At 46.8% G+C, this 144,179-nt stretch overlaps 2 protein-coding genes, 1 long non-coding RNA gene and 1 pseudogene across 4 annotated transcripts; all 4 read left to right on the forward strand.

Moving 5' to 3' along the window:
* The first annotated feature begins 23,703 nt into the window (after positions 1-23,703).
* LOC311125555 lies at positions 23,704-28,020 on the forward strand. Its single transcript, XR_014612888.1, has 3 exons — positions 23,704-23,768; positions 23,909-24,044; positions 27,875-28,020. It is a non-coding gene; the product is annotated as an uncharacterized lncRNA (long non-coding RNA).
* A 201-nt stretch (positions 28,021-28,221) lies between these two features.
* On the forward strand, positions 28,222-31,468 carry LOC311125554 (interleukin-1 receptor-like 1). Its single transcript, XM_084199587.1, has 3 exons — positions 28,222-28,336; positions 30,396-30,569; positions 30,841-31,468. Exons 1-3 carry the CDS (start codon positions 28,309-28,311, stop codon positions 31,290-31,292), a joined length of 654 nt encoding a protein of 217 aa, XP_084055713.1. The 5' UTR covers positions 28,222-28,308; the 3' UTR covers positions 31,293-31,468.
* A 2,260-nt stretch (positions 31,469-33,728) lies between these two features.
* Positions 33,729-65,401, forward strand: LOC311125549 (interleukin-1 receptor type 1-like; annotated as a pseudogene). The gene is made up of 11 exons: positions 33,729-34,017; positions 35,786-35,926; positions 52,591-52,843; positions 52,926-53,106; positions 54,251-54,440; positions 57,810-57,872; positions 58,007-58,142; positions 61,780-61,931; positions 62,098-62,241; positions 64,302-64,475; positions 64,774-65,401. The product of its transcript is annotated as an interleukin-1 receptor type 1-like (transcript).
* LOC311125550 (interleukin-1 receptor type 1-like) lies at positions 41,000-98,119 on the forward strand. The gene is made up of 10 exons (XM_084199584.1): positions 41,000-41,357; positions 74,669-74,746; positions 84,861-85,113; positions 85,222-85,402; positions 86,539-86,728; positions 90,070-90,132; positions 90,281-90,416; positions 94,556-94,707; positions 97,020-97,193; positions 97,492-98,119. Exons 2-10 carry the CDS (start codon positions 74,671-74,673, stop codon positions 97,941-97,943), a joined length of 1,677 nt encoding a protein of 558 aa, XP_084055710.1. The 5' UTR covers positions 41,000-41,357; positions 74,669-74,670; the 3' UTR covers positions 97,944-98,119.
* Positions 98,120-144,179: the final 46,060 nt, after the last annotated feature.

The raw sequence follows: 144,179 nt of genomic DNA on the forward strand, positions 1-144,179 counted from the left end.
GCCCTCGTCATCTCCCTGGTAAGCTTCAACCTTTTATAGCTGTTGACTTCATCACAGACCTTCCTGAATCCTCTGGTAACACCACCATCCTTGTCATAGTAGACCGTTTTTCAAAAATGTGTCTGGTTCCTCTTCCTCATTTACCTAACACCATGGAATTGGCTGAGTGTATGTTCCAGCAGGTGTTCCGTCTGTATGGGATTCTGGAGGACATAGTTTCTGACCGCGGGTCCCAGTTTGTCTCCCGGGTGTGGCGAGCCTTCTGTGACCGACTGGGGATCGCCCTCAGCCTCTCCTCCGGGTACCATCCCCAGAACAACGGGCAGACGGAACGCCTGAACCAAGAAATAGGGAAGTACCTCCGCCAACAATGTTCTGCCTCTCCACACGACTGGAGTCGGTATATGAATACGCTCAGAACTCACTCATGCATTCATCCCTTCGCCTTACTCCGTTTCAGTGTGTACTTGGTTACCAACCCCCCATGTTTCCCTGGGAGGCGGAGCCTGGTACTGTCCCAGCTGTCGACGACTGGTTTCTGCATAGTGAGCGGGTACGGGAGACCGCTCACCGGCATCTGCAAGAAGCCTCTAATACCCAGAAACGTTTTGCCGACAGATGCCGCCAACCTACGCCACTCTTTCACCCCGGACAGCATGTGTGGCTCTCTACCAGAGACATCCGGTTCTGTATTTATTTTCTTAGTTAACCTTTTTGTTCTTGAACGTAGCCCTGTCTTTCATTGATTTCACATGTGTTTACTCACCTCTCATTATATCCTTATTAAGTTCAGTTCATTCTGTTTGTGCCTTGTGAGGTATTGTTCGTTTTGACTCTACTAAGCCTTTTCCTAGTTCGTTTGTTTAGAACCAGTTATAGCCTTCAGTCCTAGTTTTTGATTCTCCTGCTTGTTTGCCTACCTGTGTATGACCATTGTCTGCCTGTGAACACAATTCCTACCTTTTGCGAAGGTGAAATAAACACCTGCCGCGCTCTGTGCGTGAATCTACACCTTTTTCTCCCTGACTATTCATTACATGTAGTATCTTATTTATTGTTGGTTTCATAAATTTAAGTTGACCTATTTCCCTTGAGATCAGCAAGACTAAAATCAAACCAAAATGAGAGACGAATAAGAGGAAGTTGGTGGTTGCATAGTACCCCCCCCCACCTGAGTATTAACCGTTGTGTGTTTGAGCAAGAGTTTGTGTGCACCTGTGGTTGTGTGACTGCACGATAGGTTCCAAGAAGTGCCTCTATGTTACTGTGAATCTCTGTGGGAGAAGCCACTTCCTAGCTCCAGGACAGAAGCAGGGCAGGGCCCCTAAAATGCAGGGGTATCATACATACTCTGACTCACTCCTGTACCTCTGCTTGGTTAGAGCTGGATTTGAGAATCCCCAGTCGAGGTTTCACACCTCAAGAAAACAACCCACCGCATTGTCTTGTCAACCTGAATAGTATTCCTTAAAATCACACTTCAGCGAGCCTGAAACCATACTCACGGCGTGAAGAGGTGCACCTTGGGTTTATCATCTCTAAGAAGGTAAATTAATTATATAAGTATTGCAATTGTTACTGCAAACTGTTGGTACACTTGTGCTTATTATGTATGTAGCCATTAGGAAGGATTAACAGCAGGTTTCAAGTTAGTTCTGATAATAGAGTAAAACGTTTTCCAGAATGGTCCAGCAGCTATGTCATGAGGCCCAACCTGGCTACCACAACAGACTGTCTGTAGTATTTGTATTTATTAGCGATCCCCATTAGCTGCTGCCAAGGCAGCACCTACTCTTCCTGGGGTCGACACATATTAAAGCATTTACATTATATATAAAACAGTACATCATATGACATTATTACACCACTACCTATCTACAATACAAAATGTTTAATACCACCATACAACAATATCACAATGTTTGCGTATGCATGTGTCTACCCTTGTGTGTGTCTCTTCACAGTCCCTGTTGTTCCAAAAGGTTTATTTGTACCTGTTTTTTGAAATCGGATTCTACTTTTTGCATCAGTTACCTGATGTGAAAACAATTAAATAAGAGCGTCTGCTAAATGGCTAAAATGTAATGTGGAATAGAGTACCATGTAATCATGGCTCTATGCAGTACTGTGCACCTCCCATAGTCTGTTCTGGACTTCGGGACTGTGAAGAGAACTCTGGTGGCATGTCTTGTGGGGTATGCATGGGTGTCCGTGCCAGTATTCCAAACAGACAGCTCGGTACATTCAGCTTGTCGACACCTCTTACAAAAACAAGCAGTGATGAAGTCAATCTCTCTTCCACTCTGAGCCAGGAGAGACTGACATGCATGTCATTAATGTTAGCTCTCCATGTACTTTTAAGGGCCAGCCTTGCTGCCCTGTTCTGAGCCAACTGCAATTTTCCCAAGTCCCTCTTTGTGGCACCTGACCACACTACTGAACATTAGTCTAGGTGCGACAAAACTAGGGCCTGTAGGACCTGCCTTGTTGATAATGTTGTTAAGAAGGCAGAGCAGCGCTTAATTATGGACATACTTCTCCCCATTTTAAATACTGTTGTATCAATATGCTTTGACCATGACAGTCTACAATCCAGGGTTACTCCAAGCAGTTTAGTCACCTCAATTTCCACATTATTCATTATGAGATGTAGTTGAGGTTTAGTGAATGATTTGACCCAAATACAATGCTTTTAGTTTTGGAAATATTCAGGACTAACTTATTCCTTGCCACCCATTCCGAAACTAACTGCAACTCTTTGTTAAGTGTTGCAGTTATTTCAGTTGCTGTAGTAGCTGACGTGTATAGTGTTCAGTCATCCGCATACATAGACACACTGGCTTTACTCAAAGCCAGTGGCATGTCGTTAGTAAAGATGGAAAAAAGCAAGGGGTCTAGACAGCTGCCCTGGGGAATTCCTGATCCTACCTGGATTTTGTTTGAAAGGCTTCCATTAAAGAACACCCTCCTGTGTTCTGTTAGACAAGTAACACTTTATCCACATTATAGCAGGGGGTGTACAGCCATAACCCATACGTTTTCCAGCAGCAGACTATGATCGATAATGTAAAAAGCTGCACTAAAGTCTAACGTCCTTCTCTATAAGCATGCTGAAAGTTTGCTGTCAATTTGTTTACAGTAAAATTGTATCTGGTCAAACACAAATGTTTCCAATAGTTTACTAAGGGTTGGTAACAGGCTAATAGTAAGGTTTGTGGTCCCTACAATGAAGCTATACACAGGGAGTACCGGTACCAGATCAATGTGCAGGGGTATGAGGTAATTGAGGTAGATATTTACATGAAGACAGAGTAGAGTGGCTAGGCATCAGGATAGAGAGTAAAATAAAGAATAGAGTAGCAGCAGCATAGAATGAGTGTGAAAGTGTGTGTGTGTGTGTGTATGTGTGTTTGTGTTGTGTCGGTATAGGTGTGTGTGTGTCAGTGTAGTGTGTGTGTGTTTATCATGGTTCCCCAACTGGCGGCCCGCTGGCCGAATTTGGCCCGTGGATGACATTTTTTATATATACTGATATACAGTAGTACCAGTCAAAAGTTTGGACACACCTACTCATTCCAGAGTTTTTCTTAATTTTTACTATTTTCTACATTGTAGAATAATAGTGAAGATATCAAAACTATGAAATAACACACATGGAATCATGTAGTTACCAAAAAAGTGCTAAACAAATCAAAATATATTCAAATAGCCACCCTTTGCCTTGATGACAGCTTTGCACACTCTTGGCATTCTCTCAACCAGCTTCATGAGGTAGTCACCTGGAATGCAGTTCAATTAACAGGTGTGCCTTCTTAAAAGTTAATTTGAGTTATTCTTCAACAATCAATGGGTGTATATCATTAATTTATACATCAAAAAATGGATGTAGCAACTAAGGATTCCATCTTTAACCATTATTTTCTTGTAAAATCCATATTCTTTGAGGTTTCAGGATTTTGAGGAACTGACTGTCCTGGTGCCTCATTTATCAAAGTGCATATGCACAAAAAATATTATAATAATTGCATGCACCACTTTTCCCGCAAAAATGTGTTTCTCAAATTTGAACTTGACAGGAAAGTACGCGTATCACCACGCAAATCTCAGACCACAGGTACGCACAACTTCTAGTGGTTGAAGAATTGTATTACAAGCAAATATATTTTTTTTTTTTTATTATCGGGGAAATTGAGTTGTTTGACAGTCAGGAATTAGAGAGCATTGTTTTGAAGGTTTGGACACCCTCCACAAATTAATTCCTCCTTTCCTCAGTCAGGAAGTTGTGCTATGTGTGCAAGTGACATAAATATTAACGTTTTCTGTCTCACCATGTGTTATAGTGTTAAGAATGTGTTAGTTATTGCTGGTTACTACTCTGTATGATCATGGTGTAAAATGCGTGGGCCATGCACGTGTTACAGACAGAGTGTGCAGAGCTGTGGCCTTGCATGATGACTAAAGAGTAACCTACTAAAAGGTCAACCTTCAACCCCAGGAGTGGAATTTCCAGTCTTGTGTAGTGGTGTGTGTGGTTGACTTCAGAGTAAAGTGTTGACTAGGGTTCAGTCAGTTCACATTTTGTGTTTTTTGAAACTCAAATGATATCAAATAAAAAATCTAATGAAACGTTATTTGTCACATGCGCCGAATACAACATTGTTTGTAACTTATTTTGTACATAATGTTGCTGCTACCATCTAATATGACCGAAAAGAGCTTCTGGACATCAGAACAGCGATTACTCACCTTGAACTGGATGAATAATTTTCCTTTAATGAGTCTTTGAGAGGGATTCGCTCCAGACACCCGACAGGGCCCTCATCCCCGTGATTCGCAGTAGGAAAAAAATGAGATATCGCGGAAGGAGGGTGCTTGGTAAGGAGCCGGCGATACTATTGGCCAATTTACAATCGCTTGATAATAAAGTGGACGAACTACAGGCACGTATATCCTACCAACAGGACATTAAAAACTGTAATATCTTATGTTTCACCAAGTCGTGGCTGAACAAAGACATGAATAACATACAGCTGGCGTGTTATACACTGTATTGGCAGGATAGAACACCAGCCTCTGGTAAGACAAGGGGTGGCGGTCTATGTATATTTGTAAACAACAGCTGGTGCACGATATCTAAGGAAGTCTCGAGGTTTTGCTCGCCTGAGGTAGAGTATCTCATGATAAGCTGTAGACCACACTATCTACCAAGAGAGTTTTCATCTATATTCTTCGTAGATGTCTATTTACCACCACAAACCGATGCTGGCACTAAGACCACACTCAATTAACTGTATACGGCCATAAGCAAACAGGAAAACGCTCATCCAGAGGCAGCGCTCCTAGTGGCTGGGAACGTTAATGCAGGGAAACTTAAATCAGTTTTTCCTAATTTCTACCAGCATGTTAAATGTGCAACCAGAGGGAAAAACACTCAAGACCACCTTTACTTCACACACAGAGACGCGTACAAAGCTCTCCCTCGCCCTCCATTTGGAAAATCTGACCATAATTCTATCCTCCTGATTCCTGCATACAAGCAAAAACTAAAGCAGGAAGCACCAGTGACTCTGTCAATAAAAAAGTGGTCAGATGAAGCAGATGCTAAGCTACAGGACTATTTTGCTAGCACAGACTGGAATGTCTTCCGGGATTCTTCCGATGGCATTGAGGAGTACACCACATCAGTCACTGGCTTCATCAATAAGTGCATTGATGACGTCGTCCCCACAGTGACTGTACGTACATACGCCAATCAGAAGCCATGGATTACAGGCAACATCCTCACTGAGCTAAAGGGTAGAGCAGCCGCTTTCAAGGAGTAGAACTCTAACCCGGAAGCTTATAAGAAATCCCGCTATGCCCTCCACTACAAAGGGATGCACAGCCGCGAGCTGCCCAGTGACACGAGCCTACCAGACGAGCTAAATCACTTCTATGCTCACTTCGAGGCAAGCAACACTGAAACATGCATGAGAGCATCAGCTGTTCCGAATGACTGTGTGATCACGCTCTCCATAGCCGATGTGAGTAATACCTTTTAAACTGGTCAACATTCACAAGGCCGCAGGGCCAGACGGATTACCAGGACATGTACTCCGAGCATGCGCTGACCAACTGGCAAGTGTCTGTAATACCAACATGTTTCAAGCAGACCACCATAGTCACTGTGCCCAAGAACACTAACGTAACCTGCCTAAATGACTACCGACCCATAGCACTCACGTCTGTAGCCATGAAGTGCTTTGAAAGGCTGGTCATGGGAGCCAGAAATCTTTCTGATTGAGAGGGGGTCAAATAATTATTTCCCTCATTAAAATGCAAATCAATTCATAACATTTTTGACATGCGTTCTTCTGGATTTTTTTGTTGATATTCTGTCTCTCACTGTTCAAATAAACCTACCATTAAAATTATAGACTGATCATGTCTTTGTCAGTGGGCAAACGTACAAAATTAGCAGGGGATCAAATACTTTTTTCCCTCACTGTATCTGTCACATGATCTGGCACATGATCTCAGTATATATACACCTGTTCTGAAAGGCCCCAGAGTCTGCAACACCACTAAGCAAGGGGCACCACCAAGCAAGGGGCACCATGAAGACCAAGTAGCTCTCCAAACAGGTCAGGTACACATTTGTGGAGAAGTACAGATCAGGGTTGGGTTATAAAAAAATATCAGAAACTTTTAACATCCCACGGAGCACCATTAAATCCATTATAAAAATGTTTAAAGAATATGGCACCACAACAAACCTGCCAAGAGAGGGCCGCCCGCCCACCAAAACTCACGGACCAGGCAAGGAGGGCATTAATCAGAGAGGCAACAAAGAGACCAAAGATAACCCTGAAAGAGCTGCAAAGCTCCACAGCGGAGATTGGAGTATCTGTCCATAGGACCACTTTAAGCCGTTTTACGGAAGAGTGACCAGAAAAAAAACCATTGCTTAAAGAAAAAAATAAGCAAACATGTTTGGTGTTCACCAAAAGACATGTGGGAGACTCCCCAAACATATGGATGAAGGTACTCTGTTCAGATGAGACTAAAATTGAGCTTTTTGGCCATCAAGGAAAATGCTATGTCTGGCGCAAACCCAAAACCTCTTATCACCTCGAGACCACCATCCCTGGTGGTGGCAGCATCATGCTGTGGGGATGTTTTTCATTGGCAGGGACTGGGAAACTGGTCAGAATTAAAGGAATGATGAATGGCGCTAAATACAGGGAAATTCCTGAGGGAATGTCACGTTCGTTCATAGACGGGTCAGACCAAGGCGCAGCGTGATATGCATACATGTTTATTAAATGAATAAACACAACGACAAAACAATAAACCAACGATACGTGACGTTCTACGGTACACACAACAAACCTCACACGGAACAAGATCCCACAACCCACTAGTGCCAATAGGCTGCCTAAGTATGGTCCCCAATCAGAGACAACGAGCGACAGCTGCCTCTGATTGGGAACCACACCGGCCAACATAGATCTAGACATACTAGATCCTACAACATAGAATAAACACAACAAGGAATATACACACCCTGACTCAACATATAAGCGTCCCCTGAGTCAGGGCGTGACAGTACCCCCCCCCAAAGGTACGGACTCCGACCGCACAACATAAACATAACAGGGTAGGGGCCGGGTGGGCATTCCGCCTCAGAGGTGGATCCGGCTCAGGCCATGACGACCTCTCACTCTTCACCTCCCATTTGCGCCCCTGGTCTGGTCTAGACCTCGGCGCGTTGCTTCCCCTCTCCTTCCTCCCACTATACTCCAAGCCCTGTCTGGACCCTGGTGTGAGAGACCCCGAACCTGGAGAGGGGCTGACGTCTGGGTCTGGACTGGAGCCGCTGACCGGAGCTGGACCGGGCACCGGTGGAGCGGACTGCTCAGGCTCCGGACTGGAGCCGCTGACCGGAGCTGGATCAGGCACCGGTGGAGCGGACTGCTCTGGCTCCGGAGTGGAGCCGCTGACCGGAGCTGGACTTGACCCCAGTGAAGCGGATTGCTCTGGCTCCGGAGTGAAGGCATGTTTGCATAGGGACGTGGTTTATATAGCCAGAAAGCTACTCTACTGGTGCCAAATTTGACTTTAGGGTGTCATCAAATATAAATAAAAGTTTTCCCTGTTTATCTATGGCAAAGATACTTATATGTTTCCCCTTTCATCTGTGACTGGTGTTAGCTTGCTACTGGCTAGCTAGGTTTTCAGCCAGCATGGAACAAAGGGGGGAAGGGTCATTCAAAACGCTGACGCAGTTGTCAAGTCAACACATCCATCAGTGCTCTTGTGAACTGCGTCACAAGTGACATGCCAAACAAGAGATGTATAAAAAAGAATTGATATCATTGATGCAATTTCAGTGTTTGAGTTGCTTTGTGTATCACCAAATTTGCTTGAGATGATTTTGCTGCAACACTGCTCACTGCATCCAAGTTGCTTGACATGGGAGTTTCAAAGAGCTGTCAGTCAAGGCGAGATCATGAATATAAGCTCCCTGCACACTCAGCCTCTTTTCAAACTTCCTGGTAGTTAGCCATGACAGAAAAAGTACTTTTCAGAATTACTGTTCAATACCTTTAACACAAACAATATGTATTTCTTAAGGCCTCATGAGGGCTTACACTCTAAAACATCCTGGGTTGTTTGGATGACCCAACTGCTGGGTTGCAGGCATTGGGTCACTTAGTTTGGTTGTTTTTTAAAAAAGAGCAAGGTTGGTTTGGTGATGCTGGGTTATTGTGATTTTACAGAGGGGGTCAAATCATAATAAGACTGGAGGCTTGGCGTAGTAGGGGCGTGGCTTTCAGGAAGTTATTTTTGTCCACCCATTGGAGTAAATGTAATTCCGGTTAATCTGATCTGTTGAATTGTTAGCACATGTCACAGTTGAAGACTTACAGATTTGTAGTTATAATTAAGCCTACAGAAGTATACCAAAAAAAAAAAAAAAAGTATATGAGTTCCTTAAAAGCCTATGCAAATCATAATGTGATATCCCCAATGGTATAGTAACCACTTTAGTGTAATATGTAAATAATAATGTTCATATTTTTGTATTAGATTTTGTGACGTGCAATAATTTTCAAGGAAAATTTGACATTGCAGTCTACAAAATCAACATGATCGACAGGACTGACATTTACTCTCACGGATGGCCAAAAATAACTATCTAAATGCCACACACCTAATAAGCCACACCTCCTGAAAATAAGCTATGGATTACATAAAAAAAGATAGAACTGCTTGGTCAACCCAGAAAGAAAATGAATAAAAACCCAATGGATGGTTAAATTAACCCATGTTTGGATACTCGGAAAAACCCAACATGTTGGGTTATTCATGCAACCTGTCACATTATGCTGGCTTGCAAAGTGATGTCTAATTCTGATAGAAATCCAGCCGGAATGGGGATATCCAACCTTTTGAATTTTATATCACCCACAACTTGCATTTAGATTTCCTGCCAGGGTTGGGAAAAGTGAAATATGAGACTACCTAAAACATCTAAACTGGAACAACCTTTTCAGTAACGGCTAAATAAGTCCAAGTAACATATCGGATTAGTTTAGAATATGTATGACATTTATATCTGAGATGCATAACATTAATTAATCAATGTACATGCAAAAACATAGATATATCATTTCTTTTATGTTTTTTAAATCAACCTGAAATAGAGCACGCTGTGAAATATGATTATGATGGGTGTGGTTTTGGTTCAACTCTGGTTATTAACACCAACATTGAGTGTTAATTCAACATTTAATTGTTATGTTCAGAGTGTAGGCACTTAACATTAGAGCATATGAATTACATATTGTATTGTGTTAAAGAATAAACCATATATGATAACATTTTTGCTCAGGATATCACTTGGTGAAGTCCCTAGGACTGAAAATGGATGAATGCAACAACCATGTCTCTGTCACTAACAAATACAGTCATGGATAGTACTGTAACTCTACAATTCACTTGAAAGGCAAGGCACTCTGGGAAAAAAATAAGGCTTTACACCAAGCAGTGTGTTAATTAAACACTTTCCAGTGTCTATAGGGGTCCACACTTTCAGTGTTAATTTAAAACTCTCAGTCTATAATTTGCTGTGTAGCTCTGGTGTGTGTTTGTGTGGGAAACAGACATTCAGTTGACAAGTAAGGGATTCAGTGGATGGTCAGAAAGAAGCATGATACGTTTGTGTGTGTGAGATCATTTATTTTGCTGAAGATTTTGGATAGTGTGATGTGACCCTTGATTCTGATAGTTTGTTTGAGCCTATTATGGCAATGCCTGACTAAAACTCACAAGTGATTCTGTGTGTCTCTTTGTTTCAGCTATGGATTGGAGTCAGATGTTGCAGCTCTCACTCTTCTCACTCCTCTGTCTCACTGGCAGCGCCAAGGCAGTAGGAGGTAAGTAGCATGGACTTTACCAACATAATTCATCAGCCATTAATTAATCAATCAATCAATCAATCATGTTACGAGGACAGCTAGAAGTACAGATTGAATTAAACTGTATCAATTGAACAGCTCTATAGGCAGAAACATGGTCCTTCACTTTGTCATGACTTAACTCTGACCTCTGGTGGGTGTTGATGGAATTAAATCCTTTGAAACAGCAGCCCTGCAAATATCTATGTTTCTTGTTGTTCTGAAAGGTTAAGCACACAGCAAATTCTCCAGTTTAAAAAAAAACAGAGTTTTAAAGGTCCTGAACAGTCATTCTGAAAAGTACTTTTTCTCTCATGGGTAACTACCAGGAAGTTGAAAAAGACAGGCTGAGTGGGTGGTGAGCTTATATTAATTAGTTCGCCTTGACTGACAGCTCTTTGAAACACCTATGTCAAGCAACTTGGATGCAGTGAGCAGTGTTGCAGTAAAATCATCTTAAGCAAATTTGGTGACACAAAAAGCAACTCAAACAACATTGAAATTGCATCATTGATGTCATTTATATATATATATATATATATATATATATATATATATATATATATATATATCTCCCGTTTGGCATGTCTTTTGTGATGTGTTTCACAGCAGCACTGACGGATGTGTTAACATGACAACTGAGTCAGAGTTTTGAATGACCCTTCTCCCCCTTTTGTTCCATGCTGGCTGAAGACCTCGCTAGCCAGTAACTAGCTAACACCAGACACAGATGAAAGGGGAAACATATAAGAATATTTGCCATAGATTGATAGGGTAAACTTGTAATTATATTTGCTGACACCATTCAGTCACATTTTGGCGCCAATAGAGTAGCTATCTAGATGTATAAACCACGCCCCTCTGCCCCGATGTTGGTTAAAAGGCGGTACTTATTTAAGTTAGGTAAGAGAATATCATGTTACAGTACCAGTGGTGTATTAAAATGAGAGTTAAGGTGATGTCACGTTGTCCCCTAAATAATGAATCCAAGTGTTTGACATGGGGGAGGGGACCAGTAACTTTATGATCAAACTTTATCAATGTATAACTTATCATACTTTAGTCATCATACTTTGATCTGGTTTCCTTCAAATATCATCACATTTCATGAAAAACATCATTTTAACTATTCATGACCTTTAAATCAACACTGAAAGTGTTGTCTATGGACCCCATATAAACACCGGAACAGTGTTAAATTAACTTACGGATTAGTGTAAAGCCTTATTCAAATATTTCCCAGAGTGCCTTGCCTTTTGAGTAAATTGTAGAGTTATCACCAATGACTATATTTGTTATTGACAGAGACATGGATGATGTATTCATCCATTTTCGGTCCTATGGACTTCACCCAGTATTAAGTGAGATCCTAAGTGAATGTTATCATTAAAAATATATATGTTTAACACAATACCACACGCCATTTTGAGGGCCTAGTTTTACCCTTTTTTAGGGGCCTGAAACTCATACATATAACTTTGAACTAAAACCACGTCATTATTATCATATTTCCCAGCAGGCTCTATTGCAGGTTGATATTTCAGAATTGTTTGTTTCAATATCTATGTTTGTGCACATACATTGATTGACTGATTAATCTTGTGCTACACAAAGATAAATGACATACATTTTTATAAACTAATCCAATTAGTTAGTTCAAATCAGTTAGTTCCTAATGTTCCTAACCCAGGCAGTCATTCTGAATGCAGATTTCAGGTGAATAATTATTCCAACTGTTGGATCTCCACCCACTGATTGGATTCCAATAGGAATTACATGTCACCTTGCAAGCTAGCATAATGTGACTTGCAGGCCTGATGTGGCTTGTAAACCATGGGTTTCAGGCCCTTGTGTTACAATCTCAGAATAAAAGGTTTACATTTGTGACTAAAGGGAGACAAACACTTATTTCTCTTTGTGTAGCATAATATTAATCAATCAATCAATGCACCTGCACAAATATAGATATTGAAACAAACAATTCTAAAAACAATCATCCTGCGATAGAGCAAGCTGGGAAATATGATAATGATGGGCATGGTTTTAGTTCAAAGTGACGTGCATGAGTTTCAGGCTCCTTTATTTGGTTAAAACTATGCCCACAAAATAAAGCCTTATGAAATAAATACAGTGCACAACTATTCAGACCCCTTCACCTTTTCCACATTTTGTTACGTTACAGCCTTATTCTAAAATTGATTAAATGCACATTTTTCCTCATCAATCTACACAAAATACCCCATAATGACGAAGTGAGAAAACAGGTTTTTAGAAATGTTTACCAAAAAAAATAAACAAGTATTTACATAAATATTCAGACCCTTTGCTATGAGACTCGAAATTGAGCTCAGGTGCATCCTATTTCCATTGATCATCCTTGAGATGTTTCTACAACTTGATTGGAGTCCACCTGTGGTAAATTCAATTGATTGGACATGATTTGGAAAGGCACACACCTGTCCCACAGTTGACAGTGCATGTCAGAGCAAAAACCAAGCCATGAGGTCAAAGGAATTGTCCGTTGAGCTCCAAGAAAGGATTCTGTCGAGGCACAGATATGGAGAAGGGTACCAAAACCTTTCTGCAGCATTGAAGGTCCCCAAGAACACAGTGCCCTCCATCATTCAGAAATGGAAGAAGTTTGGAACCACAAGACTATTACTATAGCTTGCAGTCTGGCCAAACTGAGCAATCAGGGGAGAAGGTTCTTGGTTAGGGAGGTGACCAAGAACCTGATGGTCACTCTGACAGAGCTCCAGAGGTCCTCTATGGAGATGGGAGAACCTTCCAGAAGGACAACCATCTCTGCAGCACTCCACCAATCAGGCCTTTATGGTAGAGAGGCCAGACGGAAGCCACTCCTCAGTAAAAGGCACATGACAGCCCGCTTACGTTTACATTTTACATTTGAGTCATTTAGCAGACGCTCTTAGCCAGAGCGACTTACAGTTAAAAAAATATATATATAATAATACTGGCCCCCCGTGGGAATCAATCCCACAACCCTGGCGTTGCAAACGCCATGCTCTACCAACTGAGCTACATCCCTGCCGGCCATTCCCTCCCCTACCCTGCACGACGCTGGGCCAATTGTGCGCCGCCCCATGGGTCTCCCGGTCGTGGCCGGCTACGACAGAGCCTGGATTCGAACCAGGATCTCTAGTGGCACAGCTTTCACTGCGATGCAGTGCCTTAGACCACTGCGCCACTCGGGAGTTTGCCAAAAGGCACCTAAGGACTCACAGACCAAGAGAAACAAGATTCTCTGGTCTAATGAAACCAAGATTGAACTCTTTGGCCTGAATGCCAAGCGTCCCGTCTGGAGGAAACCAGGCACCACTCATCACCTGGCCAATACCATCCCTACGGTGAAGCATGGTGGTGGCAGCATCTTGATGTGGAAAGGTGAACGGAGCAAAGTACAGAAGAGAGATCCTTGATGAAAACCTGCTCCACACCTCAGACTGGGGCGATGGTTCACCTTCCAACAGGACAACGACCCTAAGCACACAGCCAAGACAACGGAGGAGTGGCTTCGGGACAGGCCTCTGAATGTCCTTGAGTGGCCCAGCCAGAGCCCGGACATGAACCCGATCGAACAGCACTGGAGAGACCTAAAAATAGCTGTGCAGCGATGCTCCCCATGTAACCTTACAGAGCTTGACAGGATCTGCAGAGAGGAATGGGAGAAACTACCCAAATACAGGTGTGCCAAGCTTGTGGCATCATACCCAAGAAGACTCGAGGCTGTAATCGCTGCCAAAGGTGCTTCAACAAAGTACTGAGTAAAGGGTCTGAATATTTATGTAAATGTGATATTTCAGTTTTTAATTTTTAATTGATTTGCAAAAAAAATGTAAAACCTGTTTTTGCTTTGTCAATATGGGGTATTTTGTGTAGATTGATAAGGAAAAAAACACATTTATTTAAGGCTGTAACGTAACAAAATGTGGAACAAGTGAAGGGGTCTGAATACTTTCCGAATGCACTGTATGGCATTGTGTTAAATATATATATATATATATTTTATGACAACATATTCATTTAGGATCTCACTTTTTGAAGTCCGTAGGACCAAAAATGGATGAATGCAACAACCATGTCTCTGTCACTTACAGTGGTGGTAACTCTACAATTTGCTTGAAAGGCAAGGCACTGTGGGAATATTTGGAAAAGGCTTTACACTAATCAGTGTGTTAATTTAACACTGTTCTGGTGTCTATATGGGTCCACAGACTCAACACTTTCAGTATTGATTTAACACCATCAGTGTTCTTAGTTATAATTTGTTTTACTGGAGAATTTGTTGTGAAGAGATATATTTTGAAGGGACCATCTCTGTAAAGACTCTGTCTATGCATACTACATGACACGCGTAATAATTGCATAATTTCTTTGCCGTGCATCATTTCTCCAACGTGTTTTTCTTTAAGAGGTGGCCTCAATAAAAAAGATGGTGGTCCGCAAACAGTCCCTGTGCCGCATGTTTGTCTTTACTTTACTTTATTTACTCTTTGTGTGCAGATCTCTGTGAGGACAAAGGACGAGAGGTTGAGCGGGTGTTTTCAGTTTCCGGTGATGCTGCCATGTTAACATCCACCCTGCTGGACCTCAATGTGTTTGACTACCGCAGCATCCCCTATAACATCTCATGGTATGACCCAAGGACTGGGAGAGAGCTGACCAGGGAGACAAGAAAGACTCTGCCGCGGGGAAAGACACTGTGGATTTTTAACATCGCGATGGAGGATGCTGGAAACTATGAGTGTGTTGTGAGGTAGGGGCAATACTTTTGTCTGCTGTGAGTGTGTGTGTGTGTGTGTGTGTGTGTGTGTGTGTGTGTGTGTGTGTGTGTGTGTGTGTGTGTGTGTGTGTGTGTGTGTGTGTGTGTGCTGTAAATCTTTCCTGTTACCTTTGATAAACAGACTACCCTCCCAGTGCTATAAGAAATCGGCCTTACTGATTGTGAACCACACCAACCCAGAAGAATGCGGTCGACCAGAAAAGGCCGACCAGGTCCTGACCAACAAAGCCACCGGTTTTCTGAACTGCCCATTGAGTGACCATATCAGGGAAGTGGACAATTACTCCATTCAGTGGTACAAGGTGAGTCCTATGGGGTAAACAGACAGTGCAGTGCAATGGGAGAGTGTTGAGAGGGAACGCCTGACAGCAGGGGTGGACTGGCCATGCCGGATGGGCTGATACATTTTTAGCCCAATGGGATTGTCATTTTTTTTTTTTTTTTTACATAATTATAATTATCTGGCTAATAACCAAATTAGTTCACCCAAAGTTCACCCAAATTACAATGACATTGGTTTCCTTACCCTGTAGGCCAGTCTATGGACAAGGTATAACAACAACGTGCTTTGGTTTGGTTTCCCTTGCACTGTTGTCACATGGAAGCGTTTTGGCATTTGTGGCACAAATCTCATTCAAGTCATTTGACCGATATTGGCATTTGTCGCGCATCAGTATGAAAAATTTATGCACTCACTAACTGTAAGTCGCTCTGGATAAGAGCGTCTGCTAAATGACTAAAACGTAAAATGTAATCATGTTCAAATCAATTTGAGATACATTTGGACATGATGTAGTCCCCTGTAGCTCAGTTGGTAGAGCATGGCGCTTGCAACGCCAGGGTTGTGGGTTCGTTCCCCACGGGGGGCCAGTATGAAAATGTATGCACTCACTAACTGTAAGTCACTCTGGATAAGAGCGTCTGCTAAATGACTAAAATGTAAAAAATGTAAATGTAATAACGGGGTCCACAGTGACAAAAATGGGCCTTTTGGGGGCCTCAATGAAAGAAAATGGGCCAATGTCGGGGCCTCAAGGGAAAAATGGTCTGGTGTGTCAGAAATGCCAGGGCGGATTTCTGGTCCCAGTCTGCCCCTGCCTGACAGTGCTGGAAAGCCTGTTTGAACTCTTTCTTTTCAGTCATTCAGTCTGTCTCTATGTATTCTTAATTTCTGTTTAAAACTATAGGAATGTGGGGTTATTTCTACTAGTGACTACATTTGAACAATGTTCCATCAGATACGGTATATACTCTTTACATTGTTCATTGCTCTCACACATTGTACTGCATTGAATTGTTCTGAGAGTAGGTCTTCTAAGGTAAGACATTATCACAACTTATCTGTAATTGTGTATTCATTTTGTTTTATTAGCCATATTCCATTACTATGATATTCCATTCCATTACCACTACCTTTCAGTGTGGATTTCTACTTTAAACCTTTCAGGGCTGTCAACCCATTGTGAAAGATGACCCATTGTGGAACAGGTTTAGCTATGTCAATAGCAGTGTTACGGAGTTACTCCGAGTAGACGCGGTCATTCCTGAGGACCATGCGTTCTACACCTGCACCATGACCTTTAACTTGGAAGGGCTCAGCGGCAGGATCTCAGAGACCATCAACGGTATGGTGGACGGTGAGTTTTGTTGGCACAGCTCATAAAAGTTGTCCCTAACCACAGATTATTACCATATACCCCCAATCCTTACCACAGCCATTACAGAGATACAGTGCCTTCAGAAAGTATTCACACCCGTTGACTTTCTCCACATCTTGTTGTGTTACATAGTGGGATTAAAAGGGATTTAATAGTCATTTTTTGTTAACAATCTACACAAAATACCCTGTAATGTCAAAGTGTAAGAAAAAGTCTAACATTAAAAATAGAAAAAAATAGAAAAATAGAACACTAATATATCTGATTACATAAGTATTCAACTCCCTGAGTCAATATATGTTAGAATCACCTTTGGCAGAGATTACAGCTGTGAGTATTTCTGGGTAAGTGTCTAAGAGCTTTCCACACCTGGATTGTGCAACATTTCCCCATTATTCTTTTCAAAATTCTTCAAGGTCTGTCAAGTTGGTTGTTGATCATTGCTAGACAACCATTTTTAGGTCTTGCCATAGATTTTCAAGCAGATTTAAGTCTAAACTGTAACTCGGCCACTCAGGAACATTCACTGTATTCTTCGTAAGCAACTTCAGTGTAGATTTGGCCTTGTGTTTAAGGTTGTTGACCTGCTGAATGGTGAATTCATCTCCCAGTGCCTGGTGGAAAGCAGACGGAACCAGGTTTTCCTCCCTGGTCTTCGTGGTTGAATCTGTGTTTGAAATTCACTGCTTGACTTAGGGACCTTACATATAATTGTACTGTATGTGTGGGGTACAGACATGAGGTAGTCATTCAAAAATCATTTGAAACACTGTTATTGCACACAGAGTGTCACGATCGTCAAAAGGAGCGGACCAAGGCGCAGCGTGGAATGCGAACATACTTTATTTATATTCACCACACGAACAAAAACAACAAAACGATACGTGAAGTCCTTGGTAACAAACACAAACCAACACGGAACAAGATCCCACAAAACACAACTGCCAAACGGCTGCCTAAGTATGGTTACCAATCAGAGACAACAAGCAACAGCTGATTCTCGTTGCCTCTGATTGAGAACCACCCCGGCCAACACAGAAACACATGAACTAGATACTGAAACAATGAGGGAATATTTGGAAAAGGCTTTACACTAATCAGTGTGTTAATTTAACACTGTTCTGGTATCTATATGGGTCCACAGACTCAACACTTTCAGTATTGATTTAACACCATCAGTGTTCTTAGTTATAATTTTTTTTACTGGAGAATTTGTTGTGAAGAGATATATTTTGAAGGGACCATCTCTGTAAAGACTCTGTCTATGCATACTACATGACACGCGTAATAATTGCATAATTTCTTTGCCGTGCATCATTTCTCCAACATGTGTTTTTCTTTAAGAGGTGGCCTCAATAAAAAAGATGGTGGTCCGCAAACAGTCCCTGTGCCGCATGTTTGTCTTTACTTTACTTTATATACTCTTTGTGTGCAGATCTCTGTGAGGACAAAGGACGAGAGGTTGAGCGGGTGTTTTCAGTTTCCGGTGATGCTGCCATGTTAACATCCACCCTGGTGGACCTCAATGTGTTTGACTACCGCAGCATCCCCTATAACATCTCATGGTATGACCCAAGGACTGGGAGAGAGCTGACCAGGGAGACAAGAAAGACTCTGCCGCGGGGAAAGACACTGTGGATTTTTAACATCGCGATGGAGGATGCTGGAAACTATGAGTGTGTTGTGAGGTAGGGGCAATACTTTTGTCTGCTGTGTGTGTGTGTGTGTGTGTGTGTGTGTGTGTGTGTGTGTGTGTGTGTGCTGTAAATCTTTCCTGTTACCTTTGATAAACAGACTACCCTCCCAGTGCTATAAGAAATCGGCCTTACTGATTGTGAACCACACCAACCCAGAAGAATGCGGTCGACCAGAAAAGGCCGACCAGGTCCTGACCAACAAAGCCACCGGTTTTCTGAACTGCCCATTGAGTGACCATATCAGGGAAGTGGACAATTACTCCATTCAGTGGTACAAGGTGAGTCCTATGGGGTAAACAGACAGTGCAGTGCAATGGGAGAGTGTTGAGAGGGAACGCCTGACAGCAGGGGTGGACTGGCCATGCCGGATGGGCTGGTACATTTTTAGCCCAATGGGATTGTCTTTTTTTTATATTTTTTTTACATAATTATAATTATCTGGCTAATAACCAAATTAGTTCACCCAAAGTTCACCCAAATTACAATGACATTGGTTTCCTTACCCTGTAGGCCAGTCTATGGACAAGGTATAACAACAACGTGCTTTGGTTTGGTTTCCCTTGCACTGTTGTCACATGGAAGCGTTTTGGCATTTGTGGCACAAATCTCATTCAAGTCATTTGACCGATATTGGCATTTGTCGCGCATCAGTATGAAAAATGTATGCACTCACTAACTGTAAGTCGCTCTGGATAAGAGCGTCTGCTAAATGACTAAAACGTAAAATGTAATCATGTTCAAATCAATTTGAGATACATTTGGACATGATGTAGTCCCCTGTAGCTCAGTTGGTAGAGCATGGCGCTTGCAGCGCCAGGGTTGTGGGTTCGTTCCCCACGGGGGGCCAGTATGAAAATGTATGCACTCACTAACTGTAAGTCACTCTGGATAAGAGCGTCTGCTAAATGACTAAAATGTAAAAAATGTAAATGTAATAACGGGGTCCACAGTGACAAAAATGGGCCTTTTGGGGGCCTCAATGAAAGAAAATGGGCCAATGTCGGGGCCTCAAGGGAAAAATGGTCTGGTGTGTCAGAAATGCCAGGGCGGATTTCTGGTCCCAGTCTGCCCCTGCCTGACAGTGCTGGAAAGCCTGTTTGAACTCTTTCTTTTCAGTCATTCAGTCTGTCTCTATGTATTCTTAATTTCTGTTTAAAACTATAGGAATGTGGGGTTATTACTACTAGTGACTACATTTGAACAATGTTCCATCAGATACGGTATATACTCTTTACATTGTTCATTGCTCTCACACATTGTACTGCATTGAATTGTTCTGAGAGTAGGTCTTCTAAGGTAAGACATTATCACAACTTATCTGTAATTGTGTATTCATTTTGTTTTATTAGCCATATTCCATTACTATGATATTCCATTCCATTACCACTACCTTTCAGTGTGGATTTCTACTTTAAACCTTTCAGGGCTGTCAACCCATTGTGAAAGATGACCCATTGTGGAACAGGTTTAGCTATGTCAATAGCAGTGTTACGGAGTTACTCCGAGTAGACGCGGTCATTCCTGAGGACCATGCGTTCTACACCTGCACCATGACCTTTAACTTGGAAGGGCTCAGCGGCAGGATCTCAGAGACCATCAACGGTATGGTGGACGGTGAGTTTTGTTGGCACAGCTCATAAAAGTTGTCCCTAACCACAGATTATTACCATATACCCCCAATCCTTACCACAGCCATTACAGAGATACAGTGCCTTCAGAAAGTATTCACACCCGTTGACTTTCTCCACATCTTGTTGTGTTACATAGTGGGATTAAAAGGGATTTAATAGTCATTTTTTGTTAACAATCTACACAAAATACCCTGTAATGTCAAAGTGTAAGAAAAAGTCTAACATTAAAAATAGAAAAAAATAGAAAAATAGAACACTAATATATCTGATTACATAAGTATTCAACTCCCTGAGTCAATATATGTTAGAATCACCTTTGGCAGAGATTACAGCTGTGAGTATTTCTGGGTAAGTGTCTAAGAGCTTTCCACACCTGGATTGTGCAACATTTCCCCATTATTCTTTTCAAAATTCTTCAAGGTCTGTCAAGTTGGTTGTTGATCATTGCTAGACAACCATTTTCAGGTCTTGCCATAGATTTTCAAGCAGATTTAAGTCTAAACTGTAACTCGGCCACTCAGGAACATTCACTGTATTCTTCGTAAGCAACTTCAGTGTAGATTTGGCCTTGTGTTTAAGGTTGTTGACCTGCTGAATGGTGAATTCATCTCCCAGTGCCTGGTGGAAAGCAGACGGAACCAGGTTTTCCTCCCTGGTCTTCGTGGTTGAATCTGTGTTTGAAATTCACTGCTTGACTTAGGGACCTTACATATAATTGTACTGTATGTGTGGGGTACAGACATGAGGTAGTCATTCAAAAATCATTTGAAACACTGTTATTGCACACAGAGTGTCACGATCGTCAAAAGGAGCGGACCAAGGCGCAGCGTGGAATGCAAACATACTTTATTTATATTCACCACACGAACAAAAACAACAAAACGATACGTGAAGTCCTTGGTAACAAACACAAACCAACACGGAACAAGATCCCACAAAACACAACTGCCAAACGGCTGCCTAAGTATGGTTCCCAATCAGAGACAACAAGCAACAGCTGATTCTCGTTGCCTCTGATTGAGAACCACCCCAGCCAACACAGAAACACATGAACTAGATACTGAAACAATGAACACAAAACATAGACTCTACACACCCTGGCTCAACATAAAAGAGTCCCTAGAGCCAGGGCGTGACAGTACCCCCCCCCCCATAGGCGCGGACTGCGACCGCGCCAACATAAACCGAACAGGGGAGGGCCGGGTGGGCATTCTTCCTCGGAGGCGGATCCGGCTCCAGGCGTGACCACCACCCTCTAATAACCCCCCCGTAGTGCCCCTGGTCTGGTCTGGCCCCGCTGGCTGGAGCTGGACTGGACATCGTTGGAGCGGATTGCTTAGGCTCTGGTGTGGAGCAGCTGACCGGTACCTGACCAGGCACCGGTGAAACGGGCACGGGCTGTGCCGGACTGACGACGCGCAGCACAGGCTTGGTGCGGGGAGCAGGAATGGGCCGGACCGGGCTGACGACGCGCACCCCTGACTTGGTGCGGGGAGCAGGAACGGGCCGGAACGGGCTGACGACGCGCACCCCTGGCTTGGTGCGGGGAGCAGTAACGGGCCGGACCGGGCTGACGATGCGCACCACAGGCTTGGTGCGGGGAGCAGGAACGGGCCGGGCCGGGCTGACGAAGCGCACCACTGGCTTGGTGCGGGGAGCAGGAACGGGCCGGGCCGGGCTGACGACGCGCACCACTGTCTTGGTGCGGGGAGCAGGAACGGGCCGGGCCGGGCTGGCGACGCGCAGCATAGGCTTGGTGCGGGGAGCAGGAACAGGCCGGACCGGGCTGGCGGCGCGCACCATAGGCTTGGTGCGAGGGGCAGGAACAGGCCGGGCCGGGCTGGCAACGCGCACCATTGGTTTGGTGCGGGGAGCAGGAACGGGCCGGGCCGGGCTGACGACGCGCACCACTGACTTGGTGCGGGGAGCAGGAACGGGCCGGGCCGGGCTAGCGACGCGCACCACAGTCTTGGTACGAGGGGCAGGAACAGGCCGGACCGGGCTGTGGAGACGGACTGGAGGTCTGGAGCGAAGAGCTGACACAACCCGTCCTGGCTGAATGCCTATCTTAACACACTCTGTGTGAGGCATCAGCACAGGACGTACAGGGCTGTGTACACGTACTGGCACAACAGCACGTGACACTGGCGCAGGATATCCGGGACCGAGGAGGGGTACTGGAGGCCACGAGCATGGAGCCGGCACACTCCGTCCTGGCTGCATGCCCACCTTAGCACGACACGTGCGTGGTGCTCGCACAGGACGAACCGGACTGTGCCGGACCACTCGCGGCACAGTACGCAGCTCCGCATATCTCGGAACCTGCCCAGTCTCACGCTGCCTAGCCTGAGTATGGGGAGTTGGCTCTGCTCTACCTCTAGGCTCCGCCAACCTCACTTCCGGCCCCCCAAACCCGGTGGCCTCCTCTCCTAATCCCCAACCTCGCCCTGTAGCTGCCTCCAGCAGCCCCGTCGTCCATGCCGTGTGCCCCCCCCCCCCTAAACATTTCTTGGGGTTGCCTCTTGCGTGTCTCCGACGTCGGCCCGGTTGGCGCCGCTGCTCCTCTCTACGGCGCGCCTCCACCGTCTCCTCCCACGGACGGCGATCCATACCGGCCTGGATCTCCTCCCAAGTCCAGGCTGTCTGCTCCTGGACACGCTGCTTGGTCCTGTTATGGTGAGATCTTCTGTCACGATCGTCAAAAGGAGCGGACCAAGGCGCAGCGTGGAATGCGAACATACTTTATTTATATTCACCACACGAACAAGAACAACAAAACGATACGTGAAGTCCTTGGTAACAAACACAAACCAACACGGAACAAGATCCCACAAAACACAACTGCCAAACGGCTGCCTATGTATGGTTCCCAATAAGAGACAACAAGCAACAGCTGATTCCCGTTGTCTCTGATTGAGAACCACCCCAGCCAACACAGAAACACATGAACTAGATACTGAAACAATGAACACAAAACATAGACTCTACACTCCCTGGCTCAACATAAAAGAGTCCCTAGAGCCAGGGCGTGACACAGAGTGAGTCCATGCAACTTATAATGTGACTTGTTAAGCAACATTTTACTCCTGAACTTATTTAGGCCTGCCATAACTAAGTCATTGAATACTTCTTGACTCAAGACATTTCATCATTTTTAATGAATTTGTAAACATTTCTAAAAACATTCCACTTTGACATTATGGGGTATTGTGTGTAGGCCATTGATACAAAAATCTAAATTGCATCAATTTCAAATTCAAGTTGTAACACAACAAAACGTGGAAAAAGTCAAGGAGTGTGAATACTTTCTGAAGGCACTGTATATGACCCTGAATCAGAGGTTATGAGTTCATAGAGGCTGCTTTGAAACTTTGCTCTTTGAGAGCTTAGAAAGTGTTGTTTTCTATAGGGTCAGGTGACTGAATATTTCTGTGTCTTTCTATGATGTTTATGAATCATTGTCATAATTTCAGTGCAGTATTGCCTGGAGCCCAAAGTGGTTGAACCTGCCAATGAGATCATCAAAGCAGATCTGGGTGAGTAAACCACTAGAGAATGTGTGTGTGTGTGTGTGTGTGTGTGTGTGTGTGTGTGTGTGTGTGTGCGCGTGCGTGCGTGAGTTTATTATTTATTTTCATTCATGATCCAAATAAAGAATTCAATGTTTGCCCCCTAGGTTCTTCCTTCAGTAAGATGTGTCGGGTGTTTGTGCCGAGTGTGGGGAATAAAAGTTGCACGGATTTGAATTGGAAAGCTAGCAAAAACTCCATTTCCGAAATTGTCTCTGAACGCATCTTTCAGGAATCACAAAGGTAGGTTGAGACAACACAACAGTATCGCAATACACACTGTAAGAATTCTACAAATGTGTTGCTTTTTAACCATTTTCATGTAGACTTGATTGTGTGTTTTGGATCATTGTCTTGCTGCATGACCCAGCTGCGCTTCAGCTTCAGCTCACAGACGGATGGCATGACATTCTCCTGTAGAATTCTCTGATACAGAGCAGAATTCATGGTTCCTTCTATTAAGGCAAGTCGTCCAGGTCCTGAGGCAGCAAAGCATCCCCAAACCATCACAATACCACCACCATGCTTGACTTACAGTATGAAGTTCTTACTGTGTAATGCAGTGTTAGCTTTTCGCCAGACATAATGGGACCCATCTCATCCAAAAAGTTGACTCAAGTTTGCCAAAAAGTACCTGAATCATCAAGACTATTTGAAGAATGTTCTATGGACAGATGAGTCAAAAGTATAACTTTTTGGACGACATGGGTCCCATTACGTTCTACAGGAGAATGTAAGGCCATCTGTCTGTGAGCCGAAGCTGAAGCACAGCTGGGTCATGTAGCAAGACAATGATCCAAAACACATATTCAAGTTTACTTGAAAATGGTTAAAAAGCAACACATTTGAAGTTTTGTAATTTACTAGTCAAAGTCCAGACCTAATTCCAATTGAGATGTTGTGGTAGGACTTGAAACTAGCAGTTCATGCTTGAAAACCCAAAAATGTTGCATGCAAGAGTGGGCCAAATTCCTCCACAGTGATGTGAGAGACTGATCAACAACTACAGGAAGCATTTGGTTGCAGTCATTGCAGCTAAAGGTGGCACAACCAGTTATTGAGTGTAAGGGGGCGGTTACTTTTTCACACTTGCATAACTTTGTTAATTAAATAAATAAAATAAGTATAATTTTTGGGTTTGTTATTTGTACACTCAGGTTCCTTTATCTAATATTAGGTTTTGGTTGAAGATCTGATAACATTCAGTATAAAAAATATGCAAAAATAGAGAAAATCAGAAAGGAGAAAATACTTTTTCACGGCACTGTATATGCCTCTATTCTGTGTCATCCAGATGGATGTTCTACTGTATAGTATCTAAACTGTTGGTATCGTATCAGGTATACCACTGAGATTAAGATAGGCTCCATATACCTTAATACATAGTGCTTGCTTTGAAACTTTGGAACTTCACAAAATCAATCACAAATCAAATCACATTTTATTTGTCACATGCGTCGAATACAACAGGTATTCGACGCTTACTTACAAGCCCTTAACCAACAATGCAGTTCAAGAAATAGAGTTAAGAAAATATTTACTAAATAAAATAAAGTAAAAAATCAAATAAAAAGTAACAATAAAATAACAATAACGAGGCTAAATACAGGGTGTACCGGTACCAGGTCAATCAGCGGGGGTACAGGTTAGTCGAAGTAATTTGTACATGTAGGTAGGGGTAAAGTGACTATGCATAGATAATATGCAGGGTGGCAGGTAGCTTAGTGGGTAAGACCGTTGTGCCAGTAACCGAAAAGTCGCTGGTTCTAATCCCCGAGCCGACTAGGTGAAAAATCTGTCGATGTGCCCTTGAGCAAGGCACTTAACCCTAATTGCTCCTGTAAGTCGCTCTGGATAAGAGCGTCTGCTAAATGACTAAAAATGTAAAATAATAAACAGTGAGTAGCAGCAGTGTAAAAACAAAGGGAGGGCGGGGTGTCAATGTAGATAGTCCAGGTGGCCATTTGATTAATGTTGACACAAAGGAACTTGAAACTCTCGACCAGCTCCACTACAGCCCTGTCGATGTGAATAGGAGCGTGTTTGGCCCTCCTTTTCCTGTAGTCCACGATAGCTCCTTTGTCTTGATCACGTTGAGGGAGAGGTTGTTGTCCTGGCACCACACTGCCAGGTCTCTGACCTCCTCCCTTTAGGCTGTCTCATCGTTGTCGGTGATCAGGCCTACCACTGTTGTGTCGTCAGCAAACTTAATGATGGTGTTGGAGTCGTGCTTGGCCACGCAGTCATGGGTGAACAGGGAGTACAGGAGGGGACTAAGCATGCACCCCTGAGGGGCCCCAGTGTTGAGGATCAGCTTGGCAGATGTGTTGTTGCCTACCCTTACCACCTGGGGGCGGCCCGTCAGGAAGTCCAAGATCCAGTTGCAGAGGGAGGTGTTTAGTCCCAGGGTCCTTAGCTTAGTGATGAACTTTGTAGGCACTATGGTGTTGAACGCTGAACTGTAGTCAATGAACAGCATTCTCACATAGGTGTTCCTTTTGTCCAGGTGGGAAAGGGCAGTGTGGAGTGCGATTGAGATTGCATCATCTGTTGATCCATGGGGGCGGTATGAAAATTGGAGTGGGTCTAGGGTTTCCGGGATGATGGTGTTGATGTGAGCCATGACTAGCCTTTCAAAGAACTTCATGGCTACCGACGTGCTACGGGACGGTAGTCATTTAGGCAGGTTACCTTCGCTTTTCTGGGCACAGGGACTATGGTGGTCTGCTTGAAACATGTAGGTGTTACAGACTTGCTCAGGGAAAGTTTGAAAATGTCAGTGAAGACACTTGCCAGTTTGTCCATGCAGGATCTGAGTACACGTCCTGGTAATCCGTCTGGCCCCGCGGCCTTGTGAATGTTGACCTGTTTAAAGGCTACGGAGAGCGTGATCACACAGTCGTCTGGAACAGCTGGTGCTCTCATGCATGCTTCAGTGTTGCTTGCCCCGAAGCGAGCATAAAAGGCATTTAGCCCATCTAATAGGCTCGCGTCACTGGGCAGCTCGCTGCTGGGTTTCCCTTTGTAATCCGTAATAGTTTGCAAGCCCTGCCACATCTGACGAGTATCAGAGCCGGTGTAGTAGGATTCAATCCTAGTCCTGTATTGACGCTTTGCCTGTTTGATGGTTAGTCTGATGGCATAGCGGGATTTCTTCCAGTCTGTGCTAGCAAAACAGTCCTGTAGCGTAGCATCCGCGTCTTCTGATATTGAGCGAGTCACTGGTACTTCCTGCTTTAGTTTTTGCTTGAAAGCAGGAATCAGCAGGATAGAATTATGGTCAGATTTGCCAAATGGAGGGCGAAGGAGAGCTTTGTATGCGTCACTGTGTGTGGAGTAAAAGTGGTCTAGGGTTTTTTTCCCTCTGGTTGCAGATGTGATATGCTGGTAGAAATGAGGTAAAATGGATTTAAGTTTGCCTGCATTAAAGTTCCTGGCCACTATGAGCGCCGCTTCTGTCCTGCCGATGCACGGAAATCCAGCCAACTGTATATTATCCGTGTCGTCGTTTAGCCACGACTTGGTGAAACATAAGATATTACAGTTTTTAATGTCCCGTTGGTAGGATAGTCTAGAACGGAGCTCATCCAGTTTATTCTCCAGTGATTGCATGTTGGCCAATAGAACGGATGGTAGAGGCGGGTTCCCCACTCGCCGAAAAATTCTCACAAGGCACCCGATCTCCGCCCCCTGTACCTCTGTCTTTTCTTCACACGAATGACGGGATTTGGGCCTGGTCTCGGAGAAACAGTATATCCCTTCTGTAAGACTCATTAAATAAAAAAATATTTGTGCAGTTCGAGGTGAATAATCACTGTTCTGATATCCAGAAACTATTTTCGGTCATAAGAGACGGTAGCAGCAACATTATGTACAAAAAAGGTTACAAACAATGCAAAAAACCACACAAAATAGCACAGTTGGTTAGGAGCCTGTAAAACGGCACCCATCCCCTCAGGCGCCAATAACAGTGTATGTTATGTTAACTGTTGCCATGATGGTTTGATTGTGCGTTCACAAGGGGGAACTTGTCTGTCTCCACCCCCCCCCCCCCTCCCTCCCCCCCAAACCAGGGAGTGGAGAGAAGAAGAGGAGAAGGGTGTATGGTTGGAGCGTCATTTGAATTTCTTGATGGTGGAAGAGGAAGACTTTTACATCAACTACACGTGTTGGGTTTCCAGTGACAGAGGCAATTCTTTAGCCTCCTTCATACTACAGCCTACAGGTTAGACAATACTGTCTGGAGGATAACATAAAGGTGTTTCAAAAGAGATCACACACATATTATCCTGTCCCTTTACCCTTGTTTTGATAGTGTATTATAACAACTGCAAGCTCACCACTTTTGAAAAAACTGTTATAAATGCTATCTTCTCTCTTTTTCTGCACAGATCCAAACTATCTGCTCCGTATTGGGGTACTACTGACCAGTCTGGTATTGGTGTTTACTGTTAGTGTTGTTATTTACCATCGCTTCAAGATCGACATCGTGCTGTCGCTCAGGAGGATGTTCCCGCTTCTCTACACAAACACAGGTACGCAATGAGAGACACTTTACCGCACATATACTGCGCAAGCACACTCATGGAAACATTAATAGAAACATGCCTGAGCGCGCACACGCAGACATGCACACACTCATGCACACACACACTATCTGCAGACTCATTGCATACTGTGCTTTCATGAAATGGAAACTCGCACTAACATAAATATACATTCCTACACCAGATACAGACAGAAATGCACATACAGCATGTCTCCCCACAAACCCCCAGGCCCACACTTAAACCCACACACACACGCATGTTGCATTGCTTGTGTTAGGTTCTGAACAAACTGAGTAAAAACTCAAACGGACAACTAGAAAAAGCTCAAACAAAGTTTATTCACCCACTGGGTCATACAGCTGCAAAGACAAAGATGTTTACACAATCACATATATTTATACCTTCCTACTAGGCGGAGTCAACCCCTTGCATATTTAGACAGCCAATACATCTCTGTTGCTAGTCAGGAACGTATTTGGTTCCTCTCATTGGTGTAGCCTCCTGCTAGAACCTTCATGGGCATGGAAATATACAGTTGAAGTTGGAAGTTTACATACAGTCATTAAAACTTGTTTTTCAACCACTCCACAAATTTCTTTTTAACAAACTATAGTTTTGGCAAGTCGGTTAGGACATCTACTTTGTGCATGACACAAGTAATTTTTCCAACAATTGTTTACAGACAGATTATTTCACATATAATTCACAGCAATTCCAGTGGGTCAGAAGTCTACATACACTAAGTTGACTGTGCCTTTAAAGTTGGCTTGCAAGCTGAAGAACACCATCCCAACTGTGAAGCACGGGGGTGGCAGCATCATGCTGTGAGGGTGCTTTGCTGCAGGAGGGACTGGTGCACTTCACAAAGTAGATAGCATCATGAGGAAGGAAAATTATGTGGATGTATTGAAGCAACATCTTAAGACATCAGTCAGGAAGTTTAAGCTTGGTCGCAAATGGGTCTTCCAAATGGACAATGACCCCAAGCATACTTCCAAAGTTGTGGCAAAATGGCTTAAGGACAACAACGTCAAGGTATTGGAGTGGCCACCACAAAGCCCTGACCTCAATCCTATAGAACATTATGGGCAGAACTGAAAAAGCGTGTGCGAGCAAGGAGGCCTCTTACACCAGCTCTGTCAGGAGGAATGGACCAAAAGTCATCCAACTTATTGTGGGAAGCTTGTGGAAGGCTACCCGAAACGTTTGACCCAAGTTAAACAATTTAAAGGCAATGCTACCAAATACTAATTGAGTGTATGTAAACTTCTGACCCACTGGGAATGTGATGAAATAAATAAAAGCTGAATAAATCATTCTCTTTACTATTATTCTGACATTTCACATTCTTAAAATAAAGTGGTGATCCTAACTGACCTAAGACAGGGAATTTTTACTAGGATTAAATGTCAGGAATTGTGAAAAACTGAGTTTAAATGTATTTGGCTAAGGGGTATGTAAACTTCCGACTTCAACTGTATGTGTGTGACAGGACTGACTGTTCCTCCTCACTTCATCTGACCTGACCTCGGGCCGAATTCCTCACTCCTCCCTACTCCACGGCTGTCCTACCTTAGCAGTGACTGAAACCAGACTGTTGCCCTTTGCCTCTCTCCATAGGGTACATGAGATTTAAGAATAACATTTTCCAACAGAATGTAAGCTCTGCACTCCCCTTTCTCACTCAGTAACTTTCCATACACCCGGTTCTAATATGGTAACATGAATAAGTATATTCCAAGCTAGAATCCAACACTTGTTTCCCACTCCCCACCTGACCACAAGTAAAATCAGTAGCAAGTGTAGCAATGTATTGTAGCACATCCCACAGCTATGCAAGCACAGCATTTTCCATGACTCAGAGGAAACAGAGAGGAAGTTTGATACAAGGCACTAAATAGGCCATGTAACCATAAAACACAAGCAACTATGGTGTCATAAATAACCAAGCCTCCTCTGTTAGGCAGGTTTGTGGAGGCTTTTGCTCTAGCCCAGCACTAACACATCTATTTTGTTTTACCTGTCCCTATCCTGCATGTGGCAGACTCTGATGGGAAGTTGTATGATGCGTACGTGGCATACCCCCGTCTGTTTGGGGATGGGGGCGGAGCCTGTGGGGAGGCAGAGATGTTTGCCCTCCACATGTTGCCCCAGGTTCTGGAGGGGAGGTGTGGCTACAGGCTGTTCATACTGGGCCGGGACAGCCTACCAGGGGAAGGTATGACATCTCAGCTCGACCCTGAGGCTCCAGGTTCCAGAAGACTAAGTTAGCCTTGGCATTAGTACATAAGTAGCATGATGATGAAATATGTGAAACCTTTCTGAAATCATAAAGACCTTCAGAAACCATTTAAATGGTAGAACAATGTTTTAATAACAATTTTCCCTGCTCCCTGACCCCCTCTTCTCCTCCCTCCTCCCTTTCCCCCTCTTCTCCTCCCTCCTCTCTCCTCCCTTTCCCCCTCTTCTCCTCCCTCCTCCCTCTCTAGCCATAGTAGATGCAGTGGAGGAGAGCATGCTGGCAAGCCGGCGTCTCCTCCTGGTCTACTCTGGCTCTACGTTCTGCAGTGGAAGCCACAGTGACAGCAGCAGTGGTGTCCTGGAGGCCTGGCAGAGCTTCGAGAGGCAGACGGCCATGCACCGTGCCCTGTTGGAGGGCTCCCTTAAGGTGGTCCTTGTGGAGCTGGAGGAGGTCTCCCCCACACAGCTGACCCTCTTCCCCGAGTCGGTGCGCCACCTCCGGGAGCGCCAGGGCGCCGTCTGCTGGTGGAAGAGTAGCAGAGGGTTGAGGTGTGGGAGGTGGGGAGAAGAGGAGGAGGTGGAGGAGAAGAGAGGGGAGCTGGCTTCGTCCCCTCTCTCCTCACCCTCTCTTTCCTTGTCCTCACGCTTCTGGAAGGAACTGAGGTATTATATGCCAGTGAGGGGCACGAGGACGAGGTGACCAGAGAAGAACAGCCTGATGAAGTTGTGATGGGATGGATGGGCTTTGGAGAGGACAGTGTTAGACATAACGAGGAAATCTGTTGAATGAAAGGACTTCTGGTACCTGACTCTCTCAACACATTTTCATGAAAAATTATTGAATCCAGTTATTTATGTGTGACTGATACCGGTGTGGAACAGCTGGTCACTCTTAAAGGATTCTGAATGATTACCTTGCCAATAGGATGATTGAATATTATTGTCTTACAGACAATTATTTTTTTGTGTGAGTTTCCTCCTAATACAGGATGTGGTAGGAATCCTAAGGGTCATCATCATCACACCTGTTAATACTTATTTTCTATAACTTCGTGTGAAATCTATTTCTTATTGCAACGGCAAGTATAATATGCCCTTTGTGTTTTATAGAAACGCAAGGTGTTTAATGTGAATGATGTTTTGCTTACAGCTAATGTTTTTTATACTGTCTATGTTTTCATGTTTTCTATTGTTTTCTAAAAATACATTTTAATCTATTTTAGAATAAGGCTGTAATGTAACGAAATGTGGAAAAAGTCAAGTGATCTGAATACTTTACGAATGTACTGTATGTCATGAGGTCCACCTGGCTACCACAACACACTGTCTTCAGTTGCCACAAAGTTGGAAGCACAGAATCATCTAGAATGTCAATGTATGCTTTAGCGTTAAGATTTCTCTTCACTGGAACTAACCAGCCTTACATTCTGGCACAGAGACTCATTCGGGACTTTTCCTTAGATGGGGGGCTGGTTTTGTGGCTGTTGGACTTCCTGAGCCAACGCTCACAGCGAGTCAAAATAGGTCCCCATGTGTCGGATATACGCAATACCAACACAGGCTCTCCTCAGGGATGTGTTTTGTCCCCACTTCTGTACATCTTGTACACTAATAGTTGTACTAGTTCCCATACTGACAGACACCTCGTTAAGTTCGCTGATGACACTGCCTTGATCAGCCTGTTGCATGATGACGAGGAACATCATGGCCCGGTCCTAGATGACTTTGTAGAGTGGTGTGAGGAATCACACTTGGTCCTCAATACTAACAAGACCAAAGAGATGTGCATAGACTTCAGGTAGCGTACAACACCTACCTCTGCAACATCTATCAGAGGCCAGAATATAGAAATTGTAGAGGAATATAAATATCTGGGTGTCTTTTTGGACAGTAAGCTTCAGTGGAGTAAATGTACAGACCAGATCTACAAAAAGAGCCAACAGAGACTGTACTTTCTAAAAAAGTTGGGTTCTTTTAATATAGACTGTACTATATTGACTCTGTTTTACAAATCCTTTATTGAGAGTATTTTAACTTTTTGTATTGTTTGTTGGTTTGGCAATGCCACTGTCAGTCAGAGAAACATGCTGAGAAGGATTATTACCACAGCAAGTAAGGTACATGGAGTCAAACAGACAGGCCTGGATGAGATCTTTAAGGTCAGGGCCCTCCGTAAGGCTCACAAAATCATTTTAGACCCAAGTCACCCCCTGTACCTGGACTTTGAATTACTCCCCTCTGGGCGTAGGTATAGGGCACCCCTCAGTAGGAAAAATAGAACGAGACAATCATTTGTGCTAGGTGTGATATCCCTCTTAAATAGCTCGGGCAAATGTTCCCATTGACCCCGTAAGGCCAGCAGGCTAGTCTTTGTTTTAAATGTTTTAAATGTTTTATTTCTTATTTTCATTGGTGCGTGACTGTTATTGAAAGTTGTATTGTCAATCTTGTTTTGTATTTAACGCCACTTTAAATGTGTACATGACACTGCAACAAAATTTCCCCATGGGGACAATAAAGTAAGTAAGTAAGTAAGTAAGTAAGGGGCCTAGCCCGAATCATGAAAAACAGCCCCAGAATATTATTCCTCCTCCACCAAAATTTACAGTTGGACACTATGCATTGGGGCAGGTAGCATTCGTCTGTCGGACTGCCAGATGGTGAAGCGTGACACATCACTCCAGAGAACACAATTCCACTGCTTCAGAGTCTAATGGAGGTGAGCTTTACACCACTCCAGCCGACTCTTGAAGGTAACAGCGCTCACTGTTGCCCCTAGTGGCCGGTTTCCACGTCATCTCCTGATGTCCTCAGACATGGAGGGACGTCAAATACTGAATTGTATGACGGGTGACCAGGCTGGATTTATCACCACCTTCAAGAAAAGTAACTTTGAATATGTCAAGATAAGAGAATATTCTGCGTCATTACCGCAACGGCTATAACTCATCTGGAATTGCTTCTATTTAAAAGAATACGTCTCAACATGTTGTGTTTGGAATTCATCAAATGATAACTGATCATATTAACCAAGTAAATTTGTTTTGTATCTCTCCATGTACGTTATCATTAAACTCACTTACTGCACCTGTTTCCTGACTCCCTGCGTCTCTGTTACGGAATACTGCCTCTACAAATGGAAGCAGCAGGTAATCAAGACATCTCCCAGATGGTAGGTGAACAGGGACGCCTACTTTGCAAACACCACGACCAGCTGACGCAACTGGGGACGACTATAGATGAGGTCCTCCGCGTTCTTCAACACCTCGACATTACCCAAGGGGCGTCACCTCCAACTAGCGGAGGATTCTCTACCACGAGTCGACCCAGCGAGCTAGCACCCCAGCCCATCCAGCAGTCCTCCCAGGTCAACGATGTCCGATTGTCCCTCCCGGACAAATATGATGGGACTCCATCTAAATGCCGTGGCTTCCTACTCCAGTGCTCCCTCTATTTAGCCCATCAGATGGGAGCCCCCACCACCGATACGTCGAAAGGACCGACAGGGGGAGTGGGCCCGATTCCTCGAGGGGTGCCCCGCCTATGCCGTCAAATCCCTCCTGGGCTCCCGACGTCGTGGGGGTCGGCTCCAGTACCTGGTGGACTGGGAGGGGTACAGTCCAGAGGAGCGGTGTTGGGTCCCGGTGGACGACATTCTAGATCCCAACATCATCAGATATTTCCTTCTTCGCTGTCCGGACCGGCCCGCTCCTCGCCCTCGGGGCCGTCCCCCTGGCCGCCGTCCCCCTGTGGCTGGAACCGCGCGTCAGGGGGGACTTCATCACACCTGGACTTCATCACTACCTTGATTACTCCCCATTTATCTACAGTGGCTTGCGAAAGTATTCACCCCCCTTGGCATTTTTCCTATTTTGTTGCCTTACAATCTGGATGTGATGGGTGATTTGAAGGAGTCAGGCGCAGGAGGGTAAATCACACAATAACAGGATTTATTCCGGAATACAGAGTTACACAGTAAAGCGTCAAAACTGTCCTGTGCGCAAAACAGGTGCACTGGAACCAACAAGGCACATGGGGAAAATAACCTGGCGATACAAAATACAAGGAGCTCCACCGAGCTTCACTATCCTCACAATAAACAATCACACACAAAGACAAGTGGGCAGAGGGAATACTTGTACAGGTACTGATGAGGGGATATGAACCAGTTTTGTGTAATAAACAAGACAAAACAAATGGAATGATGAGATGAGGAGTGGCAGTGGCTAGAAGGCCGGTGACGACGAACGCCGAAGCCTGCCCAAATAAGGAGAGGAGGCAGCCTCGGAGGAAGTCGTGACAGTACCCCCCCCTTGACGCGCAACTCCAGCAGCGCGTCGACACCGGCCTCGGGGACGACCAGGAAGACGCGGAGCAGGGCGAGCCGGATGGCGACGGTGGAAATCCTGCAACAGGGAGGGATCGAGGATATCTCTCACCGGGACCCATCACCGCGCCTCCGGACCGTACCCCTCCCAATCCACAAGGTACTGAAGGCCCCCCACCCGACGCCTCGATTCCAGTATGGAACGGACGGAGTACGCCGGGACCCCCTCGCTGTCCAGAGGGGGCGGAGGGACCTCCCGCACCTCAGACACATGGATTTTAATACGGTAATCTGGAGGGAGTAATGACATACAAGTAACCTCGTTTATTCTCCTCAAGACTTTGAACGGCCCCACAATCCGTGGGCTCAGCTTCTGGCAGGGTAGGCGGAGGGGTAGATTCCGGGTCGAGAGCCATACCAAATCATCCGGTACAAAGACCGGGACCTCACTGCGGTGGCGGTCAGCGTTGGCCTTCTGGCAACGCATGGAGCGTTGGAGGTGGACATGAGCAGCGTTCCACGTCTCCTCCGCGCGCTGAAACCAGTCATCCACCACAGGAGCCTCGGTCTGGCTCTGATGCCACGGTGCCAGAACCGGCTGATAACCTAAAACACATTGAAATGGCATTAGGTTAGTGGAGGAGTGGCGGAGAGAGTTCTGGGCATATTTGGCCCATGGCAAGAACACCGACCATTCCCCTGGCCGCTCCAGGCAGTAGGACCTACCCACATCCTGGTTCACCCGTTCCACCTGCCCATTAGACTCGGGGTGAAAACCGGAAGTCAGGCTGACTGAGACCCCCAGACGTTCCATGAACGCCTTCCAGACCCTGGATGTATCCTCATATCCTCTGGAAACCCCATAGTGCCGATAGACGTGTGTAAACAGTGCCTCCGCAGTCTGCAGGGCCGTGGGGAGACCGGGCAGCAGATGGAGGTGGCAGGCTTTGGAAAAGTGGTCCACAACGACCAGGATGGTGTTGTTAACTTAACAGAGGGGAAGATCAGTAAGGAAGTCAATACACAAGTGTAACCATGGCCGTTGTGGAACTGGTAAGGGCTGTAACTTACCTGCTGGGAGGTGCCTAGGTGCCTTACTCTGGGCGCACACTGAGCAGGAGGAGACATACACCATCACGTCCTTAGCCAAGGTAGGCTACCAGTACTTTCCGTTCAGACAGCGCACTGTATGACCGATACCTGGGTGACCAGAGGAGGGGGTAGTGTGTGCCCAATAGATCAGACGGTCACGGACAAGAGAAGGCACGTACTGCAACCCAGCTGGACACTGAGGTGGAGATGGCTCTGTGTGTAATGCCCGCTCTATGTCCGCGTCCATCACCTATACTACCGGCGCCACAATACAGGAGGCCGGGAGTATGGGGGTGTTGTCTATGGGCCTCTCCTCTGTGTCGTACAGCCGTGACAGTGCGTCTGCCTTCACGTTCTTCGTACCCGGAATGTATGATAGAGTCAAATCAAACCGGGTGAAGAATAGGGCCCACCTGGCCTGGCGAGGATTCAGCCTCCTCGCTGCCCAGATGTACTCCAGGTTATGGTGGTCCGTCCAGACGAGGAAAGGGATGTTTCGCTCCCCTTGAGCCAGTGCCTCCACACGTTCAGGGCTCGGACAACAGCGAACAGCTCCCGATCACCAACGTCGTAGTTCTGCTCCGCCGGGCTGAGCTTCTTGGAGAAGAAGGCATAGGGGCGGAGCTTGGGTGGTGTGCCCGAGCGTTGAGATAGGACAGCGCCTATCCCAACCTCGGACGCATCCACCTCCACTACCAACGTTAGTGATGGTTCGGGATGGGCCAGTACCGGGGCTGAGGTGAACAGAACCCTCAGGTTACTGAAGGCCCTGTCAGTCTCAGCAGACCAGCGGAGTCGGGACGGCCCACCCTTCAACAGAGATGTAATGGGAGCTGCGACTTTGCCAAAGCCCCGGATAAACCTCCGATAGTAGTTGGCAAAGCCAATAAAGCGCTGCACCTCCTTAACCGTGGTTGGAGTCTGCCAAATACGCCCGGCTGAAATGCGATCTCCCTCCATCTCCACACCTGAGGTGGTAATGCAGTATCCGATAAAGGAGACGGCTGTCGGAAAAACAGACACTGTTCTGCCTTGGCATAAAGGTCATGTTCCAACAGTCGGGCCAGCACTTTGCGAACCAGGGACACATGTTCGCTGCGCGTAGCGGAATACACCAGAATGTCATTGATGTAGACCACTACACCACGACCAAGCATGTCCTGAAACACCTCGTTCACAAAGGACTGGAAGACAAATGGAGCATTCATCAAACCGTACGGCATCACCAGGTATTCGTAATGCCCCGTGGTTGTGCTGAATGCTGTCTTCCACTCGTCCCCCTCTCGGACACACACCAGGTTGTACGCACTCCGGAGATCTAATTTTATGAAGAAACGTGCCCCATGCATTGACTCGATCATAGATGGAATGAGGGATAGAGGATAACTATGAAGTATAGTCCCCTTGTTCAGTGCTCGGTAATCAAGGCAAGGGCGCAGACCTCCGTCTTTCTTCTTCACAAAAAATAAACTTGAGGCGGGCGAAGTGGAGGGACGTATGAACCCCTGACGCAGGGACTCGGAGACGTATGTCTCCATCGCCTCCGTTTCAGACTGCGACAGGGGATACACATGACTCCTGGGAGGCACAGCGTCTACCCGGAGGTTTACCGCGCAATCCTCCGCCCGATGAGGTGGTAATTTGGTCGCCTGCGTTTTGGAAAATGGGTACGCCAAATCGAGGTATTCGGGGGGGAATGCGCACGGTGGAGGTAGTGTCTGGACTGTCCACCGTGGTTGCACCAATGGAAACACCTAGACACCTACCCTGACACTCTCACGCCCACCACGTGAGAACCCTCTGCAGCCATGAAAAGGTGGGGTTGTGTAGTACTAACCAGGGAAGACCTAACACAACAGGGAAATCAGGAGACTCAATAATAAAAAAGGTGACTTGCTCGCTATGGGTCTTGTGCGTAACCATAGTGACTGGTGCTGTAACTTCCCTAACGAACCCGGACCCTAGTGGTCGACTGTCAAGTGCTCTGATGGGGAGTGGAATGGATAGGGGAACCAATGTAATGCCTAGACTATGTGCAAATGACCTGTCCATAAAGTTCCCAGCTGCGCCTGAATCGACCAGCGCCTTACACTGGGGAACTACAATGTAATCAGGAAAGTGCATGGGTAGGGTAGAGTGTGCAGCAGAGGGCTCTGAACGAGTGTGGGTGTTCGATACCTGGGGTGACGCGAGAGTGCCCTGCCTGCCGCCTCAAGACCCAAAAGAAAGCCCACGACAGCGTGCAGGAGAAAGTCCTCTCGTTCCACTAGAGGGACACTGGGGCTGTCGTCCTCCGCTTTCCCGGATCGCCGCTCCACCCAGCTCCATCAGCTCGTGATCCGGGTTGGGGGGGTGGAACGGGCAGGCCCCTTCCAGGACGTCCTCTAGCAGCCAGCAGGTTGTCCAACCGGATGGCCATGTCCACCAGTTGATTAAAGGACAACATGGTGTCCCGGCAGGCTAGCTCCCTTCGGACATCCTCTCGTAGATGGCACCAGAAGTGGTCAATGAGGGCCTGCTCGTTCCACCCAGGCCCAGCCGGGGTCCTGCGCGGTCCTTGTCCCCTGCCTCAGGTGGACCAGCCACTTGCCCGCCTCACTACCTTCGGGCGGGTGATCGAAGACGGACCGAAAGAGGCGAGTGAACTCCCCGAAGTTGTCCAACGCGGCTCCTCTTTCACTCCAGACTGCATTGGCCCACTCCAGGGCTTTCCCCTAGAGGCAGGAGACGAGGGCAGACACCTTCTCCCGCTCCGATGGGGCCGGGATGATGGTAGAATAATATAGCTCCAGTTGTAGGAGGAGTCCCTGGCAGCTGTCCCGTCTAAATCCCGTGGTCGGAATATATGGATCCCTCTGGGTGCTGGGATGTGGGTGGCTGGATCTGATACAAAATACAAGGAGTACCACGAGCTTCACTATCCTCACAATAAACAATCACACACAAAGACAAGGGGGCAGAGGGAACACTTATACAGGTACTGATGAGGGGATATGAACCAGGTGTGTGTAATAAACAAGAAAAAAAATAGAATGATGAGATGAGGAGCGGCAGTGGCTAGAAGGCTGGTGACGACGAACACCGAAGCCTGCCCGAACAAAGAGAGGAGGCAGCCTCGGATGAAGTCGTGACACTGGAATTAAAATGGATTTTTGGGGGGTTTGTATCATTTGATTTACACAACATGCCTACCACTTTGAAGATGCAAAAATATTTTTTCTTGTGAAATGAACAAGAAAGAAGAATACTTTGTAGAGCCACCTTTTGCAGCAATTACAGCTGCAAGTCTCTTGGGGTATGTCTCTATAAGCTTGGCACATCTAGCCACTGGGAGCTTTGCCCATTCTTCAAGGCAAAACTGCTCCAGATCCTTCAAGTTGGATGGGTTCCACTGGTGTACAGCAATCTTTAAGTCATACCACAGATTCTCAATTGGATTGAGGTCTGGGCTTTGACTAGGCCATTCCAAGACATTTAAATGTTTGCCCTTAAACCACTCGAGTGTTGCTTTAGCAGTATGCTTAGGGTCATTGTCCTCCTGGAATGTGAACCTCCATCCCAGTCTCAAATCTCTAGAAGACTGAAACAGGTTTCCCTCAAGAATGTCCCTGTATTTAGCGCCATCCATCATTCCTTCAATTCTGACCAGTTTCCAAGTCCCTGCCGAAGAAAAACATCCCCACAGCATGATGCTGCCACCACCATGCTTCACTGTGGGGATGGTGTTCTTGGGGTGATGAGAGGTGGTTGGTTTGCGCCTGACATAGCGTTTTCCTTGATGGCCAAAGAGCTCAATTTTAGTCTCATCTGACCAGAGTACCTCCCGAGTGGCGCAGTACCTCCCGAGTGGTGCAGTGGTCTAAGGCACTGCATCGCAGTGCTAGCTGTGCCACTAGAGATCCTGGTTCGAATCCAGGCTCTGTCGTAGCCGGCCGTGACCATGAGACCCATGGGGAGGTGCACAATTGGCCCAGCGTCGTCCAGGGTAGGGGAGGGAATGGCCGGCAGGGATGTAGCTCAGTTGGTAGAGCATGGCGTTTGCAATGCCAGAGTTGTGGGTTCGATTCCAACGGTGGGCCAGTATGAAAAAAATAAATAAAAAATAATGTTTGCACTCACTAACTGTAAGTCGCTCTGGATAAGAGCGTCTGCTAAATGACTAAAATGTAAATGTAATGTTTGGGGAGTCTCCCACATGCCTTTTGGCGAACACCAAACATGTTTGCTTATTTTTTTCTTTAAGCAATGGCTTTTTTTCTGGCCACTCTTCTGTAAAGCCCAGCTCTGTGAAGTATACGGCTTAAAGTGGTCCTATGGACAGATACTCCAATCTCCACTGTGGAGCTTTGCAGCTCCTTCAGGGTTATCTTTGGTATCTTTGTTGCCTCTCTGATTAATGCCCTCCTTGCCTGGTGCGTGAGTTTTGGTTAGTGGTGTTGCAGACTCTGGGGCCTTTCAGAATAGGTGTATATATACTGAGATCATGTGACAGATCATGTGACACTTAGATTGCACGCAGGTGGACTTTATTTAACTAATTATGTGACTTCTGAAGGTAATTTGTTGCACCAGATCTTATTTAGGGGCTTAATAGCAAAGGGGGTGAATACATATGCACGCACCACTTTTCCGTTATTTATTTTTAGAATTTCTGAAAGAAGTTCTTTTTTTCATTTCACTTCACCAATTTGGACTATTTTGTGTGTAATACCTTGCTAAAACCAAGTATAGAGTTTATTTGTTATAATTAATTGGTATTAGATTTAAAAGGTGATCGAATAGCTCCTGATTTGTAATGTCATTAATGCATTTCTTTTGAAGCAATGTTTAAAAAAAAAATTTTAAGTTTAAATTTCCCACGTATCTCGTTAAAGTTTTGACCAATGAGGTAACTTGTTAAGTTGTGGCCAATGGGAGAGTGGACTGGTTGCTGGGAAAGAGAAGAGAAGGAAAGGTTGAAAGGAGAGAGAGGAGAGACGTTAGTGGGGTTGGTGAAGGAAAAATGACCCAAGGAAACGATAGAGAAAACAAAACCATACCTACAGAGTTTGTTTTAAAGGGAAATCCTGATTTTATTTCTATAAGAGAGTGTTTATTAGTTCGTTAAGAAAGACCTAGTAGAGACTGAAGCTGCCGTCACATTGTGGAGACATTCGACATCCTAGAGGTTAGCCTAGCATCGTTCAAGACTTGGAGAGAATTGCTTGTGACGATCAGTTCGGGTTTCAAACGGATGTCTGTTGCTGCTACGGATTACTGGCTGCATTGATAGCTGTGTTCGCTGTGGATCTTGTGAGGACACCTGCACGGAACTACTATATTTTGCTGAGGCATTATCTACAAGTAGTGAGTAACTACAAATGTGTGGTGGACTTCGGGACTTTATGTATGTCGTCATTTTTTTGAGCTCCAACGCGCGCCAAGGGTTTAAGCAAGCTTGCAAATAATTTGGACATGGGTTGTGGAAAAATCATTGGGGTTTATAATTTGTATTTCTTTTGATGTGATACATTGAACATTTGATTAATATAGATCTTGAACCTTGTGTCTGTTGTATTGGTGGAGTCATTTACTGTTTCAGTTTCATTTAATGCATGGGAAAGCATATCCTTATACCAATAACCAAGTCTATAATCATTCTATCTGAAGTTAATACCCTATTTGTCATTCACCCTAGCAAGTTTACAATAGGGATTCTTATTGGAGATGTCCTTCTCACCTAATATCCCATGCTGTTCAAATATTCTAAATAAGGTAATATCTTGAGAGTCAAATTCGAGCCTGGTGAGAGGGTTACATGTGTATTACATTTGACATTTTAGTCATTTAGCAGACTCTCTTATCCAGAGCGATTTACAGTTAGTGAGTGCATACATAAAAAAAAAATCATACTGTCCCCCCGTGGGAATCGAACCCACAACCCTGGCGTTGCAAACGCCATGCTCTACCAACTGAGCTACATCCCTGCCGGCCATTCCCTCCCCTACCCTGGACGAAGCTGGGCCAATTGTGCGCCGCCCCATGGGTCTCCCGGTCACGGCCGGCTACGACAGAGCCTGGATTCGAACCAGGATCTCTAGTGGCACAGCCTTAGACCACGACAGCCTTATGTCCATTACATGAAATCCAAATAAAAATCCATTTAAATTACAGGTTGTAATGCAACAAAATAGGAAAAACGGCAAGGGGGATGAATACTTTTGCAAAGCACTGTAGCACTCATCGGGTCAGGCAGTATTGGTTATGTTTTCTTGTCCATACGCTTCCCTTGTTTTCGATCTGTCCATGTTCTTAATCATGAAACTCACTACTGCACCTGCTTCCTCTCCCTGCGTCTCCGTTACATAAATCCATGTCTTGTTGAATAAAATGGCCACAGTCAATACCAGTTTATGGTTCCTGACAAAAGTAGAACATTATTTATATAAATTCAAGTTTCTTTCAAGAAACAAACAAAAAAAAAAAAAATGCCAAAAGTGCCAGTAGTTGCAGAACCACCCATATACAAACTTTATTTGTGTAGTGTAAGGTTCTGTATTTATTTTCTTAGTCAACCTTGTGTTCTTGAATGTAGCCATGTTTCTCTGTGTTCTTGAACGTAGCCCTGTCTTTCATTTTTGTTCATTGATTTCACCTGTGTTTGTTACTCACCTGGTCTCATTAGCTCCTTATTTAGTTCAGTTCATTCTGTTTGTGCCTTGTGAGGTATTGTTCATTTTGACTCTACTAAACCTTTTCTTAGTTCGTTTGTGACAACCAGTTATAGCCTTCAGTCCTAGTTTTGGATTCTCCTGCCTGTTAGCCTACCTGTGTATGACCATTGCCTGCGAACACGATTCCTGCCTTTTGTGAAGGCGAAATAAACACCTGCCGCGCTCTGCGCGTGAATCTACACCCTTTTTCTCCCTGACTATTCATTACAGAATACTTCACCAAAAAATTGAACGGATTCAGCGGAGCTACAGCAGCGCCTAACCCAGCAAGAGGAATGTATGGAGGAAATCTGCCATCTTCTCCATCAGCCTATCCCTACTCTTCCGATGCCAGGTATCGTAACCCATAGCCCTCCTTCATTCATATCCATGCCTGGAAAGTATGACGGTTCACCTGGGAAATGTCAGGGATTTCTGATGCAATGCAGCAAATACATTGAGCACAACCCCACTAACTTTGCCACCGACAAGAGCAGGGTGGATTTTGTGTCTCTGCTCACAGGCAAAGCCCTGGATTGGGCCACCGCCATATGGACTGCCAACAGCACAGAACTCAGATCCGAGACCCATTTCCACACCCTCTTCAAAGAGGTATTCGATCACGCTCCTTCCAGGAGACCTCCTCATAGAACTTCAACAAGGACTCAATTCAGCTGCCGAGTATACCCTCGAGTTCCGCACCATGGCTGCAGGGAGTGGATGGAGTGAGGCTGCTTTACTTACGTCTACTGAAGAGGGCTCAACAGGGAACTTCAGGCGGAGTTGGCCTGTAGAGGTGACCTTCAGGATTTAAATCAATACATTCGTATCTCCATCGACCACCTCGTCGCCGACCGTCGAAGAACTCTGACACCCAGGAACCTGAAACCTTCTCTTTCCATGGTTCCGTCATCCCGTTCCAGTCTTCCAGAGCCCATGCAGTTGGGCCATGCTCCTCTCCCGCGTATCAAACGTCAAAGGCGGATCCAAGAAGGGCTCTGCCTATACTGTGGAGGGAAAGATAATCTACTCAGCCATTGCCCTGTTCGCCCCCCACGGAGAGATGATAAGGGTCCCTCCGCTGCCATGCAGGTAGGCGTGTCCTTATTTCTAAATATCTCCCAGAAGCAATTCTCCATCCCAGTGTTGATAACCGCAAAGGGGGTTACTAAGTACGTAGAGGGCTTGATAGATTCGGGCGCAGCAGGTAATTTTATTGATCACCAGCTAGTACAAGAGCTTGACATTGATCTTACACCTGTCACCCCTCTCTTAAGGATTAACGCCCTGGACGGGCAGCCATTGGGCACGGGCTTCATTACGCACCTGACACAGAGCGTCACCCTCCAGATTGGAGTCTTCCACACCGAAACCATTCAACTCATGGAACTATCATTCCCCAAACAGCCACTCATCCTCGGACACCCCTGGCTTTGCCGTCACGACCCTGCTATCTCGTGGTGACAAGGTGAACTACTGTCCTGGTCTTCTACCTGCATCACCAGTTGTCTCAGCCTACCCTGCAGAAACACCACCATTGAGGACTCTGCAGTGCCACCCACTATACCATCTGAATACGCCCAGTACAGCAATGTCTTCAGCAAAATCAAGGCCTCCACTCTGCCACCACATCGCCCAGTGGACTGTGCTATTGACTTACTCCCTGGAGTGTCCCCACCGACGGGCCATGTTTACCCCCTATCTATCCCGGAAAATGAGGCAATGGAGAACTACATTGATGAAGCACTCGAAAATGGTTTAATTCGTCCTTCTTCCCCGGCTGCGTCCAGCTTCTTCTTCGTTGGAAAAAAGGACGGTGGTCTCCGTCCATGTATTGATTACCGTTCCCTGAATGACGTCACGGTCAAGAACCGTTTCCCTCTTCCTTTGATCCCAGCGACCCTTGAACAAGTGGGCCACGCCAACATCTATACAACATATTTTCCAGGATATGATCAACCGCTTTCTCATCGTCTACATTGATTACATCCTGATTTACTCCCTGAAGGAACACATACAGCATGTACAAAAGGTTCTTCAACGGCTCCTTGACCATAACCTTTATGTGAATTCTGAAAAGAGCACCTTCCATGTAAACTTCCTCGGTTTCGTACTGACACCTGGAGGGGTCCGCATGGATGAGAACAAAGTCACCGCTGTCAATAACTGGCCCAAATCCACCACTGTTAAGGGACTCCAACGTTTCATTGGGTTCTCCAACTTCTATCGCCAGTTCATTCGGAACTTCAGTTCTACTGCCGCTCCCCTCACTGCCCTTACCAGCCAAAAGACCCGGACTCTTCAAACGACTGATACCGCCCTGACTGCTTTCAACAACTTGAAATGCCTCTTCACCTCAGCTCCTCTCCTTCGCCAACATGATCCGACCCTTCCTTTCACCCTGGAGGTGGATGCCTCCAAAGTAGTAGGAGCCATACTCTCTCAGTGGGTGGCAACACCTCCCAAATCACATCCCAGTGCCTTCTTCTCCAGGAAGTTATCCGCCGCTGAGAGGAATTACGATTTGGGGAACAGAACTCCTCGCCATCAAGCTGGCCCTCGAGGAATGGCGCCACTGGTTGTAGGGCGCACAACATCCTAAACAGATCATCATTATCTGGAATATATAAAACTGGCCAAGAGGTTAAACTCCAGACAAGCCAGCTGGGCTCTCTTCACAAGCTTCCATTTTCATGTTACTTACATCCCTGGAAAGAAAAACGTAAAAGCTGATGCTCTCTCCCGCCAGTTTGACCTTCCGACCAGTAACTCAGACCCTACACCCATTTTTCCATCCTCTTGCATTATGGAACCGGTACAGTGGGAGGTTCACTCTGCTATACAAGAAGCCCTAACCTCAGACCCGGCTCCTCCTGAGACACCAGCTGGGAAGACTTACGTACCAGCAGCTGTTAGACCCCAACTGATGCAATGGTGTCACACGTCCTTGGGGTCAGGACATCCGGGCATTACATTAACCACCGAACTTCTAGCCCGTAAGTTCTGGTGGTCCTCACTGGCATCCGACGTAAGGGATTACGTACTCTCCTGTCCAGTCTGCGCCCAAACCAAAAGCCCTCGTCATCTCCCTGGTAAGCTTCAACCTTTTATAGCTGTTGACTTCATCACAGACCTTCCTGAATCCTCTGGTAACACCACCATCCTTGTCATAGTAGACCGTTTTTCAAAAATGTGTCTGGTTCCTCTTCCTCATTTACCTAACACCATGGAATTGGCTGAGTGTATGTTCCAGCAGGTGTTCCGTCTGTATGGGATTCTGGAGGACATAGTTTCTGACCGCGGGTCCCAGTTTGTCTCCCGGGTGTGGCGAGCCTTCTGTGACCGACTGGGGATCGCCCTCAGCCTCTCCTCCGGGTACCATCCCCAGAACAACGGGCAGACGGAACGCCTGAACCAAGAAATAGGGAAGTACCTCCGCCAACAATGTTCTGCCTCTCCACACGACTGGAGTCAGTATATGAATACGCAGTCATCCGCATACATAGACACACTGGCTTTACTCAAAGCCAGTGGCATGTCGTTAGTAAAGATGGAAAAAAGCAAGGGGTCTAGACAGCTGCCCTGGGGAATTCCTGATCCTACATGGATTTTGTTTGAAAGGCTTCCATTAAAGAACATCCTCCTGTGTTCTGTCGTCCCCACAGTGACTGTACGTACATACGGCAATCAGAAGCCATGGATTACAGGCAACATCCGCACTGAGCTAAAGGGTAGAGCAGCCGCTTTCAAGGAGTAGAACTCTAACCCGGAAGCTTATAAGAAATCCCGCTATGCCCTCCACTACAAAGGGATGCACAGCCGCGAGCTGCCCAGTGACACGAGCCTACCAGACGAGCTAAATCACTTCTATGCTCGCTTCGAGGCAAGCAACACTGAAACATGCATGAGAGCATCAGCTGTTCCGAATGACTGTGTGATCACGCTCTCCATAGCCGATGTGAGTAATACCTTTTAAACTGGTCAACATTCACAAGGCCGCAGGGCCAGACGGATTACCAGGACGTGTACTCCGAGCATGCGCTGACCAACTGGCAAGTGTCTTCACTGACATTTTCAACCTCTCCCTGTCTGAGTCTGTAATACCAACATGTTTCAAGCAGACCACCATAGTCCCTGTGCCCAAGAACACTAACGTAACCTACCTAAATGACTACCGACCCATAGCACTCACGTCTGTAGCCATGAAGTGCTTTGAAAGGCTGGTCATGGTGCACATCAACACCATTATTCCAGAAACCCTAGACCCACTCCAATTTGCATACCGCCCCAACAGATCCACAGATGATGCAATCTCTATTGCGCTCCACACTTCCCTTTCACACCTGGACAAAAGGAACACCTATGTGCGAATGCTATTCATTGACTACAGTTCAGCGTTCAACACTATAGTGCCCTCAAAGCTCATCACTAAGCTAAGGACCCTGGGACTAAACACTTCCCTCTGCAACTGGATCCTGGACTTCCTGATGGGCCGCCCCCAGGTGGTAAGGGTAGGTAACAACACATCCGCCACGCTGATCCTCAACACGGGGGTCCCTCAGGAGTGCGTGCTTAGTCCCCTCCTGTACTCACTGTTCACTCATGACTGAATGGCCAGGCAAGACTCCAACACCATCATTAAGTTTGCCGATGACACAACAGTGGTAGGCCTGATCACCGACAACGACGAGACAGCCTATAGGGAGGAGGTCAGAGACCTGGCCGTGTGGTGCCAGGACAACAACCTCTCCCTCAATTTGATCAAGAAAAAGGAGATGACTGTGGACTGTTGTCATATGCTCTAATGTCAACTGTTACACAGTCTGCATGACAACTTATGTCATATGTTATTACATGCTACAAATAACCAGATGTTATAAAATTTTATGTCATTTACCAACCTCTGTGTCACATTATTTAATTAAATAATGAGCGCCATAACCATGTCATATGGCTTTACAAAGTGTGCACAGACACCTTCAGTATAGTGACATTAATTTGAGGTGTTATGAAACAGTTACTGGATGAATGTGCTTATACCACAGGATGAGTTGAGTATCATAAAATGTTACCATACAAATGATCTCCAAGAAACATGGGCAAATGGGAGCACAGATGTAGGCCTACTAAGGATATATGTTTTTCAAGGAGACTGCTCTGAGTTGTAGCTACAAATTGGACCACATCGAGATATAATAAAGCACACATTATAATACCAACATCTAACTTAATTAATCCATCCTCTTTCTCTCCGTTTGTTGGCACCATTCATTTTTAATCTTAGTGAACACCTTTCTCTATCTTTATCTTTCTGTCACTTTGTTTTAATCTCTCCATCAGTGTGTTTTGATGTGGTGGTTGTGCTGAGAAGTAGAGAGATCATTTCCTGTATCGCACAAGCAGTCATTATAGTCGACTCAACATCAATCCGATTCTGGCGCCTACTAGCACTCTTGTTTGATGGGCGTCATAACCATGGGCAAATTAGAGCACAGATGTAGATTTCATTCTGGCGCCTACTAGCACTCTTGTTTCCACATCCTTTAGTGCTTCTGTCAAGGCACATCCTTATCACTGTAGCCTAGCAGTTAACAGCGCTGGGCCAGTAACTGAAAGATCGCTGGTTCGAATCCCTGAGCCGGCTAGGTGAAACATTTGTTGATGTGCCCTTGAGCAAGGCACTTAGCCCTAATTGCTCTGGATAAGAGTGTCTGCTAAATGTCTAAAATATATATTTTTAAATGCATATCGTCAATGGCACATCATCCAGAATAGACACTATGATGTTACCCAATATAAAGCAAAGATATCGAACTAAACTCCATGTAGTAGCAGAATGTACTTTTGATATCACTCTCATTACAAGTGGACAAAGGTAGTGTGACACCTCACAGTTGATAACTTAGTTGTAATAACAGCTGTTATACAGTTAAACAGTTATACACCTCCACTGTGAAGTGTGTCTGTCAGACTTAGTATAAACTGGCCAGTCAACCAAACATCCCCCCTTGATAAAGAGCCAAGCTTGTATTGAAGGAGGGAATTGAAAACTCCAAGACTCAAGTCATGCAGTGAGTCAATCCAGACCAGCTGGGAACAGGAATCTTAGCTTTCAAAACACTGACCTCAAGACTCTTGTGCTGCACAGTATCATCACTCCAGGGATGGCCAACCCTGCTCCTGGACAGCTACTGAGTATGCACTTTTGCTATAACACACCTGATGTTTGACATTTTACTGAACTGTTAGGATCTAGTAATGCAAGCATTTCGCTGCGCCCACTATAACATCTGCTAAACTGTGTATGCGAGCAATAAACTTTGATTAGATTTTTTTGATTCAACTAATCAATATATTGGTGAGCATCTAGTAGAATCAGGTGTTCTTGTTAAGGGTTTGAATGCAGCAGGGTAGTTCTCCCGGGTTAGTGTTGCTCACCCCGGGTGATCATTTTCTCTCTCCGTTACAGTTGTTTTATGTTTTACCTTTTAGTCATCCAGTTAACACCAGAGCCCTGGAGATGTCAGTCAGTCTTTCTGTGGTGGAATGGGGAATGTGTCTGGCCCTGTTCCAGGTATGAGGTATGAGGTATTAGCCTGCCTGCCTGCCTGCCACGGGCTGTGGTTGTTGACTACCGTGGTGACTCCTGTAGTCAAATATAATTTGTTTTCCTTAAAGGCCTGCCCCAGATTGCCTCTACACAGCAAATTCCCCTATGGACTTCACCAAGTGAGATCCTAAGTGAACATGTTATCATTCAAATGTAACTATTTAAGACTATTCAAAATCATGTTTTTCATGAAATTTGATGATATTTGAAGGAAAGCAGATCAAAGTATGATGACCAAAGTACAGTGCCTTGCAAAAGTATTCATCCCCCTTGGCGTTTTTCCTATTTTGTTGCATTACAACCTGTAATTTAAATGGATTTTTATTTGGATTTCATATAATGGCCATACACAAAATAGTCCAAATTGGTGAAGTGAAATGAAAAAAATAACTTGTTTCAAAAAATTCTAAAAAATAAATAACGGAAAAGTGGTGCGTGCATATGTATTCACCCCCTTTGCTATGAAGGCCCTAAATAAGATCTGGTGCAACCAATTACCTTCAGAAGTCGCATAATTAGTTAAAAAAGTCCACCTGTGTGCAATCTACAGTGAGGGAAAAAAGTATTTGATCCCCTGCTGATTTTGTACGTTTGCCCACTGACAAAGACATGATCAGTCTATCATTTTAATGGTAGGTTTATTTGAACAGTGAGAGACAGAATAACAACAATAAAATCCAGAAAAATGCATGTAAAAAATGTTATAAATTGATTTGCATTTTAATGAGGGAAATAAGTATTTGACCCCTCTGCAAAACATGACTTAGTATTTGGTGGCAAAACCCTTGTTGGCAATCACAGAGGTCAGATGTTTCTTGTAGTTGGCCACCAGGTTTGCACACATCTCAGGAGGGATTTTGTCCCACTCCTCTTTGCAGATCTTCTCCAAGTCATTAAGGTTTCGAGGCTGACGTTTGGCAACTCGAACCTTCAGCTCCCTCCACAGATTTTCTATGGGATTAAGGTCTGGAGACTGGCTAGGCCACTCCAGGACCTTAATGTGCTTCTTCTTGAGCCACTCCTTTGTTGCCTTGGCCGTGTGTTTTGGGTCATTGTCATGCTGGAATACCCATCCACAACCCATTTTCAATGCCCTGGCTGAGGGAAGGAGGTTCTCACCCAAGATTTGACGGTACATGGCCCCGTCCATCGTCCCTTTGATGTGGTGAAATTGTCCTGTCCCCTTAGTGTCAGCGTTGATGTGGATGCGGTTGAGGAGTCAGACGCAGGACGCATAGGCTGAGTCAAACAAGACTTTACTAACTGTATAACAATACAAAATAAAGGACCTCAACAACAAGGAGGCGAGCGACAACGCAAATACAGTGCGTCACTATACACAAAGTCCAGAGTACAGCACAAGCGACACCAACTGACAGGCGGAAAATAACACACAAACTAACAAACACAAAGCAGGAAACTTATAGGACACATAATCAGACACAAACGGACACAGGTGCAACAGACAGACCAAACCAATCAAACATCGAAACATCTAACGGTGGTAGCTAGTACTCCGGGGACGACGAACGCCGAAGCCTGCCGAGCAAGGAGGAGGAGCAGCCTCGGCAGAATCCGTGACACTTAGCAGAAAAACACCCAGAAAGCATAATGTTTCCACCTCCATGTTTGACGGTCGGGATGGTGTTCTTGGGGTCATAGGCAGCATTCCTCCTCCTCCAAACAAGGCGAGTTGAGTTGATCCCAAAGAGCTCGATTTTGGCCCCCCGTGGGAATCAATCCCACAACCCTGGCGTTGCAAACGCCATGCTCTACCAACTGAGCTACATCCCTGCCGGCCATTCCCTCCCCTACCCTGCACGACGCTGGGCCAATTGTGCGCCGCCCCATGGGTCTCCCGGTCGCGGCCGGCTACGACAGAGCCTGGATTCAAACCAGGATCTCTAGTGGCACAGCTAGCACTGCGATGCAGTGCCTTAGACCACTGCGCCACTCGGGAGTTTGCCAAAAGGCACCTAAGGACTCACAGACCAAGAGAAACAAGATTCTCTGGTCTAATGAAACCAAGATTGAACTCTTTGGCCTGAATGCCAAGCGTCCCGTCTGGAGGAAACCAGGCACCACTCATCACCTGGCCAATACCATCCCTACGGTGAAGCATGGTGGTGGCAGCATCTTGATGTGGAAAGGTGAACGGAGCAAAGTACAGAAGAGAGATCCTTGATGAAAACCTGCTCCAGACCTCAGACTGGGGCGATGGTTCACCATCCAACAGGACAACGACCCTAAGCACACAGCCAAGACAACGCAGGAGTGGCTTCGGGACAGGCCTCTGAATGTCCTTGAGTGGCCCAGCCAGAGCCCGGACATGAACCCGATCGAACAGCTCTGGAGAGACCTGAAAATAGCTGTGCAGCGATGCTCCCCATGTAACCTTACAGAGCTTGACAGGATCTGCAGAGTGGAATGGGAGAAACTCCCCAAATACAGGTGTGCCAAGCTTGTGGCATCATACCCAAGAAGACTCGAGGCTGTAATCGCTGCCAAAGGTGCTTCAACAAAGTACTGAGTAAAGGGTCTGAATATTTATGTAAATGTAATATTTCAGTTTTTAATTTTTAATTGATTTGCAAAAAAAATTTAAAACCTGTTTTTGCTTTGTCAATATGGGGTATTGTGTGTAGATTGATAAGGGAAAAAACACATTTATTTAAGGCTGTAACGTAACAAAATGTGGAACAAGTGAAGGGGTCTGAATACTTTCCGAATGCACTGTATGGCATTGTGTTAAATATATATATATGTATATATATATTTTATGACAACATATTCATTTAGGATCTCACTTTTTGAAGTCCGTAGGTCCAAAAATGGATGAATGCAACAACCATGTCTCTGTCACTTACAGTGGTGGTAACTCTACAATTTGCTTGAAAGGCAAGGCACTGTGGGAATATTTGGAAAAGGCTTTACACTAATCAGTGTGTTAATTTAACACTGTTCTGGTGTCTATATGGGTCCACAGACTCAACACTTTCAGTATTGATTTAACACCATCAGTGTTCTTAGTTATTATTTGTTTTACTGGAGAATTTGTTGTGAAGAGATATATTTTGAAGGGACCATCTCTGTAAAGACTCTGTCTATGCATACTACATGACACGCGGAATAATTGCATAATTTCTTTGCCGTGCATCATTTCTCCAACATGTGTTTTTCTTTAAGAGGTGGCCTCAATAAAAAAGATGGTGGTCCGCAAACAGTCCCTGTGCCGCATGTTTGTCTTTACTTTACTTTATATACTCTTTGTGTGCAGATCTCTGTGAGGACAAAGGACGAGAGGTTGAGCGGGTGTTTTCAGTTTCCGGTGATGCTGCCATGTTAACATCCACCCTGGTGGACCTCAATGTGTTTGACTACCGCAGCATCCCCTATAACATCTCATGGTATGACCCAAGGACTGGGAGAGAGCTGACCAGGGAGACAAGAAAGACTCTGCCGCGGGGAAAGACACTGTGGATTTTTAACATCGCGATGGAGGATGCTGGAAACTATGAGTGTGTTGTGAGGTAGGGGCAATACTTTTGTCTGCTGTGTGTGTGTGTGTGTGTGTGTGTGCTGTAAATCTTTCCTGTTACCTTTGATAAACAGACTACCCTCCCAGTGCTATAAGAAATCGGCCTTACTGATTGTGAACCACACCAACCCAGAAGAATGCGGTCGACCAGAAAAGGCCGACCAGGTCCTGACCAACAAAGACACCGGTTTTCTGAACTGCCCATTGAGTGACCATATCAGGGAAGTGGACAATTACTCCATTCAGTGGTACAAGGTGAGTCCTATGGGGTAAACAGACAGTGCAGTGCAATGGGAGAGTGTTGAGAGGGAACGCCTGACAGCAGGGGTGGACTGGCCATGCCGGATGGGCTGATACATTTTTAGCCCAATGGGATTGTCATTTATTTAATTTTTTTACATAATTATAATTATCTGGCTAATAACCAAATTAGTTCACCCAAAGTTCACCCAAATTACAATGACATTGGTTTCCTTACCCTGTAGGCCAGTCTATGGACAAGGTATAACAACAACGTGCTTTGGTTTGGTTTCCCTTGCACTGTTGTCACATGGAAGCGTTTTGGCATTTGTGGCACAAATCTCATTCAAGTCATTTGACCGATACTGGCATTTGTCGCGCATCAGTATGAAAAATGTATGCACTCACTAACTGTAAGTCGCTCTGGATAAGAGCGTCTGCTAAATGACTAAAACGTAAAATGTAATCATGTTCAAATCAATTTGAGATACATTTGGACATGATGTAGTCCCCTGTAGCTCAGTTGGTAGAGCATGGCGCTTGCAACGCCAGGGTTGTGGGTTCGTTCCCCACGGGGGGCCAGTATGAAAATGTATGCACTCACTAACTGTAAGTCACTCTGGATAAGAGCGTCTGCTAAATGACTAAAATGTAAAAAATTTAAATGTAATAACGGGGTCCACAGTGACAAAAATGGGCCTTTTGGGGGCCTCAATGAAAGAAAATGGGCCAATGTCGGGGCCTCAAGGGAAAAATGGTCTGGTGTGTCAGAAATGCCAGGGCGGATTTCTGGTCCCAGTCTGCCCCTGCCTGACAGTGCTGGAAAGCCTGTTTGAACTCTTTCTTTTCAGTCATTCAGTCTGTCTCTATGTATTCTTAATTTGTGTTTAAAACTATAGGAATATGGGGTTATTACTACTAGTGACTACATTTGAACAATGTTCCATCAGATACGGTATATACTCTTTACATTGTTCATTGCTCTCACACATTGTACTGCATTGAATTGTTCTGAGAGTAGGTCTTCTAAGGTAAGACATTATCACAACTTATCTGTAATTGTGTATTCATTTTGTTTTATTAGCCATATTCCATTACTATGATATTCCATTCCATTACCACTACCTTTCAGTGTGGATTTCTACTTTAAACCTTTCAGGGCTGTGAACCCATTGTGAAAGATGACCCATTGTGGAACAGGTTTAGCTATGTCAATAACAGTGTTACGGAGTTACTCCTAGTAAAAGCGGTCATCCCTGAGGACCATGCGTTCTACACCTGCACCATGACCTTTAACTTGGAAGGGCTCAGCGGCAGGATCTCAGAGACCATCAACGGTATGGTGGACGGTGAGTTTTGTTGGCACAGCTCATAAAAGTTGTCCCTAACCACAGATTATTACCATATACCCCCAATCCTTACCACAGCCATTACAGAGATACAGTGCCTTCAGAAAGTATTCACACCCGTTGACTTTCTCCACATCTTGTTGTGTTACATAGTGGGATTAAAAGGGATTTAATAGTCATTTTTTGTTAACAATCTACACAAAATACCCTGTAATGTCAAAGTGTAAGAAAAAGTCTAACATTAAAAATAGAAAAAAATAGAAAAATAGAACACTAATATATCTGATTACATAAGTATTCAACTCCCTGAGTCAATATATGTTAGAATCACCTTTGGCAGAGATTACAGCTGTGAGTATTTCTGGGTAAGTGTCTAAGAGCTTTCCACACCTGGATTGTGCAACATTTCCCCATTATTCTTTTCAAAATTCTTCAAGATCTGTCAAGTTGGTTGTTGATCATTGCTAGACAACCATTTTCAGGTCTTGCCATAGATTTTCAAGCAGATTTAAGTCTAAACTGTAACTCGGCCACTCAGGAACATTCACTGTATTCTTCGTAAGCAACTTCAGTGTAGATTTGGCCTTGTGTTTAAGGTTGTTGACCTGCTGAATGGTGAATTCATCTCCCAGTGCCTGGTGGAAAGCAGACGGAACCAGGTTTTCCTCCCTGGTCTTCGTGGTTGAATCTGTGTTTGAAATTCACTGCTTGACTTAGGGACCTTACATATAATTGTACTGTATGTGTGGGGTACAGACATGAGGTAGTCATTCAAAAATCATTTGAAACACTGTTATTGCACACAGAGTGTCACGATCGTCAAAAGGAGCGGACCAAGGCGCAGCGTGGAATGCGAACATACTTTATTTATATTCACCACACGAACAAAAACAACAAAACGATACGTGAAGTCCTTGGTAACAAACACAAACCAACACGGAACAAGATCCCACAAAACACAACTGCCAAACGGCTGCCTAAGTATGGGTCCCAATCAGAGACAACAAGCAACAGCTGATTCTCGTTGCCTCTGATTGAGAACCACCCCGGCCAACACAGAAACACATGAACTAGATACTGAAACAATGAACACAAAACATAGACTCTACACACCCTGGCTCAACATAAAAGAGTCCCTAGAGCCAGGGCGTGACAGTACCCACCCCCAAAGGCGCGGACTGCGACCGCGCCAACATAAACCGAACAGGGGAGGGCCGGGTGGGCATTCCTCCTCGGAGGCGGATCCGGCTCCAGGCGTGACCACCACCCTCTAATAACCCCCCCGTAGTGCCCCTGGTCTGGTCTGGCCCCGCTGGCTGGAGCTGGACTGGACATCGGTGGAGCGGATTGCTTAGGCTCCGGTGTGGAGCAGCTGACCGGTACCTGACCAGGCACCGGTGAAACGGGCACGGGCTGTGCCGGACTGACGACGCGCACCACAGGCTTGGTGCGGGGAGCAGGAATGGGCCGGACCGGGCTGACGACGCGCACCCCTGACTTGGTGCGGGGAGCAGGAACGGGCAGGACCGGGCTGATGACGCGCACCACTGACTTGGTGCGGGGAGCAGGAACGGGCCGGACCGGGCTGACGATGAGCACCACAGGCTTGGTGCGGGGAGCAGGAACGGGCCGGGCCGGGCTGGCGACGCGCACCACTGACTTGGTGCGGGGAGCAGGAACGGGCCGGGCCGGGCTGGCGACGCGCACCATAGGCTTGGTGCGGGGAGCAGGAACATGCCGTACCGGGCTGGCGGCGCGCACCACAGGCTTGGTGCGAGGGGCAGGAACAGGCCGGGCCGGGCTGGCAACGCGCACCATTGGCTTGGTGCGGGGAGCAGGAACCGGCCGGGCCGGGCTGACGACGCGCACCACTGTCTTGGTGCGGGGAGCAGGAATGGGCCGGGCCGGGCTAGCGACGCGCACCACAGTCTTGGTACGAGGGGCAGGAACAGGCCGGACCGGGCTGTGGAGACGGACTGGAGGTCTGGAGCGAAGAGCTGACACAACCCGTCCTGGCTGAATGCCTATCTTAACACACTCTGTGTGAGGCATCAGCACAGGACGTACAGGGCTGTGTACACGTACTGGCACAACAACACGTGACACTGGCGCAGGATATCCGGGACCGAGGAGGGGTACTGGAAGCCACGAGCGTTGAGCCGGCACACTCCGTCCTGGCTGCATGCCCACCTTAGCACGACACGTGCGTGGTGCTCGCACAGGACGAACCGGACTGTGCCGGACCACTCGCGGCACAGTACGCAGCTCCGCATATCTCGGAACCTGCCCTGTCTCACACTGCCTAGCCTTAGTACGGGGAGTTGGCTCTGCTCTACCTCTAGTTTCCGCCAACCTCCCTTCCGGCCCCCCAAACCCGGTGGCCTCCTCTCCTAATCCCCAACCTCGCCCTGTAGCTGCCTCCAGCAGCCCCATCGTCCATGCCGTGTGCCCCCCCTAAAAATGTATTGGGGTTGCCTCTTGCGTGTCCGACGTCGGCCCGGTTGGCGCCGCTGCTACTCTCTACGGCGCGCCTCCACCGTCTCCTCCCACGGACGGCGATCCATACCGGCCTGGATCTCCTCCCAAGTCCAGGCTGTCTGCTCCTGCTCCTGGAAGGTGCAGCATGGAATGCGAACATACTTTATTTATATTCACCACACGAACAAAAACAACAAAACGATACGTGAAGTCCTTGGTAACAAACACAAACCAACACGGAACAAGATCCCACAAAACACAACTGCCAAATGGCTGCCTATGTATGGGTCCCAATCAGAGACAACAAGCAACAGCTGATTCCCGTTGCCTCTGATTGAGAACCACCCCGGCCAACACAGAAACACATGAACTAGATACTGAAACAATGAACACAAAACATAGACTCTACACACCCTGGCTCAACATAAAAGAGTCCCTAGAGCCAGGGCGTGACACAGAGTGAGTCCATGCAACTTATGTGACTTGTTAAGCAACATTTTACTCCTGAACTTATTTAGGCCTGCCATAACTAAGGCATTGAATACTTCTTGACTCAAGACATTTCATCATTTTTAATTAATTTGTAAACATTTCTAAAAACATTCCACTTTGACATTATGGGGTATTGTGTGTAGGCCATTGATACAAAAATCTAAATTGCATCAATTTCAAATTCAAGCTGTAACACAACAAAACGTGGAAAAAGTCAAGGAGTGTGAATACTTTCTGAAGGCACTGTATATGACCCTGAATCAGAGGTTATGAGTTCATGGAGGCTGCTTTGAAACTTTGCTCTTTGAGAGCTTAGAAAGGGTTGTTTTCTATAGGGTCAGGTGACTGAATATTTCTGTGTCTTTCTATGATGTTTATGAATCATTGTCATAATTTCAGTGCAGTATTGCCTGGAGCCCAAAGTGGTTGAACCTGCCAATGAGATCATCAAAGCAGATCTGGGTGAGTAAACCACTAGAGAATGTGTGTGTGTGTGTGTGTGTGTGTGTGTGTGTGCGCGTGCGTGCGTGCGTGCGTGAGTTTATTATTTATTTTCATTCATGATCCAAATAAAGAATTCAATGTTTGCCCCCTAGGTTCTTCCTTCAGTAAGATGTGTCGGGTGTTTGTGCCGAGTGTGGGGAATAAAAGTTGCACGGATTTGAATTGGAAAGCTAGCAAAAACTCAATTTCCAAAATTGTCTCAGAACGCATCTTTCAGGAATCACAAAGGTAGGTTGAGACAACACAACAGTATCGCAATACACACTGTAAGAATTCTACAAATGTGTTGCTTTTTAACCATTTACATGTAGACTTGATTGTGTGTTTTGGATCATTGTCTTGCTGCATGACCCAGCTGCGCTTCAGCTTCAGCTCACAGACGGATGGCATGACATTCTCCTGTAGAATTCTCTGATACAGAGCAGAATTCATGGTTCTTTCTATTAAGGCAAGTCGTCCAGGTCCTGAGGCAGCAAAGCATCCCCAAACCATCACAATACCACCACCATGCTTGACTTACAGTATGAAGTTCTTACTGTGTAATGCAGTGTTAGCTTTTCGCCAGACATAATGGGACCCATCTCATCCAAAAAGTTGACTCAAGTTTGCCAAAAAGCACCTGAATCATCAAGACTATTTGAAGAATGTTCTATGGACAGATGAGTCAAAAGTATAGCTTTTTGGACGACATGGGTCCCATTACGTTCTACAGGAGAATGGAAGGCCATCTGTCTGTGAGCTGAAGCTGAAGCACAGCTGGGTCATGTAGCAAGACAATGATCCAAAACACATAATCAAGTTTACTTGAAAATGGTTAAAAAGCAACACATTTGAAGTTTTGTAATTTACTAGTCAAAGTCCAGACCCAATTCCAATTGAGATGTTGTGGTAGGACTTGAAACTAGCAGTTCACGCTTGAAAACCCAAAAATGTTGCATGCAAGAGTTGGCCAAATTCCTCCACAGCGATGTGAGAGACTGATCAACAACTACAGGAAGCATTTGGTTGCAGTCATTGCAGCTAAAGGTGGCACAACCAGTTGTTGAGTGTAAGGGGGCAGTTACTTTTTCACACTTGCATAACTTTGTTAATTAAATAAATAAAATAAGTATAATTTTTGGGTTTGTTATTTGTACACTCAGGTTCCTTTATCTAATATTAGGTTTTGGTTGAAGATCTGATAACATTCAGTATAAAAAATATGCAAAAATAGAGAAAATCAGAAAGGAGAAAATACTTTTTCACGGCACTGTATATGCCTGTATTCTGTGTCATCCAGATGGATGTTCTACTGTATAGTATCTAAACTGTTGGTATCGTATCAGGTATACTACTGAGATTAAGATAGGCTCCATATACCTTAATACATAGTGCTTGCTTTGAAACTTTGGAACTTCACAAAATCTAATCGAATCACATTTTATTTGTCACATGCGTCGAATACAACAGGTGTAGACCTTACCGTGAAATGCTTACTTACAGGCCCTTAACCAACAATGCAGTTCAAGAAATAGAGTTAAGAAAATATTTACTAAATAAAATAAAGTAAAAAATCAAATAACAAGTAACACAATAAAATAACAATAACGAGGCTAAATACAGGGTGTACCGGTACCGAGTCAATGTGCGGGGGTACAGGTTAGTCGAAGTAATTTGTACATGTAGGTAGGGGTAAAGTGACTATGCATAGATAATAAACAGCGAGTAGCAGCAGTGTAAAAACAAAGGGAGGGGGGTGTCAATGTAGATAGTCCAGGTGGCCATTTGATTAATGTTGACACAAATGAACTTGAAACTCTCGACCAGCTCCACTACAGCCCTGTCGATGTGAATAGGAGCGTGTTTGGCCCTCCTTTTCCTGTAGTCCACGATAGCTCCTTTGTCTTGATCACGTTGAGGGAGAGGTTGTTGTCCTGGCACCACACTGCCAGGTCTCTGACCTCCTCCCTTTAGGCTGTCTCATCGTTGTCGGTGATCAGGCCTACCACTGTTGTGTCGTCAGCAAACTTAATGATGGTGTTGGAGTCGTGCTTGGCCACGCAGTCATGGGTGAACAGGGAGTACAGGAGGGGACTAAGCATGCACCCCTGAGGGGCCCCAGTGTTGAGGATCAGCTTGGCAGATGTGTTGTTGCCTACCCTTACCACCTGGGGGCGGCCCGTCAGGAAGTCCAAGATCCAGTTGCAGAGGGAGGTGTTTAGTCCCAGGGTCCTTAGCTTAGTGATGAACTTTGTAGGCACTATGGTGTTGAACGCTGAACTGTAGTCAATGAACAGCATTCTCACATAGGTGTTCCTTTTGTCCAGGTGGGAAAGGGCAGTGTGGAGTGCGATTGAGATTGCGTCATCTGTGGATCCATGGGGGCGGGATGCAAATTTGAGTGGGTCTAGGGTTTCCGGGATGATGGTGTTGATGTGAGCCATGACCAGCCTTTCAAAGAACATCATGGCTACCGACGTGCTACGGGACGGTAGTCATTTAGGCAGGTTACCTTCGCTTTTCTGGGCACAGGGACTATGGTGGTCTGCTTGAAACATGTAGGTGTTACAGACTTGCTCAGGGAAAGGTTGAAAATGTCAGTGAAGACACTTGCCAGTTTGTCCACGCAGGATCTGAGTACACGTCCTGGTAATCCGTCTGGCCCCGCGGCCTTGTGAATGTTGACCTGTTTAAAGGCTACGGAGAGCGTGATCACACAGTCGTCCGGAACAGCTGGTGCTCTCATGCATGCTTCAGTGTTGCTTGCCCCGAAGCGAGCATAAAAGGCATTTAGCCCATCTAATAGGCTCGCGTCACTGGGCAGCTCGCTGCTGGGTTTCCCTTTGTAATCCGTAATAGTTTGCAAGCCCTGCCACATCTGACGAGTATCAGAGCCGGTGTAGTAGGATTCAATCCTAGTCCTGTATTGACGCTTTGCCTGTTTGATGGTTAGTCTGATGGCATAGCGGGATTTCTTCCAGTCTGTGCTAGCAAAACAGTCCTGTAGCGTAGCATCCGCGTCTTCTGATATTGAGCGAGTCACTGGTACTTCCTGCTTTAGTTTTTGCTTGAAAGCAGGAATCAGCAGGATAGCATTATGGTCAGATTTGCCAAATGGAGGGCAAAGGAGAGCTTTGTATGCATCACTGTGTGTGGAGTAAAAGTGGTCTAGGGTTTTTTCCCTCTGGTTGCAGATGTGATATGCTGGTAGAAATGAGGTAAAATGGATTTAAGTTTGCCTGCATTAAAGTTCCTGGCCACTAGGAGCGCCGCTTCTGTCCTGCCGATGCACGGAAATCCAGCCAACTGTATATTATCCGTGTCGTCGTTCAGCCACAACTTGGTGAAACATAAGCTATTACAGTTTTTAATGTCCCGTTGGTAGGATAGTCTAGAACGGAGCTCATCCAGTTTATTCTCCAGTGATTGCACGTTGGCCAATAGAACGGAAGGTAGAGGCGGGTTCCCCACTCGCCGAATAATTCTCACAAGGCACCCGATCTCCGCCCCCTGTACCTCTGTCTTTTCTTCACACGAATGACGGGATTTGGGCCTGGTCTCGGAGAAACAGTATATCCCTTCTGTAAGACTCATTAAAAAAAATATATTTGTGCAGTTTGAGGTGAATAATCACTGTTCTGATATCCAGAAACTATTTTCGGTCATAAGAGACGGTAGCAGCAACATTATGTACAAAAAAGGTTACAAACAATGCAAAAAACCACACAAAATAGCACAGTTGGTTAGGAGCCTGTAAAACGGCACCCATCCCCTCAGGCGCCAATAACAGTGTATGTTATGTTAACTGTTGCCATGATGGTTTGATTGTGCGTTCACAAGGGGGAACTTGTCTGTCTTCCCCCCCCCCCCCCCCCCCCCAAACCAGGGAGTGGAGAGAAGAAGAGGAGAAGGGTGTATGGTTGGAGCGTCATTTGAATTTCTTGATGGTGGAAGAGGAAGACTTTTACATCAACTACACGTGTTTGGTTTCCAGTGACAGAGGCATTTCTTTAGCCTTCTTCATACTACAGCCTACAGGTTAGACAATACTGTCTGGAGGATAACATAAAGGTGTTTCAAAAGAGATCACACACATATTATCCTGTCCCTTTACCGTTGTTTTGATAGTGTATTATAACAACTGCAACCTCACCACTTTTGAAAAAACTGTTATAAATGCTATCTTCTCTCTTTTTCTGCACAGATCCAAACTATCTGCTCCCTATTGGGGTACTACTGACCAGTCTTGTATTGGTGTTTACTGTTAGTGTTGTTATTTACCATCGCTTCAAGATCGACATCGTGCTGTCGCTCAGGAGGATGTTCCCGCTTCTCTACACAAACACAGGTACGCAATGAGAGACACTTTACCGCACATATACTGCGCAAGCACACTCATGGAAAATTAATAGAAACATGCCTGAGCGCGCACACGTAGACATGCACACACTCATGCACACACACACACTATCTGCAGACTCATTGCATACTGTGCTTTCACGAAATGGAAACTCGCACTAACATAAATATACATTCCTACACCAGATAAAGACAGAAATGCACATACAGCATGTCTCCCCACAAACCCCCAGGCCCACACTTAATCCCACACACACACGCATGTTGCATTGCTTGTGTTAGGTTCTGAACAAACTGAGTAAAAACTCAAACGGACAACTAGAAAAAGCTCAAACAAAGTTTATTCACCCACTGGGTCATATAGCTGCAAAGACAAAGATGTTTACACAATCACATATATTTATACCTTCCTACTAGGCGGAGTCAACCCCTTGCATATCTAGACAGCCAATACATCTCTGTTACTAGTCAGGAACGTATTTGGTTCCTCTCATTGGTGTAGCCTCCTGCTAGAACCTTCATGGGCATGGAAATATACAGTTGAAGTTGGAAGTTTACATACAGTCATTAAAACTTGTTTTACAACCACTCCACAAATTTCTTTTTAACAAACTATAGTTTTGGCAAGTCGGTTAGGACATCTACTTTGTGCATGACACAAGTAATTTTTCCAACAATTGTTTACAGACAGATTATTTCACATATAATTCACAGCAATTCCAGTGGGTCAGAAGTCTACATACACTAAGTTGACTGTGCCTTTAAAGTTGGCTTGCAAGCTGAAGAACACCATCCCAACTGTGAAGCACGGGGGTGGCAGCATCATGCTGTGAGGGTGCTTTGCTGCAGGAGGGACTGGTGCACTTCACAAAGTAGATAGCATCATGAGGAAGGAAAATTATGTGGATGTATTGAAGCAACATCTTAAGACATCAGTCAGGAAGTTTAAGCTTGGTCGCAAATGGGTCTTCCAAATGGACAATGACCCCAAGCATACTTCCAAAGTTGTGGCAAAATGGCTTAAGGACAACAACGTCAAGGTATTGGAGTGGCCACCACAAAGCCCTGACCTCAATCCTATAGAACATTATGGGCAGAACTGAAAAAGCGTGTGCGAGCAAGGAGGCCTCTTACACCAGCTCTGTCAGGAGGAATGGACCAAAAGTCATCCAACTTATTGTGGGAAGCTTGTGGAAGGCTACCCGAAACGTTTGACCCAAGTTAAACAATTTAAAGGCAATGCTACCAAATACTAATTGAGTGTATGTAAACTTCTGACCCACTGGGAATGTGATGAAATAAATAAAAGCTGAATAAATCATTCTCTTTACTATTATTCTGACATTTCACATTCTTAAAATAAAGTGGTGATCCTAACTGACCTAAGACAGGGAATTTTTACTAGGATTAAATGTCAGGAATTGTGAAAAACTGAGTTTAAATGTATTTGGCTAAGGGGTATGTAAACTTCCGACTTCAACTGTATGTGTGTGACAGGACTGACTGTTCCTCCTCACTTCATCTGACCTGACCTCGGGCCGAATTCCTCACTCCTCCCTACTCCACGGCTGTCCTACCTTAGCAGTGACTGAAACCAGACTGTTGCCCTTTGCCTCTCTCCATAGGGTACATGAGATTTAAGAATAACATTTTCCAACAGAATGTAAGCTCTGCACTCCCCTTTCTCACTCAGTAACTTTCCATACACCCGGTTCTAATATGGTAACATGAATAAGTATATTCCAAGCTAGAATCCAACACTTGTTTCCCACTCCCCACCTGACCACAAGTAAAATCAGTAGCAAGTGTAGCAATGTATTGTAGCACATCCCACAGCTATGCAAGCACAGCATTTTCCATGACTCAGAGGAAACAGAGAGGAAGTTTGATACAAGGCACTAAATAGGCCATGTAACCATAAAACACAAGCAACTATGGTGTCATAAATAACCAAGCCTCCTCTGTTAGGCAGGTTTGTGGAGGCTTTTGCTCTAGCCCAGCACTAACACATCTATTTTGTTTTACCTGTCCCTATCCTGCATGTGGCAGACTCTGATGGGAAGTTGTATGATGCGTACGTGGCATACCCCCGTCTGTTTGGGGATGGGGGCGGAGCCTGTGGGGAGGCAGAGATGTTTGCCCTCCACATGTTGCCCCAGGTTCTGGAGGGGAGGTGTGGCTACAGGCTGTTCATACTGGGCCGGGACAGCCTACCAGGGGAAGGTATGACATCTCAGCTCGACCCTGAGGCTCCAGGTTCCAGAAGACTAAGTTAGCCTTGGCATTAGTACATAAGTAGCATGATGATGAAATATGTGAAACCTTTCTGAAATCATAAAGACCTTCAGAAACCATTTCAATGGTAGAACAATGTTTTAATAACAATTTTCCCTGCTCCCTGACCCCCTCTTCTCCTCCCTCCTCCCTTTCCCCCTCTTCTCCTCCCTCCTCTCTCCTCCCTTTCCCCCTCTTCTCCTCCCTCCTCCCTTTCCCCCTCTTCTCCTCCCTCCTCCCTCTCTAGCCATAGTAGATGCAGTGGAGGAGAGCATGCTGGCAAGCCGGCGTCTCCTCCTGGTCTACTCTGGCTCTACGTTCTGCAGTGGAAGCCACAGTGACAGCAGCAGTGGTGTCCTGGAGGCCTGGCAGAGCTTCGAGAGGCAGACGGCCATGCACCGTGCCCTGTTGGAGGGCTCCCTTAAGGTGGTCCTTGTGGAGCTGGAGGAGGTCTCCCCCACACAGCTGACCCTCTTCCCCGAGTCGGTGCGCCACCTCCGGGAGCGCCAGGGCGCCGTCTGCTGGTGGAAGAGTAGCAGAGGGTTGAGGTGTGGGAGGTGGGGAGAAGAGGAGGAGGTGGAGGAGAAGAGAGGGGAGCTGGCTTCGTCCCCTCTCTCCTCACCCTCTCTTTCCTTGTCCTCACGCTTCTGGAAGGAACTGAGGTATTATATGCCAGTGAGGGGCACGAGGACGAGGTGACCAGAGAAGAACAGCCTGATGAAGTTGTGATGGGATGGATGGGCTTTGGAGAGGACAGTGTTAGACATAACGAGGAAATCTGTTGAATGAAAGGACTTCTGGTACCTGACTCTCTCAACACATTTTCATGAAAAATTATTGAATCCAGTTATTTATGTGTGACTGATACCGGTGTGGAACAGCTGGTCACTCTTAAAGGATTCTGAATGATTACCTTGCCAATAGGATGATTGAATATTATTGTCTTGCAGACAATTATTTTTTAGTGTGAGTTTCCTCCTAATACAGGATGTGGTAGGAATCGTAAGGGTCATCATCATCATCACACCTGTTAATACTTATTTTCTATAACTTTGTGTGAAATCTATTTCTTATTGCAACGGCAAGTAAAATATGCCCTTTGTGTTTTATAGAAACGCAAGGTGTTTAATGTGAATGATGTTTTGCTTACAGCTAATGTTTTTTATACTGTCTATGTTTTCATGTTTTCTATTGTTTTCTAAAAATACATTTTAATCTATTTTAGAATAAGGCTGTAATGTAACGAAATGTGGAAAAATTCAAGTGATCTGAATACTTTACGAATGTACTGTATGTCATGAGGTCCACCTGGCTACCACAACACACTGTCTTCAGTTGCCACGAAGTTGGAAGCACAGAATCATCTAGAATGTCAATGTATGCTTTAGCGTTAAGATTTCTCTTCACTGGAACTAAGGGGCCTAGCCCGAATCATGAAAAACAGCCCCAGAATATTATTCCTCCTCCACCAAACTTTACAGTTGGACACTATGCATTGGGGCAGGTAGCGTTCGTCTGTCGGACTGCCAGATGGTGAAGCGTGACACATCACTCCAGAGAACACAATTCCACTGCTTCAGAGTCTAATGGAGGTGAGCTTTACACCACTCCAGCCGACTCTTGAAGGTAACAGCGCTCACTGTTGCCCCTAGTGGCCGGTTTCCACGTCATCTCCTGATGTCCTCAGACATGGAGGGACGTCAAATACTGACTTGTATGACGGGTGACCAGGCTGGATTTATCACCACCTTCAAGAAAAGTAACTTTGAATATGTCAAGATAAGAGAATATTCTGCGTCATTACCGCAACGGCTATAACTCATCTGGAATTGCTTCTATTTAAAAGAATACGTCTCAACATGTTGTGTTTGGAATTCATCAAATGATAACTGATCATATTAACCAAGTAAATTTGTTTTGTATCTCTCCATGTACGTTATCATTAAACTCACTTACTGCACCTGTTTCCTGACTCCCTGCGTCTCCGTTACGGAATACTGCCTCTACAAATGGAAGCAGCAGGTAATCAAGACATCTCCCAGATGGTAGGTGAACAGGGACGCCTACTTTGCAAACACCACGACCAGCTGCCGCAACTGGGGACGACTATAGATGAGGTCCTCCGCGTTCTTCAACACCTCGACATTACCCAAGGGGCGTCACCTCCAACTAGCGGAGGATTCTCTACCACGAGTCGACCCAGCGAGCTAGCACCCCAGCCCATCCAGCAGTCCTCCCAGGTCAACGATGTCCGATTGTCCCTCCCGGACAAATATGATGGGACTCCATCTAAATGCCGTGGCTTCCTACTCCAGTGCTCCCTCTATTTCGCCCATCAGATGGGAGCCCCCACCACCGATACGTCGAAAGGACCGACAGGGGGAGTGGGCCCGATTCCTCGAGGGGTGCCCCGCCTATGCCGTCAAATCCCTCCTGGGCTCCCGACGTCGTGGGGGTCGGCTCCAGTACCTGGTGGACTGGGAGGGGTACAGTCCAGAGGAGCGGTGTTGGGTCCCGGTGGACGACATTCTAGATCCCAACATCATCAGATATTTCCTTCTTCGCTGTCCGGACCGGCCCGCTCCTCGCCCTCGGGGCCGTCCCCCTGGCCGCCGTCCCCCTGTGGCTGGAACCGCGCGTCAGGGGGGACTTCATCACACCTGGACTTCATCACTACCTTGATTACTCCCCATTTATCTACAGTGGCTTGCGAAAGTATTCACCCCCCTTGGCATTTTTCCTATTTTGTTGCCTTACAATCTGGATGTGATGGGTGATTTGAAGGAGTCAGGCGCAGGAGGGTAAATCACAGAATAACAGGATTTATTCCGGAATACAGAGTTACGCAGTAAAGCGTCAAAACTGTCCTGTGCGCAAAACAGGTGCACTGGAACCAACAAGGCACATGGGGAAAATAACCTGGCGATACAAAATACAAGGAGCTCCACCGAGCTTCACTATCCTCACAATAAACAATCACACACAAAGACAAGTGGGCAGAGGGAATACTTGTACAGGTACTGATGAGGGGATATGAACCAGTTTTGTGTAATAAACAAGACAAAACAAATGGAATGATGAGATGAGGAGTGGCAGTGGCTAGAAGGCCGGTGACGACGAACGCCGAAGCCTGCCCAAATAAGGAGAGGAGGCAGCCTCGGAGGAAGTCGTGACAGTACCCCCCCCCCCCCTTGACGCGCAACTCCAGCAGCGCGTCGACACCGGCCTCGGGGACGACCAGGAAGACGCGGAGCAGGGCGAGCCGGATGGCGACGGTGGAAATCCTGCAACAGGGAGGGATCGAGGATATCTCTCACCGGGACCCATCACCGCGCCTCCGGACCGTACCCCTCCCAATCCACAAGGTACTGAAGGCCCCTTACCCGACGCCTCGATTCCAGGATGGAACGGACGGAGTACGCCGGGACCCCCTCGCTGTCCAGAGGGGGCGGAGGGACCTCCCGCACCTCAGACACATGGATTTTAATACGGTAATCTGGAGGGCGTAATGACATACAAGTAACCTCGTTTATTCTCCTCAAGACTTTGAACGGCCCCACAATCCGTGGGCTCAGCTTCTGGCAGGGTAGGCGGAGGGGTAGATTCCGGGTCGAGAGCCATACCCAATCACCCGGTACAAAGACCGGGACCTCACTGCGGTGGCGGTCAGCGTTGGCCTTCTGGCAACGCATGGCGCGTTGGAGGTGGACATGAGCAGCGTTCCACGTCCCCTCAAAGCGCTGAAACCAGTCATCCACCGCAGGAGCCTCGGTCTGGCTTTGATGCCACGGTGCCAGAACCGGCTGATAACCTAAAACACATTGAAATGGCATTAGGTTAGTGGAGGAGTGACGGAGAGAGTTCTGGGCATATTCGGCCCATGGCAAGAACACCGACCACTCCCCTGGCCGCTCCAGGCAGTAGGACCTACCCACATCCTGGTTCACCCGTTCCACCTGCCCATTAGACTCGGGGTCAAAACCGGAAGTCAGGCTGACTGAGACCCCCAGACGTTCCATGAACGCCTTCCAGACCCTGGATGTGAACTGGGGACCCCGGGTCAGACACTATGTCCTCTGGAAACCCCATAGTGCCGATAGACGTGTGTAAACAGGGCCTCCGCAGTCTGCAGGGCCGTGGGGAGACCGGGCAGCAGATGGAGGCGGCAGGCTTTGGAAAAGCGGTCCACAACGACCAGGATGGTGGTGTTAACTTGACAGAGGGGAAGATCAGTAAGGAAGTCAATACACAAGTGTGACCATGGCCGTTGTGGAACTGGTAAGGGCTGTAACTTACCTGCTGGGAGGTGCCTAGGTGCCTTACTCTGGGCGCACACTGAGCAGGAGGAGACATACACCATCACGTCCTTAGCCAAGGTAGGCTACAAGTACTTTCCGTTCAGACAGCGCACTGTATGACCGATACCTGGGTGACCAGAGGAGGGGGTAGTGTGTGCCCAATAGATCAGACGGTCACGGACAAGAGAAGGCACGTACTGCAACCCAGCTGGACACTGAGGTGGAGATGGCTCTGTGTGTAATGCCCGCTCTATGTCCGCGTCCATCACCTATACTACCGGCGCCACAATACAGGAGGCCGGGAGTATGGGGGTGTTGTCTATGGGCCTCTCCTCTGTGTCGTACAGCCGTGACAGTGCGTCTGCCTTCACGTTCTTCGTACCCGGAATGTATGATAGAGTAAAATCAAACCGGGTGAAGAATAGGGCCCACCTGGCCTGGCTAGGGTTCAGCCTCCTCGCTGCCCAGATGTACTCCAGGTTATGGTGGTCCGTCCAGACGAGGAAAGGGTGTTTCGCTCCCCTTGAGCCAGTGCCTCCACACGTTCAGGGCTCGGACAACAGCGAACAGCTCCCGATCACCAACGTCGTAGTTCTGCTCCTCCGGGCTGAGCTTCTTGGAGAAGAAGGCATAGGGGCGGAGCTTGGGTGGCGTGCCCGAGCGTTGAGATAGGACAGCGCCTATCCCAACCTCGGACGCATCCACCTCCACTACCAACGTTAGTGATGGTTCGGGATGGGCCAGTACCGGGGCTGAGGTGAACAGAACCCTCAGGTTACTGAAGGCCCTGTCAGCCTCAGCAGACCAGCGGAGTCGGGACGGCCCACTCTTCAACAGAGATGTAATGGGAGCTGCGACTTTGCCAAAGCCCCGGATAAACCTCCGATAGTAGTTGGCAAAGCCAATAAAGCGCTGCACCTCCTTAACCGTGGTTGGAGTCTGCCAAATACGCCCGGCTGAAATGCGATCTCCCTCCATCTCCACACCTGAGGTGGTAATGCAGTATCCGATAAAGGAGACGGACTGTTGGAAAAACAGACACTGTTCTGCCTTGGCATAAAGGTCATGTTCCAACAGTCGGGCCAGCACTTTGCGAAAAAGGGACACATGTTCGCTGCGCGTATCGGAATACACCAGAATGTCATTGATGTAGACCACTAGACCACGACCAAGCATGTCCTGAAACACCTCGTTCACAAAGGACTGGAAGACAAATGGAGCATTCATCAAACCGTACGGCATCACCAGGTATTCGTAATGCCCCGTGGTTGTGCTGAATGCTGTCTTCCACTCGTCCCCCTCTCGGACACGCACCAGGTTGTACGCACTCCGGAGATCTAATTTTGTGAAGAAGCGTGCCCCATGCATTGACTCGATCATAGATGGAATGAGGGGTAGAGGATAACTATGAAGTATAGTCCCCTTGTTCAGTGCTCGGTAATCAAGGCAAGGGCGCAGACCTACGTCTTTCTTCTTCACAAAAAAGAAACTTGAGGCGGGCGAAGTGGAGGGACGTATGAACCCCTGACGCAGGGACTCGGAGACGTATGTCTCCATCGCCTCCGTTTCAGACTGCGACAGGGGATACACATGACTCCTGGGAGGCACAGCATCTACCCGGAGGTTTACCGCGCAATCCCCCGCCCGAAGAGGTGGTAATTTGGTCGCCTGCGTTTTGGAAAATGCGTACACCAAATCGAGGTATTCGGGGGGAATGCGCACAGTGGAGGTAGTGTCTGGACTGTCCACCGTGGTTGCACCAATGGAAACACCTAGACACCTACCCTGACACTCTCACGCCCACCACGTGAGAACCCTCTGCAGCCATGAAAAGGTGGGGTTGTGTAGTACTAACCAGGGAAGACCTAACACAACAGGGAAATCAGGAGACTCAATAATAAAAAAGGTGACTTGCTCGCTATGGGTCTTGTGCGTAACCATAGTGACTGGTGCTGTAACTTCCCTAACGAACCCGGACCCTAGTGGTCGACTGTCAAGTGCTCTGATGGGGAGTGGAATGGATAGGGGAACCAATGTAATGCCTAGACTATGTGCAAATGACCTGTCCATAAAGTTCCCAGCTGCGCCTGAATCGACCAGCGCCTTACACTGGGGAACTACAATGTAATCAGGAAAGTGCATGGGTAGGGTAGAGTGTGCAGCAGAGGGCTCTGAACGAGTGTGGGTGTTCGATACCTGGGGTGACGCGAGAGTGCCCTGCCTGCCGCCTCAAGACCCAAAAGAACGCCACGACAGCGTGCAGGAGAAAGTCCTCTCGTTCCACTAGAGGGACACTGGGGCTGTCATCCTCCGCTTTCCCGGATCGCCGCTCCACCCAGCTCCATCAGCTCGTGATCCGGGTTGGGGGGGTGGAACGGGCAGGCCCCTTCCAGGACGTCCTCTAGCAGCCAGCAGGTTGTCCAACTGGATGGCCATGTCCACCAGTTGATTAAAGGACAACATGGTGTCCCGGCAGGCTAGCTCCCTTCGGATGTCCTCTCGTAGATGGCACCAGAAGTGGTCAATGAGGGCCTGCTCGTTCCACACAGGCCCAGCCGGGGTCCTGCGCGGTCCTTGTCCCCTGCCTCAGGTGGACCAGCCGCTTGCCCGCCTCACTACCTTCGGGCGGGTGATCGAAGACGGACCGAAAGATGCAAGTGAACTCCCCGTAGTTGTCCAACGAGGCTCCTCTTTCACTCCAGACTGCATTGGCCCACTCCAGGGCTTTCCCCTAGAGGCAGGAGACGAGGGCAGACACCTTCTCCCGCTCCGATGGGGCCGGGATGATGGTAGAATAATATAGCTCCAGTTGTAGGAGGAGTCCCTGGCAGCTGTCCCGTCTAAATCCCGTGGTCGGAATATATGGATCCCTCTGGGTGCTGGGATGTGGGTGGCTGGATCTGATACAAAATACAAGGAGTACCACGAGCTTCACTATCCTCACAATAAACAATCACACACAAATACAAGGGGGCAGAGGGAACACTTATACAGGTACTGATGAGGGGATATGAACCAGGTGTGTGTAATAAACAAGAAAAAAAATAGAATGATGAGATGAGGAGCGGCAGTGGCTAGAAGGCTGGTGACGACGAACACCGACGCCTGCCCGAACAAAGAGAGGGGGCAGCCTCGGATGAAGTCGTGACACTGGAATTAAAATGGGTTTTTGGGGGGTTTGTATCATTTGATTTACACAACATGCCTACCACTTTGAAGATGCAAAAATATTTTTTCTTGTGAAACGAACAAGAAAGAAGAAAAAAAAAACGGAAAACTTGAGCGTGCATAACTATTCACCCCCCCAAAGTCAATACTTTGTAGAGCCACCTTTTGCAGCAATTACAGCTGCAAGTCTCTTGGGGTATGTCTCTATAAGCTTGGCACATCTAGCCCCTGGGAGCTTTGCCCATTCTTCAAGGCAAAACTGCTCCAGATCCTTCAAGTTGGATGGGTTCCACTGGTGTACAACAATCTTTAAGTCATACCACAGATTCTCAATTGGATTGAGGTCTGGGCTTTGACTAGGCCATTCCAAGACATTTAAATGTTTGCCCTTAAACCACTCGAGTGTTGCTTTAGCAGTATGCTTAGGGTCATTGTCCTCCTGGAATGTGAACCTCCATCCCAGTCTCAAATCTCTAGAAGACTGAAACAGGTTTCCCTCAAGAATGTCCCTGTATTTAGCGCCATCCATCATTCCTTCAATTCTGACCAGTTTCCAAGTCCCTGCCGAAGAAAAACATCCCCACAGCATGATGCTGCCACCACCATGCTTCACTGTGGGGATGGTGTTCTTGGGGTGATGAGAGGTGGTTGGTTTGCGCCTGACATAGCGTTTTCCTTGATGGCCAAAGAGCTCAATTTTAGTCTCATCTGACCAGAGTACCTCCCGAGTGGCGCAGTACCTCCCGAGTGGTGCAGTGGTCTAAGGCACTGCATCGCAGTGCTAGCTGTGCCACTAGAGATCCTGGTTCGAATCCAGGCTCTGTCGTACCCGGCCGCGACCATGAGACCCATGGGGAGGTGCACAATTGGCCCAGCGTCGTCCAGGGTAGGGGAGGGAATGGCCGGCAGGGATGTAGCTCAGTTGGTAGAGCATGGCGTTTGCAATGCCAGGGTTGTGGGTTCGATTCCAACGGTGGGCCATTCCCTCCCCTACCCTGGACGAAGCTGGGCCAATTGTGCGCCGCCCCATGGGTCTCCCGGTCACGGCCGGCTACGACAGAGCCTGGATTCGAACCAGGATCTCTAGTGGCACAGCCTTAGACCACTACAGCCTTTTGTCCATTACATGAAATCCAAATAAAAATCCAATTAAATTACAGGTTGTAATGCAACAAAACAGGAAAAACGGCAAGGGGGATGAATAGTTTTGCAAAGCACTGTAGCACTCATCGGGTCAGGCAGTATTGGTTATGTTTTCTTGTCCATACGCTTCCCTTGTTTTCGATCTGTCCATGTTCTTAATCATGAAACTCACTACTGCACCTGCTTCCTCTCTCCCTGCGTCTCCGTTACATAAATCCATGTCTTGTTGTATAAAATGGCCACAGTCAATACCAGTTTATGGTTCCTGACAAAAGTAGAACATTATTTATGTAAATACAAGTTTCTTTCAAGAAAAAAAAAATAAAAAAAAAAGCCAAAAGTGCCAGTAGTTGCAGAACCACCCATATACAAACTTTATTTGTGTAGTGTAAGGTTCTGTATTTATTTTCTTAGTCAACCTTTTGTTCTTGAATGTAGCCATGTTTCTCTGTGTTCTTGAACATAGCCCTGTCTTTCATTTTTGTTCATTGATTTCACCTGTGTTTGTTACTCACCTGGTCTCATTAGCTCCTTATTTAGTTCAGTTCATTCTGTTTGTTTCTTGTGAGGTATTGTTCATTTTGACTCTACTAAACCTTTTCCTAGTTCGTTTGTGACAACCAGTTATAGCCTTCAGTCCTAATTTTGGATTCTCCTGCCTGTGTATGACCATTGCCTGCCTGTGAACATGATTCCTGCCTTTTGTGAAGGCGAAATAAACACCTGCCGCGCTCTGCGCGTGAATCTACACCCTTTTTCTCCCTGACTATTCATTACATGTAGTATCTTATTTATTGTTGGTTTCATAAATTTAAGTTGACCTATTTCCCTTGAGATCAGCAAGACTAAAATCAAACCAAAATGAGAGACGAATAAGAGAAAGTTGGTGGTTGCATAGTACCCCCCCCCCCACCTGAGTATTAACTCTGGTTATTAACACCAACATTGAGTGTTAATTCAACATTTAATTGTTATGTTCAGAGTGTAGGCCCTTAACATTAGAGCATATGAATTACATATTGTATTGTGTTAAAGAATAAACCATATATGATAACATTTTTGCTCAGGATATCACTTGGTGAAGTCCCTAGGACTGAAAATGGATGAATGCAACAACCATGTCTCTGTCACTAACAAATACAGTCATGGATAGTACTGTAACTCTACAATTCACTTGAAAGGCAAGGCACTCTGGGAAAAAAATAAGGCTTTACACCAAGCAGTGTGTTAATTGAACACTTTCCAGTGTCTATAGGGGTCCACACTTTCAGTGTTAATTTAAAACTCTCAGTCTATAATTTGCTGTGTAGCTCTGGTGTGTGTTTGTGTGGGAAACAGACATTCAGTTGACAAGTAAGGGATTCAGTGGATGGTCAGAAAGAAGCATGATACGTTTGTGTGTGTGAGATCATTTATTTTGCTGAAGATTTTGGATAGTGTGATGTGACCCTTGATTCTGATAGTTTGTTTGAGCCTATTATGGCAATGCCTGACTAAAACTCACAAGTGATTCTGTGTGTCTCTTTGTTTCAGCTATGGATTGGAGTCAGATGTTGCAGCTCTCACTCTTCTCACTCCTCTGTCTCACTGGCAGCGCCAAGGCAGTAGGAGGTAAGTAGCATGGACTTTACCAACATAATTCATCAGCCATTAATTAATCAATCAATCAATCAATCATGTTACGAGGACAGCTAGAAGTACAGATTGAATTAAACTGTATCAATTGAACAGCTCTATAGGCAGAAACATGGTCCTTCACTTTGTCATGACTTAACTCTGACCTCTGGTGGGTGTTGATGGAATTAAATCCTTTGAAACAGCAGCCCTGCAAATATCTATGTTTCTTGTTGTTCTGAAAGGTTAAGCACACAGCAAATTCTCCAGTTTAAAAAAAACAGAGTTTTAAAGGTCCTGAACAGTCATTCTGAAAAGTACTTTTTCTCTCATGGGTAACTACCAGGAAGTTGAAAAAGACAGGCTGAGTGGGTGGTGAGCTTATATTAATTAGTTCGCCTTGACTGACAGCTCTTTGAAACACCTATGTCAAGCAACTTGGATGCAGTGAGCAGTGTTGCAGTAAAATCATCTTAAGCAAATTTGGTGACACAAAAAGCAACTCAAACAACATTGAAATTGCATCATTGATGTCATTTATATATATATATATCTCCCGTTTGGCATGTCTTTTGTGATGTGTTTCACAGCAGCACTGACGGATGTGTTGACATGACAACTGAGTCAGAGTTTTGAATGACCCTTCTCCCCCTTTTGTTCCATGCTGGCTGAAGACCTCGCTAGCCAGTAACTAGCTAACACCAGACACAGATGAAAGGGGAAACATATACGAATATTTGCCATAGATTGATAGGGTAAACTTGTAATTATATTTGCTGACACCATTCAGTCACATTTTGGCGCCAGTAGAGTAGCTATCTAGATGTATAAACCACGCCCCTCTGCCCCGATGTTGGTTAAAAGGCGGTACTTATTTAAGTTAGGTAAGAGAATATCATGTTACAGTACCAGTGGTGTGTTAAAATGAGAGTTAAGGTGATGTCACGTTGTCCCCTAAATAATGAATCCAAGTGTTTGACATGGGGGAGGGGACCAGTAACTTTATAATCAAACTTTATCAATGTATAACTTATCATACTTTAGTCATCATACTTTGATCTGGTTTCCTTCAAATATCATCACATTTCATGAAAAACATCATTTTAACTATTCATGACCTTTAAATCAACACTGAAAGTGTTGTCTATGGACCCCATATAAACACCGGAACAGTGTTAAATTAACTTACGGATTAGTGTAAAGCCTTATTCAAATATTTCCCAGAGTGCCTTGCCTTTTGAGTAAATTGTAGAGTTATCACCAATGACTATATTTGTTATTGACAGAGACATGGATGATGTATTCATCCATTTTCGGTCCTATGGACTTCACCCAGTATTAAGTGAGATCCTAAGTGAATGTTATCATTAAAAATATATATGTTTAACACAATACCACACGCCATTTTGAGGGCCTAGTTTTACCCTTTTTTAGGGGCCTGAAACTCATACATATAACTTTGAACTAAAACCACGTCATTATTATCATATTTCCCAGCAGGCTCTATTGCAGGTTGATATTTCAGAATTGTTTGTTTCAATATCTATGTTTGTGCACATACATTGATTGACTGATTAATCTTGTGCTACACAAAGATAAATGACATACATTTTTATAAACTAATCCAATTAGTTAGTTCAAATCAGTTAGTTCCTAATGTTCCTAACCCAGGCAGTCATTCTGAATGCAGATTTCAGGTGAATAATTATTCCAACTGTTGGATCTCCACCCACTGATTGGATTCCAATAGGAATTACATGTCACCTTGCAAGCTAGCATAATGTGACTTGCAGGCCTGATGTGGCTTGTAAACCATGGGTTTCAGGCCCTTGTGTTACAATCTCAGAATAAAAGGTTTACATTTGTGACTAAAGGGAGACAAACACTTATTTATCTTTGTGTAGCATAATATTAATCAATCAATCAATGCACCTGCACAAATATAGATATTGAAACAAACAATTCTAAAAACAATCATCCTGCGATAGAGCAAGCTGGGAAATATGATAATGATGGGCATGGTTTTAGTTCAAAGTGACGTGCATGAGTTTCAGGCTCCTTTATTTGGTTAAAACTATGCCCACAAAATAAAGCCTTATGAAATAAATACAGTGCACAACTATTCAGACCCCTTCACCTTTTCCACATTTTGTTACGTTACAGCCTTATTCTAAAATTGATTAAATGCACATTTTTCCTCATCAATCTACACAAAATACCCCATAATGACGAAGTGAGAAAACAGGTTTTTAGAAATGTTTACCAAAAAAAATAAACAAGTATTTACATAAATATTCAGACCCTTTGCTATGAGACTCGAAATTGAGCTCCGGTGCATCCTATTTCCATTGATCATCCTTGAGATGTTTCTACAACTTGATTGGAGTCCACCTGTGGTAAATTCAATTGATTGGACATGATTTGGAAAGGCACACACCTGTCCCACAGTTGACAGTGCATGTCAGAGCAAAAACCAAGCCATGAGGTCAAAGGAATTGTCCGTTGAGCTCCAAGAAAGGATTCTGTCGAGGCACAGATATGGAGAAGGGTAACAAAACCTTTCTGCAGCATTGAAGGTCCCCAAGAACACAGTGCCCTCCATCATTCATAAATGGAAGAAGTTTGGAACCACAAGACTATTACTATAGCTTGCAGTCTGGCCAAACTGAGCAATCAGGGGAGAAGGTTCTTGGTTAGGGAGGTGACCAAGAACCTGATGGTCACTCTGACAGAGCTCCAGAGGTCCTCTATGGAGATGGGAGAACCTTCCAGAAGGACAACCATCTCTGCAGCACTCCACCAATCAGGCCTTTATGGTAGAGAGGCCAGACGGAATCCACTCCTCAGTAAAAGGCACATGACAGCCCGCTTACGTTTACATTTTACATTTTAGTCATTTAGCAGACGCTCTTAGCCAGAGCGACTTACAGTTAATAAAAAATATATATAATAATACTGGCCCCCCGTGGGAATCAATCCCACAACCCTGGCGTTGCAAACGCCATGCTCTACCAACTGAGCTACATCCCTGCCGGCCATTCCCTCCCCTACCCTGCACGACGCTGGGCCAATTGTGCGCCGCCCCATGGGTCTCCCGGTCGCGGCCGGCTACGACAGAGCCTGGATTCGAACCAGGATCTCTAGTGGCACAGCTAGCACTGCGATGCAGTGCCTTAGACCACTGCGCCACTCGGGAGTTTGCCAAAAGGCACCTAAGGACTCACAGACCAAGAGAAACAAGATTCTCTGGTCTAATGAAACCAAGATTGAACTCTTTGGCCTGAATGCCAAGCGTCCCGTCTGGAGGAAACCAGGCACCACTCATCACCTGGCCAATACCATCCCTACGGTGAAGCATGGTGGTGGCAGCATCTTGATGTGGAAAGGTGAACGGAGAAAAGTACAGAAGAGAGATCCTTGATGAAAACCTGCTCCAGACCTCAGACTGGGGCGATGGTTCACCTTCCAACAGGACAACGACCCTAAGCACACAGCCAAGACAACGCAGGAGTGGCTTCGGGACAGGCCTCTGAATGTCCTTGAGTGGCCCAGCCAGAGCCCGGACATGAACCCGATCGAACAGCTCTGGAGAGACCTGAAAATAGCTGTGCAGCGATGCTCCCCATGTAACCTTACAGAGCTTGACAGGATCTGCAGAGAGGAATGGGAGAAACTCCCCAAATACAGGTGTGCCAAGCTTGTGGCATCATACCCAAGAAGACTCGAGGCTGTAATCGCTGCCAAAGGTGCTTCAACAAAGTACTGAGTAAAGGGTCTGAATATTTATGTAAATGTGATATTTCAGTTTTTAATTTTTAATTGATTTGCAAAAAAAATGTAAAACCTGTTTTTGCTTTGTCAATATGGGGTATTTTGTGTAGATTGATAAGGAAAAAAACACATTTATTTAAGGCTGTAACGTAACAAAATGTGGAACAAGTGAAGGGGTCTGAATACTTTCCGAATGCACTGTATGGCATTGTGTTAAATATATATATATATATATTTTATGACAACATATTCATTTAGGATCTCACTTTTTGAAGTCCGTAGGACCAAAAATGGATGAATGCAACAACCATGTCTCTGTCACTTACAGTGGTGGTAACTCTACAATTTGCTTGAAAGGCAAGGCACTGTGGGAATATTTGGAAAAGGCTTTACACTAATCAGTGTGTTAATTTAACACTGTTCTGGTGTCTATATGGGTCCACAGACTCAACACTTTCAGTATTGATTTAACACCATCAGTGTTCTTAGTTATTATTTTTTTTACTGGAGAATTTGTTGTGAAGAGATATATTTTGAAGGGACCATCTCTGTAAAGACTCTGTCTATGCATACTACATGACACGCGTAATAATTGCATAATTTCTTTGCCGTGCATCATTTCTCCAACATGTGTTTTTCTTTAAGTGGTGGCCTCAATAAAAAAGATGGTGGTCCGCAAACAGTCCCTGTGCCGCATGTTTGTCTTTACTTTACTTTATATACTCTTTGTGTGCAGATCTCTGTGAGGACAAAGGACGAGAGGTTGAGCGGGTGTTTTCAGTTTCCGGTGATGCTGCCATGTTAACATCCACCCTGGTGGACCTCAATGTGTTTGACTACCGCAGCATCCCCTATAACATCTCATGGTATGACCCAAGGACTGGGAGAGAGCTGACCAGGGAGACAAGAAAGACTCTGCCGCGGGGAAAGACACTGTGGATTTTTAACATCGCGATGGAGGATGCTGGAAACTATGAGTGTGTTGTGAGGTAGGGGCAATACTTTTGTCTGCTGTGTGTGTGTGTGTGTGTGTGTGTGTGTGTGTGTGTGTGCTGTAAATCTTTCCTGTTACCTTTGATAAACAGACTACCCTCCCAGTGCTATAAGAAATCGGCCTTACTGATTGTGAACCACACCAACCCAGAAGAATGCGGTCGACCAGAAAAGGCCGACCAGGTCCTGACCAACAAAGCCACCGATTTTCTGAACTGCCCATTGAGTGACCATATCAGGGAAGTGGACAATTACTCCATTCAGTGGTACAAGGTGAGTCCTATGGGGTAAACAGACAGTGCAGTGCAATGGGAGAGTGTTGAGAGGGAACGCCTGACAGCAGGGGTGGACTGGCCATGCCGGATGGGCTGGTAAATTTTTAGCCCAATGGGATTGTCTTTTTTTTATTTATTTTTTTACATAATTATAATTATCTGGCTAATAACCAAATTAGTTCACCCAAATTACAATGACATTGGTTTCCTTACCCTGTAGGCCAGTCTATGGACAAGGTATAACAACAACGTGCTTTGGTTTGGTTTCCCTTGCACTGTTGTCACATGGAAGCGTTTTGGCATTTGTGGCACAAATCTCATTCAAGTAATTTGACCGATATTGGCATTTGTCGCGCATCAGTATGAAAAATGTATGCACTCACTAACTGTAAGTCACTCTGGATAAGAGCATCTGCTAAATGACTAAAACGTAAAATGTAATCATGTTCAAATCAATTTGAGATACATTTGGACATGATGTAGTCCCCTGTAGCTCAGTTGGTAGAGCATGGCGCTTGCAACGCCAGGGTTGTGGGTTCGTTCCCCACGGGGGGCCAGTATGAAAATGTATGCACTCACTAACTGTAAGTCACTCTGGATAAGAGCGTCTGCTAAATGACTAAAATGTAAAAAATGTAAATGTAATAACGGGGTCCACAGTGACAAAAATGGGCCTTTTGGGGGCCTCAAGGAAAGAAAATGGGCCAATGTCGGGGCCTCAAGGGAAAAATGGTCTGGTGTGTCAGAAATGCCAGGGCGGATTTCTGGTCCCAGTCTGCCCCTGCCTGACAGTGCTGGAAAGCCTGTTTGAACTCTTTTCAGTCATTCAGTCTGTCTCTATGTATTCTTAATTTCTGTTTAAAACTATAGGAATGTGGGGTTATTACTACTAGTGACTACATTTGAACAATGTTCCATCAGATACGGTATATACTCTTTACATTGTTCATTGCTCTCACACATTGTACTGCATTGAATTGTTCTGAGAGTAGGTCTTCTAAGGTAAGACATTATCACAACTTATCTGTAATTGTGTATTCATTTTGTTTTATTAGCCATATTCCATTACTATGATATTCCATTCCATTACCACTACCTTTCAGTGTGGATTTCTACTTTAAACCTTTCAGGGCTGTGAAACCATTGTGAAAGATGACCCATTGTGGAACAGGTTTAGCTATGTCAATAACAGTGTTACGGAGTTACTCCATGTAAAAGCGGTCATCCCTGAGGACCATGCGTTCTACACCTGCACCATGACCTTTAACTTGGAAGGGCTCAGCGGCAGGATCTCAGAGACCATCAACGGTATGGTGGACGGTGAGTTTTGTTGGCACAGCTCATAAAAGTTGTCCCTAACCACAGATTATTACCATATACCACCAATCCTTACCACAGCCATTACAGAGATACAGTGCCTTCAGAAATTATTCACACCCGTTGACTTTCTCCACATCTTGTTGTGTTACATAGTGGGATTAAAAGGGATTTAATAGTCATTTTTTGTTAACAATCTACACAAAATACCCTGTAATGTCAAAGTGTAAGAAAAAGCCTAACATTAAAAATAGAAAAAAATAGAAAAATAGAACACTAATATATCTGATTACATAAGTATTCAACTCCCTGAGTCAATATATGTTAGAATCACCTTTGGCAGAGATTACAGCTGTGAGTATTTCTGGGTAAGTGTCTAAGAGCTTTCCACACCTGGATTGTGCAACATTTCCCCATTATTCTTTTCAAAATTCTTCAAGGTCTGTCAAGTTGGTTGTTGATCATTGCTAGACAACCATTTTCAGGTCTTGCCATAGATTTTCAAGCAGATTTAAGTCTAAACTGTAACTCGGCCACTCAGGAACATTCACTGTATTCTTCGTAAGCAACTTCAGTGTAGATTTGGCCTTGTGTTTAAGGTTGTTGACCTGCTGAATGGTGAATTCATCTCCCAGTGCCTGGTGGAAAGCAGACGGAACCAGGTTTTCCTCCCTGGTCTTCGTGGTTGAATCTGTGTTTGAAATTCACTGCTTGACTTAGGGACTTACATATAATTGTACTGTATGTGTGGGGTACAGACATGAGGTAGTCATTCAAAAATCATTTGAAACACTGTTATTGCACACAGTGTCACGATCGTCAAAAGGAGCGGACCAAGGCGCAGCGTGGAATGCGAACATACTTTATTTATATTCACCACACGAACAAAAACAACAAAACGATACGTGAAGTCCTTGGTAACAAACACAAACCAACACGGAACAAGATCCCACAAAACACAACTGCCAAACGGCTGCCTAAGTATGGGTCCCAATCAGAGACAACAAGCAACAGCTGATTCTCGTTGCCTCTGATTGAGAACCACCCCGGCCAACACAGAAACACATGAACTAGATACTGAAACAATGAACATAAAACATAGACTCTACACACCCTGGCTCAACATAAAAGAGTCCCTAGAGCCAGGGCGTGACAGTACCCCCCCCCAAAGGCGCGGACTGCGACCGCGCCAACATAAACCGAACAGGGGAGGGCCGGGTGGGCATTCCTCCTCGGAGGCGGATCCGGCTCCAGGCGTGACCACCACCCTCTAATAACCCCCCCGTAGTGCCCCTGGTCTGGTCCCGCTGGCTGGAGCTGGACTGGACATCGGTGGAGCGGATTGCTTATGCTCCGGTGTGGAGCAGCTGACCGGTACCTGACCAGGCACCGGTGAAACGGGCACGGGCTGTGCCGGAATGACGACGCGCACCACAGGCTTGGTGCGGGGAGCAGGAATGGGCCGGACCGGGCTGACGACGCGCACCCCTGACTTGGTGCGGGGAGCAGGAACGGGCCGGACCGGGCTGACGATACGCACCCCTGGCATGGTGCGGGGAGCAGGAACGGGCCGGACCGGGCTGACGATGCGCACCACAGGCTTGGTCCTCTATGGAGATGGGAGAACCTTCCAGAAGGACAACCATCTCTGCAGCACTCCACCAATCAGGCCTTTATGGTAGAGAGGCCAGACGGAAGCCACTCCTCAGTAAAAGGCACATGACAGCCCGCTTACGTTTACATTTTACATTTTAGTCATTTAGCAGACGCTCTTAGCCAGAGCGACTTACAGTTAATAAAAAAAATAAAAGATAATACTGGCCCCCCGTGGGAATCAATCCCACAACCCTGGCGTTGCAAACGCCATGCTCTACCAACTGAGCTACATCCCTGCCGGCCATTCCCTCCCCTACCCTGCACGACGCTGGGCCAATTGTGCGCCGCCCCATGGGTCTCCCGGTCGCGGCCGGCTACGACAGAGCCTGGATTCAAACCAGGATCTCTAGTGGCACAGCTAGCACTGCGATGCAGTGCCTTAGACCACTGCGCCACTCGGGAGTTTGCCAAAAGGCACCTAAGGACTCTCAGACCAAGAGAAACAAGATTCTCTGGTCTAATGAAACCAAGATTGAACTCTTTGGCCTGAATGCCAAGCGTCCCGTCTGGAGGAAACCAGGCACCACTCATCACCTGGCCAATACCATCCCTACGGTGAAGCATGGTGGTGGCAGCATCTTGATGTGGAAAGGTGAACGGAGAAAAGTACAGAAGAGAGATCCTTGATGAAAACCTGCTCCAGACCTCAGACTGGGGCGATGGTTCACCTTCCAACAGGACAACGACCCTAAGCACACAGCCAAGACAACGCAGGAGTGGCTTCGGGACAGGCCTCTGAATGTCCTTGAGTGGCCCAGCCAGAGCCCGGACATGAACCCGATCGAACAGCTCTGGAGAGACCTGAAAATAGCTGTGCAGCGATGCTCCCCATGTAACCTTACAGAGCTTGACAGGATCTGCAGAGAGGAATGGGAGAAACTCCCCAAATACAGGTGTGCCAAGCTTGTGGCATCATACCCAAGAAGACTCGAGGCTGTAATCGCTGCCAAAGGTGCTTCAACAAAGTACTGAGTAAAGGGTCTGAATATTTATGTAAATGTAATATTTCAGTTTTTAATTTTTAATTGATTTGCAAAAAAAATGTAAAACCTGTTTTTGCTTTGTCAATATGGGGTATTGTGTGTAGATTGATAAGGAAAAAAACACATTTATTTAAGGGTGTAACGTAACAAAATGTGGAACAAGTGAAGGGAGTGGCATCTCCCGAGTGGCGCAGTGGTCTAAGGCACTGCATCGCAATGCTAGCTGTGCCACTAGAGATCCTGGTTCGAATCCAGGCTCTGTCGTAGCCGGCCGCGACCGGGAGACCCATGGGGCGGCGTACAATTGGCACAGCGTCGTCCAGGGTAGGGGAGGGAATGGCCGGCAGGGATGTAGCTCAGTTGGTAGAGCATGGCGTTTGCAACGCCAGGGTTGTGGGTTCGATTCCCACGGGGGTGGCAGTATGAAAAAAAAAAATATATATATATAAAAAAAGAATACAAATAAAAAAATTTGAAAAAAAATTAAAGAATGTATGCACTCACTAACTGTAAGTCGCGTCTGCTAAATGACTAAAATGTAAAATGTAAAATGTAAGGGGTCTGAATACTTTCCGAATGCACTGTATGGCATTGTGTTAAATATATATATATATATTTTATGACAACATACTCATTTAGGATCTCACTTTTTGAAGTCCGTAGGACCAAAAATTGATGAATGCAACAACCATGTCTCTGTCACTTACAAATACAGTGGTGGTAACTCTACAATTTGCTTGAAAGGCACTGTGGGAATATTTGAAAAAGGCTTTACACTAATCAGTGTGTTAATTTAACACTGTTCTGGTGTCTATATGGGTCCACAGACTCAACACTTTCAGTATTGATTTAACACCATCAGTGTTCATAGTTATTATTTTTTTTACTGGAGAATTTGTTGTGAAGAGATATATTTTGAAGGGACCATCTCTGTAAAGACTCTGTCTATGCATACTACATGACGCGTAATAATTGCATAATTTCTTTGCCGTGCATCATTTCTCCAACATGTGTTTTTCTTTAAGAGGTGGCCTCAATAAAAAAGATGGTGGTCCGCAAACAGTCCCTGTGCCGCATGTTTGTCTTTACTTTACTTTATATACTCTTTGTGTGCAGATCTCTGTGAGGACAAAGGACGAGAGGTTGAGCAGGTGTTTTCAGTTTCCGGTGATGCTGCCATGTTAACATCCACCCTGGTGGACCTCAATGTGTTTGACAACAGCAGTATCCCCTATAACATCTCATGGTATGACCCAAGGACTGGGAGAGAGCTGACCAGGGAGACAAGAAAGACTCTGCCGCGGGGAAAGACACTGTGGATTTTTAACATCGCGATGGAGGATGCTGGAAACTATGAGTGTGTTGTGAGGTAGGGGCAATACTTTTGTCTGCTGTGTGTGTGTGTGTGTGTGTGTGTGTGTGTGTGTGTGTGTGTGTGTGTGTGCTGTAAATCTTTCCTGTTACCTTTGATAAACAGACTACCCTCCCAGTGCTATAAGAAATCGGCCTTACTGATTGTGAACCACACCAACCCAGAAGAATGCGGTCGACCAGAAAAGGCCGACCAGGTCCTGACCAACAAAGCCACCGGTTTTCTGAACTGCCCATTGAGTGACCATATCAGGGAAGTGGACAATTACTCCATTCAGTGGTACAAGGTGAGTCCTATGGGGTAAACAGACAGTGCAGTGCAATGGGAGAGTGTTGAGAGGGAACGCCTGACAGCAGGGGTGGACTGGCCATGCCGGATGGGCTGGTAAATTTTTAGCCCAATGGGATTGTCTTTTTTTTATTTATTTTTTTACATAATTATAATTATCTGGCTAATAACCAAATTAGTTCACCCAAATTACAATGACATTGGTTTCCTTACCCTGTAGGCCAGTCTATGGACAAGGTATAACAACAACGTGCTTTGGTTTGGTTTCCCTTGCACTGTTGTCACATGGAAGCGTTTTGGCATTTGTGGCACAAATCTCATTCAAGTCATTTGACCGATATTGGCATTTGTCGCGCATCAGTATGAAAAATGTATGCACTCACTAACTGTAAGTCACTCTGGATAAGAGCATCTGCTAAATGACTAAAACGTAAAATGTAATCATGTTCAAATCAATTTGAGATACATTTGGACATGATGTAGTCCCCTGTAGCTCAGTTGGTAGAGCATGGCGCTTGCAACGCCAGGGTTGTGGGTTCGTTCCCCACGGGGGGCCAGTATGAAAATGTATGCACTCACTAACTGTAAGTCACTCTGGATAAGAGCGTCTTCTAAATGACTAAAATGTAAAAAATGTAAATGTAATAACGGGGTCCACAGTGACAAAAATGGGCCTTTTGGGGGCCTCAAGGAAAGAAAATGGGCCAATGTCGGGGCCTCAAGGGAAAAATGGTCTGGTGTGTCATAAATGCCAGGGCGGATTTCTGGTCCCAGTCTGCCCCTGCCTGACAGTGCTGGAAAGCCTGTTTGAACTCTTTCTTTTCAGTCATTCAGTCTGTCTCTATGTATTCTTAATTTGTGTTTAAAACTATAGGAATGTGGGGTTATTACTACTAGTGACTACATTTGAACAATGTTCCATCAGATACGGTATATACTCTTTACATTGTTCATTGCTCTCACACATTGTACTGCATTGAATTGTTCTGAGAGTAGGTCTTCTAAGGTAAGACATTATCACAACTTATCTGTAATTGTGTATTCATTTTGTTTTATTAGCCATATTCCATTACTATGATATTCCATTCCATTACCACTACCTTTCAGTGTGGATTTCTACTTTAAACCTTTCAGGGCTGTGAACCCATTGTGAAAGATGACCCATTGTGGAACAGGTTTAGCTATGTCAATAACAGTGTTACGGAGTTACTCCGAGAAGAAGCGGTCATTCCTGAGGACCATGCGTTCTACACCTGCACCATGACCTTTAACTTGGAAGGGCTCAGCGGCAGGATCTCAGAGACCATCAACGGTATGGTGGACGGTGAGTTTTTTTGGCACAGCTCATAAAGGTTGTCCCTAACCACAGATTATTACCATATACCCCCAATCCTTACCACAGCCATTACAGAGATACAGTGCCTTCAGAAAGTATTCACACCAGTTGACTTTCTCCACATCTTGTTGTGTTACATAGTGGGATTAAAAGGGATTTAATAGTCATTTTTTGTTAACAATCTACACAAAATACCCTGTAATGTCAAAGTGTAAGAAAAAGTCTAACATTAAAAAAATAAAAAAATAGAAAAAATAGAACACTAATATATCTGATTACATAAGTATTCAACTCCCTGAGTCAATATATGTTAGAATCACCTTTGGCAGAGATTACAGCTGTGAGTATTTCTGGGTAAGTGTCTAAGAGCTTTCCACACCTGGATTGTGCAACATTTCCCCATTATTCTTTTCAAAATTCTTCAAGGTCTGTCAAGTTGGTTGTTGATCATTGCTAGACAACCATTTTCAGGTCTTGCCATAGATTTTCAAGCAGATTTAAGTCTAAACTGTAACTCGGCCACTCAGGAACATTCACTGTATTCTTCGTAAGCAACTTCAGTGTAGATTTGGCCTTGTGTTTAAGGTTATTGACCTGCTGAATGGTGAATTCATCTCCCAGTACCTGGTGGAAAGCAGACGGAACCAGGTTTTCCTCCCTGGTCTTCGTTGTTGAATCTGTGTTTGAAATTCACTGCTTGACTTAGGGACCTTACATATAATTGTACTGTATGTGTGGGGTACAGACATGAGGTAGTCATTCAAAAATCATTTGAAACACTGTTATTGCACACAGAGTGTCACGATCGTCAAAAGGAGCGGACCAAGGTGCAGCGTGGAATGCGAACATACATTATTTATATTCACCACACGAACAAAAACAACAAAACGATACGTGAAGTCCTTGGTAACAAACACAAACCAACACGGAACAAGATCCCACAAAACACAACTGCCAAACGTCTGCCTAAGTATGGGTCCCAATCAGAGACAACAAGCAACAGCTGATTCTCGTTGCCTCTGATTGAGAACCACCCCGGCCATCACAGAAACACATGAACTAGATACTGAAATAATGAACAAAAAACATAGACTCTACACACCCTGGCTCAACATAAAAGAGTCCCTAGAGCCAGGGCGTGACAGTACCCCCCCCCCCCCCCAAAGGCGCGGACTGCGACCGCGCCAACATAAACCGAGCAGGGGAGGGCCGGGTGGGCATTCTTCATCGGAGGCGGATCCGGCTCCGGGCGTGACCACCACCCTCTAATAACCCCCCCGTAGTGCCCCTGGTCTGGTCTGGCCCCGCTGGCTGGAGCTGGACTGGACACCGGTGGAGCGGATTGCTTAGGCTCCGGTGTGGAGCAGCTGACCGGTACCTGACCAGGCACCGGTGAAATGGGCACGGGCTGTGCCGGACTGACGACGCGCACCACAGGCTTGGTGCGGGGAGCAGGAATGGGCCGGACCGGGCTGACGACGCGCACCCCTGACTTGGTGCGGGGAGCAGGAACGGGCCGGACCGGGCTGAAGACGCGCACCCCTGGCTTGGTGCGGGGAGCAGGAACGGGCCGGGCCGGGCTGACGAAGCGCACCATAGGCTTGGTGCGGGGAGCAGGAACAGGTCGGACCGGGCTGGCGACGCGCACCATAGGCTTAGTGCGAGGGGCAGGAACAGGCCGGGCCGGGCTGGCAACGCGCACCATTGGCTTGGTGCGGGGAGCAGGAACGGGCCGGGCCGGGCTGACGACGCGCACCACTGACTTGGTGCGGGGAGCAGGAATGGGCCGGGCCGGGCTGGCGACACGCACCACAGTCTTGGTACGAGGGGCAGGAACAGGCCGGACCGGGCTGTGGAGACGGACTGGAGGTCTGGAACGAAGAGCTGACACAACCCGTCCTGGCTGAATGCCTATCTTAACACACTCTGTGTGAGGCATCAGCACAGGACGTACAGGGCTGTGTACACGTACTGGCACAACAGCACGTGACACTGGCGCAGGATATCCGGGACCGAGGAGTGGTACTGGAGGCCACGAGCGTTGAGCCGGCACACTCCGTCCTGGCTGCATGCCCACCTTAGCACGACACGTGCGTGGTGCTCGCACAGGACGTACCGGACTGTACGCAGCTCCGCATATCTCGGAACCTGCCCAGTCTCACGCTGCCTAGCCTGAGTACGGGGAGTTGGCTCTGCTCTACCTCTAGGCTCCGCCAACCTCCCTTCCGGCCCCCCAAACCCGGTGGCCTACTCTCCTAATCCCCAACCTCGCCCTGTAGCTGCCTCCAGCAGCTCCGTCGTCCATGCCGTGTGCCCCCCCCTAAAAATTTATTGGGGTTGCCTCTTGCGTGTCCGACGTCGGCCCGGTTGGCGCCGCTGCTCCTCTCTACGGCGCGCCTCCACCGTCTCCTCCCACGGACGGCGATCCATACCGGCCTGGATCTCCTCCCAAGTCCAGGACCCTTTCCCGTCCAATATCTCCTCCCAAGTCCAGGCTGTCTGCTCCTGGACACGCTGCTTGGTCCTGTTATGGTGGGATCTTCTGTCACGATCGTCAAAAGGAGCGGACCAAGGCGCAGCGTGGAATGCAATCATACTTTATTTATATTCACCACACGAACAAAAACAACAAAACGATACGTGAAGTCCTTGGTAACAAACACAAACCAACACGGAACAAGATCCCACAAAACACAACTGCCAAACGTCTGCCTAAGTATGGGTCCCAATCAGAGACAACAAGCAACAGCTGATTCTCGTTGCCTCTGATTGAGAACCACCCTGGCCAACACAGAAACACATGAACTAGATACTGAAACAATGAACACAAAACATAGACTCTACACACCCTGGCTCAACATAAAAGAGTCCCTAGAGCCAGGGCGTGACACAGAGTGAGTCCATGCAACTTATAATGTGACTTGTTAAGCAACATTTTACTCCTGAACTTGTTTAGGCCTGCCATTACTAAGGCATTGAATACTTCTTGACTCAAGACATTTCATCATTTTTAATTAATTTGTAAACATTTCTAAAAACATTCCACTTTGACATTATGGGGTATTGTGTGTAGGCCATTGATACAAAAATCTAAATTGCATCAATTTCAAATTCAAGCTGTAACACAACAAAACGTGGAAAAAGTCAAGGTGTGTGAATACTTTCTGAAGGCACCGTATATGACCCTGAATCAGAGGTTATGAGTTCATAGAGGCTGCTTTGAAACTTTGCTCTTTGAGAGCTTAGAAAGGGTTGTTTTCTATAGGGTCAGGTGACTGAATATTTCTGTGTCTTTCTATGATGTTTATGAATCATTGTCATAATTTCAGTGCAGTATTGCCTGGAGCCCAAAGTGGTTGAACCTGCCAATGAGATCATCAAAGCAGATCTGGGTGAGTAAACCACTAGAGAACGTGTGTGTGTGTTTGTGTGTGTTTGTGTGTGTGTGTGTGTGTGTGTGTGTGTGTGCGCGTGCGTGCGTGAGTTTATTATTTATTTTCATTCATGATCCAAATAAAGAATTCAATGTTTGCCCCCTAGGTTCTTCCTTCAGTAAGATGTGTCGGGTGTTTGTGCCGAGTGTGGGGAATAAATGTTGCACGGATTTGAATTGGAAAGCTAGCAATAACTCCATTTCCAAAATTGTCTCAGAGCGCATCTTTCAGGAATCACAAAGGTAGGTTGAGACAACACAACAGTATCGCAATACACACTGTAATAATTCTACAAATGTGTTGCTTTTTAACCATTTTCATGTAGACTTGATTTTTTTTTCACCTTTATTTAACCAGGTAAACCAGTTGAGAACAAGTTCTCATTTACAACTGCGACCTGGCCAAGATAAAGCAAAGCAGTGCGATAAAAACAACAACACAGAGTTACATATGGGGTAAAACAAAACAAAGTCAAAAATACAACAGAAATAAATACATATACAGTGTGTGCAAATGTAGCAAGTTATGGAGGTAAGGCAATAAATAGGCTATAGTGCAAAATAATTACAATTAGTATTAACACTGGAATGATAGATGTGCAAGAGATGATGTGCAAATAGAGATACTGGGGTACAAATGAGCAAAATAAATAACAATATAGGGATGAGGTAGTTGGGCGGGCTAATTTCAGATGGGTTGTGTACAGGTGCAGTGATCGGTAAGGTGCTCTGACAACTGATGCTTAAAGTTAGTGAGGGAGATAAGTGTGTTTTGGATCATTGTCTTGCTGCATGACCCAGCTGCGCTTCAGCTTCAGCTCACAGACGGATGGCATGACATTCTCCTGTAGAATTCTCTGATACAGAGCAGAATTCATGGTTCCTTCTATTAAGTCAAGTCGTCCAGGTCCTGAGGCAGCAAAGCATCCCCAAACCATCACAATACCACCACCATGCTTGACTTACAGTATGAAGTTCTTACTGTGTAATGCAGTGTTTGCTTTTCGCCAGACATAATGGGACCCATCTCATCCAAAAAGTTGACTCAAGTTTGCCAAAAAGCACCTGAATCATCAAGACTCTTTGAAGAATGTTCTATGGACAGATGAGTCAAAAGTATAACTTTTTGGACGACATGGGTCCCATTACGTTCTACAGGAGAATGTAAGGCCATCTGTCTGTGAGCTGAAGCTGAAGCACAGCTGGGTCATGCAGCAAGACAATGATCCAAAACACATATTCAAGTTTACTTGAAAATGGTTAAAAAGCAACACATTTGAAGTTTTGTAATTTACTAGTCAAAGTCCAGACCTAATTCCAATTGAGATGTTGTGGTAGGACTTGAAACTAGCAGTTCATGCTTGAAAACCCAAAAATGTTGCATGCAAGAGTGGGCCAAATTCCTCCACAGTGATGTGAGAGACTGATCAACAACTACAGGAAGCATTTGGTTGCAGTCATTGCAGCTAAAGGTGGCACAACCAGTTATTGAGTGTAAGGGGGCAGTTACTTTTTCACACTTGCATAACTTTGTTAATTAAATAAATAAAATAAGTATAATTTTTGGGTTTGTTATTTGTACACTCAGGTTCCTTTATCTAATATTAGGTTTTGGTTGAAGATCTGATAACATTCAGTATAAAAAATATGCAAAAATAGAGAAAATCAGAAAGGAGAAAATACTTTTTCACGGCACTGTATATGCCTGTATTCTGTGTCATCCAGATGGATGTTCTACTGTATAGTATCTAAACTGTTGGTATCGTATCAGGTATACCACTGAGATTAAGATAGGCTCCATATACCTTAATACATAGTGCTTGCTTTGAAACTTTGGAACTTCACAAAATCAAATCAAATCACATTTTATTTGTCACATGCGTCGAATACAACAGGTGTAGACCTTACCGTGAAATGCTTACTTACAAGCCCTTAACCAACAATGCAGTTCAAGAAATAGAGTTAAGAAAATATTTACTAAATAAAATAAAGTAAAAAATCAAATAAAAAGTAACAATAAAATAACAATAACGAGGCTAAATACAGGGTGTACCAGTACCAGGTCAATCAGCGGGGGTACAGGTTAGTCGAAGTAATTTGTACATGTAGGTAGGGGTAAAGTGACTATGCATAGATAATAAACAGCGAGTAGCAGCAGTGTAAAAACAAAGGGAGGGCGGGGTGTCAATGTAGATAGTCCAGGTGGCCATTTGATTAATGTTGACACAAAGGAACTTGAAACTCTCGACCAGCTCCACTACAGCCCTGTCGATGTGAATAGGAGCGTGTTTGGCCCTCCTTTTCCTGTAGTCCACGATAGCTCCTTTGTCTTGATCACGTTGAGGGAGAGGTTGTTGTCCTGGCACCACACTGCCAGGTCTCTGACCTCCTCCCTTTAGGCTGTCTCATCGTTGTCGGTGATCAGGCCTACCACTGTTGTGTCGTCAGCAAACTTAATGATGGTGTTGGAGTCGTGCTTGGCCACGCAGTCATGGGTGAACAGGGAGTACAGGAGGGGACTAAGCATGCACCCCTGAGGGGCCCCAGTGTTGAGGATCAGCTTGGCAGATGTGTTGTTGCCTACCCTTACCACCTGGGGGCGGCCCGTCAGGAAGTCCAAGATCCAGTTGCAGAAGGAGGTGTTTAGTCCCAGGGTCCTTAGCTTAGTGATGAACTTTGTAGGCACTATGGTGTTGAACGCTGAACTGTAGTCAATGAACAGCATTCTCACATAGGTGTTCCTTTTGTCCAGGTGGGAAAGGGCAGTGTGGAGTGCGATTGAGATTGCGTCATCTGTTGATCCATGGGGGCGGTATGCAAATTGGAGTGGGTCTAGGGTTTCCGGGATGATGGTGTTGATGTGAGCCATGACCAGCCTTTCAAAGAACTTCATGGCTACCGACGTGCTACGGGACGGTAGTCATTTAGGCAGGTTACCTTCGCTTTTCTGGGCACAGGGACTATGGTGGCCTGCTTGAAACATGTAGGTGTTACAGACTTGCTCAGGGAAAGGTTGAAAATGTCAGTGAAGACACTTGCCAGTTTGTCCATGCAGGATCTGAGTACACGTCCTGGTAATCCGTCTGGCCCCGCGGCCTTGTGAATGTTGACCTGTTTAAAGGCTACGGAGAGCGTGATCACACAGTCGTCTGGAACAGCTGGTGCTCTCATGCATGCTTCAGTGTTGCTTGCCCCGAAGCGAGCATAAAAGGCATTTAGCCCATCTAATAGGCTCGCGTCACTGGGCAGCTCGCTGCTGGGTTTCCCTTTGTAATCCGTAATAGTTTGCAAGCCCTGCCACATCTGACGAGTATCAGAGCCGGTGTAGTAGAATTCAATCCTAGTCCTGTATTGACGCTTTGCCTGTTTGATGGTTAGTCTGATGGCATAGCGGGATTTCTTCCAGTCTGTGCTAGCAAAACAGTGACAGCCAGTGACTGATGTGGTGTACTCCTCAATGCCATCGGAAGAATCCCGGAAGACATTCCAGTCTGTGCTAGCAAAATAGTCCTGTAGCTTAGCATCTGCTTCATCTGACCACTTTTTTATTGACAGAGTCACTGGTGCTTCCTGCTTTAGTTTTTGCTTGAAAGCAGGAATCAGCAGGATAGAATTATGGTCAGATTTGCCAAATGGAGGGCGAAGGAGAGCTTTGTATGCGTCACTGTGTGTGGAGTAAAAGTGGTCTAGGTTTTTTTTCCCTCTGGTTGCAGATGTGATATGCTGGTAGAAATGAGGTAAAATGGATTTAAGTTTGCCTGCATTAAAGTTCCTGGCCACTAGGAGCACCGCTTCTGTCCTGCCGATGCACGGAAATCCAGCCAACTGTATATTATCCGTGTCGTCGTTCAGCCACGACTTGGTGAAACATAAGCTATTACAGTTATTAATGTCCCGTTGGTAGGATAGTCTAGAACGGAGCTCATCCAGTTTATTCTCCAGTGATTGCACGTTGGCCAATAGAACGGATGGTAGAGGCGGGTTCCGAAAAATTCTCACAAGGCACCCGATCTCCGCCCCCTGTACCTCTGTCTTTTCTTCACACGAATGACGGGATTTGGGCCTGGTCTCGGAGAAACAGTATATCCCTTCTGTAAGACTCATTAAATAAAAAAATCTTTGTGCAGTTCGAGGTGAATAATCACTGTTCTGATATCCAGAAACTATTTTCGGTCATAAGAGACGGTAGCAGCAACATTATGTACAAAAAAGGTTACAAACAATGGAAAAAACCACACAAAATAGCACAGTTGGTTAGGAGCCTGTAAAACGGCACCCATCCCCTCAGGCGCCAATAACAGTGTATGTTATGTTAACTGTTGCCATGATGGTTTGATTGTGCGTTCACAAGGGGGAACTTGTCTGTCTCCCCCCCAGAGCAGGGAGTGGAGAGAAGAAGAGGAGGAGGGTGTATGGTTGGAGCGTCATTTGAATTTCTTGATGGTGGAAGAGGAAGACTTTTACATCAACTACACGTGTTTGGTTTCCAGTGACAGAGGCATTTCTTTAGCCTTCTTCATACTACAGCCTACACGTTAGACAATACTGTCTGGAGGATAACATAAAGGTGTTTCAAAAGAGATCACACACATATTATCCTGTCCCTTTACCCTTGTTTTGATAGTGTATTATAACAACTGCAACCTCACCACTTTTGAAAAAACTGTTATAAATGCTATCTTCTCTCTTTTTCTGCACAGATCCAAACTACCTGCTCCCTATTGGGGTACTACTGACCAGTGCTGTCGCTCAGGAGGATGTTCCCGCTTCTCTACACAAACACAGGTACGCAATGAGAGACACTTTACCGCACATATACTGCGCAAGCACACTCATGGAAACATTAATAGAAACATGCCTGAGCGCGCACACGCAGACATGCACACACTCATGCACACACACACACTATCTGCAGACTCATTGCATACTGTGCTTTCACGAAATGGAAACTCGCACTAACATAAATATACATTCCTACACCAGATACAGACAGAAATGCACATACAGCATGTCTCCCCACAAACCCCCAGGCCCACACTTAAACCCACACACACACGCATGTTGCATTGCTTGTGTTAGGTTCTGAACAAACTGAGTAAAAACTCAAACGGACAACTAGAAAAAGCTCAAACAAAGTTTATTCACCCACTGGGTCATACAGCTGCAAAGACAAAGATGTTTACACAATCACATATATTTATACCTTCCTACTAGGCGGAGTCAACCCCTTGCATATCTAGACAGCCAATACATCTCTGTTGCTAGTCAGGAACGTATTTGGTTCCTCTCATTGGTGTAGCCTCCTGCTAGAACCTTCATGGGCATGGAAATATACAGTTGAAGTTGGAAGTTTACATACAGTCATTAAAACTTGTTTTTCAACCACTCCACAAATTTCTTTTTAACAAACTATAGTTTTGGCAAGTCGGTTAGGACATCTACTTTGTGCATGACACAAGTAATTTTTCCAACAATTGTTTACAGACAGATTATTTCACATATAATTCACAGCAATTACAGTGGGTCAGAAGTCTACATACACTAAGTTGACCGTGCCTTTAAAGTTGGCTTGCAAGCTGAAGAACACCATCCCAACTGTGAAGCACGGGGGTGGCAGCATCATGCTGTGAGGGTGCTTTGCTGCAGGAGGGACTGGTGCACTTCACAAAGTAGATAGCATCATGAGGAAGGAAAATTATGTGGATGTATTGAAGCAACATCTTAAGACATCAGTCAGGAAGTTTAAGCTTGGTCGCAAATGGGTCTTCCAAATGGACAATGACCCCAAGCATACTTCCAAAGTTGTGGCAAAATGACTTAAGGACAACAACGTCAAGGTATTGGAGTGGCCACCACAAAGCCCTGACCTCAATCCTATAGAACATTATGGGCAGAACTGAAAAAGCGTGTGCGAGCAAGGAGGCCTCTTACACCAGCTCTGTCAGGAGGAATGGACCAAAAGTCATCCAACTTATTGTGGGAAGCTTGTGGAAGGCTACCCGAAACGTTTGACCCAAGTTAAACAATTTAAAGGCAATGCTACCAAATACTAATTGAGTGTATGTAAACTTCTGACCCACTGGGAATGTGATGAAATAAATAAAAGCTGAATAAATCATTCTCTTTACTATTATTCTGACATTTCACATTCTTAAAATAAAGTGGTGATCCTAACTGACCTAAAACAGGGAATTTTTACTAGGATTAAATGTCAGGAATTGTGAAAAACTGAGTTTAAATGTATTTGGCTAAGGGGTATGTAAACTTCCGACTTCAACTGTATGTGTGTGACAGGACTGACTGTTCCTCCTCACTTCATCTGACCTGACCTCGGGCCGAATTCCTCACTCCTCCCTACTCCACGGCTGTCCTACCTTAGCAGTGACTGAAACCAGACTGTTGCCCTTTGCCTCTCTCTATAGGGTACATGAGATTTAAGAATAAAATTTTCCAACAGAATGTAAGCTCTGCACTCCCCTTTCTCACTCAGTAACTTTCCATACACCCGGTTCTAATATGGTAACATGAATAAGTATATTCCAAGCTAGAATCCAACACTTGTTTCCCACTCCCCACCTGACCACAAGTAAAATCAGTAGCAAGTGTAGCAATGTATTGTAGCACATCCCACAGCTATGCAAGCACAGCATTTTCCATGACTCAGAGGAAACAGAGAGGAAGTTTGATACAAGGCACTAAATAGGCCATGTAACCATAAAACACAAGCAACTATGGTGTCATAAATAACCAAGCCTCCTCTGTTAGGCAGGTTTGTGGAGGCTTTTGCTCTAGCCCAGCACTAACACATCTATTTTGTTTTACCTGTCCCTATCCTGCATGTGGCAGACTCTGATGGGAAGTTGTATGATGCATACGTGGCATACCCCCGTCTGTTTGGGGATGGGGGCGGAGCCTGTGGGGAGGCAGAGATGTTTGCCCTCCACATGTTGCCCCAGGTTCTGGAGGGGAGGTGTGGCTACAGGCTGTTCATACTGGGCCGGGACAGCCTACCAGGGGAAGGTATGACATCTCAGCTCGACCCTGAGGCTCCAGGTTCCAGAAGACTAAGTTAGCCTTGGCATTAGTACATAAGTAGCATGATGATGAAATATGTGAAACCTTTCTGAAATCATAAAGACCTTCAGAAACCATTTCAATGGTAGAACAATGTTTTAATAACAATTTCCCCTGCTCCCTGACCCCCTCTTCTCCTCCCTCCTCCCTTTCCCCCTCTTCTCCTCCCTCCTCTCTCCTCCCTTTCCCCCTCTTCTCCTCCCTCCTCCCTTTCCCCCTCTTCTCCTCCCTCCTCCCTCTCTAGCCATAGTAGATGCAGTGGAGGAGAGCATGCTGGCAAGCCGGCGTCTCCTCCTGGTCTACTCTGGCTCTACGTTCTGCAGTGGAAGCCACAGTGACAGCAGCAGTGGTGTCCTGGAGGCCTGGCAGAGCTTCGAGAGGCAGACGGCCTTGCACTGTGCCCTGTTGGAGGGCTCCCTTAAGGTGGTCCTTGTGGAGCTGGAGGAGGTCTCCCCCACACAGCTGACCCTCTTCCCCGAGTCGGTGCGCCACCTCCGGGAGCGCCAGGGCGCCGTCTGCTGGTGGAAGAGTAGCAGAGGGTTGAGGTGTGGGAGGTGGGGAGAAGAGGAGGAGGTGGAGGAGAAGAGAGGGGAGCTGGCTTCGTCCCCTCTCTCCTCACCCTCTCTTTCCTTGTCCTCACGCTTCTGGAAGGAACTGAGGTATTATATGCCAGTGAGGGGCACGAGGACGAGGTGACCAGAGAAGAACAGCCTGATGAAGTTGTGATGGGATGGATGGGCTTTGGAGAGGACAGTGTTAGACATAACGAGGAAATCTGTTGAATGAAAGGACTTCTGGTACCTGACTCTCTCAACACATTTTCATGAAAAATTATTGAATCCAGTTATTTATGTGTGACTGATACCGGTGTGGAACAGCTGGTCACTCTTAAAGGATTCTGAATGATTACCTTGCCAATAGGATGATTGAATATTATTGTCTTGCAGACAATTATTTTTTTGTGAGTTTCCTCCTAATACAGGATGTGGTAGGAATCCTAAGGGTCATCATCATCACACCTGTTAATACTTATTTTCTATAACTTCGTGTGAAATCTATTTCTTATTGCAACGGCAAGTAAAATATGCCCTTTGTGTTTTATAGAAACGCAAGGTGTTTAATGTGAATGATGTTTTGCTTACAGCTAATGTTTTTTATACTGTCTATGTTTTCATGTTTTCTATTGTTTTCTAAAAATACATTTTAATCTATTTTAGAATAAGGCTGTAATGTAACGAAATGTGGAAAAAGTCAAGTGATCTGAATACTTTACGAATGTACTGTATGTCATGAGGTCCACCTGGCTACCACAACACACTGTCTTCAGTAAGGTTTGTGGTCCCCACGGAGAAGCAACTCCACCATGGGGCTCATGTTGTCTCAATTGCACTGGCTCTTTAACTAGTCCCCACCATGCAGCTCTGCCTGGAGGCCCTCTAAAGCCTTGTTCACACTGCAGGCCTTAAATGGATACATCAGGATTTTGGCAATGAGGCCCTTTATCTACTTCCCCAGAGTCAGATGAACTTGTGGATATCATTTTTATGTGTCCAGTATGAAGGAAGTTAGAGGTAGTTTCGCAAGCCAATGCTAACTAGCGTTAGCGCAATGACTGGACGTCTATGGGTATCTGCTAGCATGCTTCTCTTCTGGGAAGGCTTTCCACTAGATGTTGGAACATTGCTGCAGGGACTTGATTCCATTCAGCCACAAGAGCATTAGTGAGGTTTGGCACTGATGTTGGGCGATTAGGCCTGGCTCTCAGTCAGTGTTCCAATTCATCCCAAAGGTGTTCGATGGGGTTGAGGTCAGGGCTCCGTGAATGCCACACCGATCTAGACAAAACATTTCTGTATGGACTTCGCTTTGTGCACGGTGGCATTGTCATGCTGAAACAGAAAAGGGCCTTCCCCAAACTGTTGCCACGAAGTTGGAAGCACAGAATCATCTAGAATGTCAATGTATGCTTTAGCGTTAAGATTTCTCTTCACTGGAACTAAGGGGCCTAGCCCGAATCATGAAAAACAGCCCCAGATCATTATTCCTCCTCCACCAAACTTTACAGTTGGCACTATGCATTGGGGCAGGTAGCGTTCGTCTGTCGGACTGCCAGATGGTGAAGCGTGACACATCACTCCAGAGAATACAATTCCACTGCTTCAGAGTCTAATGGCGGTGAGCTTTACACCACTCCAGCCGACTCTTGGCATTGTGCATGGTGATCTTAGGCTGCTCAGCCATGGAACCCATTTCATTAAGCTTCCGACGAACAGTTATTTTGCTGACGTTGCTTCCAGAGGCAGTTTGGAACTCAGTAGTTTCAGCTACGCATTTCAGCACTCGCCGGTCCCTTTCTGTGAGCTTGTGTGGCCTACCACTTCGCCGCTGAGCCGTTGTTGCTCCTAGACATTTCCACTTCACAATAACAGCACTTACAGTTGACCGGGGCAGCTCTAGCAGGACAGAAATTGGACTAACTGACTTGTTGGAAAGGTGGCATCCTATGATGGTGCCACGTTGAAAGTCACTGAGCTCTTCAGTAAGGCCATTCTACTGCCAATGTTTGTCTATGGAGATTGCATGGCTGTGTGCTTGATTTTATACACTAATACACTAATTTGAAGTATGATATTGTGCATATTGTGTCTGATATATCCTACCAGCTCTCACAGTCTCACATCAGAATTAGACGTTCATCCATGTTTCTCAAACATAGAATTTAGAAGTTGTTCCAAACGTCAAATTTCAAAGGTTAGGTTTAGGCGTTAACTCCAAATGTTTAACTCAGAATGTTTAAGGTAAGGGTTAAGGTTTGGGATAGGCTTAAAACAAAAATAAATAAAACAAAAACAACTTTCTATCGCTGGATTCAAATTTACAACCTTTGGAACAGAGGCAGATGCTTACACCCGTCCGCCATCCCTGTCCACAATGCTGTAGCAAAACCTGCTTGAAGGTAACAGCGCTCACTGTTGCCCCTAGTGGCCGGTTTCCACGTCATCTCCTGATGTCCTCAGACATGGAGGGACGTCAAATTCTGACTTGTATGACGGGTGACCAGGCTGGATTTATCACCACCTTCAAGAAAAGTAACTTTGAATATGTCAAGATAAGAGAATATTCTGCGTCATTGCCGCAACGGCTATAACTCATCTGGAATTGCTTCTATTTAAAAGAATATGTCTCAACATGTTGTGTTTGGAATTCATCAAATGATAACTGATCATATTATCCAAGTAAATTTGTTTTATATCTCTCCATGTACGTTATCATTAAACTCACTTACTGCACCTGTTTCCTGACTCCCTGCGTCTCCGTTACGGAATTCTGCCTCTACAAATGGAAGCAGCAGGTAATCAAGACATCTCCCAGATGGTAGGTGAACAGGGACGCCTACTTTGCCAACACCACGACCAGCTGGCGCAACTGGGGACGACTATAGATGAGGTCCTCCGCGTTCTTCAACACCTCGACATTACCCAAGGGGCGTCACCTCCAACTAGCGGAGGATTCTCTACCACGAGTCGACCCAGCGAGCTAGCACCCCAGCCCATCCAGCAGTCCTCCCAGGTCAACGATGTCCGATTGTCCCTCCCGGACAAATATGATGGGACTCCATCTAAATGCCGTGGCTTCCTACTCCAGTGCTCCCTCTATTTCGCCCATCAGATGGGAGCCCCCACCACCGATACGTCGAAAGGACCGACAGGGGGAGTGGGCCCGATTCCTCGAGGGGTGCCCCGCCTATGCCGTCAAATCCCTCCTGGGCTCCCGACGTCGTGGGGGTCGGCTCCAGTACCTGGTGGACTGGGAGGGGTACAGTCCAGAGGAGCGGTGTTGGGTCCCGGTGGACGACATTCTAGATCCCAACATCATCAGATATTTCCTTCTTCGCTGTCCGGACCGGCCCGCTCCTCGCCCTCGGGGCCGTCCCCCTGGCCGCCGTCCCCCTGTGGCTGGAACCGCGCGTCAGGGGGGACTTCATCACACCTGGACTTCATCACTACCTTGATTACTCCCCATTTATCTACAGTGGCTTGCGAAAGTATTCACCCCCCTTGGCATTTTTCCTATTTTGTTGCCTTACAATCTGGATGTGATGGGTGATTTGAAGGAGTCAGGCGCAGGAGGGTAAATCACAGAATAACAGGATTTATTCCGGAATACAGAGTTACGCAGTAAAGCGTCAAAACTGTCCTGTGCGCAAAACAGGTGCACTGGAACCAACAAGGCACATGGGGAAAATAACCTGGCGATACAAAATACAAGGAGCTCCACCGAGCTTCACTATCCTCACAATAAACAATCACACACAAAGACAAGTGGGCAGAGGGAATACTTGTACAGGTACTGATGAGGGGATATGAACCAGTTTTGTGTAATAAACAAGACAAAACAAATGGAATGATGAGATGAGGAGTGGCAGTGGCTAGAAGGCCGGTGACGACGAACGCCGAAGCCTGCCCAAATAAGGAGAGGAGGCAGCCTCGGAGGAAGTCGTGACAGTACCCCCCCCCCCTTGACGCGCAACTCCAGCAGCGCGTCGACACCGGCCTCGGGGACGACCAGGAAGACGCGGAGCAGGGCGAGCCGGATGGCGACGGTGGAAATCCTGCAACAGGGAGGGATCGAGGATATCTCTCACCGGGACCCATCACCGCGCCTCCGGACCGTACCCCTCCCAATCCACAAGGTACTGAAGGCCCCCCACCCGACGCCTCGATTCCAGGATGGAACGGACGGAGTACGCCGGGACCCCCTCGCTGTCCAGAGGGGGCGGAGGGACCTCCCGCACCTCAGACACATGGATTTTAATACGGTAATCTGGAGGGCGTAATGACATACAAGTAACCTCGTTTATTCTCCTCAAGACTTTGAACGGCCCCACAATCCGTGGGCTCAGCTTCTGGCAGGGTAGGCGGAGGGGTAGATTCCGGGTCGAGACCATACCCAATCACCCGGTACAAAGACCGGGACCTCACTGCGGTGGCGGTCAGCATTGGCCTTCTGGCAACGCATGGCGCGTTGGAGGTGGACATGAGCAGCGTTCCACGTCCCCTCAAAGCGCTGAAACCAGTCATCCACCGCAGGAGCCTCGGTCTGGCTCTGATGCCACGGTGCCAGAACCGGCTGATAACCTAAAACACATTGAAATGGCATTAGGTTAGTGGAGGAGTGACGGAGAGAGTTCTGGGCATATTCGGCCCATGGCAAGAACACCGACCACTCCCCTGGCCGCTCCAGGCAGTAGGACCTACCCACATCCTGGTTCACCCGTTCCACCTGCCCATTAGACTCGGGGTGAAAACCGGAAGTCAGGCTGACTGAGACCCCCAGACGTTCCATGAACGCCTTCCAGACCCTGGATGTGAACTGGGGACCCCGGGTCAGACACTATGTCCTCTGGAAACCCCATAGTGCCGATAGACGTGTGTAAACAGGGCCTCCGCAGTCTGCAGGGCCGTGGGGAGACCGGGCAGCAGATGGAGGCGGCAGGCTTTGGAAAAGCGGTCCACAACGACCAGGATGGTGGTGTTAACTTGACAGAGGGGAAGATCAGTAAGGAAGTCAATACACAAGTGTGACCATGGCCGTTGTGGAACTGGTAAGGGCTGTAACTTACCTGCTGGGAGGTGCCTAGGTGCCTTACTCTGGGCGCACACTGAGCAGGAGGAGACATACACCATCACGTCCTTAGCCAAGGTAGGCTACTGTGACACTCTGGCTCCATGGACTTTGATTATTGAGCCAGGGTTGTTCATTTTCATTGTTTGGGTGTATTTCTATGTTGGGGATTCTAGTTGTTCATTTCTATGTTGGGTGATTGTGTTTGATTAGTCATATGACTCCCAATCGGAGGTAACGAGTGTCAGCTGTTCGGCTCGTTATCTCTGATTGGGAGCCATATTTAAACTGTGTGGTTTCTCCTTGGTTTGTGGGTTTTTGTTCCATGTTTCTGTCAGTGTTACAGAGGACTTCACTATCGTCATTTGTTGTTTTTCGTGGTTGCTTTATTAAATAAAGTCATCATGTTCACTCCACGCGCTGCGTATTGGTCCGCTTCTTCAGACGATCGTGACAGAAAAACCCACCATCAAAGGACCAAGCAGCGTGTCAAGCGGCAACAGGACCCAGCTCCAAAGGCTTCCTGGACATGGGAGGAGATTTTGGACGGAAAGGGGTCCTGGACTTGGGAGGAGATCCTGGATGGGATGGATCGCCGTCCATGGAGCGAAACGGTGGAGAGGCGACGGCGAGAGGAGCAACGGCGTCAGCAGGGCCATCGTCGGAAGGTCGAGAGGCAACCCCAAAAAGTTTTTTGGGGGGGGCACATGGCTTGGGCGGCTGGGCAGCAGGAGGCTGCCACAGGGCTGACGGAGGCAGAGAAGGGGCGAATTCAAGAGGCAACCAGGTTACGGGGGTCACTGGCCAGAGTAGGGAAAGGAGATGTAGAGGCACGGCGTGAGAGACTGAGGTGTGTATCCAGTCCGGTCCGGCCCGTTCCAGTTCCCGGGGTAGAGCCAGTGGTGTGTGCCTCCAGTACGGTCCGGCCTGTTACGACCCCTCGCACCAGGGATACGGTGCGCTTCGCCAGCCCAGCCCGGCCTGTTCCGGCCACTCGCACCAGGGATACGGTGCGCTTCGCCAGCCCAGCCCGGCCTGTTCCGGCCACTCGCACCAGGGATACGGTGCGCTTCGCCAGCCCGGCCCGGCCTGTTCCGGCCACTCGCACCAGGGATACGGTGCGCGTCGCCAGCCCTTTCCCACCAGTGCCTACACCACGCCCCAAGCCTCCTGTGTGTCTCCCGAGTTCTGTGCGTCCTGTTGCTGCTCTCCGCACTAGGCTTAATGTGAGTCCCCAGGGTCCAGCATGCCCTGTTCCGGCTCTCCGCACTAGCCCTTATGTGCGTTCCCAGGGTCCAGCATGCCCTGTTGCTTCTCCCCGCACTAGCCCTGAGATGCGTGTCCTCAGCCCGGTACCTCCAGTTCCGGCACCACGCATCAGGCCTACGGTGCGTCCCCAGGGTCCAGCATGCCCTGTTGCTTCTCCCCGCACTAGCCCTGAGATGCGTGTCCTCAGCCCGGTACCTCCAGTTCCGGCACCACGCATCAGGCCTACGGTGCGTCCCCAGGGTCCAGCATGCCCTGTTGCTTCTCCCCGCACTAGCCCTGAGATGCGTGTCTTCAGCCCGGTACCTCCTGTTCCGGCACCACGCACCAGGCCTACGATGCGCCTCAGACGGCCAGAGTCTGCCGTCTGCCCAACGCCGTCTGAACTGTCCGTCTGCCCAACGCCGTCTGAACTGCCCGTCTGCCCAACGCTGTCTGAACTGCCCGTCTGCCCAACGCCGTCTGAACTGTCCGTCTGCCAAGCGCCGCAGGAACTGCCCGTCTGTACTGAGCCTGCAAAGCCGCCCGTCTGCCATGAGCCTTCAGAGCCGTCCGCCAGATCGGAGCCGCTAGAGCTCTCCGCCAGACAGGAGCAGCCAGAGCCTTCCGCCAGACAGGATCAGCCAGAGCCTTCCGCCAGACAGGAGCAGCCAGAGCCTTCCGCCAGACAGGATCAGCCAGAGCCTTCCGCCAGACAGGATCAGCCAGAGCCTTCCGCCAGACAGGATCAGCCAGAGCCTTCCGCCAGACAGGATCAGCCAGAGCCTTCCGCCAGACAGGATCTGCCAGAGCCTTCTGCCAGACAGGATCAGCCAGAGCCTTCCGCCAGCCAGGATCCGCCAGAGCCGTCCAGCCAGGATCCGCCAGAGCCAGCCAGCCAGGATCCGCCATTCAGTCCGGTGCTGCCCCTCAGGCCGGTGCTGCCCCTTAGTCAGGTACTGTCCCTTAGTCCGGTGCTGCCCCTTAGTCCGGTGCTGCCCCTTAGTCCGGTGCCGCCCCTTAATCCAGTGGGGTTTAGTTGGGGGGTGGTCAGGTGGAGGGGGCTACGGAAGCGGATAGTGACTAAGGTGGGGTGGGGACCACGACCTGGGCCAGAGCCGCCACCATGGACAGACGCCCACCCAGACCCTCCCCTAGACTGTATGCTGGTGCGCCCGGAGTGCGCACCTTTAGGGGGGGGTACTGTGACACTCTGGCTCCATGGACTTTGATTATTGAGCCAGGGTTGTTCATTTTCATTGTTTGGGTGTATTTCTATGTTGGGGATTCTAGTTGTTCATTTCTATGTTGGGTGATTGTGTTTGATTAGTCATATGACTCCCAATCGGAGGTAACGAGTGTCAGCTGTTCGGCTCGTTATCTCTGATTGGGAGCCATATTTAAACTGTGTGGTTTCTCCTTGGTTTGTGGGTTTTTGTTCCATGTTTCTGTCAGTGTTACAGAGGACTTCACTATCGTCATTTGTTGTTTTTCGTGGTTGCTTTATTAAATAAAGTCATCATGTTCACTCCACGCGCTGCGTATTGGTCCGCTTCTTCAGACGATCGTGACAGCTACAAGTACTTTCCGTTCAGACAGCGCACTGTATGACCGATACCTGGGTGACCAGAGGAGGGGGTAGTGTGTGCCCAATAGATCAGACGGTCACGGACAAGAGAAGGCACGTACTGCAACCCAGCTGGACACTGAGGTGGAGATGGCTCTGTGTGTAATGCCCGCTCTATGTCCGCGTCCATCACCTATACTACCGGCGCCACAATACAGGAGGCCGGGAGTATGGGGATGTTGTCTATGGGCCTCTCCTCTGTGTCGTACAGCCGTGACAGTGCGTCTGCCTTCACGTTCTTCGTACCCGGAATGAATGATAGAGTAAAATCAAACCGGGTGAAGAATAGGGCCCACCTGGCCTGGCTAGGGTTCAGCCTCCTCGCTGCCCAGATGTACTCCAGGTTATGGTGGTCCGTCCAGACGAGGAAAGGGTGTTTCGCTCCCCTTGAGCCAGTGCCTCCACACGTTCAGGGCTCGGACAACAGCGAACAGCTCCCGATCACCAACGTCGTAGTTCTGCTCCGCCGGGCTGAGCTTCTTGGAGAAGAAGGCATAGGGGCGGAGCTTGGGTGGCGTGCCCGAGCGTTGAGATAGGACAGCGCCTATCCCAACCTCGGACGCATCCACCTCCACTACCAACGTTAGTGATGGTTCGGGATGGGCCAGTACCGGGGCTGAGGTGAACAGAACCCTCAGGTTACTGAAGGCCCTGTCAGCCTCAGCAGACCAGCGGAGTCGGGACGGCCCACTCTTCAACAGAGATGTAATGGGAGCTGCGACTTTGCCAAAGCCCCGGATAAACCTCCGATAGTAGTTGGCAAAGCCAATAAAGCGCTGCACCTCTGTCCCCCCGTGGGAATCGAACCCACAACCCTGGCGTTGCAAACGCCATGCTCTACCAACTGAGCTACATCCCTGCCGGCCATTCCCTCCCCTACCCTGGACGAAGCTGGGCCAATTGTGCGCCGCCCCATGGGTCTCCCGGTCACGGCCGGCTACGACAGAGCCTGGATTCGAACCAGGATCTCTAGTGGCACAGCCTTAGACCACTACAGCCTTATGTCCATTACATGAAATCCAAATAAAAATCCATTTAAATTACAGGTTGTAATGCAACAAAACAGGAAAAACGGCAAGGGGGATGAATACTTTTGCAAAGCACTGTAGCACTCATCGGGTCAGGCAGTATTGGTTATGTTTTCTTGTCCATACGCTTCCCTTGTTTTCGATCTGTCCATGTTCTTAATCATGAAACTCACTACTGCACCTGCTTCCTCTCTCCCTGCGTCTCCGTTACATAAATCCATGTCTTGTTGAATAAAATGGCCACAGTCAATACCAGTTTATGGTTCCTGACAAAAGTAGAACATTATTTATGTAAATACAAGTTTCTTTCAAGAAACTAAAAAAAAAAAAAAAAGCCAAAAGTGCCAGTAGTTGCAGAACCACCCATATACAAACTTTATTTGTGTAGTGTAAGGTTCTGTATTTATTTTCTTAGTCAACCTTTTGTTCTTGAATGTAGCCATGTTTCTCTGTGTTCTTGAACGTAGCCCTGTCTTTCATTTTTGTTCATTGATTTCACCTGTGTTTGTTACTCACCTGGTCTCATTAGCTCCTTATTTAGTTCAGTTCATTCTGTTTGTGCCTTGTGAGGTATTGTTCATTTTGACTCTACTAAACCTTTTCCTAGTTCGTTTGTGACAACCAGTTATAGCCTTCAGTCCTAGTTTTGGATTCTCCTGCCTGTTAGCCTACCTGTGTATGACCATTGCCTGCCTGTGAACACGATTCCTGCCTTTTGTGAAGGCGAAATAAACACCTGCCGCGCTCTGCGCGTGAATCTACACCCTTTTTCTCCCTGACTATTCATTACATGTAGTATCTTATTTATTGTTGGTTTCATAAATTTAAGTTGACCTATTTCCCTTGAGATCAGCAAGACTAAAATCAAACCAAAATGAGAGACGAATAAGAGAAAGTTGGTGGTTGCATAGTACCCCCCCCACCTGAGTATTAACCGTTGTGTGTTTGAGCAAGAGTTTGTGTGCACCTGTGGTTGTGTGACTGCACGATAGGTTCCAAGAAGTGCCTTTATGTTACTGTGAATCTCTGTGGGAGAAGCCACTTCCTAGCTCCAGAACAGAAGCAGGGCAGGGCCCCTAGAATGCAGGGGTATCATGCATATTCTGACTCACTCCTGTACCTCTGCTTGGTTAGGACTGGGGATTCTCAAATCCAGCTGAGGTTTCACACCTCAAGAAAACAACCCACCGCATTGTCTTGTCAACCTGAATAGTATTCCTTAAAATCACACTTCAGCGAGCCTGAAACCATACTCACGGCGTGAAGAGGTGCACCTTGGGTTTATCATCTCTAAGAAGGTAAATTAATTAATATAAGTATTGCAATTGTTACTGCAAACTGTTGGTACACTTGTGCTTATTATGTATGTAGCCATTAGGAAGGATTAACAGCAGGTTTCAAGTTAGTTCTGATAATAGAGTAAAACGTTTTCCAGAATGGTCCAGCAGCTATGTCATGAGGCTTACCTGGCTACCACAACAGACTGTCTGTAGTATTTGTATTTATTAGGGATCCCCATTAGCTGCTGCCAAGGCAGCACCTACTCTTCCTGGGGTCGACACATATTAAAGCATTTACATTATATATAAAACAGTACATCATATGACATTATTACACCACTACCTATCTACAATACAAAATGTTTAATACCACCATACAACAATATCACAATGTTTGCGTATGCATGTGTCTACCCTTGTGTGTGTCTCTTCACAGTCCCCGTTGTTCCATAAGGTTTATTTGTACCTGTTTTTTTAAATCGGATTCTACTTTTTGCATCAGTTACCTGATGTGAAAACAATTATATAAGAGCGTCTGCTAAATGGCTAAAATGTAGTGTGGAATAGAGTTCCATGTAGTCATGGCTCTATGCAGTACTGTGCACCTCCCATAGTCTGTTCTGGACTTGGGGACTGTGAAGAGAACTCTGGTGGCATGTCTTGTGGGGTATGCATGGGTGTCCGAGCTGTGTGCCAGTATTCCAAACAGACAGCTCGGTACATTCAGCTTGTCGACACCTCTTACAAAAACAAGCAGTGATGAAGTCAATCTCTCTTCCACTCTGAGCCAGGAGAGACTGACATGCATGTCATTAATGTTAGCTCTCCATGTACTTTTAAGGGCCAGCCTTGCTGCCCTGTTCTGAGCCAACTGCAATTTTCCCAAGTCCCTCTTTGTGGCACCTGACCACACTACTGAACATTAGTCTAGGTGCGACAAAACTAGGGCCTGTAGGACCTGCCTTGTTGATAATGTTGTTAAGAAGGCAGAGCAGCGCTTAATTATGGACATACTTCTCCCCATTTAAATACTGTTGTATCAATATGCTTTGACCATGACAGTCTACAATCCAGGGTTACTCCAAGCAGTTTAGTCACCTCAATTTCCACATTATTCATTATGAGATGTAGTTGAGGTTTAGGGTTTAGTGAATGATTTGACCCAAATACAATGCTTTTAGTTTTGGAAATATTCAGGACTAACTTATTCCTTGCCACCCATTCCGAAACTAACTGCAACTCTTTGTTAAGTGTTGCAGTTATTTCAGTTGCTGTAGTAGCTGACGTGTATAGTGTTCAGTCATCCGCATACATAGACACACTGGCTTTACTCAAAGCCAGTGGCATGTCGTTAGTAAAGATGGAAAAAAGCAAGGGGTCTAGACAGCTGCCCTGGGGAATTCCTGATCCTACCTGGATTTTGTTTGAAAGGCTTCCATTAAAGAACACCCTCCTGTGTTCTGTTAGACAAGTAACTCTTTATCCACATTATAGCAGGGGGTGTACAGCCATAACCCATAAGTTTTCCAGCAGCAGACTATGATCGATAATGTCAAAAGCTGCACTAAAGTCTAACGTCCTTCTCTATAAGCATGCTGAAAGTTTGCTGTCAATTTGTTTACAGTAAAATTGTATCCGGTCAAACACAATTTTTTTCCAATAGTTTACTAAGGGTTGGTAACAGGCTAATAGTAAGGTTTGTGGTCCCTACAATGAAGCTATACACAGGGAGTACCGGTACCAGATCAATGTGCAGGGGTATGAGGTAATTGAGGTAGATATTTACATGAAGACAGAGTAGAGTGGCTAGGCATCAGGATAGAGAGTAAAATAAAGAATAGAGTAGCAGCAGCATAGAATGAGTGTGAAAGTGTGTGTGTGTGTGTGTTTGTGTTGTGTCGGTATAGGTGTGTTTGTGTTGTCGGTATAGGTGTGTGTGTGTGTTATGTGTGTCAGTGTAGTGTGTGTGTGTGTGTGTGTGTTTATCATGGTTCCCCAACTGGCGGCCCGCTGGCCGAATTTGGCCCGTGGATGACATTTTTTATATATACTGATATACAGTACCAGTCAAAAGTTTGGACACACCTACTCATTCCAGAGTTTTTCTTTATTTTTACTATTTTCTACATTGTAGAATAATAGTGAAGATATCAAAACTATGAAATAACACACATGGAATCATGTAGTTACCAAAAAAGTGCTAAACAAATCAAAATATATTCAAATAGCCACCCTTTGCCTTGATGACAGCTTTGCACACTCTTGGCATTCTCTCAACCAGCTCGATGAGGTAGTCACCTGGAATGCAGTTCAATTAACAGGTGTGCCTTCTTAAAAGTTAATTTGAGTTATTCTTCAACAATCAATGGGTGTATATCATTAATTTATACATCAAAAAATGGATGTAGCAACTAAGGATTCCAGCTTTAACCATTATTTTCTTGTAAAATCCATATTCTTTGAGGTTTCAGGATTTTGAGGAACTCACTGTCCTGGTGCCTCATTTATCAAAGTGCATATGCACAAAAAATATTATAATCATTGCATGCACCACTTTTCCCGCAAAAATGTGTTTCTCAAATTTGAACTTGACAGGAAAGTACGCGTATCACCACGCAAATCTCAGACCACGGGTACGCACAACTTCTAGTGGTTGAAGAATTGTATTACAAGCAAATATTTTTTTTTTTTTTTATTATCGGGGAAATTGAGTTGTTTGACAGTCAGGAATTAGAGAGCATTGTTTTGAAGGTTTGGACACCCTCCACAAATTAATTCCTCCTTTCCTCAGTCAGGAAGTTGTGCTATGTGTGCAAGTGACAGAAATATTAACGTTTTCTGTCTTACCATGTGTTATAGTGTTAAGAATGTGTTAGTTATTGCTGGTTACTACTCTGTATGATCATGGTGTAAAATGCGTGGGCCATGCACGTGTTACAGAGAGAGTGTGCAGAGCTGTGGCCTTGCATGATGACTAAAGAGTAACCTACTAAAAGGTCAACCTTCAACCCCAGGAGTGGAATTTCCAGTCTTGTGTAGTGGTGTGTGTGGTTGACTGCAGAGTAAAGTGTTGACTAGGGTTCAGTCAGTTCACATTTTGTGTTTTTTGAAACTCAAATGATATCAAATAAAAAATCTAATGAAATGTTATTTGTCACATGCGCCGAATACAACATTGTTTGTAACTTATTTTGTACATAATGTTGCTGCTACCATCTAATATGACCGAAAAGAGCTTCTGGACATCAGAACAGCGATTACTCACCTTGAACTGGATGAATAATTTTCCTTTAATGAGTCTTTGAGAGGGATTCGCTCCAGACACCCGACAGGGCCCTCATCCCCGTCATTCGCAGTAGGAAAAAAAGGAGATATCGCGGAAGGAGGGTGCTTGGTAAGGAGCCGGCGATACTATTGGCCAATTTACAATCGCTTGATAATAAAGTGGACGAACTACAGGCACGTATATCCTACCAACAGGACATTAAAAACTGTAATATCTTATGTTTCACCAAGTCGTGGCTGAACAAAGACATGAATAACATACAGCTGGCGTGTTATACACTGTATTGGCAGGATAGAACACCAGCCTCTGGTAAGACAAGGGGTGGCGGTCTATGTATATTTGTAAACAACAGCTGGTGCACGATATCTAAGGAAGTCTCGAGGTTTTGCTCGCCTGAGGTAGAGTATCTCATGATAAGCTGTAGACCACACTATCTACCAAGAGAGTTTTCATCTATATTCTTCGTAGATGTCTATTTACCACCACAAACCGATGCTGGCACTAAGACCGCACTCAATTAACTGTATATGGCCATAAGCAAACAGGAAAACGCTCATCCAGAGGCAGCGCTCCTAGTGGCTGGGAACGTTAATGCAGGGAAACTTAAATCAGTTTTTCCTAATTTCTACCAGCATGTTAAATGTGCAACCAGAGGGAAAAACACTCAAGACCACCTTTACTTCACACACAGAGACGCGTACAAAGCTCTCCCTCGCCCTCCATTTGGAAAATCTGACCATAATTCTATCCTCCTGATTCCTGCATACAAGCAAAAACTAAAGCAGGAAGCACCAGTGACTCTGTCAATAAAAAAGTGGTCAGATGAAGCAGATGCTAAGCTACAGGACTATTTTGCTAGCACAGACTGGAATGTCTTCCGGGATTCTTCCGATGGCATTGAGGAGTACACCACATCAGTCACTGGCTTCATCAATAAGTGCATTGATGACGTCGTCCCCACAGTGACTGTACGTACATACGCCAATCAGAAGCCATGGATTACAGGCAACATCTGCACTGAGCTAAAGGGTAGAGCAGCCGCTTTCAAGGAGTAGAACTCTAACCCGGAAGCTTATAAGAAATCCCGCTATGCCCTCCACTACAAAGGGATGCACAGCCGCGAGCTGCCCAGTGACACGAGCCTACCAGACGAGCTAAATCACTTCTATGCTCACTTCGAGGCAAGCAACACTGAAACATGCATGAGAGCATCAGCTGTTCCGAATGACTGTGTGATCACGCTCTCCATAGCCGATGTGAGTAATACCTTTTAAACTGGTCAACATTCACAAGGCCGCAGGGCCAGACGGATTACCAGGACATGTACTCCGAGCATGCGCTGACCAACTGGCAAGTGTCTGTAATACCAACATGTTTCAAGCAGACCACCATAGTCACTGTGCCCAAGAACACTAACGTAACCTGCCTAAATGACTACCGACCCATAGCACTCACGTCTGTAGCCATGAAGTGCTTTGAAAGGCTGGTCATGGGAGCCAGAAATCTTTCTGATTGAGAGGGGGTCAAATACTTATTTCCCTCATTAAAATGCAAATCAATTCATAACATTTTTGACATGCGTTCTTCTGGATTTTTTTGTTGTTATTCTGTCTCTCACTGTTCAAATAAACCTACCATTAAAATTATAGACTGATCATGTCTTTGTCAGTGGGCAAACATACAAAATTAGCAGGGGATCAAATACTTTTTTCCCTCACTGTATCTGTCACATGATCTGGCACATGATCTCAGTATATATACACCTGTTCTGAAAGGCCCCAGAGTCTGCAACACCACTAAGCAAGGGGCACCACCAAGCAAGGGGCACCATGAAGACCAAGTAGCTCTCCAAACAGGTCAGGTACACATTTGTGGAGAAGTACAGATCAGGGTTGGGTTATAAAAAAATATCAGAAACTTTTAACATCCCACGGAGCACCATTAAATCCATTATAAAAATGTTTAAAGAATATGGCACCACAACAAACCTGCCAAGAGAGGGCCGCCCGCCCACCAAAACTCACGGACCAGGCAAGGAGGGCATTAATCAGAGAGGCAACAAAGAGACCAAAGATAACCCTGAAAGAGCTGCAAAGCTCCACAGCGGAGATTGGAGTATCTGTCCATAGGACCACTTTAAGCCATTTTACGGAAGAGTGACCAGAAAAAAACCCCATTGCTTAAAGAAAAAAATAAGCAAACATGTTTGGTGTTCACCAAAAGACATGTGGGAGACTCCCCAAACATATGGATGAAGGTACTCTGTTCAGATGAGACTAAAATTGAGCTTTTTGGCCATCAAGGAAAATGCTATGTCTGGCGCAAACCCAAAACCTCTTATCACCTCGAGACCACCATCCCTGGTGGTGGCAGCATCATGCTGTGGGGATGTTTTTCATTGGCAGGGACTGGGAAACTGGTCAGAATTAAAGGAATGATGAATGGCGCTAAATACAGGGAAATTCCTGAGGGAATGTCACGTTCGTTCATAGACGGGTCAGACCAAGGCGCAGCGTGATATGCATACATGTTTATTAAATGAATAAACACAACGACAAAACAATAAACCAACGATACGTGACGTTCTACGGTACACACAACAAACCTCACACGGAACAAGATCCCACAACCCACTAGTGCCAATAGGCTGCCTAAGTATTGTCCCCAATCAGAGACAACGAGCGACAGCTGCCTCTGATTGGGAACCACACCGGCCAACATAGATCTAGACATACTAGATCCTACAACATAGAATAAACACAACAAGGAATATACACACCCTGACTCAACATATAAGCGTCCCCTGAGTCAGGGCGTGACAGTACCCCCCCCCAAAGGTACGGACTCCGACCGCACAACATAAACATAACAGGGTAGGGGCCGGGTGGGCATTCTGCCTCAGAGGCGGATCCGGCTCAGGCCATGACGACCTCTCACTCTTCGCCTCCCATTTGCGCCCCTGGTCTGGTCTAGACCTCGGCGCATGCTTCCCCTCTCCTTCCTCCCACTATACTCCAAGCCCTGTCTGGACCCTGGTGTGAGAGACCCCGAACCTGGAGAGGGGCTGACGTCTGGGTCTGGACTGGAGCCGCTGACCGGAGCTGGATCAGGCACCGGTGGAGCGGACTGCTCTGGCTCCGGAGTGGAGCCGCTGACCGGAGCTGGACTGGACCCCAGTGAAGCGGATTGCTCTGGCTCCGGAGTGAAGGCATGTTTGCATAGGGACGTGGTTTATATAGCCAGAAAGCTACTCTACTGGTGCCGAATTTGACTTTAGGGTGTCATCAAATATAAATAAAAGTTTTCCCTGTTTATCTATGGCAAAGATACTTATATGTTTCCCCTTTCATCTGTGACTGGTGTTAGCTTGCTACTGGCTAGCTAGGTTTTCAGCCAGCATGGAACAAAGGGGGGAAGGGTCATTCAAAACGCTGACGCAGTTGTCAAGTCAACACATCCATCAGTGCTCTTGTGAACTGCGTCACAAGTGACATGCCAAACAAGAGATGTATAAAAAAGAATTGATATCATTGATGCAATTTCAGTGTTTGAGTTGCTTTGTGTATCACCAAATTTGCTTGAGATGATTTTGCTGCAACACTGCTCACTGCATCCAAGTTGCTTGACATGGGAGTTTCAAAGAGCTGTCAGTCAAGGCGAGATCATGAATATAAGCTCCCTGCACACTCAGCCTCTTTTCAAACTTCCTGGTAGTTAGCCATGACAGAAAAAGTACTTTTCAGAATTACTGTTCAATACCTTTAACACAATACAATATGTATTTCTTAAGGCCTCATGAGGGCTTACACTCTAAAACATCCTGGGTTGTTTGGATGACCCAACTGCTGGGTTGCAGGCATTGGGTCACTTAGTTTGGTTGTTTTTTAAAAAGAGCAAGGTTGGTTTGGTGATGCTGGGTTATTGTGATTTTACAGAGGGGGTCAAATCATAATAAGACTGGAGGCTTGGCGTAGTAGGGGCCTGGCTTTCAGGAAGTTATTTTTGTCCACCCATGGGAGTAAATGTAATTCCGGTTAATCTGTTCTGTTTAATTGTTAGCACATGTCACGGTTGAACACTTACATATTTGTAGTTATAATTAAGCCTACAGAAGTATACCAAAAAAAAAAAAAAAAAGTATATGAGTTCCTTAAAAGCCTATGCAAATCATAATGTGATATCCCCAATGGTATAGTAACCACTTTAGTGTAATATGTAAATAATAATGTTCATATTTTTGTATTAGATTATGTGACGTGCAATAATTTTCAAGGGAAATTTGACATTGCAGTCTACAAAATTAACATGATCGACAGGACTGACATTTACTCTCACGGATGGCCAAAAATAACTATCTAAATGCCACACACCTAATAAGCCACACCTCCTGAAAATAAGCTATGGATTACATAAAAAAAGATAGAACTGCTTGGTCAACCCAGAAAGAAAATGAATAAAAACCCAATGGATGGTTAAATTAACCCATGTTTGGATACTCGGAAAAACCCAACATGTTGGGTTATTCATGCAACCTGTCACATTATGCTGGCTTGCAAAGTGATGTCTAATTCTGATAGAAATCCAGCCGGAATGGGGATATCCAACCTTTTGAATTTTATATCACCCACAACTTGCATTTAGAATTCCTGCCAGGGTTGGGAAAAGTGAAATATGAGACTACCTAAAACATCTAAACTGGAACAACCTTTTCAGTAACGGCTAAATAAGTCCAAGTAACATATCGGATTAGTTTAGAATATGTATGACATTTATATCTGAGATGCATAACATTAATTAATCAATGTACATGCAAAAACATAGATATATCATTTCTTTTATGTTTTTTAAATCAACCTGAAATAGAGCACGCTGTGAAATATGATTATGATGGGTGTGGTTTTGGTTCAACTCTGGTTATTAACACCAACATTGAGTGTTAATTCAACATTTAATTGTTATGTTCAGAGTGTAGGCCCTTAACATTAGAGCATATGAATTACATATTGTATTGTGTTAAAGAATAAACCATTTATGATAACATTTTTGCTCAGGATATCCCTTGGTGAAGTCCCTAGGACTGAAAATGGATGAATGCAACAACCATGTCTCTGTCACTAACAAATACAGTCATGGATAGTACTGTAACTCTACAATTCACTTGAAAGGCAAGGCACTCTGGGAAAAAAATAAGGCTTTACACCAAGCAGTGTGTTAATTGAACACTTTCCAGTGTCTATAGGGGTCCACACTTTCAGTGTTAATTTAAAACTCTCAGTCTATAATTTGCTGTGTAGCTCTGGTGTGTGTTTGTGTGGGAAACAGACATTCAGTTGACAAGTAAGGGATTCAGTGGATGGTCAGAAAGAAGCATGATACGTTTGTGTGTGTGAGATCATTTCTTTTGCTGAAGATTTTGGATAGTGTGATGTGACCCTTGATTCTGATAGTTTGTTTGAGCCTATTATGGCAATGCCTGACTAAAACTCACAAGTGATTCTGTGTGTCTCTTTGTTTCAGCTATGGATTGGAGTCAGATGTTGCAGCTCTCACTCTTCTCACTCCTCTGTCTCACTGGCAGCGCCAAGGCAGTAGGAGGTAAGTAGCATGGACTTTACCAACATAATTCATCAGCCATTAATTAATCAATCAATCAATCAATCATGGTACGAGGACAGCTAGAAGTACAGATTGAATTAAACTGTATCAATTGAACAGCTCTATAGGCAGAAACATGGTCCTTCACTTTGTCATGACTTAACTCTGACCTCTGGTGGGTGTTGATGGAATTATATCCTTTGAAACAGCAGCCCTGCAAATATCTATGTTTCTTGTTGTTCTGAAAGGTTAAGCACACAGCAAATTCTCCAGTTTAAAAAAAACAGAGTTTTAAAGGTCCTGAACAGTCATTCTGAAAAGTACTTTTTCTCTCATGGGTAACTACCAGGAAGTTGAAAAAGACAGGCTGAGTGGGTGGTGAGCTTATATTAATTAGTTCGCCTTGACTGACAGCTCTTTGAAACACCTATGTCAAGCAACATGGATGCAGTGAGCAGTGTTGCAGTAAAATCATCTTAAGCAAATTTGGTGACACAAAAAGCAACTCAAACAACATTGAAATTGCATCATTGATGTCATTTATATATATATATATATATATATATATATATATATATATATATATATATATATATATCTCCCGTTTGGCATGTCTTTTGGGATGTGTTTCACAGCAGCACTGACGGATGTGTTGACATGACAACTGAGTCAGAGTTTTGAATGACCCTTCTCCCCCTTTTGTTCCATGCTGGCTGAAGACCTCGCTAGCCAGTAACTAGCTAACACCAGACACAGATGAAAGGGGAAACATATAAGAATATTTGCCATAGATTGATAGGGTAAACTTGTAATTATATTTGCTGACACCATTCAGTCACATTTTGGCGCCAGTAGAGTAGCTATCTAGATGTATAAACCACGCCCCTCTGCCCCGATGTTGGTTAAAAGGCGGTACTTATTTAAGTTAGGTAAGAGAATATCATGTTACAGTACCAGTGGTGTGTTAAAATGAGAGTTAAGGTGATGTCACGTTGTCCCCTAAATAATGAATCCAAGTGTTTGACATGGGGGAGGGGACGAGTAACTTTATGATCAAACTTTATCAATGTATAACTTATCATACTTTAGTCATCATACTTTGATCTGGTTTCCTTCAAATATCATCACATTTCATGAAAAACATCATTTTAACTATTCATGACCTTTAAATCAACACTGAAAGTGTTGTCTATGGACCCCATATAAACACCGGAACAGTGTTAAATTAACTTACGGATTAGTGTAAAGCCTTATTCAAATATTTCCCAGAGTGCCTTGCCTTTTGAGTAAATTGTAGAGTTATCACCAATGACTATATTTGTTATTGACAGAGACATGGATGATGTATTCATCCATTTTCGGTCCTATGGACTTCACCCAGTATTAAGTGAGATCCTAAGTGAATGTTATCATTAAAAATATATATGTTTAACACAATACCACACGCCATTTTGAGGGCCTAGTTTTACCCTTTTTTAGGGGCCTGAAACTCATACATATAACTTTGAACTAAAACCACATCACTATTATCATATTTCCCAGCAGGCTCTATTGCAGGTTGATATTTCAGAATTGTTTGTTTCAATATCTATGTTTGTGCACATACATTGATTGACTGATTAATCTTGTGCTACACAAAGATAAATGACATACATTTTTATAAACTAATCCAATTAGTTAGTTCAAATCAGTTAGTTCCTAATGTTCCTAACCCGGTACTCTGAATGCAGATTTCAGGTGAATAATTATTCCAACTGTTGGATCTCCACCCACTGATTGGATTCCAATAGGAATTACATATCACCTTGCAAGCTAGCATAATGTGACTTGCAGGCCTGATGTGGCTTGTAAACCATGGGTTTCAGGCCCTTGTGTTACACTCTCAGAATAAAAGGTTTACATTTGTGACTAAAGGGAGACAAACACTTATTTCTCTTTGTGTAGCATAATATTAATAAATCAATCAATGCACCTGCACAAATATAGATATTGAAACAAACAATTCTAAAAACAATCATCCTGCGATAGAGCAAGCTGGGAAATATGATAATGATGGGCATGGTTTTAGTTCAAAGTGACGTGCATGAGTTTCAGGCTCCTTTATTTGGTTAAAACTATGCCCACAAAATAAAGCCTTATGAAATAAATACAGTGCACAACTATTCAGACCCCTTCACCTTTTCCACATTTTGTTACGTTACAGCCTTATTCTAAAATTGATTAAATGCACTTTTTTCCTCATCAATCTACACAAAATACCCCATAATGACAAAGTGAGAAAACATTTTTTTAGAAATGTTTACCAAAAAAAATAAACAAGTATTTACATAAATATTCAGACCCTTTGCTATGAGACTCGAAATTGAGCTCAGGTGCATCCTATTTCCATTGATCATCCTTGAGATGTTTCTACAACTTGATTGGAGTCCACCTGTGGTAAATTCAATTGATTGGACATGATTTGGAAAGGCACACACCTGTCCCACAGTTGACAGTGCATGTCAGAGCAAAAACCAAGCCATGAGGTCAAAGGAATTGTCCGTTGAGCTCCAAGAAAGGATTGTGTCGAGGCACAGATATGGAGAAGGGTACCAAAACCTTTCTGCAGCATTGAAGGTCCCCAAGAACACAGTGCCCTCCATCATTCATAAATGGAAGAAGTTTGGAACCACAAGACTATTACTATAGCTTGCAGTCTGGCCAAACTGAGCAATCAGGGGAGAAGGTTCTTGGTTAGGGAGGTGACCAAGAACCTGAAGGTCACTCTGACAGAGCTCCAGAGGTCCTCTATGGAGATGGGAGAACCTTCCAGAAGGACAACCATCTCTGCAGCACTCCACCAATCAGGCCTTTATGGTAGAGAGGCCAGACGGAAGCCACTCCTCAGTAAAAGGCACATGACAGCCCGCTTACGTTTACATTTTACATTTTAGTCATTTAGCAGACGCTCTTAGCCAGAGCGACTTACAGTTAATAAAAAATATATATAATAATACTGGCCCCCCGTGGGAATCAATCCCACAACCCTGGCGTTGCAAACGCCATGCTCTACCAACTGAGCTACATCCCTGCCGGCCATTCCCTCCCCTACCCTGCACGACGCTGGGCCAATTGTGCGCCGCCCCATGGGTCTCCCGGTCGCGGCCGGCTACGACAGAGCCTGGATTCAAACCAGGATCTCTAGTGGCACAGCTAGCACTGCGATGCAGTGCCTTAGACCACTGCGCCACTCGGGAGTTTGCCAAAAGGCACCTAAGGACTCACAGACCAAGAGAAACAAGATTCTCTGGTCTAATGAAACCAAGATTGAACTCTTTGGCCTGAATGCCAAGCGTCCCGTCTGGACGAAACCAGGCACCACTCATCACCTGGCCAATACCATCCCTACGGTGAAGCATGGTGGTGGCAGCATCTTGATGTGGAAAGGTGAACGGAGCAAAGTACAGAAGAGAGATCCTTGATGAAAACCTGCTCCAGACCTCAGACTGGGGCGATGGTTCACCTTCCAACAGGACAACGACCCTAAGCACACAGCCAAGACAACGCAGGAGTGGCTTCGGGACAGGCCTCTGAATGTCCTTGAGTGGCTCAGCCAGAGCCCGGACATGAACCCGATCGAACAGCTCTGGAGAGACCTGAAAATAGCTGTGCAGCGATGCTCCCCATGTAACCTTACAGAGCTTGACAGGATCTGCAGAGAGGAATGGGAGAAACTCCCCAAATACAGGTGTGCCAAGCTTGTGGCATCATACCCAAGAAGACTCGAGGCTGTAATCGCTGCCAAAGGTGCTTCAACAAAGTACTGAGTAAAGGGTCTGAATATTTATGTAAATGTGATATTTCAGTTTTTAATTTTTAATTGATTTGCAAAAAAAATGTAAAACCTGTTTTTGCTTTGTCAATATGGGGTATTGTGTGTAGATTGATAAGGAAAAAAACACATTTATTTAAGGCTGTAACGTAACGAAATGTGGAACAAGTGAAGGGGTCTGAATACTTTCCGAATGCACTGTATGGCATTGTGTTAAATATATATATATATATATATATATATATATATATATATTTTATGACAACATACTCATTTAGGATCTCACTTTTTGAAGTCCGTAGGACCAAAAATTGATGAATGCAACAACCATGTCTCTGTCACTTACAGTGGTGGTAACTCTACAATTTGCTTGAAAGGCAAGGCACTGTGGGAATATTTGGAAAAGGCTTTACACTAATCAGTGTGTTAATTTAACACTGTTCTGGTGTCTATATGGGTCCACAGACTCAACACTTTCAGTATTGATTTAACACCATCAGTGTTCTTAGTTATTATTTGTTTTACTGGAGAATTTGTTGTGAAGAGATATATTTTGAAGGGACCATCTCTGTAAAGACTCTGTCTATGCATACTACATGACACGCGTAATAATTGCATAATTTCTTTGCCGTGCATCATTTCTCCAACATGTGTTTTTCTTTAAGAGGTGGCCTCAATAAAAAAGATGGTGGTCCGCAAACAGTCCCTGTGCCGCATGTTTGTCTTTACTTTACTTTATATACTCTTTGTGTGCAGATCTCTGTGAGGACAAAGGACGAGAGGTTGAGCGGGTGTTTTCAGTTTCCGGTGATGCTGCCATGTTAACATCCACCCTGGTGGACCTCAATGTGTTTGACTACCGCAGCATCCCCTATAACATCTCATGGTATGACCCAAGGACTGGGAGAGAGCTGACCAGGGAGACAAGAAAGACTCTGCCGCGGGGAAAGACACTGTGGATTTTTAACATCGCGATGGAGGATGCTGGAAACTATGAGTGTGTTGTGAGGTAGGGGCAATACTTTTGTCTGCTGTGTGTGTGTGTGTGTGTGTGTGTGTGTGTGTGCTGTAAATCTTTCCTGTTACCTTTGATAAACAGACTACCCTCCCAGTGCTATAAGAAATCGGCCTTACTGATTGTGAACCACACCAACGCAGAAGAATGCGGTCGACCAGAAAAGGCCGACCAGGTCCTGACCAACAAAGCCACCGGTTTTCTGAACTGCCCATTGAGTGACCATATCAGGGAAGTGGACAATTACTCCATTCAGTGGTACAAGGTGAGTCCTATGGGGTAAACAGACAGTGCAGTGCAATGGGAGAGTGTTGAGAGGGAACGCCTGACAGCAGGGGTGGACTGGCCATGCCGGATGGGCTGATACATTTTTAGCCCAATGGGATTGTCATTTATTTTATTTTTTTACATAATTATAATTATCTGGCTAATAACCAAATTAGTTCACCCAAAGTTCACCCAAATTACAATGACATTGGTTTCCTTACCCTGTAGGCCAGTCTATGGACAAGGTATAACAACAACGTGCTTTGGTTTGGTTACCCTTGCACTGTTGTCACATGGAAGCGTTTTGGCATTTGTGGCACAAATCTCATTCAAGTCATTTGACCGATATTGGCATTTGTCGCGCATCAGTATGAAAAATGTATGCACTCACTAACTGTAAGTCGCTCTGGATAAGAGCGTCTGCTAAATGACTAAAACGTAAAATGTAATCATGTTCAAATCAATTTGAGATACATTTGGACATGATGTAGTCCCCTGTAGCTCAGTTGGTAGAGCATGGCGCTTGCAACGCCAGGGTTGTGGGTTCGTTCCCCACGGGGGGCCAGTATGAAAATGTATGCACTCACTAACTGTAAGTCACTCTGGATAAGAGCGTCTGCTAAATGACTAAAATGTAAAAAATGTAAATGTAATAACGGGGTCCACAGTGACAAAAATGGGCCTTTTGGGGGCCTCAAGGAAAGAAAATGGGCCAATGTCGGGGCCTCAAGGGAAAAATGGTCTGGTGTGTCATAAATGCCAGGGCGGATTTCTGGTCCCAGTCTGCCCCTGCCTGACAGTGCTGGAAAGCCTGTTTGAACTCTTTCTTTTCAGTCATTCAGTCTGTCTCTATGTATTCTTAATTTGTGTTTAAAACTATAGGAATGTGGGGTTATTACTACTAGTGACTACATTTGAACAATGTTCCATCAAATACGGTATATACTCTTTACATTGTTCATTGCTCTCACACATTGTACTGCATTGAATTGTTCTGAGAGTAGGTCTTCTAAGGTAAGACATTATCACAACTTATCTGTAATTGTGTATTCATTTTGTTTTATTAGCCATATTCCATTACTATGATATTCCATTCCATTACCACTACCTTTCAGTATGGATTTCTACTTTAAACCTTTCAGGGCTGTGAACCCATTGTGAAAGATGACCCATTGTGGAACAGGTTTAGCTATGTCAATAACAGTGTTACGGAGTTACTCCATGTAAAAGCGGTCATCCCTGAGGACCATGCGTTCTACACCTGCACCATGACCTTTAACTTGGAAGGGCTCAGCGGCAGGATCTCAGAGACCATCAACGGTATGGTGGACGGTGAGTTTTGTTGGCACAGCTCATAAAAGTTGTCCCTAACCACATATCTAGGATCAGATTATTACCATATACCCCCAATCCTTACCACAGCCATTACAGAGATACAGTGCCTTCAGAAGGTTTTCACACCCGTTGACTTTCTCCACATCTTGTTGTGTTACATAGTGGGATTAAAAGGGATTTAATAGTCATTTTTTGTTAACAATCTACACAAAATACCCTGTAATGTCAAAGTGTAAGAAAAAGTCTAACATTAAAAATAGAAAAAAATAGAAAAATAGAACACTAATATATCTGATTACATAAGTATTCAACTCCCTGAGTCAATATATGTTAGAATCACCTTTGGCAGAGATTACAGCTGTGAGTATTTCTGGGTAAGTGTCTAAGAGCTTTCCACACCTGGATTGTGCAACATTTCCCCATTATTCTTTTCAAAATTCTTCAAGGTCTGTCAAGTTGGTTGTTGATCATTGCTAGACAACCATTTTCAGGTCTTGCCATAGATTTTCAAGCAGATTTAAGTCTAAACTGTAACTCGGCCACTCAGGAACATTCACTGTATTCTTCGTAAGCAACTTCAGTGTAGATTTGGCCTTGTGTTTAAGGTTGTTGACCTGCTGAATGGTGAATTCATCTCCCAGTGCCTGGTGGAAAGCAGACGGAACCAGGTTTTCCTCCCTGGTCTTCGTGGTTGAATCTGTGTTTGAAATTCACTGCTTGACTTAGGGACCTTACATATAATTGTACTGTATGTGTGGGGTACAGACATGAGGTAGTCATTCAAAAATCATTTGAAACACTGTTATTGCACACAGAGTGTCACGATCGTCAAAAGGAGCGGACCAAGGCGCAGCGTGGAATGCGAACATACTTTATTTATATTCACCACACGAACAAAAACAACAAAACGATACGTGAAGTCCTTGGTAACAAACACAAACCAACACGGAACAAGATCCCACAAAACACAACTGCCAAACGGCTGCCTAAGTATGGTTCCCAATCAGAGACAACAAGCAACAGCTGATTCTCGTTGCCTCTGATTGAGAACCACCCCGGCCAACACAGAAACACATGAACTAGATACTGAAACAATGAACACAAAACATAGACTCTACACACCCTGGCTCAACATAAAAGAGTCCCTAGAGCCAGGGCGTGACAGTACCCCCCCCCCAAAGGCGCGGACTGCGACCGCGCCAACATAAACCGAACAGGGGAGGGCCGGGTGGGCATTCCTCCTCGGAGGCGGATCCGGCTCCAGGCGTGACCACCACCCTCTAATAACCCCCCCGTAGTGCCCCTGGTCTGGTCCCGCTGGCTGGAGCTGGACTGGACATCGGTGGAGCGGATTGCTTAGGCTCCGGTGTGGAGCAGCTGACCGGTACCTGACCAGGCACCGGTGAAACGGGCACGGGCTGTGCCGGACTGACGACGCGCACTACAGGCTTGGTGCGGGGAGCAGGAATGGGCCGGACCGGGCTGACGACGCGCACCCCTGACTTGGTGCGGGGAGCAGGAACGGGCCGGACCGGGCTGACGACGCGCACCCCTGGCTTGGTGCGGGGAGCAGGAACGGGCCGGACCGGGCTGACGATGCGCACCACAGGCTTGGTCCTCTATGGAGATGGGAGAACCTTCCAGAAGGACAACCATCTCTGCAGCACTCCACCAATCAGGCCTTTATGGTAGAGAGGCCAGACGGAAGCCACTCCTCAGTAAAAGGCACATGACAGCCCGCTTACGTTTACATTTTACATTTTAGTCATTTAGCAGACGCTCTTAGCCAGAGCGACTTACAGTTAATAAAAAAAATAAAAGATAATACTGGCCCCCCGTGGGAATCAATCCCACAACCCTGGCGTTGCAAACGCCATGCTCTACCAACTGAGCTACATCCCTGCCGGCCATTCCCTCCCCTACCCTGCACGACGCTGGGCCAATTGTGCGCCGCCCCATGGGTCTCCCGGTCGCGGCCGGCTACGACAGAGCCTGGATTCAAACCAGGATCTCTAGTGGCACAGCTAGCACTGCGATGCAGTGCCTTAGACCACTGCGCCACTCGGGAGTTTGCCAAAAGGCACCTAAGGACTCTCAGACCAAGAGAAACAAGATTCTCTGGTCTAATGAAACCAAGATTGAACTCTTTGGCCTGAATGCCAAGCGTCCCGTCTGGAGGAAACCAGGCACCACTCATCACCTGGCCAATACCATCCCTACGGTGAAGCATGGTGGTGGCAGCATCTTGATGTGGAAAGGTGAACGGAGCAAAGTACAGAAGAGAGATCCTTGATGAAAACCTGCTCCAGACCTCAGACTGGGGCGATGGTTCACCTTCCAACAGGACAACGACCCTAAGCACACAGCCAAGACAACGCAGGAGTGGCTTCGGGACAGGCCTCTGAATGTCCTTGAGTGGCCCAGCCAGAGCCCGGACATGAACCCGATCGAACAGCTCTGGAGAGACCTGAAAATAGCTGTGCAGCGATGCTCCCCATGTAACCTTACAGAGCTTGACAGGATCTGCAGAGAGGAATGGGAGAAACTCCCCAAATACAGGTGTGCCAAGCTTGTGGCATCATACCCAAGAAGAATCGAGGCTGTAATCGCTGCCAAAGGTGCTTCAACAAAGTACTGAGTAAAGGGTCTGAATATTTATGTAAATGTAATATTTCAGTTTTTAATTTTTAATTGATTTGCAAAAAAAATGTAAAACCTGTTTTTGCTTTGTCAATATGGGGTATTGTGTGTAGATTGATAAGGAAAAAAACACATTTATTTAAGGCTGTAACGTAACAAAATGTGGAACAAGTGAAGGGGTCTGAATACTTTCCGAATGCACTGTATGGCATTGTGTTAAATATATATATATATATTTTATGACAACATACTCATTTAGGATCTCACTTTTTGAAGTCCGTAGGACCAAAAATTGATGAATGCAACAACCATGTCTCTGTCACTTACAAATACAGTGGTGGTAACTCTACAATTTGCTTGAAAGGCAAGGCACTGTGGGAATATTTGAAAAAGGCTTTACACTAATCAGTGTGTTAATTTAACACTGTTCTGGTGTCTATATGGGTCCACAGACTCAACACTTTCAGTATTGATTTAACACCATCAGTGTTCTTAGTTATTATTTGTTTTACTGGATAATTTGTTGTGAAGAGATATATTTTGAAGGGACCATCTCTGTAAAGACTCTGTCTATGCATACTACATGACACGCGTAATAATTGCATAATTTCTTTGCCGTGCATCATTTCTCCAACATGTGTTTTTCTTTAAGAGGTGGCCTCAATAAAAAAGATGGTGGTCCGCAAACAGTCCCTGTGCCGCATGTTTGTCTTTACTTTACTTTATATACTCTTTGTGTGCAGATCTCTGTGAAGACAAAGGACGAGAGGTTGAGCGGGTGTTTTCAGTTTCCGGTGATGCTGCCATGTTAACATCCACCCTGGTGGACCTCAATGTGTTTGACTACCGCAGCATCCCCTATAACATCTCATGGTATGACCCAAGGACTGGGAGAGAGCTGACCAGGGAGACAAGAAAGACTCTGCCGCGGGGAAAGACACTGTGGATTTTTAACATCGCGATGGAGGATGCTGGAAACTATGAGTGTGTTGTGAGGTAGGGGCAATACTTTTGTCTGCTGTGTGTGTGTGTGTGTGTGTGTGTGTGTGTGTGTGTGCTGTAAATCTTTCCTGTTACCTTTGATAAACAGACTACCCTCCCAGTGCTATAAGAAATCGGCCTTACTGATTGTGAACCACACCAACCCAGAAGAATGCGGTCGACCAGAAAAGGCCGACCAGAACCTGACCAACAAAGCCACCGGTTTTCTGAACTGCCCATTGAGTGACCATATCAGGGAAGTGGACAATTACTCCATTCAGTGGTACAAGGTGAGTCCTATGGGGTAAACAGACAGTGCAGTGCAATGGGAGAGTGTTGAGAGGGAACGCCTGACAGCAGGGGTGGACTGGCCATGCCGGATGGGCTGGTACATTTTTAGCCCAATGGGATTGTCTTTTTTTTTTTTTTTTTTACATAATTATAATTATCTGGCTAATAACCAAATTAGTTCACCCAAAGTTCACCCAAATTACAATGACATTGGTTTCCTTACCCTGTAGGCCAGTCTATGGACAAGGTATAACAACAACGTGCTTTGGTTTGGTTTCCCTTGCACTGTTGTCACATGGAAGCGTTTTGGCATTTGTGGCACAAATCTCATTCAAGTCATTTGACCGATATTGGCATTTGTCGCGCATCAGTATGAAAAATGTATGCACTCACTAACTGTAAGTCGCTCTGGATAAGAGCGTCTGCTAAATGACTAAAACGTAAAATGTAATCATGTTCAAATCAATTTGAGATACATTTGGACATGATGTAGTCCCCTGTAGCTCAGTTGGTAGAGCATGGCGCTTGCAACGCCAGGGTTGTGGGTTCGTTCCCCACGGGGGGCCAGTATGAAAATGTATGCACTCACTAACTGTAAGTCACTCTGGATAAGAGCGTCTGCTAAATGACTAAAATGTAAAAAATGTCAATGTAATAACGGGGTCCACAGTGACAAAAATGGGCCTTTTGGGGGCCTCAAGGAAAGAAAATGGGCCAATGTCGGGGCCTCAAGGGAAAAATGGTCTGGTGTGTCAGAAATGCCAGGGCGGATTTCTGGTCCCAGTCTGCCCCTGCCTGACAGTGCTGGAAAGCCTGTTTGAACTCTTTCTTTTCAGTCATTCAGTCTGTCTCTATGTATTCTTAATTTCTGTTTAAAACTATAGGAATGTGGGGTTATTACTACTAGTGACTACATTTGAACAATGTTCCATCAGATACGGTATATACTCTTTACATTGTTCATTGCTCTCACACATTGTACTGCATTGAATTGTTCTGAGAGTAGGTCTTCTAAGGTAAGACATTATCACAACTTATCTGTAATTGTGTATTCATTTTGTTTTATTAGCCATATTCCATTACTATGATATTCCATTCCATTACCACTACCTTTCAGTGTGGATTTCTACTTTAAACCTTTCAGGGCTGTGAACCCATTGTGAAAGATGACCCATTGTGGAACAGGTTTAGCTATGTCAATAACAGTGTTACGGAGTTACTCAAAGTAGACGCGGTCATTCCTGAGGACCATGCGTTCTACACCTGCACCATGACCTTTAACTTGGAAGGGCTCAGCGGCAGGATCTCAGAGACCATCAACGGTACGGTGGACGGTGAGTTTTGTTGACACAGCTCATAAAGGTTGTCCCTAACCACAGATTATTACCATATACCCCCAATCCTTACCACAGCCATTACAGAGATACAGTGCCTTCAGAAAGTATTCACACCAGTTGACTTTCTCCACATCTTGTTGTGTTACATAACGGGATTAAAAGGGATTTAATAGTCATTTTTTGTTAACAATCTACACAAAATACCCTGTAATGTCAAAGTGTAAGAAAAAGTCTAACATTAAAAAAAGAAAAAAAATAGAAAAATAGAACACTAATATATCTGATTACATAAGTATTCAACTCCCTGAGTCAATATATGTTAGAATCACCTTTGGCAGAGATTACAGCTGTGAGTATTTCTGGGTAAGTGTCTAAGAGCTTTCCACACCTGGATTGTGCAACATTTCCCCATTATTCTTTTCAAAATTCTTCAAGGTCTGTCAAGTTGGTTGTTGATCATTGCTAGACAACCATTTTCAGGTCTTGCCATAGATTTTCAAGCAGATTTAAGTCTAAACTGTAACTCGGCCACTCAGGAACATTCACTGTATTCTTCGTAAGCAACTTCAGTGTAGATTTGGCCTTGTGTTTAAGGTTATTGACCTGCTGAATGGTGAATTCATCTCCCAGTGCCTGGTGGAAAGCAGACGGAACCAGGTTTTCCTCCCTGGTCTTCGTGGTTGAATCTGTGTTTGAAATTCACTGCTTGACTTAGGGACCTTACATATAATTGTACTGTATGTGTGGGGTACAGACATGAGGTAGTCATTCAAAAATCATTTGAAACACTGTTATTGCACACAGAGTGTCACGATCGTCAAAAGGAGCGGACCAAGGCGCAGCGTGGAATGCGATCATAGTTTATTTATATTCACCACACGAACAAAATCAACAAAACGATACGTGAAGTCCTTGGTAACAAACACAAACCAACACGGAACAAGATCCCACAAAACACAACTGCCAAACGGCTGCCTAAGTATGGTTCCCAATCAGAGACAACAAGCAACAGCTAATTCTCATTGCCTCTGATTGAGAACCACCCCGGCCAACACAGAAACACATGAACTAGATACTGAAACAATGAACACAAAACATAGACTCTACACACCCTGGCTCAACATAAAAGAGTCCCTAGAGCCAGGGCGTGACAGTACCCCCCCCCCCAAAGGCGCGGACTGCGACCGCGCCAACATAAACCGAACATGGGAGGGCCGGGTGGGCATTCCTCCTCGGAGGCGGATCCGGCTCCAGGCGTGACCACCACCCTCTATTAACCCCCCCGTAGTGCCCCTGGTCTGGTCCCGCTGGCTGGAGCTGGACTGGACATCGGTGGAGCGGATTGCTTAGGCTCCGGTGTGGAGCAGCTGACCGGTACCTGACCAGGCACCGGTGAAACGGGCACGGGCTGTGCCGGACTGACGACGCGCACCACAGGCTTGGTGCGGGGAGCAGGAATGGGCCGGACCGGGCTGACGACGCGCACCCCTGACTTGGTGCGGGGAGCAGGAACGGGCCGGACCGGGCTGACGACGCGCACCCCTGGCTTGGTGCGGGGAGCAGGAACGGGCCGGACCGGGCTGACGATGCGCACCACAGGCTTGGTGCGGGGAGCAGGAACGGGCCGGGCCAGGCTGATGACGCGCACCACTGACTTGGTGCGGGGAGCAGGAACGGGCCGGGCCGGGCTGGCGACGCGCAACACAGGCTTGGTGCGGGGAGCAGGAACAGGCCGGACCGGGCTGGCGACGCGCACCATAGGCTTGGTGCGAGGGGCAGGAACAGGCCGGGCCGGGCTGGCAACGCGCACCATTGGCTTGGTGCGGGGAGCAGGAACGGGCCGGGCCGACGACGCGCACCACTGACTTGGTGCGGGGATAAGGAACGGGCCGGGCCGGGCTGGCGACGCGCACCACAGTCTTGGTACGAGGGGCAGGAACAGGCCGGACCGGGCTGTGGAGACGGACTGGAGGTCTGTAGCGAAGAGCTGACACAACCCGTCCTGGCTGAATGCCTATCTTAACACACTCTGTGTGAGGCATCAGCACAGGACGTACAGGGCTGTGTACACGTACTGGCACAACAGCACGTGACACTGGCGCAGGATATCCGGGACCGAGGAGGGGTACTGGAGGCCACAAGCGTTGAGCCGGCACACTCCGTCCTGGCTGCATGCCCACCTTAGCACGACACGTGCGTAGTGCTCGCACAGGACGTACCGGACTGTGCCGGACCACTCGCGGCACAGTACGCAGCTCCGCATATCTCGGAACCTGCCCAGTCTCACGCTGCCTAGCCTGAGTACGGGGAGTTGGCTCTGCTCTACCTCTAGGCTCCGCCAACCTCCCTTCCGGCCCCCCAAACCCGGTGGCCTCCACTCCTAATCCCCAACCTCGACCTGTAGCTGCCTCCAGCAGCCCCGTCGTCCATGCCGTGTGCCCCCCCCTAAAAATGTCTTGGGGTTGCCTCTTGCGTGTCCGACGTCGGCCCGGTTGGCGCTGCTGCTCCTCTCTACGGCGCGCCTCCAGCGTCTCCTCCCACGGACGGCGATCCATACCGGCCTGGATCTCCTCCCAAGTCCAGGCTGTCTGCTCCTGGACACGCTGCTTGGTCCTGTTATGGTGAGTTCTTCTGTCACGATCGTCAAAAGGAGCGGACCAAGGCGCAGCGTGGAATGCGAACATACTTTATTTATATTCACCACACGAACAAAAACAACAAAACGATACGTGAAGTCCTTGGTAACAAACACAAACCAACACGTAACAAGATCCCACAAAACACAACTGCCAAACGGCTGCCTAAGTATGGTTCCCAATCAGAGACAACAAGGAACAGCTGATTCTCATTGCCTCTGATTGAGAACCACCCCGGCCAACACAGAAACACATGAACTAGATACTGAAACAATGAACACAAAACATAGACTCTACACACCCTGGCTCAACATAAAAGAGTCCCTAGAGCCAGGGCGTGACACAGAGTGAGTCCATGCAACTTATAATGTGACTTGTTAATGTCACACCCTGGCTCTGGGACTCTATATGTTGAGCCAGGGTGTGTTCTTTCTGTTGTGTTTATTTCTATGTTGGCCAGAGTGACTCCCAATCAGAGGCAACGAGTGTCAGCTGTCGTTGGTTGTCTCTGATTGGGAGCCATATTTAAACTGTCTGTTTTCCCTTTGTGTTTGTGGGTTTTTGTTCCGTGTTGGTCATTGTTACCGTGGACTTCACGAGTCGTTTCTTGTTTTGTTTATTGTGGTCTATTATCACTAAAGATAATAAAGTTGAACCATGTTCGTTCATCACGCTGCGCCTTGGTCTATTCCTTACGACGAACGTGACAGAAAAACCCACCAAGTAAGGACCAAGCAGCGTGTCCCGGGGCAGAACTTGGACTGGACATGGGAGGAAGCGCCGGGAGAGGCCCTGGCGAAAGAGGAGCAGCGGCGTCAGCAGTGTCAACGTCGGACAGGCGAGAGGCAACCCCAGAACATTTTTAGGGGGGGCACACGGCATGGACGACGGGGCTGACGGAGGCAGAAGAGGGGCGGATTCAGAAGGCCACCAGGTTACGGGTACACCGCCCTGTACGTCCTGTGCGGATGCCTCACACAGAGTGTGTGAGGGTAGGCATTCAGCCAGGACGGGTTGTGGCCGCTCTTCACTCCAGGTCTCCTATCCGTCTCCACAGCCCGGTTCGGCCTTTCCCTGCTCCACGCACCAAGCCTACGGTGTGCGTCGCCAGCCCAGTCCGGCCTGTCCCTGCTCCACGCACCAAGCCTATGGTGCGCATCGTCAGCCCGGCCCAGCCTGTTCCTGCCACTCGCACCAAGTCTACGGTGCGCGTCGCCAGCCCGGCCCGGCCTGTTCCTGCCACTCGCACCAAGCCTACGGTGTGCGTCGCCAGCCCGGCCCGGCCTGTTCCTGCCACTCGCACCAAGTCTACGGTGCGCGTCGCCAGCCCGGCCCGGCCTGTTCCTGCCACTCGCACCAAGCCTACGGTGCGCGTCGCCAGCCCGGCCCGGCCTGTTCCTGCTCCTCGCACCAAACCTACGATGTGCGTCGCCAGCCCGGCCCGACCTGTTCCTGCCCCTCGCACCAAGCCTACGGTGCGAGTCGTCAGCCTGGTCCAGCCCGTTCCTGCTACTCGCACCAAGCCAGGGGTGCGAGTCGTCAGCCTGGTCCAGCCCGTTCCTGCCACTCGCACCAAGCCAGGGGTGCGAGTCGTCAGCCTGGTCCAGCCCGTTCCTGCCACTCGCACCAAGCCAGGGGTGCGAGTCGTCAGCCTGGTCCAGCCCGTTCCTGCCACTCGCACCAAGCCAGGGGTGCGAGTCGTCAGCCTGGTCCAGCCCGTTCCTGCTACTCGCACCAAGCCAGGGGTGCGAGTCGTCAGCCTGGTAAGGCCCGTCGCTTGAGCGGATTGCTTAGGCTCCGGTGTGGAGCAGCTGACCGGTACCTGACCAGGCACCGGTGAAACGGGCACGGGCTGTGCCAGACTGACGACGCGCACCACAGGCTTGGTGCGGGGAGCAGGAATGGGCCGGACCGGGCTGACGACGCGCACCCCTGACTTGGTGCGGGGAGCAGGAACGGGCCGGACCGGGCTGACGATGCGCACCACAGGCTTGGTGCGGGGAGCAGGAACGGGCCGGGCCAGGCTGATGACGCGCACCACTGACTTGATGCGGGGAGCAGGAACGGGCCGGGCCGGGCTGGCGACGCGCAACATAGGCTTGGTGCGGGGAGCAGGAACAGGCCGGACCGGGCTGGCGACGCGCACCATAGGCTTGGTGCGAGGGGCAGGAACAGGCCGGGCCGGGCTGGCAACGCGCACCATTGGCTTGGTGCGGGGAGCAGGAACGGGCCGGGCCGACGACGCGCACCACTGACTTGGTGCGGGGATAAGGAACGGGCCGGGCCGGGCTGGCGACGCGCACCACAGTCTTGGTACGAGGGGCAGGAACAGGCCGGACCGGGCTGTGGAGACGGACTGGAGGTCTGTAGCGAAGAGCTGACACAACCCGTCCTGGCTGAATGCCTATCTTAACACACTCTGTGTGAGGCATCAGCACAGGACGTACAGGGCTGTGTACACGTACTGGCACAACAGCACGTGACACTGGCGCAGGATATCCGGGACCGAGGAGGGGTACTGGAGGCCACAAGCGTTGAGCCGGCACACTCCGTCCTGGCTGCATGCCCACCTTAGCACGACACGTGCGTAGTGCTCGCACAGGACGTACCGGACTGTGCCGGACCACACGCGGCACAGTACGCAGCTCCGCATATCTCGGAACCTGCCCAGTCTCACGCTGCCTAGCCTGAGTACGGGGAGTTGGCTCTGCTCTACCTCTAGGCTCCGCCAACCTCCCTTCCGACCCCCCAAACCCGGTGGCCTCCTCTCCTAATCCCCAACCTCGACCTGTAGCTGCCTCCAGCAGCCCCGTCGTCCATGCCGTGTGCCCCCCCCTAAAAATGTCTTGGGGTTGCCTCTTGCGTGTCCGACGTCGGCCCGGTTGGCGCTGCTGCTCCTCTCTACGGCGCACCTCCAGCGTCTCCTCCCACGGACGGCGATCCATACCGGCCTGGATCTCCTCCCAAGTCCAGGCTGTCTGCTCCTGGACACGCTGCTTGGTCCTGTTATGGTGAGTTCTTCTGTCACGATCGTCAAAAGGAGCGGACCAAGGCGCAGTGTGGAATGCGAACATACTTTATTTATATTCACCACACGAACAAAAACAACAAAACGATACGTGAAGTCCTTGGTAACAAACACAAACCAACACGGAACAAGATCCCACAAAACACAACTGCCAAACGGCTGCCTAAGTATGGGTCCCAATCAGAGACAACAAGCAACAGCTGATTCTCATTGCCTCTGATTGAGAACCACCCCGGCCAACACAGAAACACATGAACTAGATACTGAAACAATGAACACAAAACATAGACTCTACACACCCTGGCTCAACATAAAAGAGTCCCTAGAGCCAGGGCGTGACACAGAGTGAGTCCATGCAACTTATAATGTGACTTGTTAATGTCACACCCTGGCTCTGGGACTCTATATGTTGAGCCAGGGTGTGTTCTTTCTGTTGTGTTTATTTCTATGTTGGCCAGAGTGACTCCCAATCAGAGGCAACGAGTGTCAGCTGTCGTTGGTTGTCTCTGATTGGGAGCCATATTTAAACTGTCTGTTTTCCCTTTGTGTTTGTGGGTTTTTGTTCCGTGTTGGTCATTGTTACCGTGGACTTCACGAGTCGTTTCTTGTTTTGTTTATTGTGGTCTATTATCACTAAAGATAATAAAGTTGAACCATGTTCGTTCATCACGCTGCGCCTTGGTCTATTCCTTACGACGAACGTGACAGAAAAACCCACCAAGTAAGGACCAAGCAGCGTGTCCCGGGGCAGAACTTGGACTGGACATGGGAGGAAGCGCCGGGAGAGGCCCTGGCGAAAGAGGAGCAGCGGCGTCAGCAGTGTCAACGTCGGACAGGCGAGAGGCAACCCCAGAACATTTTTAGGGGGGGCACACGGCATGGACGACGGGGCTGACGGAGGCAGAAGAGGGGCGGATTCAGAAGGCCACCAGGTTACGGGTACACCGCCCTGTACGTCCTGTGCGGATGCCTCACACAGAGTGTGTGAGGGTAGGCATTCAGCCAGGACGGGTTGTGGCCGCTCTTCACTCCAGGTCTCCTATCCGTCTCCACAGCCCGGTTCGGCCTGTCCCTGCTCCACGCACCAAGCCTACGGTGTGCGTCGCCAGCCCAGTCCGGCATGTCCCTGCTCCACGCACCAAGCCTATGGTGCGCATCGTCAGCCCGGCCCGGCCTGTTCCTGCCACTCGCACCAAGTCTACGGTGCGCGTCGCCAGCCCGGCCCGGCCTGTTCCTGCCACTCGCACCAAGCCTACGGTGTGCGTCGCCAGCCCGGCCCGGCCTGTTCCTGCCACTCGCACCAAGTCTACGGTGCGCGTCGCCAGCCCGGCCCGGCCTGTTCCTGCCACTCGCACCAAGCCTACGGTGTGCGTCGCCAGCCCGGCCCGGCCTGTTCCTGCCACTCGCACCAAGCCTACGGTGCGCGTCGCCAGCCCGGCCCGGCCTGTTCCTGCTCCTCGCACCAAACCTACGATGTGCGTCGCCAGCCCGGCCCGACCTGTTCCTGCCCCTCGCACCAAGCCTACGGTGCGAGTTGTCAGCCTGGTCCAGCCCGTTCCTGCTACTCGCACCAAGCCAGGGGTGCGAGTCGTCAGCCTGGTCCAGCCCGTTCCTGCCACTCGCACCAAGCCAGGGGTGCGAGTCGTCAGCCTGGTCCAGCCCGTTCCTGCCACTCGCACCAAGCCAGGGGTGCGAGTCGTCAGCCTGGTCCAGCCCGTTCCTGCCACTCGCACCAAGCCAGGGGTGCGAGTCGTCAGCCTGGTCCAGCCCGTTCCTGCTACTCGCACCAAGCCAGGGGTGCGAGTCGTCAGCCTGGTAAGGCCCGTCACTTGAGCGGATTGCTTAGGCTCCGGTGTGGAGCAGCTGACCGGTACCTGACCAGGCACCGGTGAAACGGGCACGGGCTGTGCCGGACTGACGACGCGCACCACAGGCTTGGTGCGGGGAGCAGGAATGGGCCGGACCGGGCTGACGACGCGCACCCCTGACTTGGTGCGGGGAGCAGGAACGGGCCGGACCGGGCTGACGACGCGCACCCCTGGCTTGGTGCGGGGAGCAGGAACGGGCCGGACCGGGCTGACGATGCGCACCACAGGCTTGGTGCGGGGAGCAGGAACGGGCCGGGCCAGGCTGATGACGCGCACCACTGACTTGGTGCGGGGAGCAGGAACGGGCCGGGCCGGGCTGGCGACGCGCAACACAGGCTTGGTGCGGGGAGCAGGAACAGGCCGGACCGGGCTGGCGACGCGCACCATAGGCTTGGTGCGAGGGGCAGGAACAGGCCGGGCCGGGCTGGCAACGCGCACCATTGGCTTGGTGCGGGGAGCAGGAACGGGCCGGGCCGACGACGCGCACCACTGACTTGGTGCGGGGATAAGGAACGGGCCGGGCCGGGCTGGCGACGCGCACCACAGTCTTGGTACGAGGGGCAGGAACAGGCTGGACCGGGCTGTGGAGACGGACTGGAGGTCTGTAGCGAAGAGCTGACACAACCCGTCCTGGCTGAATGCCTATCTTAACACACTCTGTGTGAGGCATCAGCACAGGACGTACAGGGCTGTGTACACGTACTGGCACAACAGCACGTGACACTGGCGCAGGATATCCGGGACCGAGGAGGGGTACTGGAGGCCACAAGCGTTGAGCCGGCACACTCCGTCCTGGCTGCATGCCCACCTTAGCACGACACGTGCGTAGTGCTCGCACAGGACGTACCGGACTGTGCCGGACCACTCGCGGCACAGTACGCAGCTCCGCATATCTCGGAACCTGCCCAGTCTCACGCTGCCTAGCCTGAGTACGGGGAGTTGGCTCTGCTCTACCTCTAGGCTCCGCCAACCTCCCTTCCGGCCCCCCAAACCCGGTGGCCTCCTCTCCTAATCCCCAACCTCGACCTGTAGCTGCCTCCAGCAGCCCCGTCGTCCATGCCGTGTGCCCCCCCCTAAAAATGTCTTGGGGTTGCCTCTTGCGTGTCCGACGTCGGCCCGGTTGGCGCTGCTGCTCCTCTCTACGGCGCGCCTCCAGCGTCTCCTCCCACGGACGGCGATCCATACCGGCCTGGATCTCCTCCCAAGTCCAGGCTGTCTGCTCCTGGACACGCTGCTTGGTCCTGTTATGGTGAGTTCTTCTGTCACGATCGTCAAAAGGAGCGGACCAAGGCGCAGCGTGGAATGCGAACATACTTTATTTATATTCACCACACGAACAAAAACAACAAAACGATACATGAAGTCCTTGGTAACAAACACAAACCAACACGGAACAAGATCCCACAAAACACAACTGCCAAACGGCTGCCTAAGTATGGGTCCCAATCAGAGACAACAAGCAACAGCTGATTCTCATTGCCTCTGATTGAGAACCACCCCGGCCAACACAGAAACACATGAACTAGATACTGAAACAATGAACACAAAACATAGACTCTACACACCCTGGCTCAACATAAAAGAGTCCCTAGAGCCAGGGCGTGACACAGAGTGAGTCCATGCAACTTATAATGTGACTTGTTAATGTCACACCCTGGCTCTGGGACTCTATATGTTGAGCCAGGGTGTGTTCTTTCTGTTGTGTTTATTTCTATGTTGGCCAGAGTGACTCCCAATCAGAGGCAACGAGTGTCAGCTGTCGTTGGTTGTCTCTGATTGGGAGCCATATTTAAACTGTCTGTTTTCCCTTTGTGTTTGTGGGTTTTTGTTCCGTGTTGGTCATTGTTACCGTGGACTTCACGAGTCGTTTCTTGTTTTGTTTATTGTGGTCTATTATCACTAAAGATAATAAAGTTGAACCATGTTCGTTCATCACGCTGCGCCTTGGTCTATTCCTTACGACGAACGTGACAGAAAAACCCACCAAGTAAGGACCAAGCAGCGTGTCCCGGGGCAGAACTTGGACTGGACATGGGAGGAAGCGCCGGGAGAGGCCCTGGCGAAAGAGGAGCAGCGGCGTCAGCAGTGTCAACGTTGGACAGGTGAGAGGCAACCCAGAACATTTTTAGGGGGGGCACACGGCATGGACGACGGGGCTGACGGAGGCAGAAGAGGGGCGGATTCAGAAGGCCACCAGGTTACGGGTACACCGCCCTGTACGTCCTGTGCGGATGCCTCACACAGAGTGTGTGAGGGTAGGCATTCAGCCAGGACGGGTTGTGGCCGCTCTTCACTCCAGGTCTCCTATCCGTCTCCACAGCCCGGTTCGGCCTGTCCCTGCTCCACGCACCAAGCCTACGGTGTGCGTCGCCAGCCCAGTCCGGCCTGTCCCTGCTCCACGCACCAAGCCTACGGTGTGCGTCGCCAGCCCAGTCCGGCCTGTCCCTGCTCCACGCACCAAGCCTACGGTGTGCGTCGTCAGCCCGGCCCGGCCTGTTCCTGCCACTCGCACCAAGTCTACGGTGCGCGTCGCCAGCCCGGCCCGGCCTGTCCCTGCTCCACGCACCAAGCCTATGGTGCGCATCGTCAGCCCGGCCCGGCCTGTTCCTGCCACTCGCACCAAGTCTACGGTGCGCGTCGCCAGCCCGGCCCGGCCTGTTCCTGCCACTCGCACCAAGCCTACGTTGTGCGTCGCCAGCCCGGCCCGGCCTGTTCCTGCCACTCGCACCAAGTCTACGGTGCGCGTCGCCAGCCCGGCCCGGCCTGTTCCTGCCACTCGCACCAAGCCTACGGTGTGCGTCGCCAGCCCGGCCCGGCCTGTTCCTGCCACTCGCACCAAGCCTACGGTACGCGTCGCCAGCCCGGCCCGGCCTGTTCCTGCTCCTCGCACCAAACCTATGATGTGCGTCGCCAGCCCGGCCCGACCTGTTCCTGCCCCTCGCACCAAGCCTACGGTGCGAGTCGTCAGCCTGGTCCAGCCCGTTCCTGCTACTCGCACCAAGCCAGGGGTGCGAGTCGTCAGCCTGGTCCAGCCCGTTCCTGCCACTCGCACCAAGCCAGGGGTGCGAGTCGTCAGCCTGGTCCAGCCCGTTCCTGCCACTCGCACCAAGCCATGGGTGCGAGTCGTCAGTCCGGTGAGGCCCGTTCCGGCTCCACGCACCAAGCCAGGGGTGCGCATCGTCAGCCCGGTCCGGTCCGTTCCGGCTCCACGCACCAAGCCAGGGGTGCGTATCGTCAGCCCGGTCCGGCCCGTCGCTGCTCCACGCACCAAGCCAGGGGTGCGAGTCGTTAGTCCGGTGAGGCCCGTTCCGGCTCCACGCACCAAGCCAGGGGTGTGCATCGTCAGCCCGGTCCGGTCCGTTCCGGCTCCACGCACCAAGCCAGGGGTGCGTATCGTCAGCCCGATCCGGCCCGTTGCTGCTCCACGCACCAAGCCAGGGGTGCGCATCGTCAGCCCGGTCCGGTCAGTTCCTGCCTCACGCACCAAGCCAGGGGTGCGCGTCGTCAGTCCGGCACAACCCGTGCCTGGGTCATCGGTGCCAAATCAGGTACCGCTCAACTGCTCCACAACGGAGCTGAAGCTAGCCGCTCCTGCTACGTCCAGGTCAGTTCCAGCCAGCGGGGCCAGACCGGACCAGGGGCGCTATGGGGGGTTTATTGGAGGGTGGTGGGCAAGCCCGGAGCCAGAACCGCCGCCGAGGAAGAATGCCCACCCAGCCCTCCCCTGTTTTGCTCTTATTGAGGCGCGGTCGCAGTCCGCGCCTTTAGGGGGGGGTACTGTCACACCCGGGCTCTGGGACTCTATATGTTGAGCCAGGGTGTGTGTATTCTATGTGTTATATTTCTATGTTGGGGGTTCTAGTTCGTCTGTTTCTATGTTTGCCTGAGTGACTCCCAATCAGAGGCAACGAGTGTCAGCTGTCGTTGGTTGTCTCTGATTGGGAGCCATATTTAAACTGTATGTTTTTCCCTTTGTGTTTGTGGGTTTTTGTTCCGTGTCGGTCATTGTTACCGTGGACTTCACGAGTCGTTTCTTGTTTTGTTTTTGTTGTCTATTATCACTAAAGATAATAAAGTTAAACATGTTCGTTCATCACGCTGCACCTTGGTCTATTCCCTACGACGATCGTGACAGTTAAGCAACATTTTACTCCTGAACTTATTTAGGCCTGCCATAACTAAGGCATTGAATACTTCTTGACTCAAGACATTTCATCATTTTTAATTAATTTGTAAACATTTCTAAAAACATTCCACTTTGACATTATGGGGTATTGTGTGTAGGCCATTGATACAAAAATCTAAATTGCATCAATTTCAAATTCAAGCTGTAACACAACAAAACGTGGAAAAAGTCAAGGGGTGTGAATACTTTCTGAAGGCACTGTATATGACCCTGAATCAGAGGTTATGAGTTCATAGAGGCTGCTTTGAAACTTTGCTCTTTGAGAGCTTAGAAAGGGTTGTTTTCTATAGGGTCAGGTGACTGAATATTTCTGTGTCTTTCTATGATGTTTATGAATCATTGTCATAATTTCAGTGCAGTATTGCCTGGAGCCCAAAGTGGTTGAACCTGCCAATGAGATCATCAAAGCAGATCTGGGTGAGTAAACCATTAGAGAACGTGTGTGTGTGTGTGTGTGTGTGCGCGTGCGTGCGTGAGTTTATTATTTATTTTCATTCATGATCCAAATAAAGAATTCAATGTTTGCCCCCTAGGTTCTTCCTTCAGTAAGATGTGTCGGGTGTTTGTGGAGAGTGTGGGGAATGAATGTTTTACGGATTTGAATTGGATAGCTAGAGAAAACTCAATTTCCAAAATTGTCTCAGAGCGCGTCTTTCAGAAATCACAAAGGTAGGTTGAGACAACACAACAGTATCACAATACACACTGTAAGAATTATACAAATGTGTTGCTTTTTAACCATTTTCATGTAGACTTGATTGTGTGTTTTGGATCATTGTCTTGCTGCATGACCCAGCTGCGCTTCAGCTTCAGCTCACAGACGGATGGCATCACATTCTCCTGTAGAATTCTCTGATACAGAGCAGAATTCATGGTTCCTTCTATTAAGTCAAGTCGTCCAGGTCCTAAGGCAGCAAAGCATCCCCAAACCATCACAATACCACCACCATGCTTGACTTACAGTATGAGGTTCTTACTGTGTAATGCAGTGTTAGCTTTTCGCCAGACATAATGGGACCCATCTCATCCAAAAAGTTGACTCAAGTTTGCCAAAAAGCACCTGAATCATCAAGACTCTTTGAAGAATGTTCTATGAACAGATGAGTCAAAAGTATAACTTTTTGGACGACATGGGTCCCATTACGTTCTACAGGAGAATGTAAGGCCAACTGTCTGTGAGCTGAAGCTGAAGCACAGCTGGGTCATGCAGCAAGACAATGATCCAAAACACATATTCAAGTTTACTTGAAAATGGTTAAAAAGCAACACATTTGAAGTTTTGTAATTTACTAGTCAAAGTCCAGACCTAATTCCAATTGAGATGTTGTGGTAGGACTTGAAACTAGCAGTTCATGCTTGAAAACCCAAAAATGTTGCATGCAAGAGTGGGCCAAATTCCTCCACAGTGATGTGAGAGACTGATCAACAACTACAGGAAGCATTTGGTTGCAGTCATTGCAGCTAAAGGTGGCACAACCAGTTATTGAGTGTAAGGGGGCAGTTACTTTTTCACACTTGCATAACTTTGTTAATTAAATAAATAAAATAAGTATAATTTTTGGGTTTGTTATTTGTACACTCAGGTTCCTTTATCTAATATTAGGTTTTGGTTGAAGATCTGATAACATTCAGTATAAAAAATATGCAAAAATAGAGAAAATCAGAAAGGAGAAAATACTTTTTCACGGCACTGTATATGCCTGTATTCTGTGTCATCCAGATGGATGTTCTACTGTATAGTATCTAAACTGTTGGTATCGTATCAGGTATACCACTGAGATTAAGATAGGCTCCATATACCTTAATACATAGTGCTTGCTTTGAAACTTTGGAACTTCACAAAATCAAATCAAATCACATTTTATTTGTCACATGCGTCGAATACAACAGGTGTAGACCTTACCGTGAAATGCTTACTTACAAGCCCTTAACCAACAATGCAGTTCAAGAAATAGAGTTAAGAAAATATTTACTAAATAAAATAAAGTAAAAAATCAAATAAAAAGTAACAATAAAATAACAATAACGAGGCTAAATACAGGGTGTACCGGTACCAGGTCAATCAGCGGGGGTACAGGTTAGTCGAAGTAATTTGTACATGTAGGTAGGGGTAAAGTGACTATGCATAGATAATAAACAGCGAGTAGCAGCAGTGTAAAAACAAAGGGAGGGCGGGGTGTCAATGTAGATAGTCCAGGTGGCCATTTGATTAATGTTGACACAAAGGAACTTGAAACTCTCGACCAGCTCCACTACAGCCCTGTCGATGTGAATAGGAGCGTGTTTGGCCCTCCTTTTCCTGTAGTCCACGATAGCTCCTTTGTCTTGATCACGTTGAGGGAGAGGTTGTTGTCCTGGCACCACACTGCCAGGTCTCTGACCTCCTCCCTTTAGGCTGTCTCATCGTTGTCGGTGATCAGGCCTACCACTGTTGTGTCGTCAGCAAACTTAATGATGGTGTTGGAGTCGTGCTTGGCCACGCAGTCATGGGTGAACAGGGAGTACAGGAGGGGACTAAGCATGCACCCCTGAGGGGCCCCAGTGTTGAGGATCAGCTTGGCAGATGTGTTGTTGCCTACCCTTACCACCTGGGGGCGGCCCGTCAGGAAGTCCAAGATCCAGTTGCAGAGGGAGGTGTTTAGTCCCAGGGTCCTTAGCTTAGTGATGAACTTTGTAGGCACTATGGTGTTGAACGCTGAACTGTAGTCAATGAACAGCATTCTCACATAGGTGTTCCTTTTGTCCAGGTGGGAAAGGGCAGTGTGGAGTGCGATTGAGATTGCGTCATCTGTTGATCCATGGGGGCGGTATGCAAATTGGAGTGGGTCTAGGGTTTCCGGGATGATGGTCTTGATGTGAGCCATGACCAGCCTTTCAAAGAACTTCATGGCTACCGACGTGCTACGGGACGGTAGTCATTTAGGCAGGTTACCTTCGCTTTTCTGGGCACAGGGACTATGGTGGTCTGCTTGAAACATGTAGGTGTTACAGACTTGCTCAGGGAAAGGTTGAAAATGTCAGTGAAGACACTTGCCAGTTTGTCCATGCAGGATCTGAGTACACGTCCTGGTAATCCGTCTGGCCCCGCGGCCTTGTGAATGTTGACCTGTTTAAAGGCTACGGAGAGCGTGATCACACAGTCGTCTGGAACAGCTGGTGCTCTCATGCATGCTTCAGTGTTGCTTGCCCCGAAGCGAGCATAAAAGGCATTTAGCCCATCTAATAGGCTCGCGTCACTGGGCAGCTCGCTGCTGGGTTTCCCTTTGTAATCCGTAATAGTTTGCAAGCCCTGCCACATCTGACGAGTATCAGAGCCGGTGTAGTAGGATTCAATCCTAGTCCTGTATTGACGCTTTGCCTGTTTGATGGTTAGTCTGATGGCATAGCGGGATTTCTTCCAGTCTGTGCTAGCAAAACAGTCCTGTAGCGTAGCATCCGCGTCTTCTGATATTGAGCGAGTCACTGGTACTTCCTGCTTTAGTTTTTGCTTGAAAGCAGGAATCAGCAGGATAGAATTATGGTCAGATTTGCCAAATGGAGGGCGAAGGAGAGCTTTGTATGCGTCACTGTGTGTGGAGTAAAAGTGGTCTAGGGTTTTTTTTCCCTCTGGTTGCAGATGTGATATGCTGGTAGAAATGAGGTAAAATGGATTTAAGTTTGCCTGCATTAAAGTTCCTGGCCACTAGGAGCGCCGCTTCTGTCCTGCCGATGCACGGAAATCCAGCCAACTGTATATTATCCGTGTCGTCGTTCAGCCACGACTTGGTGAAACATAAGCTATTACAGTTTTTAATGTCCCGTTGGTAGGATAGTCTAGAACGGAGCTCATCCAGTTTATTCTCCAGTGATTG

This window comes from Coregonus lavaretus (assembly GCF_964263955.1).
Source record: "Coregonus lavaretus genome assembly, contig: HAP1_SCAFFOLD_705, whole genome shotgun sequence".
Classification (NCBI taxonomy): Eukaryota; Metazoa; Chordata; class Actinopteri; order Salmoniformes; family Salmonidae; genus Coregonus; species Coregonus lavaretus.

What these genes read in the sequence shown, in the direction of transcription:
- LOC311125554 (XM_084199587.1), top strand. Translation starts at nt 28,309, where the DNA reads ATGTTCCCGCTTCTCTACACAAACACAG. An exon ending in GCTTCTCTACACAAACACAG is followed by an intron (nt 28,337 to 30,395) that starts GTACGCAATGAG and finishes TGCATGTGGCAG; the next exon opens with ACTCTGATGGGAAGTTGTAT. An exon ending in GGACAGCCTACCAGGGGAAG is followed by an intron (nt 30,570 to 30,840) that starts GTATGACATCTC and finishes CTCCCTCTCTAG; the next exon opens with CCATAGTAGATGCAGTGGAG.
- LOC311125550 (XM_084199584.1), top strand. Translation starts at nt 74,671, where the DNA reads ATGGATTGGAGTCAGATGTTGCAGCTCTCACTCTTCTCACTCCTCTGT. An exon ending in GATCATCAAAGCAGATCTGG is followed by an intron (nt 90,133 to 90,280) that starts GTGAGTAAACCA and finishes TTTGCCCCCTAG; the next exon opens with GTTCTTCCTTCAGTAAGATG. An exon ending in CTTCATACTACAGCCTACAC is followed by an intron (nt 94,708 to 97,019) that starts GTTAGACAATAC and finishes TGCATGTGGCAG; the next exon opens with ACTCTGATGGGAAGTTGTAT.